The 103,231-nt window shown below is 33.8% G+C and overlaps 7 protein-coding genes across 12 annotated transcripts; 3 read left to right on the forward strand and 4 right to left on the reverse strand.

Annotated features, from left to right (window-relative positions):
- Positions 1–2,995: 2,995 nt before the first annotated feature.
- On the reverse strand, positions 2,996–101,927 carry LOC142546923 (protein LNK2-like). Its single transcript, XM_075654902.1, has 6 exons — positions 101,923–101,927; positions 5,371–5,677; positions 5,165–5,254; positions 4,043–4,720; positions 3,809–3,954; positions 2,996–3,496 (listed from the first exon to the last, which is right to left on the reverse strand). Exons 2-6 carry the CDS (start codon positions 5,380–5,382, stop codon positions 3,130–3,132), a joined length of 1,293 nt encoding a protein of 430 aa, XP_075511017.1. The 5' UTR covers positions 5,383–5,677; positions 101,923–101,927; the 3' UTR covers positions 2,996–3,129.
- Positions 17,936–22,903, reverse strand: LOC142546917 (uncharacterized). 5 transcript variants are annotated; one of them, XM_075654893.1, is made up of 11 exons: positions 22,757–22,903; positions 22,262–22,651; positions 21,629–21,843; positions 20,701–21,030; positions 20,333–20,540; positions 19,837–19,929; positions 19,648–19,739; positions 19,094–19,211; positions 18,870–18,955; positions 18,703–18,754; positions 17,936–18,596 (listed from the first exon to the last, which is right to left on the reverse strand). In XM_075654893.1, the coding sequence occupies exons 2-11, from the start codon at positions 22,460–22,462 to the stop codon at positions 18,102–18,104; spliced, it is 1,890 nt and encodes a 629-aa protein (XP_075511008.1). In that variant the 5' UTR covers positions 22,463–22,651; positions 22,757–22,903; the 3' UTR covers positions 17,936–18,101. The 5 variants fall into 5 exon arrangements, with proteins under 5 accessions (XP_075511008.1, XP_075511007.1, XP_075511006.1 ...); XM_075654892.1 differs by having other exon boundaries at positions 20,333–20,525; positions 22,753–22,903; XM_075654891.1 differs by having other exon boundaries at positions 20,333–20,537; positions 22,753–22,903.
- LOC142546918 (CO(2)-response secreted protease-like) lies at positions 28,002–32,234 on the reverse strand. Its single transcript, XM_075654895.1, is given in 12 exon segments — positions 28,002–28,191; positions 28,194–28,616; positions 28,797–29,010; positions 29,120–29,234; positions 29,338–29,580; positions 30,026–30,126; positions 30,227–30,767; positions 31,113–31,224; positions 31,407–31,562; positions 31,724–31,821; positions 31,919–32,007; positions 32,082–32,234. Coding segments are annotated over 12 exon segments (2,361 nt in total). The 5' UTR covers positions 32,223–32,234; the 3' UTR covers positions 28,002–28,063.
- Positions 33,772–44,294, reverse strand: LOC142546919 (putative protein arginine N-methyltransferase 3). The gene is made up of 7 exons (XM_075654896.1): positions 43,931–44,294; positions 43,063–43,617; positions 42,851–42,948; positions 42,337–42,415; positions 41,980–42,228; positions 41,718–41,885; positions 33,772–34,594 (listed from the first exon to the last, which is right to left on the reverse strand). The coding sequence occupies exons 1-7, from the start codon at positions 44,252–44,254 to the stop codon at positions 34,139–34,141; spliced, it is 1,929 nt and encodes a 642-aa protein (XP_075511011.1). The 5' UTR covers positions 44,255–44,294; the 3' UTR covers positions 33,772–34,138.
- LOC142546920 (sphingoid long-chain bases kinase 1-like) lies at positions 55,647–64,786 on the forward strand. Of its 2 annotated transcripts, none has more exons than XM_075654898.1 (9): positions 55,647–55,820; positions 57,508–58,029; positions 58,115–58,477; positions 60,047–60,140; positions 60,226–60,263; positions 61,093–61,239; positions 62,239–62,338; positions 63,013–63,947; positions 64,265–64,786. In XM_075654898.1, exons 2-9 carry the CDS (start codon positions 57,613–57,615, stop codon positions 64,412–64,414), a joined length of 2,244 nt encoding a protein of 747 aa, XP_075511013.1. In that variant the 5' UTR covers positions 55,647–55,820; positions 57,508–57,612; the 3' UTR covers positions 64,415–64,786. The 2 variants fall into 2 exon arrangements, with proteins under 2 accessions (XP_075511013.1, XP_075511014.1); XM_075654899.1 differs by lacking the exon at positions 55,647–55,820 and adding an exon at positions 56,637–56,658.
- Positions 65,652–81,981, forward strand: LOC142546921 (DNA gyrase subunit A, chloroplastic/mitochondrial-like). Its single transcript, XM_075654900.1, has 27 exons — positions 65,652–66,201; positions 67,196–67,265; positions 67,405–67,470; positions 67,869–67,970; positions 68,476–68,520; positions 68,588–68,686; positions 68,808–68,894; positions 69,851–69,921; positions 70,455–70,563; positions 70,679–70,741; positions 71,613–71,678; positions 71,843–71,931; positions 73,393–73,441; positions 74,402–74,488; positions 74,742–74,835; positions 76,179–76,249; positions 76,339–76,428; positions 77,129–77,254; positions 77,336–77,493; positions 78,765–78,846; positions 78,939–79,103; positions 79,175–79,276; positions 79,497–79,630; positions 80,399–80,519; positions 80,702–80,756; positions 80,834–80,933; positions 81,732–81,981. The coding sequence occupies exons 1-27, from the start codon at positions 65,795–65,797 to the stop codon at positions 81,835–81,837; spliced, it is 2,814 nt and encodes a 937-aa protein (XP_075511015.1). The 5' UTR covers positions 65,652–65,794; the 3' UTR covers positions 81,838–81,981.
- On the forward strand, positions 87,064–93,975 carry LOC142546922 (phospholipid-transporting ATPase 1-like). The gene is made up of 7 exons (XM_075654901.1): positions 87,064–89,510; positions 89,627–89,930; positions 90,576–91,275; positions 91,383–91,506; positions 91,606–91,825; positions 92,524–92,982; positions 93,517–93,975. Exons 1-7 carry the CDS (start codon positions 87,986–87,988, stop codon positions 93,734–93,736), a joined length of 3,552 nt encoding a protein of 1,183 aa, XP_075511016.1. The 5' UTR covers positions 87,064–87,985; the 3' UTR covers positions 93,737–93,975.
- Positions 101,928–103,231: the final 1,304 nt, after the last annotated feature.

The following is a 103,231-nucleotide window of genomic DNA, read 5'->3' on the forward strand; positions in this document are numbered from 1 at the left end:
GGGAATGCGGTTAAGGTGAGGAATGATTCAATTCTCTTGTTGATTTGACTGTATGTTTGCATCACAAACTTTGCAGAAATAAAAGCCAAAACCGACTTTTTTTTTAGAAAATTTCAAGTAAATTATACAATTGCGCTTTGCCTAAAAAAGTCAAATGTATCATGTATCCCAAGAAACAAAAAACAAAATAAAATTCTAATGTATCAACCTTTACGTCACATATTTAGCGATGCCCCAAAAATTTATATTTCCAAAATAACACATATTATTAAACTTTCGAACAATGTTTCACGACACACGTGTAGAAGAATTAGGACGGATGTGAAGTTTATTACAAAGAAAGTCAAGACATGTTGATACACACAATTCACAGGAGATTGGCAAATTCTGAAGCCGTTCTTCAAGGATTTAAACAAGAGATGAAAACTGGACACAAACAAACGAACACGAATACTTTGAGATATGACTACCAGAATTTTCTTGTGCTCTGTTATAAAAACTTCTTTTGATCTATATACCTATAAAAGTGTGGATAATCTACAATGTTTTCTAATTGTGCATTGTCTATAATACCCTTCATGCAAAATTCAACAAAATAAATGACATAAATTGCTCACACATTTTCCTCATCATCATTATTACTAAAATCTTTGTATGTGACCGTTGTATATTCATTATATAGAGCCTTATAAATAATATTCAAAAATTGTTGTTAATGACATGACATTTTATTTGTATTTGTAGAGTTATTTACATACAAGTATATTATGAAAATTATATTGACAAAAAGGTAATCAAACATTAAATAAAAAAATCAATAAACACTTAATTTGAACAAAAAAAATATCTTGAACTTATTCACATATGTTATCACAATTGATACTTTTTCAGCTTATTTCTCTAAAAAAAATCAATGACGGTATCTATTATATAAAGAAAAAAAGTATAGTCAAATGGTACATAGATAAAATTATTATGAAATTGTTTTAAAAATGACACAAATGAGTCAAAAAGGAGTGAGAGCAAGATATTCCTACAAATAATTCTTAGTATAACGTTACCATAACTAAATTGGAAGTTATGTTGGTGTAGAGTAGGTCTCTTATGAGACGATCTCACGAATTTTATCTGTGAGACAAGTCAATCCTACCGATATTCACAAAAAAAAGTAACACTCTTAGTATACAAAGTAATATTTTATTCATGGATGACCCAAATAAGATATTTGATCAACGAAATTGATCTGTGAGATCATCTCACAAGAGATTTTGTGGTTGGTGTAATGAGAATTACCAGTTATGCAAATAATATATATAAATTAGAATTTAAATGAGAGGGAGAAAATAATCTATAATTAATTTTCTATATTTTATGTTAACATTCTAAATTTCTATCTTTGTGATGCCTTTGAATTTGTATAGAGAAATATATAATTGTATCTATTTACAATTGTAAAACAATTAAGTTAAGACAATTATATCACTTAAATTAATATGATATAATAAATTTTAAAATATGAAAAAAAAATTAGATCATTATAAATATGACATTATCATCATTCATCTGACACCTCTAAAATATTTCTTATTATCATGAGTCGCGATTTGACCATCCTGTGTTATTACTATCTCATTATTATTTATTATCTCATGCATCACCATTTTGTGATGTTGAATTTAATTGTTTTTAATTAACAAAAAAAGAAGAAAACTTTGAAGAAGTTAGGCACGATATTAATCTAATTTATTGATAACCTTCTAATAATAATCAATTGAATTGAAAAATATTATTATATTTAAGTAATTATAATTTATTCTAATTCAAATTTATTAACTTTTTAATGTCCAATATATATAGAATTCATTAGTAATGTACATGATTTTACTTTTCAAATGATAATAAGAAACATATTAAAATATAAATATATAGTGAAAACGAATTCAAATTTTCTGTTAATAGTTTCGAACCTTAGCAAATGTAATTCTAAAAAAATGAGAGGATAATGATTATGATGATACATGTCACTGAAGATTAATTTAGAGTGGTAATATTTATTTCTCTTTTCTGAGATAGAATAATGATATTTCAATTATTAATTTAAAGAGATGAATCTCCATTTAATAAAATTGTTGGAAATGAAATTTTCTTAGTTCACTGCTTTAAGCAAATATATCTAGGGCAAAGAAGGGGCTAGGGATGACAACTTTCCCCACAGGTTTGGGACCCTGCGGGGAAAACCCGAAATAGGGATGAGATCCCCGATTTTTTTGGGTTGGGGTTCGGGATCGGGTATTTTTTAAAATCTCCGATGTAGTTCGGAACGAATATGAGCTTATTATCCACATCTCCGAACTTACCCCGCCCCGCCCCATTGTCATCCTTAGAAGGGGTGAATGGAGTATTTATTTACTTTATTTTCAATTCTTGTGTTTAAATATATTAATTTTTTTTCTCAAAATACAATTTGTGTCCATAGGCTTTCTTTAGCTAATATAATGTTTTATTATTATTTTATATAATTTATTGACTAACAAGATATAGGTTTTTGAAAAAATTCGAATTTACGATATTTACGTTAGAATATAACTTAAAATGAAAAATTGTTGTCACATGTTCTTAATTACTCCAAAATTATAAGTAAGTACTATTTTAGATTTTCAAGATGTAATTTTTAGAACATATTTATCAATTAATTGATGTAATGAGTAGATAAATATCAACATCATATACTAAAATGTTTTCTTCCATTTTTATATTGCTTAATTGATTAAAATATATTCATATAATTCTATGTACACTCTTATATTACTTAATCAATTCAAATCCTTTCATATCATTGTATTTGTATTGTTATATTGATCTATCTTTTTTCGAACGAAATGTTGTTTGATGGATTGGATCACTATGCAAAGATTAAAAATATTTTTATTATTAATTTATTTTTTAGTTATTTAGAATATGGGTTCACGTGCGAATGCACGTGCTTTTATGCTATTATTACTAAATGCAGGTACTCTGCAACAAACCCAGAAAGGATCCAGTTGGGTGATTATAAAATTTAAGATTATTACCAATGGACACATGAAATTGCCGCATGATAATATTTTGGAAGAGATCAAGTAATTACCATCACCGAGATTTGGGTGCTTCAGCATTCACATGCCCACCGGCTATAGTAGCTTCATCTCTTGATGGATTTTCAACAGAATCTAAGCAGGGTACATTCTTGGACTGACCTTTTCCAACATTGGTAGATGGGATTTTTGATGCATGAGGAAACATTACTTGTGGGCTTTCAAACCTCTCGGGAACATATCCATTTGCTAAACTTTTTGATGAATATGTTTTCTTCTCAAAGAAGGGCGTAGCAGATACAGGTGTATCGGGGGTCTCCAAAAGTTCTCCTGAGGACTCCATAGGCGCGTGGAAAAGCAAATGTGCCACAATCCGATCTATTGGATTGGTATTCGTCTCTACATCTGGTATTCCAGTAAACCTGTTGAATCGGTCAAGAAATAAGAAAATAGCAATCATAGATCGAAGTTAACCAAATTTGTTCTTTAATAAAAAAGTTGAGACTCGAGCATTTAATGTGTGCCCGGATATGAGGACTGAAATTTTGTTAAAAACACTTTTGAAATATAAATTTATCCAATGGCCAAACATTACTCTTTTTTCCAAATAATTTCGAGATAAGATAACATTATGTGTTTTGCAGTACTAAGGCTTAAATTAAGGAAAATTCCAAAACACGGTAAATTATTCATAAACCACAAAGAATAAAGCCAAACATAAAATGTTAACCAACCCCTCATGATTGTCAATAGCTTTGTTAATTTCATCTCTGGTCCTGGTGTTGGCACTGCTTGTATCACCAGAACAATGTCTCTGCATAGCACTTTTTGCGAGTCGAAACAAGCTGTCCCTGATGCAAAGCCTTATTCGCATGCCCAACTGTAAAAAGTTAGTTTTTGGTTAGGAGTTAATGCAACTTTTCAATATGACCAGGAAAAAATATTCGAAGGGTGGTTAGATTATTAACTCTAGAAATGGTATCTTGAAGTCGTTGAAGTACCGATTCCTCCATGGGGCAAATGCTTAACGGCATGGTAACTTCATTGTTATCATCATGTCGTATGGCTGAGTTCTGGTCAAGGGAAGGAAAGCCGCTAATATATTCATCAACTTCAACATTTCCTCCTTTGATGGTTGAATTCTCTAATGACACAGGATTACCAATTTGCTGCTGCTGTTTCTGAATTGCAATAATCACTCTCAATTGTTGCCGCCTCCTTAACTTTTCAATTTTCTCCTCGGGAGTCATTGCTGGAGGATTTGTTGCAGCACCCACTGACTTTTTCACAGGAGTTGCACAAGCAAGTTTACGGTTGCCTCCAACAGGCTGAAACTTTGACGATAAGTGAGATGTTCTGGGGTAGTGATACACCATATTCCCATATAAAGGAGGTGCCAAAAGTGGACCAGAAAAGTTCTTCCGTTGGAATGGCTCGGATCTCTGGACCTGCTTTTGCTTCCTAACAACCAAAGGTGGACATGCTTTGAACATTGACAGTGCATATTGATCGTTGACTTGCTCAAACATGCTCTGTGTTGTGGACTGCATAGCACATAAATCATACATCTGTTTCTTGTTTGTTTCTTTCAATTTCTGGTCCTTCGTAATTCTCTTTTGTTCATTACCCTGAACACATGAAAGCAACTAGAGAAACAATCTGACGTTGAAACAATAAAAAGAAGCCGATCACACAGAGAAAAATAATAAACCACGTGTGCTTCTATTGGTTCACAGTGAGGAGAGAACACGGTTTATCATATACAAATCATTTTGTATGAGAGACCAAGATGTATAGAAATTTTCTTGGTTCCACAGTATCTGGTATTGAGTCATGGTCAGTTTGGCCGTTATTTTAAGTTATGCTGTTTTGTAAGCTTCAGAAAATTATCTGACAATGAAACTTGTGTCTATGTGCAACAGAAATTTCCATCCTTCCCAATTTTTTTTATTTTATCATCATCATCATCATCATGATTTTGGATGTGAAGAGTAGCACAGATGAGAGAAGAATAGCTTCTTTGTACAGAGATTGAAGTGTTTCTCGAGTACAAGAGTGCTTTCTCCACGAAGAGTGGATGAAAAGGTTACCTTCAATGAATATGCATTTACTGTAGCAGCACTACTATAGTCATCCAGTTGCTCTGGCAACACTTGGCTGTTTTCATCGATCCCAGGAGTCTGAGAAAAGCGAGTAAAATACTGAAAGTGCATCCTATTCACTTAATTATATACAGGGATTCAGACAACAAAAGAAAACAACCACCGAACAATATTGCAAACATAATCCTTCATACCTCCTCGTTCATAAATAGCTTATTGTTACCTACAAAATGTTCAATAGTAGCTTTTCTTGCCTGTACATCCTGAGATTGAGATTTGTTCCCAAGCAGTTTCTCAGACACAGAAATAAAAGACTCCTCCAAATCAAGTGTATGTTGAGCTTTATCATCTGAGACGGACCTTAATTCAACAAGTTGCCAATTAGAAGAAGCACTAGATTTACGAATAATTTTGGACGGGCAGCTATTTCCATCCTTGCAAGACGACCATGACTCATCCGCATAACCAACATTTATATCTCCAAATATTGGGTTATCATGACTGCAAAATACCACTTGTGAGGGTACTAAATTTTCGAGAAATGGAAGCAAATATTTGTATTTACCAGAAATATTTTGGTAATATTATTTCCCAAGTAGATAGACTAAAGGATAGAATATTGTGTAGCGTCTAAACGCAAGGGATTGTACCTAGAATTAGGAAATAGTATTCTATTTAATTTAGAGGGCCTTGTATTTTGTTCATCACAAGAAAGAATAATAATAATACAAGAAAATCATTTTTTTCTCATGATGACTTTATCACACACTCTTATGTCGTCTCTTGTGCTGCCTACATGGTATTAGATCCCTCATCTTTATTAACCACTGGGAAAATAAGGTATTAAAATCCCAAACATGTCTGGATCGAGCGACAATCAGAGTAGTATGTCCTCCAACAACCAACAAGGTTGGAAGCGTGAAACATCCATATGCATACCCTGTGAATCATACGGTGTTAAAACACCTCAATTCAATTAGCATTTCTGGATCTGAGTGAAAATCTGGGTATTAAGTTCTCAAACATGTCTGGATCATCAAATGACAATCAGAATACTGTGTCCTCCAACGAGGTTGAAAGCATGAAATCTCCATATGCATCACCGATTGGAGGCTTAAGTAGGTAATCGACTTCAAAGGAAGGGTGATTTCATCATCATAATAATAACACATTCCCGCTAGTCGCGGGGAAGCTTGGGCTATTTAACGCTGGAAATTCGGAACCAGCAATATTTTATTCAAAGTGGGCAAATGGAAATCTGAGAACTCATTGTTATGGTTTGGCTTATTGACTTTGTGGAACCATCAACTGGGAAGACATACTTGTTCCTACCCACCGTGAAAGACGTATAGGATGCGGTCTGCGACACCTACTATGATCTGGAAAATTCATCCTAGCTTTTCGAGTTAATGACTACTCCGTGGAAAGGTGAGAAGGGGGTGACTGAATGATACAACAACGTGAAGGCAATGTGGCAGGAGCTGGACCTTTGTTATGAAATTTCATGGGAATTCAGACCTGATAACTTTAAATACCATAAATGTATGGAGAACGATTGAGTTGATGAATTTTTTGCCAGCCTAAACAGAGAACTAGATGAACTCAGAGTACGAATATTGGGCCGAAAACCTCTGCCATCACTAAGCAAAGTAGTCGGTAAAGTCCGCATTGAGGAAGGGAGAAGGTAAATGATGATGAACGAAAAAACTGTTGATTTCGGCTCTGGTGAGGCAAAGTACCTTCTCTAGAGCACAATCTTGATAGGTTATAAAGGATGGCCTTTTGTGCTATCAATGTGAATACCGAGCATACTGGAGACACCTGTTGGGACTTGCATGGGAAGCCACCGAACTGTAAAGCAAAAATATTTGAACAAAAAAGGTGTGGTGGTTCAAAGGCCTATCATTGTGGACGTGGAAAACAACATAGCTCAGAGTTTCCTCAGGGCCATGACCTTTAAATAAGGAACAGTTAAATAAATTGAGTAACTCCAATCCACAGAATTTTCACACTCCGCTCTTTCATCATTCTCTATTTTCTAAGCCTGGGAAGATATCTATTTACAATCTGTTCTTGTTGCATCTATCATATCTTCGTATCATTGGAAAATAGATTTTGTACGTTTCTCATCATATGATTGAATTCTCCAAATTGTGCTATTCTTTTCCCCTTGTGTAGAAGACCAGAAAATTAAAATAGCTTATGGTTCTCTCAGCCACCGCCAACTCTCAAATAGAAAAAGAGAACGAAGTAACTAGAAAAATTGTTAAAATGACCTTCTTCTAGAAGGATCATTAAGAAAGTGATCCCTTTCCTGTTATTGTTTCCAAAACTTTGACTCTGCATAATGTTTTACAGTTTCATAATATTTCTTTAATCTAACCTGTTATCCATTAGCAAGTGAAACCACTACTTGAAGTGTTACGCTATAGTTTCCTCGAATTCTCCTTTTAATAGGCTCTGGACTATAGGAAGACGACTGGCAGTGCTAGAGCAAATGGAGGTCTCTACTACTTAGAGGGCTAGAATAACTTGAGTGGACAAGCTCAGCATTCAGTGATGTAAAGGGGACCTTTTAGAACCCCAACTATTTCTGGAAAATAGTTTCTCAGATTTATTGATGATCGTACACGTTTAAGCTGAGTTTATCTAAAAATCAGAAGCTGAACAAATTTTTTGAAACTTTTACATAATGGCGATAATCGGAATGAGTATTTTAATCAAATTTTGGGATATTTTTTTCAGGAAAAGGATGAAATTCATCCTAGCTATTTTATTTACATACCATAACAAGATGAGATGGCGGAGGGAGAAAATAGACACCTTGTAAAAGTAGCCAGGTCTCTAATCGTCAAATACTTATAAGGGACGCTATTCTAATTATCATATACCTAATTAACAGGATGCTATCAAGAGTTTTAAATTTTAAATCCACCCTTGGGTTGAAGGCTGTAGAGGTTGTGTTATAGTCGTTCAATTTAATCGGCTGAATATCTAAAGGTTTGTTTCCCACTTCATTTTTCCAATTTTAAGGGTTTTCGGAGGGGCTTGTGAGCCATGCATTGTAACTCTATTTAAGTGATCACCATTAAAAAATAATGTTGATTTTTTGTATTTTAGACATAATTTATGAGGTGTCTATTAGAGATTTTCTCAAAAATCATGTTTCTGCACGTATACAAACATGATAAACAAAAATGCGGAAGCTAAATCGAGCGTTACCTCCAGCCATTGAATCATCTTTAAGTCTTCTGATTTTCCTCCGATTGAAGCCTTCTAAACACTCCAATCTCTCTATAGATGGTGTATTATTCTGTATGAGATTGTGTATCTAGGGACCTCAATGACTTCGGTATTTATAGGCAAACTCATACCATCAATGAGTTTGAGGGAGCTTTGAGAGTTCAAAAGAAGAGACGTGCACTCCTCAAATTTTCCAAAGTTGAGGCGGCTTACGCAAAGGTTTTGTCAAAAGATGTGTGCGATAGCCGTCGCCATTGTTGACACACGTTTTTAATTTTTCTTTTGAATTTTCATAATAATATGTGTCATAATTTCTTACAGTGTCCAGATTGAAGTCCTTGTATATAGGAGATCAAACGAATCGAGCCAGCTGGCCAGATCGAAAAATCTTATTTGTATTTAAAATAATCGAATTCGAGCCGGACTCGAACATATTTGATTTTTTTCCGAACAAACTTGATCCCTAATATTTTGTTCAATAGCTTGCGATCTGTTTGTGAGTTTAATATTTTATATAATATATTTATATATTAATAGATGCATTTCGAGTATTTAATGTTGAAAAATAATTTGTACAGCTCGCAAACATATTCGAATTTTTCAATGCGAATAAATTTTGTTTACCTATTCACCCGCGAAATCGAAATCAAGCTCAAACAAGCATTAAAAGTGGGGGTGGTGAGTTACGCTTATAGTCGGTTTACTTGAGGTCTTTCATGTGTTTCAAACCTTTAAAACCAATATTGAGCTTCAGTGCAAGACTAAAATTAAATCACTTCAAACAGATGGGGGTGGTGAGTTACGATCCTTAGGTCCTTTGCTATAAAAGTGGGGTATTGATCATCGTGTTACGTGTCCATATACTTCCCAACAAAATGGGATTGTGGAACGCAAACACCGTCATATTGTTGATATGGGTCTGCTCATGCTCACATGACTCTTGATTTTTGGGACGATGCTTTTGCTACTTTTGTTTTTCTTATTAATCGGTTACCTCCCTCGGCTACTCTTGGTCAAGTCCCTCTCACTCGGCTGTTCAACATCTGTCCTGATTACACTTTTCTTCGTGTTTTTGGTTGTCTATGTTTTCCATATCTCCGAGTCTATAATTCCCACAAGTTTGAGTTACGTTCAAAACCTTATACCTTTATTGGATACAGCAGCAAACACAAAGGCTATAAATGTCTTAGTGCTGATGGGAAGATTTACGTTACTTGACATGTTAAGTTTGATGTAATTGTCTTCCCTTTTTCTCACAATCAAACCCCACTTTCCAGTGCATCACCTTCATGTTCTTTTATTCCTCTCTTGTTGTCCACTCCACATGCCTCTATTTCTCCACTTCCTTCTTCTCCCCATTCCTCTACTATGCCTAATGCATCTTATGATCATCTTGGTTCAGCACAAGCATCTTCTGATTCTTCTTTGTCCATCGACAGTTGTTCAGCACTTGTTCCAAATAACCTGCATAATTCTGATCGATTACCAGTAAACACTCATCCTATGGTGACTCGATCCAAAGCTGGAATTTTCAAACCAAAGGCCTTTGTGGCACACCAATCTATTGATGGTGCACATGTTCATCTTCGAGATGCCTTATCTAGTGCAGAGTGGCACAGTGCTATGCGTGAGGAGTATTCTGCCCTGATGCGTAATCATACCTGGTCATTGGTTACCCCTCCGTCTAATTCATCTATTATCGGTTGCAAATGGGTTTTTAAACTCAAGACTAACTCTGATGGTTCCATTGCTCGTCATAAGGCTCGACTTGTTGCCAAGGGTTACTTTCAAGTGGCTAGTTTTGACTTCTCTGAAACGTTCAGTCCAGTTGTTAAACCTACTACAATTCGCCTAGTTCTTACCATTGCCTTGACCAAGCAATGGTCCATTCATCAACTCGATGTTAACAACGCATTTCTTAATGGCTCTCTTTCTGAAATCATTTATATGCAACAGCCTCCGGGATTTGAACAAAAGACGGATGATGCCACATTGGTTTGCAGATTACATAAAGCTATCTATGGCCTTAAACAAGCACCTCGTGCTTGGTTTGATAAACTCAAATCAGCATTACAACAGATGGGATTTTCTGTCTCGAAAGCTGACCCCTCGTTATTTGTTCGGTTATTTTCTGACTCTATTATCTATATTCTTGTCTATGTGGATGACATAATTGTAATAGGAAGTGACCCTCATACAATTGCTGCTCTCATCAATAAGCTGGACAGACAGTTCTCACTGAAGAATTTAGGCAACTTATCCTATTTCTTGGGCATTGAAGTCTCCAAGCTCTCAGATAATTCTCTTTTCCTTTGTCAAACCAAATATGTTCAGGATCTTCTTCTCAAGACAAAAATGAGCACTGCCAAGTCTCCTGCCAACTCCTATGATTACTAATCTCAAACTCACGGCCAAGGAAGGTGATCCGTTTGATGATGTCAAACTATATCGAAGTACAGTTGGTGCCTTGCAATATCTAACCATTACTAGGCCGGACATCGCTTTCACTGTAAACAAGGTCTGCCAATTTATGCAAAATCCTCTTCAAACACACTGGAAAGCTGTCAAAAGAATCCTTCGATATCTCACTGGTTCTATTCATTATGGGATTCATCTTACTACATGTGCTCGATTATCTCTCCGGGGCTTTTGTGATGCAGATTGGGTCAATGATCCGGATGATCGTCGCTCCACCTCTGGCTTCTGCTGGTTCCTTGGCCATTCTCCCATTGCTTGGAGTTCCAAGAAACAACAAGTTGTTTCTCGATCTAGTACAGAAGCTGAATACCGGAGTTTGGCTCATGCTACAGCTGAGTTGCTTTGGCTTCGATCGTTCCTAACAGAACTGCATGTTCCTCTGAATGATACTCCAACTCTCTGGTGTGACAATATGAGCACCATTGCTCTTAGTGCCAATCCTGTCCAGCACTCCAAGACAAAACATTTTGAGCTTGACTTATACTTTGTTCGAGAAAAAGTTATATCCAATGCTCTATTTGTTCGTCATGTTCCATCTTGTGACCAGATTGCCGATGTTCTTACCAAGCCCTTATCTGCTGCCAGCTTTACCAAGTTTCGATCCAAGCTCAGCGTAGTGATAAATCCTTCGCTCAGCTTGCGGAGGCAAGTCAAGTAATACGTCTGAATAAAGGATCACATCATCACTAACATGCTTGAGATCACATGTGTGGTTATCTTCTAGAAGCATGTAGAATGTTGGAGTGTCTAACCATCTAACAGAATTGATTTTTTTATTTGTTAGTTTGTTACGTATAGTTTTCTCTCATTCACTTGTATAAATACCCTTGTAATCACTCAGTTACGTCCATAGAAAAATACTCCAAAATTCCTCCAATTATATTATGTTTTTTTTGCTTTTCTATCTGCTTTTGACTCATCTCGGAGGGTGGTTCCAAGTCTTGCCTATAAAGGCCATCTTTTGTATTGTGGGAGGCAGAATATATTTCAGATTATAAAACATATTTTTGAGCTCTTAAGCTTGTTAGAAGATTTATCTTCTTGTCATTGCTATAAACACTTTGGTGGATTCCCTAGAGTGGTGAGTGTTGAGTCTTGCCTTGTGCTACCTCCTACTTCTCCTGCATTTTCCGGTGTCAAGTTGGTACCAGAGCTTTGGTTTTCAATGGCTGTTCGTAGAAGACATAGGCCAAATATTGATGATCCTGCAGCTCATCAAAGGGACCTTCGTGATATCAAGTTGGATGACTTAAGAAGACAAGTGCAACAACTCAAGCAACGTCTTGCACTTGGCGAACTTTAAAACATGATGTTGAGGGTCGTTGTTGGCTGATTCTGCAGATAATGAAATGGGTTTTAATCCATTTCATGGTGATGGAAATGAAGATTCAAGTGATAATGCATCTCGGGGTCATAGATATCGAAGGAACAATGTTCGTGAGAAATCTTTTGACTTTAAAGTTGACATTCCAGATTTTGATGGAAGAAATGATCCTAATGGATTCATAGATCCGCTCGACTCCGTTGAAAGAGTGTTTGAATTCAAAAAAATTATGAGAATCGTAAAGTGAAGTTTGTTGCTATCAAGTTGAAGAAATATGCATCCATTTGGTGGGAGCACCTAAAGAAGCAATGTGCTCGTGATGGCAAGCAAAAGATTAAAACGTGGGAAAAAATGAAAAAGGAATTACGCAATAAATTTTTTCCAGATAATTATTGTCAAGATGTTTGTTCCAAATATCACAATCTCAAGCAAAAAATTTCTACAAGAATGATCCATATTTTGGTAAGATTTGGGATGAATGCTTGAAGGCTCCATTCAAGCTCTTCTTGATTCACGATGACTTTTTCTTCAAAGACAAGCTTTTATGTGTTCCCGATTGTTCTCTAAGGCAAGCAATCGTGAATGAAGCTCACAGAGGAGATCTTGCTGAATATTTTGGTAGAGATAAGACTCTTGAACTTATTCAAGAAAATTCTTATTGGCCATGAATAGACCGAGATGTCAAGAAATGTGTTGAAAGGTGTAGAACTTGTCACATTGCCAAAAGTCATGGCCAAAACACCGGTTTATACATTCCATTACTAGTACAAACGGGTCCATTCCCCATGGGAAGATGTAAGTAAGGACTTTGTGGTTGGATTGCCTCGCACTCAAAGGAACAAAGATTCAGTCATGGTGGTTGTTGATCGATTCTCTAAAATGGCACATTTTGTTTCTTGCACCAAGAGCTTGGATACATGTAGCTGATCTTTATTTCAAAGGAATTAGTAAGGCTTCATGGAATTCCGAAGACCACCACGCTTCCACTGCCAGTGGTGAGTGTTGAGTCTTGCCTTGTGCTACCTCCTACTTCTCCTCTATTTTCCGGTGTCAGCCAGCTGGACAAAGTGTCATGTGAGTCATCTCTTTAACTTCCAGGACAAAACGTGGCATGCATTAGAGTCATATCTTACAACGGTAGGTGACAACTCAAAAAAATAGCAGATCGATCCACACTATGACAATTATATCATGGCACAAAGGATGAGTGATTTAGATACCCCTATTCAACATTAGTTGGTGAAGGAAGATTGCAAGAACTTAAAAGATTAATTAACATATATAACAATTTGGGTTATATAAAAATTTGGGTTAATTACTTTTGCAAAGCAACAATAAATGGACGTTAGATGATATTGAACCTATCAAGTAAAATTCCAAATTACGTACATCACCCGCCCTGTGATTGTGATATCACAACAGCTCTAGCAACAAAAAGCTAAGGAAAATCCCATACTTGTAAAGTTGAATGTGATCAAATTATAAGATTTCTGTGAGATTGATAGAAATGAAGAGATATAGTTGGACTACCATCAAAAACAAAAGCGGATTTGGTACAAAGAAATTTCCGGTGGGATCAGGTTTTTCTGAAATGGAGAATATCCCTGGGTAAAAGGGTTCAGGGGATACAGGCATCTAACAATATCCATTCACAGAACATTTACTTCACTTGGGACATGCACAAGTCCTGTATTACTAGTCGTTCTTTGTTCTTTTAAAAAAACAAAACAAACAAAGTAATTCTTCGTTTTATCGTTTTCATATTAAATAAGAATTTGGATGAAGAAAATCAAGCCTATCTTGGTTATCAACTTGTCATAATAGGTCCAACTTCACATCTTTTTCCCCAATGGTTTCTGGTTCAGTCTATTTTCTGCTGGCAGTTCTACCTTTAAGAAAAATCTCATGAACTGCCTAACATATGTTCCCCATCACTTCTCCAAATAACTGCATCAAAAACCAATAATTCTCCGTTCATACTCTCTACAAAGTCATTATCATGCTCCGTCAATGCTTAAATAAAGACGAGATGACCTCTGTGCATGAATTTCAGACTATCATATTGTATTAGATTTCAATCAATATAGTCACTCACAACTATAGCCCAAGACTTCAAATTTTATGTATTTACCAAAACAAAGATTTAAAACTGTTGTGAAAGATTTAAATCATTTCACCAAATTCCCATACGATAAAAGAAAACAACAAAATCACAACAAAAAAATCCCTTTCAACTCAAATTACAAACAGAACCACAATAATGACTTCAGGAGTTGGTGAAACTGAAACCCAAAAAGCTAAATAAGAGTTGGGTGACCTTCAAGCAAATCACCGTGAAATTTTAACTTCCTCTTCTCCAAATATAATCAAAGATTGTATCCTCAGTTCCCAAAAAGCACATTCCACGATCAAAAATCATAGAATACCAGTTCTTTCAATCTTAGAACTTAGAAGCCATTAACCAGCAATAAAAAATCCAGAAAGTATTTGAATTTCAACTTATGACAAATTAAGAATAATAAGTAACCACGTACCTCTACGTCGTTCCAATCAAACATAGCCATAAAACCAGGAAAAATAAGATTCTTTGAATCGAAAAACTCGCAACCTCAGTGAATGAAGCTTCAGATATAGTCCAAACATCGCCAAATTTCCTCCGACCACACACCGCCAAGCCAGAACATTAATCAACAAAAAATGTTGAAATTCAAAGAATGGATTTTTATTTATTCTTGACGCCTGACATGAACTTTTGTTAAATTTTAAGCGCATACATGGCACTTGGCTCAAAAAGAAAAAAAGTTAGCTTCAGAAAATACTCTCATAAAATTTCCAAGTTTGTTTGTTTTTTTTTTTTTTTACATTTTAAGCTGCATTTAGATGTTAAGAATTGGGAATTAAAAAAAAACTTTTTAATATAAATTTCAGATTAGTCTGTTTTATTTTTTCATTTAGAATAATATATAATATAAAATATTATGGATAGATTTCAAGATTCAATAAATACAAATATATGAAAACATCACAAAAATTCTCATACTACTCAAATTTGTGAGAAAAATTTCCTACCTAACTCAATGTAATGAAAAATATTATTTTTTATATCGAATATATTATTTTTTTCGTGATAATTATGGATCAAGTTAACTAGTATCACAGATAAAAGTACTGTGAAAACATCACACAATATAATTACTATTAAAACATATTCAAAATAAACATAACTTGAAATATTTTGATTTTCCCATTAAATCTTAATATATATGAATTTAAAAGTAATTTTAAAGTTATTGATTCCTGATTAATTACAAAGTCACATTTCTTATGTTTTGTAGACATTTAGGTTGTGTTTGAGAAAATTAATTTGAAATTCATATATTTCGATTCTAGTTTAATTGTTTACACTGAAACAATTGATCATATTTTTAAATCAACACATTACTTATTTACACATTAATAAGAGAAATTATAATGCATTTCAAATAACACCATTATTTGGTGAAATTGAAATTCATCGTCGTTAACATGAAATTATATATAAACATATGATGAGTGCGCTGAGCAACAAAAAAACATTTGAATCCATCAATCCAAACACAACCTTTAATAATAATATAATATTAGAATTGATTAATATAAAAGAATTTCCATATAGATATTAACAATGCATATATTTTAATGATGATATATTTCTAAAATGATGCATATATCTTAATATGTATGAATGAATATTAAAAAATGGAATACAAGTGGTGGGCCCAAATCCATGTAAGCGACAAAGTTTTTAGGGCCTCACATTGTGAGTGGGCCGGGCCGTATCAAATTTGTGGTTATTAAAAGTTAGATCTATTGTCGCACTATTATTGGTCGGTCCCCCGATGATTCGGCATCTGTAAATTACAAAAAAGCCCCTCTCAAGCATTAATAAATATATACCCTTCAAACATTTCTTTTCCACAAAAATTATTATGAAACCATTTATTTTTATGAGACGAATTTTCAATTCGATTCGATTCATGAAAAAGTATCATTTTTTATACTAAAAAATTTATTTTTCTTTATAAATATGGATCAGATCAACCTAACTCACGATATAAATCATTGAAACATTTTCTCATAAGACTTACTATTCTTTTTATAGACATTATCAGTTATCAATTATCATCTAGAAGTTGTGTGTTCATTGGTTTAGTAGTGTGGGAGAGACAAATGATTTTAAGTTAGAGTCTTACTTGTGTAGATTTTAGGTAATTTGAAACGATGTTTCTTAATTAAAAAAGAACAAAACCTAGATAAATATCATTTTATTTGAGGGGAAGCAATTCTATGCCAGAAACATTTGTAGAAAATAAATACTAAATTGTATATTTTGACATGATTCGATAAGCAATCCGAGGTATTGATAAAAAACCATATCATAATTAAATATTTGAGATAAATTTATGTGAAAACGTGAACAAATTTAAACCTAATTTCAATGAGTTTAAATTCAAACAAAAGAATTTTGAAATTTTCTTGGCTTTTATTGAAACTTTAGAGGTATATTTATTGTGGAGATTTGCTGATTTTTTTTTAAAAAATAACAGACTTTTGTGGAGAGATAGATTTTTACTAACTTTTATTGACCTAACAGATAACTAAAAAATTTCATAGCTTGTACAATTTTTTTTTTTTTTTTTTTGCAGAACTTTTATTGACATCTATTAAAATTTTCAAATAATTATATGACTTTTGTAATTTAAATTTGTAAATTTTTTATTTATTTGAAGTAGCAGTAAAGCATGAATAATTTTTTTAATTTAAAATATGTTTATCTATTAACATAAATATTTTTAATTTATTGGTATCATATACAAAATAAGAAAAATAAGTCATTATTACATTTATTGTGATCAAACTTCAATTATTAAAGCCTATTCAACATGTTTATTTAATTAATGAATAATTTTTAAAATAAATAAGAATAATTTTTAATATTAATAAATAATCAAATTGAAAATAATTTTATTCAGTTTTAAGTAATTTTTTACAAAAATTTACATTGAATATCATTAAACTCTATAAATTTTATTGATTCTAGGTTTTTATCGACTTTTATAGACGATATAGATTTATAGTTTTATCTGGTTCACAAAAACTATATAATGCACAAAAGTCAAATACAATTCACATGTCCGTTGAGAGAGAAACTCAACTCAAGGGTATAATGAGAATTTTATGTTGCAAAAACTTGTGTGAGACAGTCTTACGGATCGTATTTTGTGAGATAGATATCTTATTTGGGTTATCCACGAAAAAATATTACTTTTTATGCTAAGAGTATTACTTTTTAATGTGAATATCGATAAGATTGACCCGTCTCATGGACAAAAATTCGTGAGATCGTCTCACAAAAAACATACTCTTTTATATTTTGGTTTCCATTTTGTCATTAGCAACAAGTTAATCATATATAGGAAGTCGTTGGTTCCCAGAAGCTTGTGGCCTGGTATACGACCAAAACATCTTGTCTCGATTCCAATTTTTTTTCCTCCTCAGATCATTTTGCTGAAAAATAATTTACAGATCATCTTTAAAAAAAAAATTGATTGGGGTTGATGTTCCAGTCAAATATTTTTAAAAATATCCCTTTTTACAATCTCTATATATATATAAAAGAATATTTTAAAAAATATTTGATTGGAACATCAAATATATATATATATATATTTCAATAAATATAAATTGTTTATGACATTAAACAAATTGTTGAGGTGCATTTGATACAGATCGACTACAAGATGTGGGGGTGGGTGACGGACATTATAAACTTTATATTGTATTATAGAAAAAGAGAAAATTAGACGTGCATGATCTTTTGGTAATATTTTGGCAATATGATCAAAGGCAGTCCAAGATAGAGCACACAGCCTTAGAAATAAGAGAGGCTAAATTTTCAGTTCCTGAGCAAATCAATGTTTGTGCTTCAGTGACTTCTATCCTAGCTTCGCCCGGCTCAGACACATGCAAGACACGAGGACCATCGTTTCCAACCGTCACGTTCACTCCTATCTTCTCCAATGCTATGAGAAGAGCATCCAAGTCAACTCTACCAAAACACTGCACCACTGGGCTATTTTGAGAGGACACGTCCTCGTTTCCAAGGTATAACCGGTGTCTCCCTTGCTCTACTACAAGTTCTCCTTTCAACTTTGAAAAATTCACGTCCTGCTTCTCAAGAGTAGTATAATGGAGCCTCGAGGCCAACTCTATTGAAATGTCCAATTCTAAGTCTTCCTTCATGTTTGGTATTTGAAGCGTTTCGTTTTCAAAGTAATATTGGAATGAAAACAAAGGTTCCGATGGCGAGGCATGTTGCTTAAACATCTCAGGAAACTGTTGTGTTTAGGGGGAAAAATGATGTTCTCAGATATCAAGGAACCAAAGGTATTTATTTATTTGTCACAATAAAAGAGAGGATATACGAATGAGATGGTATTACCAGTACATGTTTAGGTCGTAAAGTCTTTAGCAAACGCAAGGATTTGTGTCGCCTGAAAATAGGATAAAAATTGTGGGTCTAGTTAACGAGATAAAAGACAGCTCGAAGCAGTAATAATATGCTGTCGTTTTCAGGCTATTGAACAAAATGAACAGAATACAACTTACGGAAATCCTGAGGAGAAGGAACATTGGAGAACTTTCATTTCCATTGGCTTGAAAGGCAATAGAACCAAATTGGCATCGAAACCTTCCTGCGAATTACACATGAGAAAGTAGAATAAATAAAGCAAGAATGACACAAACTCCCAACTTTTAGTTAAAAAGGAATATCTAATGGCGCATGGAAGATAAAAAAATAATGCTAAGAAGCATAGAATCATTGCAGGCACCTCCATAACAAGTAGTGAATTTTTATCATTACACCACCGTCGAATCAAATGAACAGCAGGTCCGAGCCGCAGATTCCAGTGAGGACAAAAGACTATGCAAGGTTCCTGCCAAGCCAATCTGTATACAAGGCATTAGTTGGGTCTTACAATGCAAATAGAAAAATTTTCTTTCTTTTTTTTAATCATGATTATCTAAAGTGTAAATCTAGGGGAGAAACATATCTAGTTCTGAAACAATACAATACAAGAATTACACGTGTCCAATACCATGTAGCACCACAATAGCCCAATGCAACAAGACAACAGGAAAACATAGTTTTAAAATCTGAAGTTTCAGCCCAATGGTATCTCATCAAAGTGCCCAATTCAAGACAACATATGAGATTTGACAAGCATTAATAAACCATCAGCTGCCAAGTTCCTCCCCTACCCAGACCTGTCCACCTACGACCCACCTACCCGAAATAATGCCACAAAAATACTAAAGTAAACAAACAAATAAAAATTGGAAAAACACATTTCTATCACTGCTATGAAAAAAGACAACTAATTACATTAATTTGGGTGAATAGATGGCAGAGAACAAATGGAGTCTTCCTTCTGTTAACATCTCCACATGAGAGAATAATGATTGGCCAGAGTACAACTGCAGAATCATTTAATAGGGAAAAAATTATATCATCTTGCTCATAAGTGCATTGAAGTTTGAAATTGCCCATAATATTAGTTTTAATTATGCACACCCGGTCCAATCGCTGCTGGCATAACCATTCCGGAATGATATTTGTAAATGCAATAAGCTCTTCAGCAACGGAGGAAACAAAAAATATAGGAACCTATAAAACCAAACGATAGTTAAAAACTGTGTAAGAGAAAATGTGTCCGGGACAAGAATAAAGCATGTTTCATGTATGATACACACCATATTCATCTATACTTTAAACAGCACTTTATGCTTGTATCAAAGTAAACAGATATCCATCAGCATAGACCTAGTCATTTTGCAAGTCTCGCATCCCAGAATAACCTAAACGAAAATCTGGTAATACATTTCAAGTACCAACAATGCACAGACAAAGAATTTAAGAAACTTTTAATAACTTATCATTTGGTACTGATACTATCAACTCAAGTTGGTGCACTCACATTTTAACTCCAAAGCATAATCGATCATGTACCTCATCATGTCTAACAAAACACAAAATTTCTTTAGTGGCTTTCCTGTCAAGGTGAAAGTACCTTAATATTTTCAGATTCTAAACCAAGGGCAAATCGCTCCAACAGCTGCAGAATGAGTCCTAGTCGACCAATGGGAATAAGAACTGAACCTCCAGCATTTACAGAGTCCATGGAACATGAACATATAAAATCTAACCTCTCCATTTCCTCCGAGCGTTCACTGACACTAAGAAACGTGTCACTCGCTTCCGGACTGACATCATCACTACTAAAAATGGTTACAAAGCCCAATAATTGTAAAGAATCAAATGAGAAAGATAAAACTCCAAATTTTCCTTCATTTACTAATGTGTGGAAGATTGATAATCATTAAACATAGTATAAGCCCTTCAAGAAATATATTCTACTGCAATTGAAAGGTAGAGCACCTTGAGTTTGATAAGGCGTTGCCACTACGGCCAGAGCAACTGTTATCATCTTCAAGTTTCTCTGTATCATTGCAACAACAAAAATCTGAAAACAAAGTTACATCATGTCTTTGAAGAGCCTTGTAATTAAAACTCATTGCTGTTGCTGACGAGACAACAGAACTTGAAATATAGGCTATGCTGCCCTTTGGGCCACTGATACTCCAATTACATGAGCCTATTTCCAGACCAGAACTAAAAGCTTTTATAATCAATGTGCCATTGTAACAAACTTCTTCAGCGTATTTAAGAGTCTCAATCTTCAGCATGCAATCCTTTACATCAGCTGCACTGAGAAGTATTCACATTACATCTTCAGAACAGATATTTCAACAGTACCATTATCCATTAAGCGTTTTATAACGTTCGAAGTCTTTGGAAACAAAAATTCCCATTTTGTTTTATCTGAAGTACAACTTGGACAAAATTTTCTCACTTTAGATAAAGAACTTTACTAAATACATGCCATTTTATATCTAACTACTTCCAAGCTTGATTTTATTGGGACTGACATCCAATGTGCTAATACCATCTTATATCTAACCCTTATCTTAATTTCAAACACTTTAACCCAGATTTTTCTCTAGTATGTTCACTTTCTTTCTTGGTTTGGTAGCATTACCTATTCGATGAGCTCTTGGTTTTGTGGATGAAACTCGAGAGATGCTGTGATAGGACCCTAAAAATTACTTTTATTATTTTTGGAGGCCTTTTACAATCACAAAAAACACCCATCCCACTTTTTAAATTGTTCTTCCAATATTCATCCTGTCAAACATCTCATGGAAATAATGTTAATTTTTTCCCCATCTTACTTTCAGGATAGAATAAAAATATCAATGTATTCCTCCTCTTATCATCATCATTAACAAATAAGCACAAATTTTACATGTACAATGGCATCCAACCACCGAATTCTGTCCCATCTGCACCTAATGCAACATCCTTCAATTCCAAAGGAAGAAATTCAAGCTCTTCCCATTTCATCCACTGAGGTGCACCAGAATTCTCAGGTCCATAAAATTGCCTAAATTCCTTGTGCATGGTAACTAAATCCTCCATCATAAGTTGTCCAATTCTGGCTGTGGCCTCAGTAACATACACCTAAAACAATCCAGAAACAAAATAAATCAAAACTACAGCATCAACAAGGAAGGGTGAATGATAGATTAGACCACAGTCATACCATCAGGTATGCACATGATCTCTAAGCAGCCAAGAGTCTTAACAATTGCTCCCACTCATAATCTGATTAGCATCCTTTTAATGAAGCAGGTTTACTGGTCATGAAGTGCGTGTCTTAAAGTCTGATCGTACGCTTAAATGTAGCCAGTCTAGTAAGGTGATATGCCACGCAATGATTATTCATTTTTGCTTGTAGTTTTAAACTATCGGATATTAATGTTAACTTTTATCAGCAACTTATAAGCATACATCAAATAACACGTGATGTGAGCAACACTGCAAACCTTCGACCGTCAATAACTATGAAATGACCAACGGGAAACGGAATCTCAAATACCTTAGCTGAAAATTGTCGATTCCGAGTAAGAAACGGCAACCCCATCATACCCATTGGACTAGATATTAGCACAACATCAACAAAAGAAATGTCCCACAAAAGCAAGTCCTTCACAAATTTATAATACGGCTCGGCTTGAATTAAGCTGTTTGTGTCAAGCGGTTTGACGGTTCTTGAAGTCTCGGTTTCATTCGACTCCATATCAGTATAACTTACACAAGAACAGATAAATTTTTCATCTTTAATCGTCGAAGCCAAATCCAAAGGCAGAGGAGAAAAGATCGCTAGAGACGAGAAATCAATAGGACAATCGAATAAAACCCGGAAACCGCAAATGTCCAAGATGTGGCACGCTGGGAAGTAGTAGCCTTTGCCTTTATTCAAGCATGTCTGCAGTAAAAATTATTTCCAAAATCTAACTAAATACGGGCCAACAGAGGAAAGAAAATTGCGCAAGAACACGAAAGAGATTGAGCGAGAGAGAGAATTACAAACTCCATGAACGAAAATTTCCCGATGGATTCACGACCTTCAAGCGTCAGCAGTAAGAGTGTTCATTCGAAGCTTTTAGAAATGGAGGATTATAGGGCGAATGACAGTAGACCAGCTGAGGAATATAAATATCCTCAAACTTCGTTATTAAATTTTTAGGTCTTGATAAAATCAGTTTTGGTCTGTGAATCATTTTATATTTATAATAAAAATAATATTTATAGATGACTAAAATAAAATATATGTGTTACAAAATTGACGTCTAAGATCATCTTTTATAGTTTTGTGTTCTTTCACTTGCCATTAATAAACATTCTCAATCAAATATTTCATTTCTCACTCAAATATCTTACTATTCAAATATAAAACATATCACCGTCAAATATCTCACCAACTAAGGATCTATGAGCAGGTCGAATTTTTACCTATGAGACATGTTAACCCTAACGATATTCACAATAAAAAGAAATACAAAGTAATAATTTTTCAAGGATAACCCAAATAAGATATTCGTCTTATAAAATACGACTCGTGAGATCGTCTCGAGCAAATTTTCGTCAAAAATGAAATACATATAAAAAATGTAATTTTTCTCCAAAATACATATTATAGGCTTAGTGAGTAGTGCTCGTTCCATAGGTTCAGTCGACCCTGTCCGCAGGGGTCGATCCAACGGCTGGGATTTTTCCGTGTCAATTTTTTTTTTTTACAGGGAGATGGGCCCGGACCACTCGTACCTGCACGGGTAGGTTGAAACAAACCGTTCCCCCAAAGTTTTGTCAGGCCCAGACAGCTAATGTGTGGAAACATTTTAAAGAACACATTTTGATGCCTTTGTTGGAAAAAGAAAGTAGACGAGAAAATATATTTTTATATTCGTTTTTATACAGACAAAAAGCTCTATAAATAGAACTATCTTCTCTTATTCAGAAATCATCTATTCTCTTCATCGAGTTTTTTCTCATCTTATAGCCTTTGAGTGCTTAGTTTTATAATATTTGTGAGATGTTTGTACTCATGTATTAAGAGAGTTTGTGTCCTCTTTGAAAATACAGTGAGCGGGTCATACACCATAAAAATATTATAGTAGAATTCTTCTCATCTTACCCGTGATTTTTACCTTAATGATTCTTAGGGGTTTCCACATAAATATCGGTGTCCAATTTATTTTAAAAAGGACTGAAAAAACAATTCGCAAAAAGGTTTTAAAATAGTTATATTTACATTAGAGGTCTTTTCTACATATAATTTTAGCCATGAAAATCTTTGTGACAATAAGAATTAGCAATGTTCTGCATTCTTTGCAAGCTCGTACAAATTTTTATTTTTTTTTGAATTTTTAATTTTGGTTTCTCAGTTTTTGTAATTTATTGGTGGAACATGAGTAATTTTATAATTAATTTCTCGAATGATGGTAGTATTAGCTATTTGTGTTATAGAACAGGGGTAGTTTGACAATTATCAAAGTTGGTCAAGGGTAATATAAAAATTATCTAAGCTTCCAAGGATAATATTGTGATTATTGAAGCTTATAATATTGTTAATCTATACTGTAGGTAATAGTTGAGCTCGTTTGAGAGACACCAATTTTTTTCCCCAAAATTGCCTTAATATTATATTGATATGTAGATTTTACTTTATGTAAACATTAATAATTCTAAGTATCACTAATCAAAATTTTCCATAATTTTCTCAACTAGATATTATATATGGAAAAAACTTGTGTGAGACGATCTCACGGGTCGTATTTTGTGAGACAGATCTCTTATTTGGATCATCCATGAAAAAATATTATTTTTTATGCTAAGAGTGTTACTTTTTATTATGAATATAAGTAGGATTGACTCGTCTCACAGATAAAGATTCGTGAGACCGTCTCAGAAGAGACTTACTCATTATATATAGAATAAATTACTTTTCAATTTATTTATATATTATTTTAGATGTAAAAAATTATAATTAAATCAAATATTTGAGAAAATCTTTTTTTATATATAAAATTCTTAACTAACTAATTATTTGGAAAATTAAAATACATCATTCATATCTTACATATAATACTAATTATATTATATTATACACGTGCATTGCGTCTTCGGTTGCTAGTACGTATGAAGAAACTAGTAGGCTCACCCTGAATATAGAAATAGATGTATCATAGTCTCATGATCTCATATATCTATATACATATAAATATATGAGTTTCATTTGTGAGCTTATTATTATGATCTCTTGTTTTGTATTTTGACATAGTTGATATGGTTATTTTAGTCATTATAATAGGATTTAATTCATTTTAGTAATTATCATTCAATTGTATTTATGTTAGTAGAAATTTATGTCTTGTGCATTTATTTTTTGTTCATGTGTTTGTTATATTATTGTTACTTTTAATATTACATTTGTATTCTTTTTTTTTGTTCACATTTTATTATATTCTTGTGACATTTAGTATTACATTCATATTCTTTTTTCACTTGTTTTATCATTCTTCTTCTTTTTATTGTTTTCTCCGTGCTTTTCTTTTTCTTCTTTGCGACATTCGTTTTTTATTATTTTCACCTTGTTTTTTCCTCTTTATGGTACTTGTTTTTTAGTCACTGTCCATGTTAAGTTAAGTATTACCTTTGTATTCTTTTTTCACTTATTTTATCATTCTTCTTCGTTTTTTTTATTCATGCTTTTCTTTTTCTTCTTCGCGACATTTTTTTTTATTATTTTCACCTTGTTTTTTCCTCTTTGTGGCATTTTTTTAGTCATTATCCATGTTTAGTTAATATGATTTAATTCATTTTAGTAGCTATCATTAAGTGGTATTTATGTTGGCAGAAATTGATGTCTTGTGGTATTTATTTTTGTTAGATTCTTGTGACCTTTAGTATCACCTTTTGTATACTTCATTTAAGTACATTGTGATTTGGGCATTGGTAAAATCCATTATTCTATTAATTTATATTTATTGTTTTACTTTATGAATGGTATTTGGATGAAAAAAAGCATAATTTTCTATTTGATAGAGTTGTTATTATGTCATAATCAGGTTGATTGAAAAGTTTTTCATATGAACAAGTGAACATATATGTTTATGGTCATGATGTTAATTTATCTATTGTTTTTTATCTGTTTAGATTAACAAATGCTCTTAAACAACCTATAAATATATGAGTTTCATTTGTGAGCTTACTATTATGACCTCTTGTTTTGCATTTTGATATAATTGATGTGGTTATTTTAGTCATTATCCTTGTTAAGGTAGATAGGATTTAATTCATTTTAGTAATTATCATTCAATTGTATTTATGTTAGTAGAAATTTATGTCTTGTGCATTTATTTTTTGTTCATGTGTTTGTTATATTATTGTTACTTTTAATATTACATTTGTATTCTTTTTTTTTGTTCACATTTTATTATATTCTTGTGACATTTAGTATTACATTCATATTCTTTTTTCACTTGTTTTATCATTCTTCTTCTTCTTCTTCTTTTTATTGTTTTCTCCGTGCTTTTCTTTTTCTTCTTTGCGACATTCGTTTTTTATTATTTTCACCTTGTTTTTTCCTCTTTATGGTACTTGTTTTTTAGTCACTGTCCATGTTAAGTTAAGTATTACCTTTGTATTCTTTTTTCACTTATTTTATCATTCTTCTTCGTTTTTTTTTATTCATGCTTTTCTTTTTCTTCTTCGCGACATTCTTTTTTTATTATTTTCACCTTGTTTTTTCCTCTTTGTGGCATTTTTTAGTCATTATCCATGTTTAGTTAATATGATTTAATTCATTTTAGTAGCTATCATTAAGTGGTATTTATGTTGGCAGAAATTGATGTCTTGTGGTATTTATTTTTGTTAGATTCTTGTGACTTTTAGTATCACCTTTTGTATACTTCATTTAAGTACATTGTGATTTGGGCATTGGTAAAATCCATTATTCTATTAATTTATATTTATTGTTTTACTTTATGAATGGTATTTGGATGAAAAAAGGCATAATTTTCTATCTGATAGAGTTGTTATTATGTCATAATCAGGTTGATTGAAAAGTTTTTCATATGAACAAGTGAACATATATGTTTATGGTCATGATGTTAATTTATCTATTGTTTTTGATCTGTTTAGATTAACAAATGCTCTTAAACAACCTATAAATATATGAGTTTCATTTGTGAGCTTACTATTATGACCTCTTGTTTTGCATTTTGATATAATTGATGTGGTTATTTTAGTCATTATCCTTGTTAAGGTAGATAGGATTTAATTCATTTTAGTAATTATCATTCAATTGTATTTATGTTGGTAGAAATTTATGTCTTGTGCATTTATTTTTTGTTCATATGTTTATTATATTCTTGTGACCTTTAATATTACCTTTGTATTCTTTTTTTTGTTCACGTGTTTATTATATTCTTGTGACATTAATATTACATTTATATTCTTTTTTCACTTGTTTTATCATTCTTCTTCTTCTTATTTTTATTGTTTTCTCCATGCTTTTCTTTTTCTTCTTTGCGACATTCGTTTTTTTATTATTTTCACTTTGTTTTTTCCTCTTTGTGGCATTTGTTTTTTAGTCAATGTCCGTGTTAAGTTAGGTATTACCTTTGTATTTTTTTCACTTATTTTATCATTCTTCTTCGTATTTTTTATTGTTTTCTTCATGCTTTTCTTTTTCTTCTTCACGACTTTCGTTTTTTTTATTATTTTCACCTTGTTTTTTCCTCTTTGTGGCATTTTTTTTAGTTATTTTCCATGTTAAGTTAATAGGATTTAATTCATTTTAGTAGTTATCATTCAATTGTAGCAGAAATTGATGTCTTGTGGTATTTATTTTTGTTAGATTCTTGTGACCTTTAATATCATCTTTTGTGTACTTCATTTAAGTACATTGTGGTTTAGACATTGGTAAAATCCATTATTCTATTAATTTATATTTATTGTTTTACTTTATGGATGGTATTTGGATCAAAAAAGTCTTTTCTGATTTGATAAGAGTTGTTATTATGTCATAATCAGGTTGATTGAAAAGTTTGTCATTTGAACAAATGAACATATATGTTTATGGTCATGATGTTATTTTATCTATTTTGTTTTGGTCTGTTTGGATTGACAAATATTCTTAAACATGATGTTGTTCAAACAATTTTAAACAATATCTAAATTCCGTAATTATGTTTTCATTGTTAGTTAACCACGTATGACACACGTGCACTTTCCTAGTATGTATATATATATATATATATATATATGTATGTATGTATGAAATATGGTAATCTATATGTATATATTCTCAAAAAAGAAAAAGGGACATCACAAATCATTCAACATTGACTGCAAAAACAACACGAACAATATGAGTGGCATCAAACCATCTTATATCCCCGTGATTGTAGCCTTTGGATGCTTCTTTACCATCAAAGAACACTTTGAAAGAGGCCCTTTCATACCTTGAGTGAACACAAGTTTCCGTGGATGAACCTTAACTTGTAGCCCACGAGGAGCATTTACTGAGGAAAAATATGTCGCATTTGGTGACCCTAAATTGGTTGCAAATCTTTTAATCCTTCTTGGTCCTTCGGCTCTATTTAATCTGTCAATGGAAATGGTGGGGTAGTTGATGTTGGAAATGAAGTCTTGATTAGACTTCTTTGGGCAGCTAAAATTTTTGTGGGACATTGATTTTATTGCTTGGTTCTTGTACCCATTGTAGCAAAGAAAATTTAGATGGTCATTTGTGGTGGTTTCAAATGCTAGACCAGGGTCAAGAGCCTTTGTTGGGGAAATTTCTCCCACTCCAGTCTCATGGGGATTTGATGGATAATCCGAGGTGCTATTTGTCAAAGGTTTTCCAATGTTGTTAAGTATGGATGCTGCAAAAAACGATAGAGAAGAAAGATTAGGATACGAATATGTCACGCGTGTAGTTGTATATCTAGTCAAAACTCGCGAGTGACTCAAATTTTTTTAATCATGTTGACATGAAATGGAATATCAATTCAAATAAAGACGATGTTTGCTTTTATACAGTGCTGATAACAACGATTTGTTACCAGTCGTCATCAATGCGGATTTAATGACAGATGAAGTCCATTGAGGATGAATAGACTTGATGAATGCCATGGCACCAGCAACATGTGGGCAAGCCATTGAAGTCCCAGATCTAATGGCAAAGAGTGAAGACTTATTTCCTGGTGCACCATAGGATGAGTCTATCCTGGGTACTATTGCTGCCAAAATGGCCACCCCAGGAGCCATAATATCAGGCTGCAAGTCGTGACATTTTGTTTTATTTTCGGATGACGAAAATGACGGACTTTGAGTAGAAATATATATTAGACAAAGACTATAAGCTGAATCTCGGTTATCGATTTACCTTGAGAATGTTCTCGGTGAGGATCCCAGGGCCTCTTGAAGAGAAAGTTGCAACAACAGGTGCTGGCTTAAAGTTTCTAATCTCTTCTGATGCAATAATAGTTGCTGTTGGATTCCTGTGTCAAACTCAAAATGTCAATAAATACTTAGAACTTCGTGCTGCCGGTTCGACTAACAACTATAATTCTGTGTTCTAAAATTTTAAGACGACCGTCTTACTTTGTGGAGTTGACGTAATGGAGGAGGTGGGATCCTTTACTTTGTCCAACTTGTGCAAATGGATAGGTCCCTGAATCCAGCGGTGAATCTTCACGTTCAGAATCTATCAAGATCATCCCTTTTGCTTTGGCATCTTCTACCACTAATTTTTTTATCCTCCTTGAAACCATTGGATCATCATTCACACACACTACTATTTTTCCAGCAGCTTTCTTGTAGTCTATTGATCCGGGCATGCAATTTCTGCATTTTAATATGAAACGGCCAATTATATCTTCAAAGAGAGGACAAAAGTTTTCATGCTTTGGTATTATTTTATAAACTATCAATCTCTCAGAGCTGATGAAAGTGTTGTGACAATTTTTAGATTATAGTACATGACATTACGCCTCGGCCAAAGACCGGGGTCCAAGACAACCTTAAAGAAACATCCAAATGTTTCACATCTGGGTTGTGTATCGTGACATTGATGTAGAAATAGGTATGAAAACAAGTACATTCAAACTCCTAAAAAAGACTGTCTGATGATTCCAAATACAGAGCCTCCTATTCTGGTGCAATGTAATAAGTCATTAGTACCAAAAGCTCAGATTGATGAGTGATCCAACTTTATATATTAATTACTTTTACAATGATATACATTTGAACTTGTAATAAAAAATGTGGTGAAGAGGAAGAAAATGACCACCTTGCATCAGATACCGGAGTAAAACTTGAAGCAACATCGCCTCCAAATGCAAGAGGATATTGTTTACCCGCACTTAGAGGAGAAAAATTGATTGCAGCCCCCTAGTTCCACATAACAAACACAATTAATGACTACAAAAATAAACTCAATTCATCAAACAAATATGCATCAAGGCAGAACAATTATATTAATCCTTTGTACCTCGAACGATTTGTTGTTTCCTAGTAGTATCCTTGACTCAAACACCCGATCAATAGTAGATGCTGCGACTGTAAATATCCATGGAGCCGAGTTAACGACAGTGTAACTATCAGGGCCATCATTCCCAGCCGAGCAAACGACCATGATTCCCAGTTGTTCGGCATGAAAGGCTCCAATGGCAATAGGGTCATTGAGAAAATCAGATTGGAAAATTGAGGAGACACCAATAGATATCGAGATGATATCCACTCCATCTTTAAGTGCATCATCTATAGCTTTTAGTATAATTGAGCCCGCACACCCATCAATTGTGCAGGCCTTGTAGCTTGCTATTCTGGCTGACGGTAGGCCACCTCTCAATGTGCCCTTTGCTAGGCCATAATAGCTTGCATTAGCGACTCGTGCCCCTCCTGCAATCGAGGCTGTGTGAGTTCCATGGCCAGCGAGGTCCCTAGGTGTGCCCCGCGTCTGTGTTGGATTCGTTTCGTTTTGTTTGGCGACGAGAGCTCTGTTGGTGTAGTATCTTGCTCCTATCAACTTCCTATGTCATATGAAGAGGAGGAGTTAATTTCATTTCTATGTCAGTGAAAATAAGTCTAGTTTGACAAGAACTGGTGAAAGTCTACAAGCTTAAGCTCAAACAAAGAAAATAGACCTCGAGCTTGAGCTCGTCTCACAAGCTTAGTTTGAACTCGCGATATGTTCACGGTCTTATAGGGTCCACAGCTCCCCACAATCCATGTGGGGAAAATTTTACACTTTTTTTGTAAGTTTTATTTCTAGTTATTTAGACGTTTGAGTCATTTGCCGCCAAGTTTACCGTAAATTTCAACAGTTACATAATAGGATTAGGATATATATCTGAATTTGCAAAGAATATCTATACCTATTGCAATTGGACTTATTAAAATCAGAGCCTTCCATGCAAACTCCTTTCCATTTTGATGGGATTTCAGCGATACCATTGTCGTCGAAACTTGGAGACTCGGGCCATATGCCTTGAACAAATCAGTATTAATGAAATATATTAATCAGTTTATGACAGCGTGCATATGAAAGAGGATATCTGTGTTGCAAAAGATTAGAACAAATTTCAAATGAACTTTGAAGTGGAAAGGCCTAGTATGAAATCTCAACTAAATTTAATTAATTCAGTCATTATTATTTCATAAATACAGACCTGTGTCTACGATTCCAATTATCACATCAACTGAGTTGTGATCAAAAGGGATCCTAGACCTGAACTTGGAGTCTCTAGCTTCGAGAAAATCCCAAGAACGAGTTGTATGGAGTTCCAGGACCGGATCAGGAAACACGGATACGACCTCATCATATCCTGCTTTTCATAGCATCATTTAGACAATGAACCTTCTACAAACGTAAGCTCACCTTAACTCCGGAATGTGAAAACAATAGAAGCATATAGTAACAGTGGAACTCGGTTCCTTAAACCTCTATAACAGAACAAGCCCACGTTTGAACTGTTAGTAATCCTACCAGATAAGACAGATGCTTCATTCTCTGTCAACATAGCAGAGAATCCCCTAAAAGCATGATTGTAGGAGTTCAATAAAAACTTTCTTTCACTCTCTTCACTGCCCAACAAACAAAAGAAATGGAATTTCGAGGTTTATTCGAACAGTTTCATTACGTTATGAATCAATCTTACTTTTAGGAGATAAGGACTCTCACCTTGGAATTATGGATGATAGCATTTGAAGATTTGACGAGTCATCACCTCGATCGGCATCCGAAGAACTCCCCATATATACAATGTAAGGCTGCATGAGTTCAAACGATCAAGAAAAGATCCAAGGATTTCAAATAGAAGACCAACTTTCAATGTTATACTTGCCTTTGGGCCTTGCTTTAGTGCCATGCAACAGACAAGAATGAAGAGCAAATGCAATATAGGCAAGAGTTTCAATAGAGAAGCCATGAAAGGAAGGCTAATGCGATTAATCTGCTCAAAAATCAAGTAAAAATTTGGAAGCATTTATTAATCAAATATGCACTCACATATATATAGGAGTGTGAAAAGTTTCTCTGAAGAAATTTGGCAGTGTGCAATGAAAAAATTCTTTGCTTTAGGCTCAAGCGTTATTATTATTATTATTATTGTTGTTGTTGTTGTTGATAAAAAGACACAAGCATTATTAGTTGCATAAATGAAGTGTTGTTTGTTCTATTGACATGTCATTTTCCTTTAGTTTGACTAGGTTTCATGATTATGTAGCCTTCATCTAAGCAATACTAATAGCATTTAACTAATCGATGGACATATTATTTCTTTCTTTTCTTTTTCTTTTTACGAACAACGCCAGCATGACTAATTAGCTTGTCTTAAATAAATAAGAATTAAACTTGATCACTTCTCACTTAATACATAAATTGTGAACCGGTTTTGGTTCGGAATCACTATGCTTAAAAAGATTTCTATTAAACGAGATTTTCAAGTTTTAGGGGAAAAATAATATAAGCATTTTTTGTGTGTAAGTGGGGAAAAATTATAGCCGACGACTACAATACAACTTAAATATTTTGAACATATACATACATCACGTTCTGATATTTTTCTAGCAGGGTATTTAGTGCTCCCAAGAAAAAAAAAGTGATCTTATATGGATCCTAATTCCTTTCCTAGCATAAAGCAAGAGGAAACAAAAAGTGATTCATGCAACAGTTTTATCATTGAGAATGAACTTAATCACATGTGATTGCTTCATCTTTACACATCTTGATTACTTATTATAATCATGCGCTTTTATTTAGAACGCTAGGACAATATTCCATGTAGATCATTAATAATAATCAGGAGAAAAAAATAGAAAATTACATGTGTTGATATACACGATCGGCATCGTTTGATGGGAAAGATGTGACGTTAATTGATTAAACATTATTTTTTTTATCTAATCTTTAACTCAAGTTCTACAAATGATTAAAATTATGAACCATTATGTTAACCATGCGTATGAAATTATTATTCATAAGTTATGCTTCTCTTATCATCTCATATCATCTATGTTTATTTTCCGAAAAGAACTATCCCCAACTCTGCCGAAACTCAAGACATTTTTACTACGTACGGTAGCATATGCATCCAGAGTTAGCACATGATTTTATGGTCTTGAAGTTTATGATCAATATTAGTCGTTTGAGCATAGATTTCATTTCAAATCTACCATGAACAAAGAAAATATAAAACTGTGAAGCTTTTTAAAGGAAAATTATTGTAATTGATTAGTTTAAATTAACGTTCATGGAGTAGAACAAGATGCCTCAAACACAAAAGTCCACAAAACCACGAGCCTTGTTCTCACTTCCACTTTACTCTTTTTCTTCTTCTTTTTTACCCTTTGTTATTTGCTGGTTTTTTATGTAATGTTTTGGGTGATCCATTGCGTGTTACGAAATTAATACAGCATTGAAAGCACTTTTCTCAGACTGGCTTTGCATTCTGCATTTTTTCTTCAAGAAAATATTTGCACTCGCATTTTATGTTCGCTCTTGTTTTTTCACAGACCCAAAAAAAAAGGAGATAATATTTGCTGGGAAAAATGCCTATAATCACGTCGTCAATCTTAACTTCCCTAAAATTTGGTTCACTCATCACATCATCGTCATAACAATAATGATGATAGATAAATGCAATCATAGATTTCCTGCAAAAATACATCAAATAGCCGCTTCCACCCTCCGGGATTCATAAGTTCATTAGGCAATATTGTTCATCTACATCCCGTCGACAGCAACAGATTCCATCTTTCAAAATATTTATGGATCATGATCTTAGCAGAGCAACAAAGCCCCGGAAAAATGATAGGTCCCTTCTTCCCTGTCTTCAGGGTTGTTAATTAAGACCTTTTCACCACAGAAAAGTGAAGCAGGACACCGCCCAAGATGAACTGATTATCTGAGATTGAACATTTGAGCTGGCCAACTACGTCTTCTACCATCGTGCCCAATCCCAGTAAGCTCCATGGAAATGTCGATGGCTCGATGTTGAGTAGAACGGACAATACTGATGCGAGATTGTATTCTCGCAGCAGGACACTCATTTGTTCCAACTGCCGCCAATTTCTCACTACCAATACTGGACCCCATTGCAATTGGTTCACGAAAAGTTAGGATAGTCTGTGACCAATGAGTACTTGGATCATAAGGAGATGTGGACAAAACGTTTGGTCTTTCTCTACAAAACCTCTTTGTAAATCCGGTTTCGAACCACAAAACAACTCCATAACACCAAGTAGTTTCTAGTTTAGAACATGTAGTATTGATCAAGGAAGTAACCAACTTAGTATCGAGTTCAACTTCTGACGTAAAGTCCATATCCTTAGTTTGCAGTGTCACCAGGTCAAAGGTCTGAAATAATAGAGTAACACAAGGTATAAATCATCAGCACTCAAAAAGCATGCACAATGAATTAAAAAAACAGCATATGACACACTGCAATTTTATGTCCTATAAGGCACAATTGGAATAGGATGAAGAGAAAAATCAGACAAAAACACAGTAAATCTAGTGATGCATTCAGTACACATATTACAACATTTTTCACGAATGCCATTAATTTAAACTCAAATCGGTCATGCGGACAACCAGAATAAGGCCAACAAAAGCAACAACAAACTATATGATAGTTAAATTCAAGAGCTAAAATAATTGACTAGGCTTCGCGGATATTTGAAGTCCTTAGAAAAATTTTTGCCGTCAATTGGACCTCATATCTCCCAAAGGAAATGGAAAAGTCTTTATTGTTGAACTCTTATAACAATGGCAATTCTAGTAAAGTTAGAGCAGTAAATCCAAAAGTAACAACGGAGGAACTTCAAAGTTGAGTCACCCGTACAATCTTCTTAACACCACTTAAAAATTTGGAACATGGATTGAGTCAGCGTTTGTTAAAAGATAGAATTCAGTACATATGGTGTTGAGATATGTACTAGAATAGACAAAAATCAGATCTTGTTTAAATATAGTCGATAAGATGTTTTCCCTATGGTAAAATTGTAAATTGTTTAGGTTGATTTAGTTATACCCAAAATAGTGGGATTATGGTATGTAACCTGCACATTATTTAAAGGGTATAGACCCAATGAATAAGATAAGACAGAACAAAACATATTGAAGTAAATCCACATTTTATTAAAGAAAAATTGGAAGAAGGCATAATTGATATCGAATAAGTTCCTACATCACAACAGGTTGGCTGATCTACTCACAAAGGGATTGACAGAAAACTCGCTTGAGTCTCTTGTCCACAAGCTTGGACTCATCGACATCTACACCAAGCTTGAGGGGGAATTTTGAGAAATTTATTGGAATTGACAAAATCAGATCTTGTTTAAATATGGTTGATAAAATATTCTACCTTTGATAGAATTATAAATTGTTTAGGTTGATTTAGCCACCCAAAATAGAAGGATGGATGATAAGCACAAATCTTGAAGAGATTTTAGAGATTCTATTTTATAATATTTGTGCTTATCTAGAATTATTATCCTTAATTTTGTGTTTATCTTAATTAAGTTTATAATGATTGTAGATTTGAATAGAACAGGAAAAAATGCATAATTTGGAAGATAATATAATTTTGCAAGATTTCAAAGGCAACAAAATACCAAGAGGAAGGAAATAAAATATTCTTATATTTTATTCCTTGATAATATTGAAATTTTGGAAGAAAATTTGTCCAGATATTGAGAGAGGAAGCCTAAAAATTGAAAAATAAAATATTATCTACAATTTTAAACATGAGACGAGCTTCAAAGATTTAAAGGATGAGGCCCGTGAAGAATTATAAAAGGTAGCGTACATGAGCAGAAAAGGGAGGCGCAAAACAAAAGAAAAAAATAAGCGCGGAAGAGAGAGGCAGAGAAGCAAGGAGGAAGAGAGAGGCAGAAGCATACAGAGACGTGAACACCAGGGAGAAAAGAAGAGAGAGGTAGAGGAGAGAGAAGAAAGGAAAGAGAACGGAAGTGAACAGAAGGGAGGAGATCCGTAACAGCAGAGGAGAGAGGCAGAGGAGAGAAGACGGAAGTGCAGAACAGAAGACTACACGGAAGACAACACCAGGGAGGAAGAAGAGAAAAGAAACAAGGAGGAAGACAGAGGCAAAAGCTGGAGGAATTCTTCATCACACACCACAAATCACTTAGAATTCCTTTCACTCATTCTTTCTTTTGTTTTCTTCTATGAAATTAAATATGACTTTTCACTTCTATTTTGAATTCATGGAATAATTTTATTTAGACTAAGACCACGATAGGTCCAAACAATACTTTATTTGATATTTGTTTTATTTTCAATATATTATTTTTCTTGATTTTAATTAGTGATTGATGTTGGTTTAATATTCTTTGTTAATAGCCTGATCAACTATTTACATGTATGTTGATTAATCACGAATCGGAAGATGATTGATTAAATATAGCAACAAAGACGTCATCAACACATGGTTAAACTGACTAGAAATAGTATTCGGTTTCAGTGTGCAGTTTTAGGTGAAAACTGAAATTCCACGAAGATTTAATGTATTTAGATCTAATTAAATTCAATTAGAAATAATTGGAATGTTAGATTTAAATAGGTTTATTAACTCGATGAATCGTTTAATAAATAAATTTGAGGATTTCACCGTGACTGTCAAGAATTAAATAATTAATTGAATTTTAACACGTGTCAATATAGTAGAGTTTGGTACCGTTGTGTGTCTTAGTTCCTTGATATTAGAATCCCTCGTTTTCAATTGCAATTATTTTATTTAAAGTTTAGATTAATAATCCACATATCATCTTTTTATTTATTTTGTCTAGCTTAAGTTAAGTGATAAAAATTCTAGTAATTAAATATTAGTCTCTGTGGGATCGATACTTGGACTCATGATTCATTTACTATAACTTGACCTAGTCCGCTTGCTAGATTTATTCCCAACCGAAATCGTCGGTCAAGTTTTTGGCGCCGTTGCCGGGGACTAATTTATTTAATATTGGAATAAATTGCTTTATTGAGACTAGACATTTTTTTACCAAAAAAAAAAGATAAAAAAATCATCTGTTTTTTTTCTAATTTATTTGTTTTATTGCGAGGTACTTCAAGATGGATCATCAGGGAGTGTTCACGAATTTTGCCCAAAAATACTCGGAACCATTCTATGCTGCTTGGGGGAGATTCAATGATCTGGCAAACAACTTTCGCTTTCATGATTTGTCAAACTACATTCTTATTCAAATTTTCTATTTTGGTTTGGATGAAGCAACAAGAAGTTGGGTAAATTATGGAGTTTTGGCAACTGGTAGTCACTTATTTAATAGAGACTACAACAGTGCGATGCACTTGTTAAATGATATGGCAGATTTCGACTACCACTGGCATTGTGATCCTTCACTGCAGGGTTGGAGTCACCAATATCCTCCACAATTTTGCCCCAATTTTGTAAACCAACCATTTGAGCAACAAGAAGAGCGTAGTGCACATTTAGATGAAATCATAGCCCAGTGGGAGAAGATGGTCAACTCTTTGTGTTTCATCGATGAACAGATTGAGCTTCTAATGCAACCAGTGTCCGAAATCAAACAAGAGGACGAAGCAATTTTTGTCGATCAATTAATGACCAATCAGGAAGAAGAATTCTATGAGCAATCCCTATGCAAAGATGAGGCAGAAGTGAAGCTGGAGGAAGAAGAATTCTTCGAGGAATTCCTATGCGAAGATGAGGCAGAAGAGAAGTTGGAGGATGCAGAAGAACACAAGTCGAAGGATTTGAACTCATATATGGTTTTAACGTATATTCCACCAGCAGATTCTTTATTCATATCAACGCAAACTCAAGAATATTACATCCTCTACGAGCTTTATCATGGATTGGATTGTTCTTCCCCTAATAATCAATTTTTGCCGCCGAGTGGTGTTGGAGCGACGAGCTTACAATGTCAATATCATGCCAAGCTTGAAAGCACACACAATCAAGACCCATATGTAATATTGTATGATATTTACTATGGGCGGAAGCCGCTATTTGAAGGCTGCTTCTCCATTGTCTAGCTATAGACAATCAATTTAGCGCTTGTTGGGAGGCAACCCAATGATTTATTTTATTTTGTTTCATTTATTTTTTTATTTTCACTTTTTTATTTGGTTAGTTTAATCTTATGTGATTTTGGTGTGTGTAGGGAATTTGGGAATGAAGTAAGATGACTTAGACTCTGGAAAAGCTAAACTGTTGAAATAAGATATTACCGGCACTGAGGAATTCTACCATCCCCATGTTGTACTCCATGGATCTTAAAGCACACTGCCAGGGAAGTGTTCTCTTACTATTTTACATCCAAATTCTATATACTTTTTGAATGGCATGACACTGAGGGCAGTGTAAATCTAAAGTGTGGGGGAGATTTGATTTGTGTTTGTTTCACGTCACCATACTTAGCATGTGCTTCAATGTTTAATCTCGAGCATGAAAATTTTTCTGGTTATTTTTTTGAGAAACCGCACTTGTGATTACATTATACACTAATTGACTTTCTAGATTTTTGAACATTCAAGAAATTACATCACACCTAGAATTGATTGAGATGAGCTGTAGTTGTAGCCGAAGGATTTGAGCACAAACTAGTTTTGTATCATGTTTTGAGACATAATCTATGCACTTTAAGTCATACTTATATGAATTAATTGTGAATTGGCAAGAGGAAAGCTCATAAAAAAATTGAAAAAAAAAATAATAAAGAAAAGAAACAATCTAGAACTTGTCTGATTATCTTTCGAGGCGAAAATACGGAAGAGAATGACTTAGGGATGATTTAGGCGATCTTTGGACCGTTTGAGCCTTTCGAGCCTACCCAATGCATCATTTATATCCCTAGTATCCCATTTTGAGCCTATAAAAATCGAATGGAGTGTGTCAAAGACATACAATTAGCCCCCATTTGTATTCCTTTAAAATCCCACATCAACTACCCAATTTTAGCTCATACACTATTCATCTACCTTAATTTTGAGAGAAATAAACCCCTTTAGCGCTTTAAAATTTTCAATAACTCCCATGTGTTAATAATTGATAAGAAAAATTGCAGGAGTTTGAAGAAAAAAATCATGAAGAAAGGGAAGGGGATTGATGAAAAAATATATATAATGAGAAAAAAAAGAAGGAGGAAGGAATGTTGTATGATGTAATGATTAAAAAAACTAAAAAGGAATGTTGTTGAAGATTGAAAAAAGCAGGAGGAAGAGAAAAAAAAATATGGGGGAATATGAACGAAAGTACAAGGAAAATAAAAATATTAGGTGGAGGAATGATGAAATTCAATAAGGGAAGGAAGATAGGAGATGAAGGAATGCGCTGCATGATTAAATTGTTTATTTCTCTCATTTTGAATCTTCCCTACCTTTATTGTAGCCGTGAGCCGTGGCCTAACATTATAAGCTTGAAAAGACCTATTGACCGAGTAATATTTCTCCAACATTTAGTGGCGAAAGGTATGAAAGATAAGTTTATGATGAGTTTCTAAAAAAAATATATATATGAGCACTCCTTGAACTAAAACACCTTTGAGGAATATGAGTTTTGACTTCCACACTACACACGTCTCATTATCTTGATCTTTTCTAGTGAATGCTTGAGTTTTGAAGTTGCAACGAAAGTGAATTTTATGATCTTCGAAGTGTGATCTTTTGATTGAGTGTGACGGAATTTGGTAGGTTGAAAAGTGTTGATTGTGTCATTTTTGTGGTGAATCATTGAATATTCCTCAGTTATGTTTTTATTCTTTGATTTGTTCGAGGACGAACAAAGGCTAAGTGTGGGGGGATTGATAAGCCCAAATCTTGAAGAGATTTTAGAGATTCTATTTTATAATATTTGTGCTTATCTAGAATTATTATCCCTAATTTTGTGTTTATCTTAATTAAGTTTATAATGATTGTAGATTTGAATAGAACAGGAAAAAATGCATAATTGGCGAGATAATATGATTTTGCAAGACTTCAAAGGCAACAAAATACCAAGAGGAAGGAAATAAAATATTCTTATATTTTATTCCTTGATAATGTTGAAATTTTGGAAGAAAATTTGTCCAGATATTGAGAGAGGAAGCCTAAAAATTGAAAAATAAAATATTATCTACAATTTTAAACATGAGAAGAGCTTCAAAGATTTAAAGGATGAGGCCCATGAAGAATTATAAAAGGTAGCCTACGTGAGCAGAAAAGGGAGGCGCAAAAAGAGAAAAAAAATCAGCACGGAAGAGAGAGGAAGAGAAGCAAGGAGGAAGAGATAGAGAAAGCGTACAGAGACGTGAACAGAGAGAGAAAAGAAGAGAGAGGTGGAGGAGAGAGAAGAAAGGAAAGAGAACGAAAGTGAACAGTAGGGAGGAGATCCGTAACAGCAGAGGAGAAAGGCAGAAGAGAGAAGACAGAAGTGCAGAACAGAAGACTAACGAAAGACAACACCGGGGAGGAAGAAGAGAAAAGAAACAGGGAGGAAGACAGAGGCAAAAGCTAGATGAATCCCTCATCACACGCCACAAATCACTGAGAATTTCTTTTATTCCTTCTTTATTTTGTTTTCTTCTATGAACTTAAATATGACTTTTCACTTTTATTTTGAATTTATGGAATAATTTTCTTTAGTCTAAGACCACAATAGGGTCAAACAATACTTTATTTGATATTTGTTTTATTTTCATTATATTATTTTTCTAGATTTTAATTATTGATTGATGTTAGTTTAATATTTCTTGTTAATAGCCTGATCAACTATTTACATGTATGTTGATTAATCACGAATCGGAAGATGATTGATTAAATATAGCAACAAAGACGTCGTCAACATATGGTTAAAGTGACTAGAAATAGTATTCGGTTTCAGTGTGCGGTTTTAGGTGAAAACTGAAATTCCACGAAGATTTAATGCATTTAGATCTAATTAAATTCAATTAGAAATAATTGGACTGTTAGATTTAAATAGGTTTATTAACTCGAGGAATCGTTTAATAAATAAATTTGGGGATTTCACCGTGATTGGCAAGAATTAAATAATTAATTGAATTTTAACATGTGTCAACATAGTAGAGTTTGGTACCGTTGTGTGTCTTAGTTATTTATTTGAATTTGAATCCCTCCTTGATATTTGAATCCCTCGTTTTTAATTGCAATTATTTTATTTAAAGTTTAGATTAATAATCCACATATCATCTTTTTATTTATTTTGTCTAGCTTAAGTTAAGTGATAAAAATTCTAGTAATTAAATATTAGTCTCTGTGGGATCGATACTTGGATTCATCATCCATTTACTATAACTTGACCTAGTCCGCTTGCTAGATTTATTCCCAACCGAAATCGTCGGTCAATGGATAATCCTAGTTCCAACTCAATTCAGCCTGTCTATCAGGTTGTAGCACATTTTCATTTTCATTTTCATTACAGTACTCCTAACATTACAAGTAAATGGTAAAATTTTAGTCGAGTTGATAAAGAACCACAAACCTGCAGAACTCCAGTAGTCGTGATAATGTCGATACTGTCGATTACATCAATTATAGGAAACCGGCAAGCATCTTCAACAATCTCTTGCCCTATGCAAGACATATTGAAACCATATACATTCTCCCAGAACGGAAGACTGGTCCCTCCTCTTCCAAAACCAGCAACAAACTGGACGAGGAATCAAGGTCAACAATATTTACCATTATAATGAAGGCAAGCATAAAGAACAGTAAGAAAGACACAGCGGAAAGAGTGAACCCACCATGGTAGCTGTGTCCGGAAGAATGGCACCTCCAGGCTTTAACCATTGATCCCGTGCAAAAAGAACAGAGCTGAGCATTGACTCACACAAGAGGCAATAGCCCATCCATTCACTCAATAACACGTCTATGCTATGAGGTTGGATATGGTCATCTTTGTATAGCTCTTCGACCATGCCTGGAACCACTTCAATGACACCATTTTTGCTGATTTCGCTTCTGGTAAGCAGCAAAGCATTATCTTTTGCCACCTGCTTCGGTAAAAAGTAAAATCATCCATAAAGACAAACTAAAATAATATCTGGATAAAGCACGATAATCTTGAGAATAAAAAAATAATTGATGTGGCCAGATTTAACCTGAGTAGCCACTGCAGCCATCTTCTCACTAGCTTCAACAGCAATAACTTTTGAAGCTCCTGCTTGGGCTGCGAAAAGACTAGTGAAAAAGAAAAACTCAGGACAATCTTGGGACATTAATAACACAGAACATAAGATGGTGCGACTACTTCAAGGAAATACCAGATGGCACATGATGCAAAAGTGATTGGTATTTGTTAAATATATTCATGGACAGCTTTTAATAAAGGTTTAAAGTCATTGTTAATGGAAAGCAAACCAGCATTGCATTGCAATGCACTGCAGAAGATAATGTTTCAGTTTGAGAACTACCATAATACTCTCCCACGTTATAATTGCGAAAAAGGCATGGCCAAAAAAAACAAAATTACTTCTTCTAGCTTTTGTGTGCTTTTTGAACCACTATAAAGCAAGACTGTGTGCTTACATCTGTTGCTTAATATACATTCAAATTAAGGAACAAAAACAACAGAAAAAATTTTAATGATTAAAGAAAAATTAAATTTTTTATCACCTTAGAATCCCAGTTCCACAACCGACATCCATAACAACCGCATTTCTTAGCAAAGAAGGATTTTCCAAGATAGCTTCTCTGTAAGCATCAGTTCTTGCCTGGAAATTTATGAAACTTCCCTCATATCTCTACCACAGTAATCAGGATTGAGAAAATGGTTTTTATGTTGAAAGTGTAAGCATGACTTACTTTAAGAAACTCGTGTTCTTTACCTTATCGCTTATCATCTCACGGTGGATACCATATGAACTATATGCACCAAAATAATTCTTATTTATATTCTTAATCTCGTTTGCGGCGATTTCGGAAGAAGAAGCAAAACACATCTCATTTTTCCAATTTCTATGTGACGAGATTCCACCAGTTTCATTACTTGCACCATTTAGTAGTACCATTTCCGGAGATATTCTGTTCACATCCTTGTTAAACGTACATACAACCTCCTTTTCCCCATTCTCACGAGGAATCGTGAAGTTTGATGCATATTTATCAGAAAAACCAATGTCATGGATGCTGATGCTCTCAATTTGAGATAAATAAGTCTCCAGCTCCTCTTTGTCAATGGGCAAAGCATCTCCATCCTCGTCTTCGTCCTCTTCACCAAACCTATACAATAATGCATCGTCTGGAAGAAATGGGTTGAGATATCTATCATCATTCCAAGGTAAAACATTGTGTTCAAAGTTAGTATTCTTGTGTAGGTGATTTTGCAGTTCTTCCTTCGATTGACATATCATCGCACAACTCCAACATTTGTTTTCTGAAACCTAACAAGAGAGAGGGGAAAAAATAACACAGAATTTAGACATTTTCTTGTTCCGAGGGGTATGACACAAAAGTGCATGTCAAATAACTTACTGACAACTCAAATGTTCATTACTACAAATCTAAAATTCAACTGATACCCTTGAGTGTTCTCTTTTAGATGATAAGAAGTAGGAACCAACTCAAATCAACAAGCTCCGGCAGAGTATCAGCATTGGGAAATACTTAAAAACTTTGCTTGATAAAACAAAGAAAATTGCTGCTATAAGAAAATACAACCGTAAAAGCGCCAAAAACTAAGTTACGCGATTATACCTGCGACCTAACGTGATTGATGAGCTTGAAGCATTGATAGAAATCCAAGCTCAGCGATCTCTTAATCTCGCCGAAGTCAAAGCGGTGAATTGAAGCACAGTGCTCGAAAAGAGAGCTGCATGAACTGTAGCAATAGTCACAGAACAGACAGCGCAACTGGGATTCTGAAGCGGAGGCATCCTCCACGGCTTCGTCTTCAGCTTCCCAATCATCCCAATTCTGATCTTCTTCCTCCTCTTCTTCGATAACTTCAGGCTCCATGCAATCATGCATAGGGCTTCTTCCAGTGTGAATTACTTCATCTTCTCCTCGGTGAGTCGCCATTGAAAAATGCAGTGCGAAAGAATGGCGGAAGATTCGATTTACCGTTTCGCAAGATTCGATTTACCGTTAAACCCTAAACCCTTTGGTATTGTCCTGGACTTTATACCTGGATGATGAGTGCACGCGCCTTATCATTTCATTTTGATTCTGCAAAATTTAATCGTCTCCATTATATTATATTATATAATAATATGAAAATATTTACAAAGCGCCGGGTTACAAAGCCCGGCAGCTTATTTTTATTTATTTTATACTGGAAAAAAACATACCGGTGTTGGTAATTTTCTTAATATATATTTTAAATTATGTGTATATATTATTAATTAAAATTAAAGTTTTTTATACTGATTAATATTTGGTATGTTGTGAAATTCTTTTCATAATTTAAAAAATGTACTTTATCCACTCAATTTCATATTAAAACTCTCTTTCAATTCACTCTTCTCTCCTGTATTTTCAATTTTAAAATTTGATAATTTATTTTAAAATAAAAAAATACATTTTATTTTAAAATAAAAAAATACATTAACGGATCACATGCAATACGGATGTCATGAACCACTAGTATATATTATAGGATATGATATATTTTTTGTCTTGTAATTTGTATTTTTTCCATTTTTTTATCTTATTAATGATGAGTATGTTTTTTAATCCTATAATTTGCAATGTTTTTTCATTTTTGGTTATGTTATGATGGATTTTAAATTTTATTCGTGTAACATGTAAATTTTTTTTTTGTCTTTTTATGGACAGAGACATAAATTCTTGCAAAAAAAAATATATAACTAATATATATATATTTATATATATATATATATATTTATAAGTTACAAGTGTAAAATGAAAATTAATCATAACATGATCAGAATGAAAAAGAAATATAAGTTATAAGAGTAAAAACACAAATTTATTGTTAACTGGATCAAAACTGAAAAAATAATGAAAATCCCGTGACCAAAAATATCATTTCCCTTATATTATATTATATATCAAACGTTGGAATTAAGCGTAATCGCTTATTCTTATATTTTTCCTCAAAAAAGACTTATATATTCGAATTTCGAGGGTTCGAGGTTAGCTTTTCCACAAAATTTGAGAAGTATAAAGTTTAAGTCATTAAAAATAAAATTAAATCATTTTACATGACCAAATTTATGCATACAATTAACTAGTATAAAAAATCATTTATGCTTAATGTAGAAACTTTGAATTATGGCAAAAACTTATGTGGGATGGTCTCACGGGTTGTATTTTGCGAGACGAATATCTTATTTAGGTCATCCATGAAAAATATATTATTTTTTTACGCTAAGAATATTACTTTTTTATTTTGAATATCGGTAGGGTTGATCCGTCACATATATAAAAATTCGTAAGACTGTCTTACAAGATACCTACTTGAATTGTTATATGTTTTGTTTTACAAAGTATTTATTATAAGTTTTATTTATTAAAAAGTTGTTATTTTTTTATTTTTTGTATCTTTAAATCATTTCAATCATTTCGGAAATCAGTATTTCAAAATTAATAAATAATTGGTTTTGTATTATAATAGCTTGTTTAGAAGAGCTTCTAAGAAATACTTTTTGGATTTTAGTTGGTGAAAATATTTTGGTGTGCTTGTAAAAATCAGTTTTTATTTCAAATTTTATAACTTTTAACCCAAAATTAGAAACAATATTTAGATGTTTTTTATATCTTCTCTTTTTGTCAATTGTTTAAAGCTACAATTTGACATTTGAATCCTTAAAAAATTTATCATATTCCACAATTATTCTTAATTTTTATAAAAAAAAATTTGGAAATTTTATAAAATGTTAAATTTTATTTATATATGAGTTTTTGAGAGTTTCGAATGAATTTCATAAAATTCAAAATCATATTTTATTACAAGCATTTCATATTTAAAAAATCATTTTTTATAATTAAATTTTTAGATTTATTATTTTTTCACATATTTTGTGTATTTATACAAATTTTTCATTTTTTTTAATTTTATTAAATCTTATATAAATTTCAAACATTCTTGTTATAAAATAAATAAATAAATTTTGATACAAAATATTCAAAATTTAATAATAATTAAAAAATTATGTCGTTGGTGGAGTCAGTACCAAATTTAGATAATTAAAAATACTAATATTATGTATGTTAAAGATATTGTTGTAACTTTAAAAAAAAAATTGAAATCAATTTTTCTCAATACATTCAAAATTTAACTTATATTAATTTTAAGATTTTATTTTCAAACACTATCTATTTTTGTTTATCACCTACTTTCAACAAATATATAGAAAAATCACTTTAAAATAAACAAAATTCTCTCGAGCACTCCTTAAAAAAATAATTATTGTAATATCATAATCGCCAAGAGTTTGTTCGATCGGGGATGTCAAATCCTATATATTCAATTATTTGGAAACATATAGAGTACTTCAATTACATTTATTGTATTATTGCCCACTCACCTACGCACGAAGTACAGCATAATGGCATGGCACTGTTCAACGGATTTGAATCATCTGTTGTGACTGAATCTGTGATGCGTTCTTTTTACACGAGATGATCAGCTGATCATTTCAGTACGTCTGACAATTTTTCAAATTTATCTGAGGTCCATTAGATGATCAACTGTTCATGTCGTATAAAAAATGTACAGCACCATATACTGTGTTTTCAGCCACAGCAGAGGATCCAAATCCCTGTTCAACATCCCCAACTTAGAGTTCACGATGGACCAGGGTTGGATATGCCGTTATCTTCTATGGCATGCCCATCATGTCTCATCCTCCAACTCAATTTAACAAACATGTAAATCACCAAATATTAACATTAACAAAATACTATAAACTAAGTTCACATATTCAGATTACTTGAAACAAATGTTAATTAGAATTCCAATTTATGAGATAATTTACCTTATAAACCTTTGATTTAGAAAGAAAAGATCGCACCACGAGCTCCTATGATATTCCTTTAACATATTTTAAATATGTATTGTTTGTGTGGATTATCCAATATCACTTTTATTGGATCTGTAACCTGAGGACAGCAGAACACGTATAGCATGTTAGCAAATTTGAATTCGAAGCAAGAGAAAATTTTTTGTCTTTGAGACGAATTTTCCTTATACATGGTGCTAACGGAATATGACAATCGTCTTTCCAGATATAACGACTTTCAACTTGTTATAGTAACTTTATAAATCACAACTTGTAGGACCGAGCGCTTACCGCTTTACCAAAAAATATAGCTAGCAGTAATAGTGCAACTCAAATCTTTTAAACCGCACAGCAGCTCAAGAACCACGATTCGATCGCTCTACCAAACATGGACAATTATTGCATCCAACAATATACCTATTAAATTTTCAAATTAAATCGTGGAAGTTGAATACATTTCAATTATCATATTCTTAATAGTTGTTAATCACAAAGGTTATCGGTGGCCCAACATTCTGGACGGTCAATTTGGCTGGCGGGGTCTCGGTCTATTAATATTCGCACTCTTTTTTCCAAGTATGATAACGTCACAGAAGCTATTCGTCTGCTTTTTGATTACATTTTGCATTGCTCTCGGAATGCCAACCAAGTTGCCCACAAATTTGCTCCCAAAAGCTTTTTTTTTTTTTAAAAAAAAAAAGAAACAAACAATGTAAGGCCCGAGAATTTGATTACCGTAATCTGAACTGATTTGGGTGTATTTACCGTAATCTGAGATTAATCTGGGATGATTTCTTGATTAATTGAGATGATTATAAACAGAACGGATTAGACCGGAAAAATAAGGGAGAAAAGATGTAAATACATGTGCAAGGAGGTGTGCTTGCGCACATGCACGATGAGATGCGCGAGTCATGCGCGGAGTGGACAGAAGACCCCGCGCATATGCGCGGCGTGAGGACGCGCATATGCGCGAGGTGTCCAGTAACCTAGTGGAGTGCTCGGCGCATATGCGCGACATGAACGGCGCATATGCGCGAGCAGGGCAGAAAGGTTCGCGCACATGCGCGGCAGAAGGCGCGCATATGCGCGAGTAAGGGGAGGCACGAGACAGTAGGTCTCGCGCTTATGCGCGACTTATGTGCGCGCATATGCGCGAGTAGTCCAGTAGCTGGATAAGGCTTCCGGCGCATATGCACGGACTTTGAGCGCGCATATGCGCGAGTCATGCAGAACGGAAAGATGCCACTTGCCCTGATGCATGCGCGAGATATATATATATATATATATATATATATACATTCAAATGTGAATTATCAGAATTGAAAAAGGAAAGCCGAGGGAAGCTTCGGGAGAAATTCAAGTTACGAGCAATCCGTCCGTCTGTCTTCGAATCCGAGTATAGTACTGTGTTCCTATCGACGTAGGCTACAACTGGACGTAAGTTTTACTACGTTTTGATATGTTTTGAAATTATGATGTTGTCAGAATTGAATGGGATTCATATATGATGTTCTTGACATGTTAGACATCATAGAATCGAAGTCAGATTAAGAAACGGACTGATTATGAATTATTATGATTTTCGGAGTCGATTTGATTAAGATTCGATATCAGATTGGTGTTGTTAGTGAAATTATGAATTGCACCGATATTGATTATGAGTTCTGGTATTATATCTGTGGTGTTGGAATTGACGAGGTTATTGAGACTGTATTTTTATGCCGTCAAAACATCAGTAAATTGATATTGATCAGATTCGGTATTGATTGAGATGGTATTGTGATACCATATGTCGATTTGCATTGATCAGATTATGTTTTGATTTGAGTATTGATCAGAACATGTGTTGAATTGAGTTATATACTGATATTGTGTCTGTTCGGTATTGTTATTACCAGATTGAGAATGGACAGGATTGAATGCAGGACTTCGTCTTCGTCAGAACGAGAAGAGAAAGGTATAAATTAATGTTGAGTTGGGATTGCACAACTCGAGTGAGGTTTGGCTCGAGTTTCCCTAAATCACATACTTTACCTTATTGTATTGATTTGATTGATGTACTTGTTCTCTTGATTTATAGACAGCAGGTATTAGACGAGTAATCTTGTGACAGAAGTGCCCGATAGTGGTGGGATCGCCACGGGCACATTGCACGATGTCACAAGATAGTGTATTGGCGATAGTGCCAAAGTCTGTCACCGGATGTTTGGCTATCGATGTGGATAGAATTATAACTTCTTCTATTACTGATGATCGATATTATATCGATGTGGATATAATTGGAGCTTCTTCTTCTATTACTGGTGATCGGTACCGTATCGATGTGGATAGAATCATAACTTCTTCTATTACTGGTGATCGATATTATATCGATGTGGATAGAATCAGAGTTCTTTCTATTACTGGTGATCGATACTATACCGATGTGGATAGAATACGAGCTTCTTCTATTACTGGTGATCTATGATACCATATCGATGTGGATAGAATTGATATTTCTTCTATTACTGGTGATCGATACCCTATCGACGTGGATAGAACTGGAGTCTTTTCTATTACTGTTGGTCGATATGGAAATGCTAACTTCTGGAAACCGGGATCCCTAGACTAGGATTGAGTCTAGTCTTAAATGTGACGTCATGAGTCTAATTGACAGTTATATTGATTCATGTGGATTATGTTCCTGAATATGGTACATACTGATTTATGTTCCTGATGACGGTACATGTTTAGAATAGGATTTATTCTTGATATGGATTTATATTCTGATTTGAATACATGTTATACATATCTGTTATATGCTTTTATGTTGTTTTATGATTGCATGTATACATGATTTATACTGAGAATGTAATTCTCACCGAAGTTATCCGGCTGTTGTCTTGTTTGTATGTGTGCATGACAACAGGTGGGATATGATCAGGGTCAAGAAGAGAACGAGGCTGGACTAGATAGCGTGGAGATCCGGGCTTCGAAGCAACTTAGGATTCAGCACTGAGATATAGTTGAACCTAGTTGAGTTCTTGTAGATAATACAAGATTTGTATATTTATGGTTAATATGTAATTTGAATTGAATTACATTACGTTTCCGCTTTGTATTTTAAAAAAAAAATTTAGACCCTGTTTATTATAATTGTTTGAATTATTCCTAAAGACGATTAAGGAATGAATTAGCGTCCGGGTCCCACAAACAAACTCGGTCTTATCAAGTAGGGGTTGAGTATAAATTTTTGAAGTGATGTCGCCACTTGTCCGTTTATACATCGTAAGGAATATGATATTTATTTTCATATTTCAAATTCCAATTTAGTAGCCCACGGAATAACTCGACTTTTGGGGGAAAAAAATAATAGTCAAACGAGGCTGCGCACGTGAGAATCACCCTTTAATCTTGCATACAAAACTCCTCTTACTTACAGAACTTTCGTAGCTTTTGTGTCCACACACGTCAATTCAATGTAACTCCCACGGTTTCTTGAACTAATTATTTTAATCTGTTCTTAAGCTTATTGTTAAATGAATGTGGTATAAAAAAAATATATATATATATATATACCTCCATCAAATAAAAACACAAAAACTATTTGGAGGAAGATATTTTCTTTCGGGAAAAATCTGAGGATGAGATTCAGTTTATATTCAGTATAATTACAACTTTAATTGTTTAACTTGACACGACGTAGATTTGAAATCCATTTCGATTCGGATTAATCCAAATAGCGTTCATACATTCGATCATGTCCATGGATGAAGGAAATCCAGTTGGTTGCAATGCAAGACGCAACATATTTAGGGACAAAACGGGAATTTAAAAATATTTACGTGTAATTATTTTTTTAAAAAAATAATATAATAGGTCGTCTAACTATACTATTTATACTATATTATTAAGTGTGAGATCCTTTGAATAATTACCTTAGAGAACTCCAAAATATTTAATTTCATAATTATCTTTTTTACTCTACTAAAAACCTACTCAAATCACTACATATTTCACATAGAAAAAAATCTAACCAAAACTTCATTTTAAAACGAATAACTCTTCTAAACTGAAAATAATTTTGTATTAATTGTTTAATATTATTTGATCAAATTAAAAATAATAATAACACATATGACGCGAGTGATATCTTTTATTAGTATTATATTTAATTATTAGGTCTTCTCATATTATATTTATTTTTATTATTATTCGATAAACAAATATGTCCGAATCTATATAAAACGATCTGTCTAATTCTTGAGTCAATCTTCTTAGTCTTCACGCTTGATGGTAATCCAAGTACCTCTATTCTCCATTATTGTCGTCTTTATCTCCTTCCACGAAGCACCCTTTTCTTAACATTTACATTATATCATACAAATGTACATATACATACAAATAAAAAATATACGTATGTGCACACAACTTTATATATATAATCTTCCACCCCTTGCTAGTATCTGTCACGTACACAAACAACATTTTGTGACGCAGCTTCCATTAAAGTTGAAAAGATTTCCTTTAATGGATATTAGTCAAAGTGTTCCAAGAACGCTGAAGAGACAGAAGAAGAGTTTCAGAGAGAATAAAAAAGGCAAAGATTCACTAAAAGTAGTGTACATTTCTAGTCCCATGAAGGTGAAGACTAGTGCCTCTAGGTTTATGTCTCTCGTGCAAGAACTTACAGGGAAAAACTCTGATATCGCGCAATATACAGAGCTTAACGATGATAAAGTCATTCACGAGTTTCTTGAAATTGATTTGAATGATGGAGATTTAGTTACGCAAGAAGAGACGAGCGACGGGTATAAGTTTTCATCGATTTCGAATTCAAACGATACAACTATGTGTAACTCGTCTGTTTCTTTCTTCGAGAGCGTCCACGACGGGCGAACCTCTCAAATGGAAGAGCAATTTGCGGAGATCTTCGGGCCGAATTCGTTTTGCGATACTTCTCTCGTAGATGTGCTAGGAAGCTATGAGTTGTGAAAAGAGCTGTGTGTGGTATGTATATACCACTAGTTTAGTTCTCGCAATGGTCTTCTTCTGTATGTATCTTGCAGCTGCGTTTCATGTACAGAAAAGAAGTTCTATGAATTAGTACTTTCTAACATCTAGGAAAAAGGGAATTTTAATATACAAGGAAATACTTTTTCCGTATTTTGTAACGGAGAAATTCATAAAATAATTTTGATTTCAAAAAAAAAAAAAATGGCTAGCTAATTTGCTGCACACACATTTTGACTGTTGAACAAATGATCCATTCAATTGAAATTTAAAATAATTAATTGTAATGAACAAAATCTAACAATGGTATGTGTAATTATATAATGCCATAAAATTTTTGACATGAATCCTTAATTTATTTATAGACAGTAAAAAATATCTCTAAATATTTAGATCTAATAAGGGAAACAAGCCTAATTAGATATAGTAGGTTAAATTTAAAATATTATAGAAAATATAAAAGTTAAGATTGATAATAACCGTAGGTCTTTTTTGAGACGGTTTCACGAATCTTTATCTGTGAAACGAGTCAATCCTACTGATATTCACAATAAAAAGTAATACTCTTAACATAAAAAGTAATGCTTTTTCATGAATGACCCAAATAAGAGATCTGTCGAAAGTAAGTTTGGAAGAATTCGAGATGATTATTAAGGAATTGGGATTTTTATAGTAGCGAGACTAATAACTGGACTATACCGGCCCATGTAAACAAATAATAATATCATATTATATTAATTCGGGGAGGTATAGAAAATTGAACACATAAAACTAATGAACTAATTTTAAAAGATTATTCAGGAACGGTTTTATTTAAATTAATGTACTATTCAATAAAGAAAAATAAATTATCAATCAGGCAACATTTTATTTTAATTTTCACACAAAAATTTCAAAGGACGTGTCCTTTTGTCCTTTCGGAAAGGGATATCACATATTTTTTTTTAAATTGACTTTGCCTTTGAATAATAAGATAAAATAAATATACGAAGGTATGTGCCAACATGTCGCTGTCATGGTTGTTGTTTTCTAACGTAGTTTGATGGGTTAAACGTGTATCAGTGAGTTTAGTATTGGGATTGATGACTTTCTGAGAAGTTCTTATGCGTCAAGTTGTTGACGTTGCGTCGCTTGATCTGGTTGTCTAAGTGGGCCGTAAAAGAATGACACCAGATCTTAACGAATAATATCGTCTCTGCCAAATGTAAGGAAATGGTAAGACTGATCTCTAATAGATATGAGATAGCACCAGCACATAGACACACACCTTCATGGATTCATGAGCTTAACATCTCGACTCATTAATACCCAAGTAGGTTCAATCAGCGTTGCCACAAATATAAGGAAATAAAGTTGCACATTGGCTAAGAGTTATAGTTTTTGGACTAGTGGTAAGCGCTTGATCTTAACAATTGGTATCAGAGCAAAGTCATGAGTTTAAGTCTCCCGATAAGCATATTTTTATACTTATCAGGGGGAAATGTTGGGATAAGCGTACATGAGTGATAGTAGTACTGACATGATTGACCTCCTGAGAAGTTCTCATGTATCAAGCTGCTGACGTTGCACCACTTGATATGGTTGGTTAAGTGGACCGTAAAAGAGCGACATCAGATCTTAACGGGTAACACAGTTTCTGCTGGGATAGGGCCGATGGTAGGGAAATGATAAAACTGATATCTGTAATAGCAGATATACACGCACTTCCCTAGAATCATGGGCTTAACAGCCCGACCCATTAGCACTCAAGTATATGCACTATGCGCTGCCACAAGTATAAGGAAATAAAGTTGCGATTTAGCTAACAGCTATAATTTTTGGCATAGTGGTAAGCGTTTGATCTTAACATTGTCTATTTGACATAAAAGGAATTAAAATATTAGTTTTTACAGTAAAAATATTAGTTTTTACGTAATCATATTACTTTGTGAAATGTACTTATTTGACTCAACAATATTATTTTTTATGTCAAAATATTAATTTAATTACAAAAGCATCGTTTTTACGATTTTATAGTAATGGAGCAAAACTGCATGTTACGTCATACATATTAGTTTTTACTGGAAAATTACTACTTTTTTTATTACAAGTATAATTTTTCATCACAAAAGCATTACAGTCTATATAAAAGTGTTACTATGTAATATATGACATAAAAATATTAATTTTTATTTCAAATTTATTATTTTCTATATCAAAATTGTTTTTTACTGTCAGAGTATTGTTATTTTTATGTAAAAATATTACTTTGTAACATATGATTATTTGACTTATGAAGTATTAATTTTCTTGCAAATATTTTTTATGTCAAAAATATATTTTGTAATATATGTTTATTTGATTGCAGGGTATTTCTTTGTAATTTAAGTCGAAAAGATTAGTTTCTGAAGTAAATTATTATGTTTCATGTTAAAAGTATTAATTTATACTATACGCTTCTATGACTCAAAAGAACTAATTTTTAATGTAAAAATATCATTTTTCACTAAAAAAAATATCATTTATATAATTTTATAATTACTATCGTGAGACGGTTTCACAAATCAATTTTATGAGATGAATTTCCAACCCGACCATATTAATGAAAATATTAATTTCTAAGCTAAAAATATAATTGTTCACTTTAAATATGAATTAGGTTTTTCGTGAGACCATCTCACGAAAAACTCACTCTTAATTATTTTAGACATATATAATAGTGATTGGAAAAAAATTTACTAGCGTTATTTCAAATCCACTTTCAAATCAAGTTAATTCGATCAAATTAAAGCAATCAATTCGAACAAAAGTTCAAAGATTTTATAAGATAAACAACAATTAAATTTACTTTAGTATACTATAGTCAATAATCCACCCAAGCGTGTTAAATTAGACGTCCCAACCATTTGTCCATGCACTAACTTATGAAGAAAATAAAAAATTTAATGTCAGATATTTTGGAATATAACAACAATTAAATTAGCATATTATAAATATGATTTTATCCGTATATTTTTTAAAAAATCAAACACTCTATTTTAAAATTTATAAATACGAGAAAAAAATATGATGTTATTTATGAGTAAAGAGAAAAAGCTCGAAATCTCATGTCAAATTTAAAATATTATTTTCATGACAAAAACTCACGGATCGTATTTTGTGAGACATATATTTTATTTGGGTCATCCATAAAAAATATTACGTTTTATGCTAAGAGTATTATTTTTTATTATGAATATCGGTAGAATTGATCCGTCTCACAGATAAAAATTTGTGAGATCGTCTCACATATAACTAAATTTATTTTTATAGGAACTACCGGCTATCGATAAAAACCAAATGAAAAAGTCACAATCAAAATTAGGAAGAGCATCATTGTACCAACAAGAACAATGACAAACAAAAAGGAATAAATAAACAATAGTTATTAATTAAATAAAAATAATGAATAAAGAAATAAGGAAAAAGGAGAGTGTAGAAAATGGAGAAATAAAGAAAGCTAAAAAATTAAAGGCAAAAAACAGTATATGGTTCGCACCTTGTTATTCCTCTTTTCCCCAAACCACCCACCCACCTCCCCCACTTGCACCGATCGCCGAGTCCCCAATCACCGGAGACAATCTTTATTGTATGCGAAATCAAGAAAGGCAAGAGATTTCTCAACTCCACGATGCGTGGGTTTTCGTTTATATGCGTGTAGATTTTCTGCTGTGGTTTTTGGTTCTGGGTTTTCTTGGAATATTTTTACTCCTTTCCTTAGTGATCGGAATGTATTCGAGATGGATTGAGCTAAATTTAGCCTGGGATATTGAATTTCGGGTTTCTGCTGCTTTTTTTTGGCTGTGTTAATTAGAGATCAATATTATTTCTTTATTTAGGTTGTTTGAACGCTTGATTAATGCGTTCCTGGATGATTAACTAGGGATTTTTAGGTTTTGTTGTAAAATTATCTGCCCAGTTTTTGTGAATGCTAGATATTTTTTTAGAGTTTCAAATTTTGCTGTCAGCTATGTCAACACTGTGTGATGGAAGTAATCGGCTATACTTATAGCATAGGAAGACTGCTCCAATGTCTTCATCTTTTCACTTTGTTTTGATATAATTTAACGGCAGTCTCCAGTTTATGGTTTCCATTTCAAATGTCAATGTGCCAAATTAGAATAGGGTTGAGCATATATCCGAAAAATCGTGAGGACTGGATAGTAGCTTGGAAAGAAATGAAAACTACAGCTCATGCATGCGCACCTTATTGTATGCATCTGTTTGACGGATGCTTTCATCATCTGTATGGGAAGTAGGGATCTGGGGGTGTATCTGTTTATAATTCAATTGTAATGTTTGGTGGAGCCCAAAATCCCTTTTTTAAAACGTGTGTGTATAATATATGAATAACGGACAAAGGGTAAGCTTAGAAGGAGCGGGTGAATCACCACCATGGCCTCTGACTCCCTCAGTTGCAATGATAATTTGGTTCATGAAAAATTGGTAAAACTGCTTTACTAGGCTGTTATTATTATTATTTTTTGTTTCTTGGTTGCAGTATCAAACTTGGTTCTAAGAGTAGATGTTATTTCTTACATATGTACTGAAGTTTTTAAGAATGTATTTTGATAGAGAAGCTATCTATTCAAAATGTTGTTTTGGTGTGTAGATTGTTTTAAGTGCTTTTGTAGAAGCCAAAAATGCAATTTCCGATCTTCTGAAAAAATAAGAAGATCCGATTTTTACTATTGTCTAAATGTGAAAACTACTTTTTTAAAAGTACTCAAAAGAAGCCCATAATAATATTGTATTTTTGAACCGATTATTTTTTTCTTATTTTTTTGCTTTATATTCACATAGCATACTTCTGTGATGCCGATTGAATTCCTATTTGCAGCATATTGTTGAACTTCTTACCATATCTGCATACTCTTTAATTTTATGTTCTGTCACAGACTCTACGGATTGATTAGCACCTCAATGTGCATAGACATGATTATTTTATTTATTTTGTTTGAAGGAACATGGTTATTGATACCTAGAGCTGCTAATTTTACTACTTATTGAATTATAAGATTTTACTTCAGAACATGTACCTAGCATATAACAATTTCGACTGATTTTCAACTTCTTTATAATTTTTTTAGTGGAACCTGGTTTTATATTTGAAAACTTTTAGGATTAACATTATCTCACTAAGATTATAATTTTCACGGGAGGTCTTATACTGAGATGAACATAATGGACGCGCAAATTTATTGGTAGTTTAATTTATTTGTGTATAAAATGGTAATATTTAACTTTTATTTGGAGTATTTTGATAATGGTGAATGTACATGACAAATAATGCAGGAGGACTTATGCTCATGCTCTCTTTTTGGAAACTGAATCTCTGGTCAAAAAGTTATACATATGCGTGGTTAAATGTTCCTCCTTCTCCAACATCCCTAGGTCAACATGCAGAAGAATGGGAGTCTATCTAAGAATGGTTCTTTGAGACTGACAACTTCACAATCCCTTCGTTGTCTGGGGCTTTGTTCCCAAATTTCAACTGCACATCACACATCCCCAGCTGTCTTTCCAGAAAAACGCAGTAGAGGGAAGGCTGCCACAAGTGGTGATATTGGCTTCAACAATGATTATTCTAACAAAGCTAAGAGGGTGGAACACAAGATTGATATTGGGGATGAGCAATCTGACTTATTGGGATACGAAGTGTTTTCTGGGAAACTTTCATTGGACAAAAGGGGATCTAGTAAAAATTCTGAGGTGCAAGCATCAGAGAAAAAGGACATAGATGCAGTTGATGCTAAACTGACGAGCAAGGCATTGATTTGGGGTTCGGAGATGTTGCTTCTGGAAGATTTGGTTTCGGTAATCATATATCGGTTCATTGTTAATTTTCTTCAATTTATCCTAATTGAACCGATTTGGAAGTAATATCTATTTTATTTTGCAGCTATCTTACTGTGTCGGTCTTAGACATTTTACTTTGCATGCTTATCCGTTAAGAAAGGGTTCGCGTGTTGGCCTTTTTATCAAAAGTGGGAGAAATCGAAAAGACTATCGCTTTTTAGCTCCTAACTCAGAGGATGCACTTCAGTGGGTTAATGCTTTTGCAGATCAGCAGTGTTTTGTGAATTGCTTGCCTCATCCTCTGGCTTCTAAGAAGCAGAGTTCAGATCAACTTTTCAATGAATTCCCTCCTGAGTCATACATAAGATGTAAGAGTCGACCCAAAATGCTCGTCATTTTAAACCCTCGGTCTGGGCGCGGTCGTTCAAGCAAAGTATTTCATGGCCTGGTCGAACCCATATTTAAAGTAAGTTGTTTTTGGTATTTTTTTAATTAAGCAACATGATGTAGATAATGCTATTATGATCTGCATTGCATGTGGAGACTCTGAGATCTATTAACTTTTACTTGTACTTTAGATTTAATTGGATTGAAGAAGAAAGACCAGATAATGGAGTGCTTTAGCGATAAATTTTAACATTCCTTTAATTTTATTTCAAATCAGAATACTTTAAACATTAATATTAAGTGCTTTGGTAAATAAATACAAGAAAGTTGTTCCCTTTCCCTTAATTTTTTTTATAAGAAACAATATTTTATTAATAATAATTTAAGACAAAGTACATCAGTGGACTAGTGGTCCACTGTCATAAAAAAATACATGATATCAATTATCTCTTAATGATACACATACTCCCAATCTCTCATCAAATCTGAAATCGAAACATTCTTAAAATCTTTATGATTTCCAATCCACATTGCCATGTTGATCACTATTTTTTCCCATCATTTTTTTGCAGTTTCTTCTTTGTCTTCAAAAATTCTTCGATTCCTGTGATGTACTTCAATTCCGATTCTCGTAACTTGATTTGTATCAGAATTTTTTTTGCTCACACTAGGTCAAGTCATAAATGTATTATTTGTGGGCTTATTGTTAAATACCATTACGCCCCAAGAATCACTTCGTTTTGACTAAGTGAGCAAATAGTTATTCCTTGAATACTTACATTGTTCGGTTAAACTTATTTGAACAACTAGTAAGGTCTCCTGTAAGATGTTTTAGGAGTTTATAAGTTTTTTGGTTTTGTTATAATAATAAGCTGCTAAGATGTTTGGATAAATAAGATATTAAAATTTGAAGATTTGATATCAAATTATCAATGTTTGTTATTATAAGATGTTTTTATTATGATAATTACAAAAACTGACGCCATATTATGAATATAATTCAAATAATTATTTTGTATATTTTTATATATTAAAATAAAATTTTATTATTATTATTATTATCATTACTACTTATGTTATTATTATTACTATAGTTAGCATAATAGTTAATAAATATTATTGCCATTATAATCATTATAAATATTACTTTTTTTCTAAGTTCTATTACTGTTAATATTTTTAATATCCTAGCCATGAAATCTATTTTCATAATATATTTTACGATTTTAGATATCATAAAAGTCGTGGGGATGATTTAGGTATGAAAATACAAGTTAGGATAAATAATCTTTTTTTAAAACAGCTTATAAGTTGTCTATGAGCTTATTTTTCAATCTTATAAACTATTTTATACTTTTTTTACCAAACAGTTTTTGAGAGCTTATAAGCTTTCCCAAACACCATTTTACAAATTGTTGGTGTGCTAGTTTTTAATTTTTAGGGCATTCCAAGTTTGACGTTGATGTTTCCTTCGACCTTGCGTCCTACATATGCATCAAAATAAAGTGTTTTTTCAATGTAAAACTGGATTAATTCATGAAAATTATGATTCAGTAGGTTTATAATTTATACATTAAATGGTTGAAATGGTCACACTTATCAGGAGGTGGATAGGTAATTAAAGTCTTCTTACCTTGCTAATTTACAGCTTGCAGGATTTGAGTTAGAGGTTGTTAACACAACATCTGCTGGTCATGCTAAGAAACTCGCAGCCAGTGTTGATTTCAGTACATGTCCTGATGGTACTTCCATTCTACTTTATAACCAATTTCGATCCAGTTGCATTGATCTATCAGACTGCTAGGTCAATGTTTTTTTTCATTTCAGGTATTATATGCGTCGGAGGGGATGGAATTGTAAATGAGGTTTTCTCAATTCCTTTTATCTTTTCTGTTTTTCTTAGGAAGGGAATACTTTCGACAGATAAATTATATTTTCTCAGTCATCGGAATTTTTTGATTCCAAGGCTGTGCATTTTGCGTTATGATTGTTGGTGTGCAATATTTTTTATATTGACGAAGGAACAATCTGAATTTCTAGACTGGAATTCATAATCTTTATTGAGGTGGTTTTCATACTAATTTTATTAGGAGGTTTTGTGATATTCTGGCCAATTTGGTTGATCAGATTATTATTGGTATGAATGCTTGTTTTCTGACCTAGAGCATTACTATTGTACCTAAGATGGTTTCCTGCAAATTATAATGTTTGGAGGATTACTCTCCTACTGATATCATCTGTTGTCTTTACGAGTTCACAAAAAGTTGGCACTTCCAAGTTCTCAGACAGTTGTGACAAGTGGATGTGGCTGTATTCTAAATCCTTTGAAATTTCATTTCCTGTCTAGGGGTCTCTAACCTTGTTTTTCTGTGTTTCCGCTGTTGACTTTCAGCAGTTTTGTGGTTACTGTTGTCTATAGTCTTTTAAAATATTATTAACTAGGTGACTAGCAATTTCTGTGAGATAAAAAACTAGTAGATGATCAAAGCCATTATTGTTTCTTTTCTTATGATATTCTTTGACTGTTTCTTTCATGTCTTTGTTTAGTTTGAACTTTACACCTTACACTTCTGAAAGCTGTAATAATTTTTTGTTGCTCACACGAAGAAATGGATTCTGGTCTTAATAGTATTACAATTTTTGAAGAGGCTAGCTTTGTGTTTCATAATTTTTGTATGTGTTTCCTTAATGCAGGTTTTGAATGGTTTACTGAGTAGAGACAACCAAAAAGAAGGCATTTCAGTTCCTATTGGAATCATACCTGCTGGCTCTGATAATTCCTTGGTCTGGACTGTCCTAGGGGTTAGAGATCCGATATCTGCGGCAATTGCTATAGTTAAGGTACTTGTTTTTTTATTTTTTTTAAAAAATTTAAACCCTCTAAATGTTGCCCTTTATATGGTACTTATAGTGATATATGCCGAGGGCATTGATCGCTGTTGGATCTTATGGTGGCCATGATACACAATGTCCCAGCGTAGATCACATGGTGAAACACATTTGTGATTATTAATGATATTTTGATTTGTTATTGAGCTTGCTACATATATAGATTAACATTCAGGAGGACATTCAGTTTTCAGCAACAGTATCCTTTGAGGTAGTCTCATCTCTTGTTTCCTTAGGATGTCAGGGATGAAAGGTGTGTTTGACAGCTAGGCCTGAGTGCACTTCATCTTTTTACAACACAAGGTGTTTATCTTGGACCATTAATATTTTGTACCAAATACCCGGAATAGGTTATTCTATTGAACTCACTCTAATGCTGAGTCGCAAGGTACATTTTCACATGCAAGATCACACATAAAATCTACTCAGGACTAAAAGTTTGAGTGTGCAGGCCAAAAACTTTTATGATGCTAAATCTGTATCGATCTAGTCATCAAATAAGTTAATGACTTCTTGTGAACATCGATGACCTGGATTTTCCCAAAAAAAGGTTTCAGTTTTCTGATTTAGTTAATTGAACCGCATATTTAAAGTGCTGGTTTTGTACATTTTGATCATAGTTAACGAGGAGCTTGATCATCTTAGAGGGTTGTTTTGGATATTGTTGTTGGATTGAAGTTTTTTTAGGTGACTACATGATTAGGCTGAGAGTGTTTATTTAGGGGCACATGCATAGAATTTGTCCATTCCATGTCATCGAGAAAGAACTGTAGATACATGGAGAAGGAATATCGTCGTGATTTCTTATTACTCAAAAATGTATGCACAATTTGTGACCAATTCATGATTTGTGGTGTTTATTATTGGTTAATCACTCAGAATAAATGAATATAAATAAGAAACTTTTCCACAGAATACTGGATCATATGTATGTTTTTTGGCTGGTTTTAGGGAGGTCTTACCGCGACTGATGTTTTTGCTGTGGAGTGGATTCACAACGGAGAGATTCATTTTGGGATGACAGTTGCATATTTTGGTTTTATTAGCGATGGTAATCAAGTTGCACTAAGCTTGAGTTTAATTTTAATTTCAGATTTTCATTGGGATGTTGGTGACATTGTTTTCCATCCGTCTGTGCTAACTTTTTGAAGTTTGTTTCATTGAAGCCAATAGTTCTTTTACTTTCATTTGAGTGCTGAAATCTGATATGCTCAACTCTTATGCTCTGGTAATTGTTGATACATTCTTGCTAGTCAACCTGTTAATATGATGGATATTTTACTATACTAAGTCTAGCAATATTTTCTACTTCCAGAATTTGCCAAATTGCCTATGCCATCATACTGTAAACTGTAGGATCACTAAATGGAGTTGTTACTGTATCTGCGAAAAACGGTTGGTGAATCTTGTGAGAACCATCATATGCAAATGTCCAATTCCTTTTATGAATTTAGCTACTTTTATCTTTTAGAATGGTGCTACTTTCCTCGTCTATGTTGTCTTCTTTGTGGGACCTGCCAAATGCTACTGTCGTTACTTAACTAATTTTAACATTATCCTGGTACAACTGGTACTGTTTGTACTATCTAAATCACCTCGTGTTTCAGCATTCAATCACATAAATTTTTGCTCATTCGGTAGCATGCTAATATTTTTCCAGTTATGCCTTATGACACTTAATTTCATGGAAATTAATTTTTATTGTGAGATTGATTCTTGCTGCAGTGTTGGAGCTCTCTGATAAATACCAGAAACGATTTGGACCTTTACGTTATTTTGTGGCTGGTTTTCTCAAATTTTTGTGCTTGCCGAAGTACAGTTACGAGGTGGAATATCTTCCAGCACAAAGAGAATCTGGAGAGGTCAAAATTTCAGCTGATCGGGAAATTATTGACATGTCAGAGTTATACACCGATATTATGAGGAGATCAAGCAAGGAAGGCCTTCCTCGAGCCTCTAGCTTATCAAGTATTGATTCAATAATGACTCCAAGTCGAATGTCTGGAGGAGATTTAGATGCTACCTGTAGCAGCAGTGAACCATCGGAATATGTGCGTGCCATAGATCCAAAGTCAAAACGGCTATCAGTTGGAAGAAGCAATTTAGCAGCTGAACCAGAAGTTATCCATCCGCAAATGCCACATACAGGGACTCCAAACTGGCCCAGGACTAGGTCCAAGTCAAGAACGGACAAGGGATGGGCTGGATTAACTATCACAACTGATAACACTATGTCTTCTTGGGGAAATACCGTAACTAATGATCGAGAGGATATCTCATCAACAATATCCGATCCTGGTCCGATTTGGGATGCGGAGCCTCGGTGGGACACCGAGCCTAACTGGAATGTGGAAAATCCAATTGAATTCCCAAGACCATCTGAAGATTTGGTGGCTAATGAAAAGAAGGAAATGCTTCCAAAAGATGAAGAGAATTGGGTGCAATCTAAAGGCCAATTTCTAGGTGTGCTGGTGTGCAATCACTCGTGTAAAACTGTTCAAAGTTTGAGTTCTCAGGTGGTGGCCCCCAAGGCAGAGCATGATGACAACACGTTGGATTTGCTATTGGTTCGTGGAAGTGGACGATTGAGGCTGTTGAGATTCCTCTTGAATTTACAAAGGGGCAAGCACATTTCATTACCATATGTTGAATATATCAAGGTAAAGCTGTCTATCCGACCATTCCTTCCTCCAATATGCGTATTTATGTATTGAAAATAAAATATAAATAAAGAAACACAGCTTCATTTGCTAAGCTGGAGACAATTATTTACACATTACCTTATAGTTTTGGAATTGTTATTCAAAACCTTTTTGCTTGAGAAATGTTCCTTTCTTTTGAGGAATTTTTTTAAGACATCTCTTGCCCATGTAGGATAAAAAAAAATTCTATTATTATCATTAAACTAATTGCTGCTTCTAAGCTCAAGTATATATCGTATACCCACTTTTCTGATAAAAATATTCACCAAATTCAGGTAAAATCGGTGAAAGTTAAACCTGGAAAACGCACTCACAATGGCTGTGGAATTGATGGTGAACTATTCCCCGTAAATGGTCAAGCGATATGTTCATTACTTCCCGATCAATGCCGGCTTATTGGCCGCTCGCCTTGTTCTAGTAAGTAGCCATTCATCTTTCTATTTTTTCAGCCAAGGATGGTGCAGCTAGCTGCAAGTGCTCCAGGAAACTTATGATGGCGCATATATAGAGGCAGCATTTCACTGAGATAATTAATTCCCAAGTCTAGTTTGTGACCAAGTTTGTGTGTTGTAAATTTTGTCAGCATCTTTGTAGCTTCATTCTTTCTTCATATCTTCGAATGTTTTATGTGTATCATATGACTAATCCAACTTGCTCGACGGTAGAGGAGTTGGTTTTCATGAGTTGGGTCTTAGTTCGAGCCACGGAATTATTCCTTGTATCATGGCCATACATTCAGTAGTACGTCCAATTGCAATATGGCTTTGCGTGCAATGTAGTGCTCTCTGATATCTGGATTTTGTATGTCAAATTTTCAATTTGCAGAACTCTTGTCCTCTAATTTCTGATATTCTCTTGTTTCCAAATTTCATTATGTGAAGTAAACTTTGTTAATGCCTAAACACATGAGATATTGCTTCGAAGTGGAAGCCTGGTGCAAATCTAAAATTTGATTTTCGGGCTGGGGAAAATGAGTAAATCTTGGAATCAGATAACTATTCTATCACAAAATTTAGTCAAGAAAAGAGAGTGTATTTTTCCGAAGACTCAAAAACATTGTTTTCACAAGCAGTGGAAAGTGAGAAATAGGGTAATAATTCAAGTCATCTATATATCGAGGGATATTTTTTCTATATAGTTTAGCTTACCAGCAAATCTTGTTAAATCAATTTTTTTATATTTTGATGATTATTGTCGATATAATTATAAGAATAAAGACGGAGATCATATTCGAATTCAAAATTTTTTATATGAGGAGATATTTTATTTAATTGGTTTTTCATAAATAAAAAAGATGTTTGTGGTGTATTTATAATTACATTTAGAAAAAGATAAAAATTTGTGTGAGACAGTCTCACTGGTCGTATTTTGTGAGATGAATATCTTATTTAGGTCATCCATGAAAAAATATTACTTTTTATGCCAAGAGTATTACTTTTTAGTGTGAATATCTGTAGGATTGATCCGTCTCACGGATAAAAATTCGTGAAACCGTCTCATAAGAGACCTACTATTAGAAAAATTAGAAGTTCAGAGTTCGTAAATATAGTTTTCAAGTCGATTTTTCGGTCCTAAGTAAATATAAATAAATAATAATAAATGAGTATATAAATTAAAAGGGAAAAAAAATTTTAAACGGCAGACACGTGCAACTCACGTGAGCTAGAACATAGTCGAGAACTTGGCGGGCAACAACCTCTGCAAAACCCAAACCCCGAACTTTAGGGTTTTACATGACATAACGCTACACTTGCTTACTAATTCAGACAGCAAAACCTCATATTCTGCTCAATCTTCTTCATGGCATGAATGCGCATTGTATCCAAACTCGACCCCAGTTTCCCATGGCTTTCGCTACTGGATTTCGTTTGTTCCGCGCTTCTCACCGCCAGTTAGCGTTCCTTGCCGGCCCCACCCGGTTTCCTCTTCCGGGTAGGACCCAGTTTGTCTCCAAGGACAGGCGGAGGTTCTTTGCCGTGAAGGCTTCCGCTTCGAGGCGGAGGGATGATGAGCGCGAGGAAGGCAATGGTGGATTGTTGGCTGTGAGGCAGAGAGACGAAGGAAATGGGGGCGGAAGAGAGGGGAGAGTAGTCGTCTCTGAGCTGCACAAGGAGGCCACGGAAGCTTACATGGCTTACGCGATGTCGGTGCTTTTAGGTCGGGCTTTGCCTGATGTGAGAGATGGTTTGAAACCCGTCCACAGGAGAATATTGTTAGTCTCATTGTTACATTGTAATGATATGTGCAATATTTTACAGCAATGTGCGGAAAATAATGACTGTAGAAGAAAATGGCGAGGATGATGTTAGACTTATGTTGTAGGTGTTGGGGTGGTGAAAATCGCTTGGTCTGTAACGACATAAAGCAGTTGATTAGCCTGCAGTTGGCTTAATTATACTAAAAATAATTGTTTGTTGATGCTATTGTATGTATTTTTCTATTGTTGGCTTGAAGCTTGGAGCTTTACTGAGTGTAGTAGTGTGACTTGTGGAGTACAAAAAGTTATAATTTTGGTTGCTTAGCGGGATAGGATAATTAAATTTTAGTTTAATTTTTGCACTACGTTCTTATGCACCATTCACAAGTATCAATAAAGGAAATAATTAGAAGTCCATTTAACTTCAACTCAATGCTAACGAGTCCATCATCTTGAAAGGATAGTGACTGTCAAAAACATGACACCTCGTTTTATAGATGCTTTTGCAAATAGAGAACATCCTTTTAGTGCGGCATATATAATTATCATGGAAGTTGATCTATCATGGTCCATGGTAATTGTGTGTGCAAAAAAAGTAAAAAAATGAAGGAAAAAAAAATTCCAACTAATTTTTGTTGAAATAATTACATAAGAACAGAGAAGAAAATTTTTCGAAGTTCAGCACCTGTAACTGCCGGAGCAGGAAAAAAGGAACTTGCTTGCTAGGAGTCCTACTACCACTCAGAACATCTTTAAATTAACTTTCCATCATTAGAATATCAAAGCTTCCTGAGCGTAATTGTGACATATATCTGTGTTGCTTGTGCATTTGTTAATTGCTAAAGTGGTTCAATGCTTATTTTGGATTTTCTTGTGTATAATGCCTATTAGCTGTGGTTTTACGCATGTTGAAAGCTGTTTATCAACTGCTCTATGATAATTTATGCACTCTATGCTGAAACTTGCATTCTTACTGGAGTTAAAAGGTCTCTACTTATTATTTGAACAGATATGCAATGCATGAATTAGGTCTTTCATCAAAGAAACCTCACAAGAAGTGTGCAAGAGTTGTTGGTGAGGTTGTGTTTCATTTCAAAATAGTTCATTTCTCATGTTATTGGAAGTTTTCCCCTATATTCTTTTCCGTGCCTCATTTTGTTTGAACCACTCTCACATAATAGTATTCCTATTGGAATGTTCTTTTTTATTCAACTGCAGGTTCTTGGTAAGTTCCATCCTCATGGAGACAATGCCGTCTATGATTCATTGGTTCGAATGGCTCAGGTACCATATCTATCTGATCAATTAATTTGAAATCGCATGACAAATTGTTGAAACCTGCAAAGAGGACAGAGTCACCGTAAATCTTGATATTTCATCGATTCGTAGCTGATAATCTCATCATCCAAGAATTAAACAGTTATACTAATGTCTTTGTTTCAAAATGGTAAACTATAGTAACTTGCGGATAACATAAACTATGCTACTCTTATCGTTCTGGTACTATAGTGCTGTGGGAATTCTCACCTGAAATTATTTAGATTGTAGTGATTATGTAATTAGACCATAAATGAATTTCAAGGACACAATGCTGATTTGTGTCTCATAATAATTTTACCTTATTGAGTATATTTTTTTATTTTTTCACTGATTTCATTTACACTATAATCTGTACTTTCTAGGATTTTTCCTTGCGTTTCCCACTCATTCGCGGGCATGGAAATTTTGGATCAATTGATGCCGATCCTCCTGCTGCAATGCGTTATACTGAGTGCAGACTGGAGGTATGGATTTATTTTCTCGTCTATTTAAGTGTTGATATTTGGCGCTGATGCCTTTTAAAGCTTGGTTGAGGAGTGATGCCAAACATTGAATACTGCCTTGTCTCAATATGTCATTAATGTAGTTTGTCACCAGTGAAAGGTAAACTTGCTGAATATAAAGTTTCCCCTTTGCTTAAAGCTTCTGCAGTCTGGGTTATTCATGTGCAAAAATTTATCATCTTACCTTTGTCACGTACATTTTGTGTTGGATCCTCTTTGAAATTCATTGTTTTTCTTGTTTGGTACTGACGTCTTTAAGCGGTTTTTTTTGTATTTAATGGGCATTCATATTTCATTGTTCTTTAGCCTGGGTTATTCATGTGCGAAATTTATCATCTTACCTCTGTCACGTACATTCTGCGTTGGATCCTCCTTGAAATTCATTGTTTTCCTTTTTTGTTACTGATGTCCTTGAACTGTTTTTTTGTATTTGATGGGCATTCATATTTCATGGTTATTTCCTCAGGCACTTACGGAGGCTATGCTTTTGGTGGACCTGGAACAAGATACTGTCAGTGCCCTATTTTGAATTGCATTTTAGTTTTTGCAATCTTGAACAACGTTTTCATATGCTGTAGGTCGATTTTGTTCCAAATTTTGACAACTCGCAAAAAGAACCATCTTTGCTTCCTGCACGTATACCCCACTTGTTGCTGAATGGTGCTTCTGGGATTGCAGTATGATTTTAACCTCTTATACTTTTATTATCATTTTTATTACTTCTAATGATCCAGATGGTCGATTTGGAGTTTCTTATTTCATCATCATTGTTTAACTTCTTATGTTTTTTTCCCACAGGTAGGAATGGCAACGAATATCCCACCACATAATCTTGAGGAGCTTGTAGATGCACTGTCTGTCTTGATTCACAATCCTGAAGCAACGGTAACATTTTATGTCAAATTCATATCTTCAGATTTACTTGTCATTTTTTTATATAGAAATTTTAAATTAATTTTTGAACTTTTAATGTGGCCCTTCCTATTCCATATGTGTGGTTCCTACATTATTTTTTAGTGAGCTCTTTAAGCGACTATAAACATCTAGTCTTGCGTTTTTCTCCTTATAGTCTGAAAAGGTTAATATCTCGGCCCTGCAAAATCTGTTGAATCATACCGTCCTGTCTGGTGTAATCTTCTCACATTATAGCTTTGACCACGGGGATCCTCCCAAAAATTTATAAAAATGAAAATCTATGTAGTACTTTTCTTTCTACAGGGGGCAATCTGATTATGAAATTAAAGTTGATAATGTAGTGTTTATATGTACTGTACTGCATAAGTCACATTATCCTGTGCCCTCCATAGCAGCATAAAATGTAAAGAAACTGAGGGAAAAGAACAAGAATTATGTACTACTCAGTACTACATAAAGATGTTTCATTGATGCAAAGGCTTCTACAGTGTTATCATACCAATAGAGTTTACTTTTATTTCCCAAATTGTCTGCAACTTTTAGTGGTGCCCAATCTGTTTCGTCTATTGACATTTACGAAGCGATGAAATTCTCTCTATGACAATTCTTACTAACCATAAACTTTCTCTTTCCTCTCTAAGCTCGATTCTTGACTACGTTCTGTGAACATCATACATGCATGAGTAAAAATACTTTTTTGACTTAATTGTCCGTGTTGAGAATTGGATCGATGCATTTCATGCCATGATATTGTTTATTCCATCAGTTTTTTCAGTATCTTTATATGGCTATAATCTATTTTGAATTAAATATTATGATTATAAGCCTGACTGTTAAACATTGTGTTAAAAAAAAAGACTGTTAAACATTGTGTAGATATTGGTCTCGACTTTTATTTTGTATCTCATGCATGTGTGGCATTACAGTTGCAAGAATTGCTAGAGTACATGCCGGGACCTGATTTCCCAACTGGAGGAATAATAATGGGAAATCTAGGGTAAGTTATTATAACCCTCCTCTCTTCATTGAAACTGAGTGCAAAACAAGTTGTTTGTACATAACATGTGCATTTTAAGAAACACATAAACCATGCTATCGTCCATCTTTATAGACTTTCTTCTTATATTCAATAAAAATAAAACTGTGACGGAATATGTAAAGAAGATGAACTTAGCTTGATCTGGCATCCCTAGGATAAGATGATATTTTATTGTATCGAATTATTATTAATGTTTCTTTTGCCTTAAGAAAGAAAAAAACTACTGCACTCTCGTCAATAACATAGAAATTTCCAATCTCTCACGAGATCTGTGATAGATAAATGATTAAACTCCGCCAACTTTCTCGTCCAACTAGCAACCCTGAATTTGATCTTCTCCCCAGCCTCGTCTATAGACTCCGCTATATTGTTGAATATACTTATGTTCCGCTCCAACCATTCCTCAATACATCATTTCCTTTTAGTCCTTAATTTATTCCTCTTGATTCACAACATGGTTAGCTTTTTTATATCTTATTCATTTTGTCAAGCATTTTAGAGGCATATCGAACTGGACGAGGTCGTGTCGTAATCAGAGGGAAGACTGATGTTGAATTAATTGATTCCAAAACCAAACGTTCAGCAATTATAATAAAAGAGGTTTCTTTACCAGTTCAATATTAATTATACAATACTTCTATTTTTCCCAATTTTAATTGGAATTTTAGTTAAATGGCACTATGTCAATCATGAATTCGTTTCATGTATGAAACAGGTTCCATATCAGACTAACAAAGCATCTCTTGTTGAGAGAATTGCGGAACTTGTGGAGAATAAGGTTTGTAATTACTATGCTTGGTTGTCTTTTCCAAAGATTTTAAGTTCTGCCTTTTGTTATTTCCATCCTAATTGTATTGCCTCGTCTTTCCTGAACATGTACAGACATGATTATATGTATGTCTAAATAGATGCATGTAATATGAGTTATATTATAATTACCACACTGATGGTGTTGTAGGTGAGTAGGTCATCATCATATTAGATTTACTTGGACCTTTAATGATTGCTGTTAATTATTATCTTTTGGCTAATGCCTTTTAACTTGTGAAATTGGCTTCAGATTTGATATCTGGATGTATCCTGGTTGATGCTTCTATTTGTTTTTCATGGATGTTTTTGTTATCAATTTCCATGAGCTGTCTTCCATCTAAGTCAAACTTCAGAAATATTTGTATTATTTTGTCGGAGTGTTGGGTGATAGATATATAAATATGGTATGTCACTGATACTTTTGTTTTTTTTAGAATCTGACAAATACTGGTACTCCAGGTTTCATGATAACCTTTAATTGTAACTGGGGATAGACATTTGTATAAGCTGGTCAAATGTGTGTTTATGATTGGGCTTTGTCGGGGTCCGTATTTTGCTTACCTTCACGGAGAGAAAAACATTTAAATCTTCAAAGTATCCTAAGTTTGAATAGTAAGTATCAAAGGTTGTTCCTTCCAAACAAAGCAACCTATTACTATACTTATACATGCGGTGCTAGGACTACTGGAGTCAAAACTGGTTGTTTTGGTGCATTGCTGTCGGGTAGTTCAAGCTGGCTCACTGAAGTGTCCCGTTATTTTTTGTTCATCTTTTAGCTTCTTGCTACCATTCAAAATATTTTGTTGATAATTTGTGTTGAAGTTATGAGTGTTTTTTAGGTTTTGGAAGGAATAAGTGACATACGGGATGAAAGTGATCGATCTGGAATGCGCATAGTCATTGAGGTAGTTCTTGTTTTTTTATGTTATAATGTATTATTGTCTATCTGTTGAAGATACTAGTATATGCATTCTCAATCTTCGGTTATAATCCTTTTGATATTTGAGGATTTGGGGTTTAACTCTGTCCGTCCTTGAATTGTTTTTGCTTTGTTTCCCCAAATTTCCAGCTTAAGAGGGGATCAGATCCATCCATTGTCTTGAATAATCTTTATCGTCAAACAGCTCTGCAATCTACATTTAGCTGCAACATGGTGGGGTAAGTATTTAACAAAGTAGATTTACAGATTTTTGCTCTAGATACATCATTTATATCAATGCAAATTTATCTGTTTAAGCGTTTACAAACAAAGAGAGATGTTGAACTCTAGTGTCCACTGTTCCTTTAGTTTATTGATACTAATTGGAGCTTTGTCTGCTAGCTGTAGTCAGTTTACACTGGCAACCTACATCATGTAATTTATGTTTGTGTCACAAAGGTTCAAGATATTGTGTTCTACTCGTCACAAAGCTTGATGATTGCTTAACTAAGGATCTTGCCTGCTGTCTTTGTTATTTTGTACAATGTCAATGTTATTCATTCTTCAGAAATGATTTCAGTTTTATTCTTGACATATCCTCCTAAGGTTTTATGGTGGTCACTGAGGATATATGTCTTACAATTTTTAATTTTAATTATTGGTAATCATAAATGACACTTGCTATTTCAAGTCTGACATGGCATTAGGTCATACATCTTACTGTTTAACTATTAACATTAGAAAGCCACTTCTCAAGTTCAACTTGTATTTTAAAAAGTACAAGTTTTGGGTGAGGATGCATAAACTACCTAGTGACCCCTGACACAAACTGGATACTACATCTTCTTCTGGCTTGATACCTTTTTAGGTCTTAGTTCATAAACTAAGACCTTTGGTCTGCTTTTTGTAATTAATATCTTTTGTTTAATATAATATTGTTTCCTATATATAGAAAAAGTTCATAAACAGATTCATTTTCATGTTCAGAGTTATGGGAAATTGAACCCAGATGGAGAGAACACCATGAGATAATATTATCCATGAGGGCATTTTATAGTATTATTGAATGGAGATATATAAAGTCTTACTGGTATATTTTTTTTGGTTTTTGTTACTTTTCTTTTTGAAATATTATGGAAACTGTTGAAATGCAAAAAAAAAAAAAAAAAAAGGTTGTGTGAGAAATGTTAGATTGTAAGGTGGGAATGATTTGATCTGATGAATTTTAGAAAAAGGGGATGCAAATTTTCTCTCTTCTTTTTTACTTTTTTAGCAGAAAAATAGGTTGAGGCAAACGAACCTTCAGTTTGGAACAGAAACTGGGAGAAGTTTTCCTTTTAAAAAGGGATGTTGTCAAGGCCATTACATGTTACTAATAGCGTCTTTCAATCTCTTGTTAGAGCTATATATTTTGCAGAAAGACATTGAGTCATTCCTTGCAATGGTGATGACATCCTTGCTTTATTTGTGGAAATCCCGTGGGGAATATGTTCCCTTTATTGATGTTATTTTATGTCATTGTTTAATATTATTCACATTTATTTTCTGTTTTTCTTCAAATTTGTATTGTTTGAATCAAAATGGTACACAGTTTTTTCCTCCTTTATGATCTATTAGTCCTATTCGTTTAGATTGCCCATTTGCCACTTACGTCAAATATGTTTCTTCTGTATTTACCCTTGGCGATTTCTTAATCTCAGAATTCTCAATGGTCAACCAAAACTGATGGGTTTAAAGGAATTACTTCAGGTTACATGCACTCATTTCAATATACTTTGATATGTTTGTGGATGTTTATGAGCATTCAATCGATATTTGAATCAGGTGTTCAGTTATTTTTCTGCATTCATTTAGATATCGACTGATCTTCGAAAACTGAGTTCTTAGTATGAACCTCATATATTAAGATATTGATTCAGTATCTTGGATGGTGAATTCAAAAAGTGCGACTGACTTGCAACCATCAGAAATTTAAGGACTCTGATTGATTGAAATATTGTATGCGTGTTCTTTTTTATTTCACACTACTGTTTAGTAATCAAGATGATGTTTTGTTGATCAAAAGTTAAAAGTTAAAACACTAACAAGAAAAATAAAAGCATTACAAAGCATTAAATTAGAATGCAAGATCAGTGTCCACTGAGTGGGAAGAATTGTCTAGTAAAGCAAAATTGTTGAAAACTAACTCAAGAATGAGGGTTTACTTATGGCCTCTGGTAGCTTTAATAAATCAATATGGTTAATACATTGTCTCTCTAATTTCCTTTCTTTATGGGGATTGATTGATGAGTGCATTATCTTTCTATGTATGAACAGATTCCGACTGTCCCTCTGCAACATATATTTCTTTCGTTGACTTGCTGCTATTTATCTCTTTGTGCATTTGATCACGTTGTTTTCTTTCCATGGTTTAAATTTTAAATTTTTTTAATTCATTATTGCTAGAAAAGAAGCACTAAAATGCTTATGTAGGCACAAAAGTTTAGGAATTCAGATGTGTGGATTGGAGTGTCAGTTCATGTTTTCCTACCAATCTATATTCATAATCTCGAGCTCTGGTGGTTCTGAATTTGTGTGATGTCTCTTATACTTGGCACACAATGCCATTTCCCACGCATACATATTTTCTCTTCCTCTCACCGCATTTAGCACTAGGTTAAAGTTAATGTCTGAAAATATTTTTGCATAAATGGTTTTTTGTTCATACAGGCATTTTTGGATTTTAGATGTTCTGTGGTTGAAAGGCGTGCTAAATTTAAGCTCTCACAAGCACAAGATCGTTATCATATTGTTGAGGTACGGGCTAACATATTCGAAGTTCAATTGTATTTCTAATTAACAACCTGATCCATTTTCTGAATTGTGCAAAAGTGAGTGTGATAGAGCTTATGACTCCTTGTATTGTCATGTCTTAAGAGATTTATGTTGTCACCTGATTCTTTAGTAATGAATGGAACAGGTATATTGTCTTCTGATATTTATCATTACCACACAATTGTTTTGTCATTTATGTTGCTGATATACATTTCTGTTTGGTGTGGGAACAAAGGGTATCATAACAGGACTTGATAATCTGGACAAAGTCATCAACCTAATCAGAAATGCACCAACCCACGTATTAGCATCTGATCATTTACAAAAAGGCAAGTCACTTTGTCTCTAACTTGTTGCTTTGTAAAACTTTTTATTTTGTAAGTTCTTTGTCTTCCAAATACAACAGAAGAAAAGGAAATTGAATAAACAAACCATTTTGTTTCCGATTCTATAAGTTTCAACATTTTCGTTGATAGAGTGATTTTAGGAGCGCTGAGTTATGTTTAATACCTTAGTACTACATGTCCACCTCATTTGTTATATTCTTTGGAAGACATTTCCCATGTGTTTGTTTCTTTTATGATGGCTCAAATTCTGAAGGTAAAACTGTTTTTTAAAATATTAATAAATCAAATAAACAAGCCATTTTGTTTCCGATTCTACAAGTTCCAATATTTTCACCTTGGTATGCCCATCTCATTTTTTATGTTCTTTGGAAGACATTTCGCGCGAGTTTTGTTTTTTTATGATGGGTCAAATTCAGAAGGTAAAAACTATATTTTTTATATATTAATAAATCGAATAAACAAGCCATTTTGTTTTCAACATTTTCGTTGATATGCTGAGTCATGTTTAATACCTTAGTACTACACGCCCTCCTCATTTTTTATATTCTTTGGAAGACATTTCGCATGTGTTTTGTTTTTTTTATGATGGCTCAAATTTTGAAGGTAAAACTATATTTTTTAAATATTGAAGTGCCTGGAAACCTCAGTGATGTTGAAAGATGTGGACCTGGAAACCTACTTACTGAAGCCTCTATTGATGATAACAGAAAATGGAGGCTTTCTTAAATCTTACTATAAGAAAGAATGAAGGATAAGAGTATCAGTAAACTATTTTATGTTAGTTAGCGAATGCTTTGTTGGTTAATCTTTTGTTTCGCTACTTGAGAGTCTATTGCTAGGAGATACCTCTTTCTAGTCCTAGACAGCCAGCTGAACTACTAGGATCTGTGCAAATTTCTCTTTCCTCTCATATTACTTGATAGGTGGCATAAGATTGGGATCCCCTTTGGGAGACATCTGTGAATTGTATGTTTGTAGATTGAGCTATGAGGAGTTTGACTTTTCATAGTTGGGGTCAGCTAGATGCGTTAAAGCACCATTTCAGCCTCTTGTAGCTAAGAAGTTCTGAGTCTGACACAAGCTAGCTATTGGCTATCTGAAAATAAACTTGGGAAGAAAACGCAAAGTGGTCGGTTTGGATTTAGGATTGCTTTGTTCATGTTTTCGGTATTCTCATAGTTTCATTTGTTCTTTGTATGTGTTTCTGTACTTAAATTGACTGGATAACATATGAGGGACTATTTAATTCTATTGGATGTTAGAAAATTTGTTATGGCTGAAATATCTGTTGCTTTATAGTTTAGAAAAAAATTATTTTGTTGCAGAGTTCAACTTGACTGACAAGCAAGCAGAATCAATTTTAGATATCAGCCTTCGAAGGCTAACATTTCTTGAGGTGCTTCAGTATCTTGTGATTCCTTTATTTTCCACATGTTTGTATGGTATTTGTCTAAAATTGACTGCTTTCTCAATGATGTTCTGCAGAAAAATAAGTTTGTTGATGAGGGGAAGTCTTTGACTGAACAAATTGCCAAGCTACACGAACTTCTCTCAAGTAAAAGACAAATGCTAAAGGTTGTTTTCTAATATATTATTCAAGTGAAATTGTATCGTTGCAAGCACCAATTCCATGGTCATGTTTATAAGTTTATGTCAAGTGATTGAAGGGATTTATTTTGAAGCGTTTTGCTTACATTTTTCTTTTCCCGCTTTTTCTTCTTTTTAATGTTGCATCCAGCTTATTGTATGTTGGAGTGCGGAAGTTCACTGCTTAACAATTGTTATCCATCTTCTAGAACAAGTTCAGTTTGATGATTTTTTTGTTGTCAATTTGACCTAGTAAATATCCAGTGAAATTGATTTCCTCGGTATGCTAAAGCCTGTGTAGATTATGATAAAGTCGTGTAAATAAAATATTCTGATATTATTTAATAGGGTAGTCAAATCTTTTAAGTTTGGTAGGAGAATATTAGTAATTTTTGAGTCTTAGGGATTATCTATTTGTTATTTTGCATAAATAGGTGTTCATTACTTCACATAAAATATGTTCAAGAAATATATTTTTCACTCTTTCTACACACTGCTTTTTTCCTTGTCTTCATTTATTTGTAATTGTCTTAATTGTTTAATCCATGTATGCATTTGTAATTGTCTTAATTGTTTAATCCATATATGCATTTTTTGAGTGCTGACAGTTCCACTTCGTGTCATTCTTGGCTCAACTTTAAAGTTAGTGAATGCCCATTTTATCTAGTTATTCATGTTTCTTGCTTAGTTGATAGAAGAAGAAGCTATTGAAATAAAGAACAAATTTTCTACTCCAAGGCGATCAATGCTGGAGGACAGTTACAGTGGCCAAGTTGAAGATATTGATGTCATCCCAAATGAAGAAATGCTACTGGTACTTCACCTGCTTTGTTCTTTTTCATGATAAAAATGTCCATTTGTCTGTGCTTCCAGAGCTTCCTGGTTCCACTTTCAGGCCCTCAGCGAAAAAGGTTATCTAAAAAGAATGAGGCCTGATACTTTTAATCTCCAAAACCGTGGGACTATTGGGAAATCAGTCGGGAAACTGAGAGTAAATGACACGATGACTGACTTCATTGTTTGTCATACCCATGATCATGTTTTGTACTTCAGGTATTTGCATCGATTTTCTAGCTATTAGTTCTGTTTTTTATGAGTAGATATTTGTTTTTTATTAATTTTTCTTCAACTTTGCTTGCTTAATGTATGATTTTTAACCTCGGAAACTTGTCTTGTGTTGGAAATTCACCCATCTAGAACTTGTTTCGTGAAGGAAATTCAGCATAATTTCATGAAATCTGGAATCATTTGGAAATTGTTGAGTTTCTTTACCACCTTCCCAGATAACACACACATCCTCATGCATCCTGCATCGCAAATGTAAAGTATTGCCACTCTGAAGTAGCAACACAATATATACGACATTTTTGCCAATCAAGATATCTTTTGCATGTCTTGGAAATTATATACAACTTCTTACTTCTCTAGATGTATCATTGTACATAGATGTTAATTGATGATCGAAAAGCCTACCAAAAGGATTGTCTATTGATTTTAGTGGTTAGAAATGAAAATATAGTGACTCAAGAATGCTGTTGAGAATATATGTACTGTCGTGTTGCATCGTCAGCTTTACGGGTCTGCAAGTAAACCATGTAGACTTAGGAGGATAAAATGTCTGATATTTTCCTTTTGCATACCCTTCCAAATTGGTGTACGTATGGAAGATCGATCTTAAGTAGGTTATCTACATAATACTCTTGGGCTTCTATGGCTCCCTTTCAATTTTAATTCATATTAAAATGATCAAAATCAATATCGCCAGAAGAAGTGAGCTTAAGGTTATGATGTGAAAGAAGATTGAAGAAAATGAATCATCTTCGTTGCGTCGTTTGATCCACAAAATGATGATAACTTAGATTTAAAAAGTTACAACCTTACCTGGAAAAAGGGAAATGCGTAGAATTTCTAATTTAGAAAATAAGATCCCCAATCCCTTGATTGCAGGTCTGGTACAGAGATTCAACAATTTACAATAATTCAGATTATGGAAGCAATAAAATTTGATTGGGAAAAAAACCCATGGCCAGGGCTATATATTTGTTGTTTTTTGTTAGCAAATGTGGAATTATAGAGTATTCTTCATAAATCTCTATTAGAATGGTATCGTATATAAGAAGACAACTTTATCTCTTGTGATTTTTTTGTAATTGATAAATACCGCCGCTACCTTATTGGTTCTAATCTTCAGATTTCACTATAACGTCTGTGTCAGTTTTTGTATTTGTCTGTCTGAGTTTTACTTTTATTCCAGAGGTGTAACCTGGTTGTGTTATGATGTGTCTAACTTTACTTATAGAGACCGGTGTTTTAAATTTCCTCAGCAATAAAGGAATAGTGTACTCAGCTCGTGCCTATAGAATTCCTGAATGCAACAGAGCTGCTGCTGGCACACCACTGGTCCAGGTATTGCCTTTCTCTGTTTGATCTTTTAGTTCGTTTTTATACCTTCTCATACTACTATAATTTTTGTGGTTAATATTTTGCTCTGAATCCAGATCTTGTCCTTATCTGATGGCGAGAGAATAACTTCCATCATTCCTGTGAGTGAATTTGAAGGAGACCAGTACCTTATGATGCTAACCATGAACGGATATATCAAGAAAGTTTCTTTGAATTACTTCTCATCAATAAGATCGACCGGAATCATAGCAATTCAACTGGTTTGCCCATGTCCTTGTTGCTTGGATGTTTTGATATTTTTTAGATCTGAGACTTAACTTGGAAATTTCAGGTTCCTGGTGATGAATTGAAATGGGTGAGGTGTTGTACAAATAATGGTTTTGTAGCCATGGCCTCTCGGAATGGAATGGTGATTATGAGTGCTTGTGAGAATGTAAGTTTATAATAATACTCATCTAAACTATTGTCCTGATGCCATATGGGGATAAATATTGGAACTGGAGTTGTAAACACATTTCCTGTTTTTGCAGTCAATACCATCTGTTAGCTCTAGTTATATGATTTAATATCATCTGTGACAGCTGATTGTGTGTTACATCAAACTATTCAATCTGTCTTAATCTGTTTCCAATATTGGCATGGTTTATTTTTAGCTTAGAGCGCTTGGAAGGAACACAAGAGGTGCAGTTGCCATGAGACTCAAACAAGGGGATAAAATGGCAAGCATGGACCTGATTCCAGCTTCTTTGGGCAAAAAGTTGGAAAACTCGGAAATGCAGAAGACCCGGTAATTTCTCAATCTTCATTTTGAAAATGACACTTCACCATTGAAGAGCAACATATATATGACAAATTTGTTGAAAAAGCATCTAATGTTTTATTTAGTGTGGTTGGTTGTAGTTTTTAAGTGTATTCTTTTTTGTTGCCATGTATGATTTATATGGTAAATAACAAGAAGTGCAGCTGTGCTGGTGAACTTTATCTATCTTTGCTGGCTTGCTGCTCAATATTACATGTTTTGTCTCCAGTCGAGTATATCTCTTTGTACATTAGCCTAATGCTATACTAGGGATAGATTTAAACTCGTGGAAACAAAATCGAACTATTTTCATAAACTTCCAATACAGAACACTCATATGAGTGTTGGTTTATTACAGTAGATTGACAGTTGAATTGGTGACATGGTTACTGTTGATTCATGGTACTTTGTCCACTTGGGAAATGTGATCGATACGCTATAGCTTTCCTTAAGTCTTCTAGTTTGATCTCAGAGTTTTGACTGTCATGAGTTATTGTTGCCACTAGAAATTCAGAATCTTGCAGCACATGGTTTTTTTCTGATAGTGTTTAATGCACAAGCTTCAATGCTTCCATCCCATAAATTCTCACTCAGATTTTAACTCGCTGTATACCTAATGATATTGTTTTTATTCGTCTTCGATATGAGATTAGACTTTACTTGTTGCTTCATGCTTTTTATTTATTAATTAAAGATTTACAATCTTTTCTTTTGCATATATAAATTTGCCAACTGTTTCTTGGTTTATTTGGTCAGTGGTAGGAGCCTAAGTGGTCCGTGGCTGCTGTTCATATCTGAAAGTGGCTTTGGCAAGAGAGTTGCTCTTAGTAGCTTTAGGATGTCACCGTTGAATAGAGTTGGTCTGATAGGTTACAAGGTAGGTTTCCTTCTCATTGGCTGATAAATAAAGAAGATTATGGAACCGAACAAGTGAACAGTCGATTTATTTCCTTCTTTGGAGAGAGAACAATTAACTTGAGCAACAATGATACACAGTCCATACTATAAAGATCAGTTAATTCTGTAGCTACATGCTCATTGCATGCTGTGATGGCGCAGTTCTCATCTGAAGATCGTCTGGCTGCCGTTTTTGTGGTTGGGTTCTCTATAGGAGGTAATGTGTTCTGCAACTTGGTATATTGTTCTATTCAACAATGGAATATATAAGTAACATGAATGAATTCCGAGCAGAAGATGGAGAAAGTGATGAACAAGTTGTGTTGGTCAGCCAAAGTGGAACTGTGAACAGGATCAAGGTTCGGGACATCTCCATTCAGTCTCGATATGCAAGGTATGATGATTTCCTTTTCCTAATTTTCTATTGTTTAGGACACCTCTTAACTGTAGTGATTCTCATGAAAAAATCGTCATGTTTTCCTATGTGCTTTTGGAATGACGCGTGTTCAATTCTGTATGTTTGGGTAGGTGGAAACCAGATTCTATAGCCCTTCGTTGTCCATTTCTAGTAAATGTAATTTAGTATCATAGTGATTTCTTTTCAAGGGCCCGGTCGTGCCAAGCTACTTGTTAGAATTGATCCCAGCTCATTTAAACCGGTCTGGTAAAAACTCAACCCGGTTTAAATCGAGATAGACATGATCAAGGTCTAGTTAACATAAAAGCAGTCTTTTTTAAGTGCTCATGTAAAAATTGTACCAATCTTCTTTGAGAGAAAGTTCAAAATCTGCATTCTTGATTGAAAAATGAAATGTTTTCACCAAATAACAACTAAACATAATACCCAATCTTTGTTGTACGTTTGTATGGTGGAAGAGAAATCTGAGAGCGGTCGTGCTCCCACCCACGCCTTCTTTTCCTGAAAAATAGAACCTGGGCATACTCTTTTAGTAATACGAAGATGATGTCACAGAAATCTGTTAATTTATTTACTTGATTTCTCCTTGCACAATCGAGTAAATTTTTGTAGTGGCGCGGAGTTTAGGATGAAATAAGAAAGTATGCGCCTTTGTGGCTATTCGCAACTGTAATTCAGATAGCTTAGAGTTGATGGAGGTGTGGCGTTGATTATTTAGCTCTCATTTTCTGACTTTTGTCACCTTCCCTTTCTTTTCTCTTGTTTCTTTTCCAGAGGAGTGATACTGATGCGCCTCGAGCATGCTGGAAAAATTCAATCAGCTTCCTTAATATCTGCAGCAGAAGCAGAGTCTGAGGAAGTTCTGGCCGCCGAAGCGTAAGACGCTGATTTGATGGAAATTTGTAAGTTCTTTTTCTCGTACTTTGGCTAGTTATGATGGTATGTAGACTCTGTAAATACCTTCTTTCTTGTAGTATTTTGCCATGTGCCCTCTCGTTATATAACTTAGTAGAAGTTTTCTGTCCGTTATTATACTTCAAGTTAAAAGGAAACGGGATACTTCTGCTCCCGTTTCCTTTGCCTTTTGTCCTGTTGCGACGTGTTCTTTGTTTGGCATTGTATGACTTAGTACGATAATTTTTTAGTTCAAAGAGAAGGGTATTGATTTCTTGGAGGAAGACTGCTTTTTATATAACGAAAAGGTGTGTTATGTGAAAGTTGGAGTGCAATTTTTTTGCATATGGCAAACTCTCACTTGCACCGAGCTGATTTGGAAGTATGTAGCTTGACTCAAGTTCGATAATTTTGAATACAAATCGATCAGTATATGTGCTAGCTTGAAAAATTCAAGTTCAACTCGTTCATCGAATTTTTATGTACAAGTTGGGGAAAAATGACTCCACTTCAAATCTCTTCATTGTCCACAAAACTCTTAACGAGTGTTCCTAGAATAAAGCCTCAAGGCTACAAATTCAAATTCCAATTGCCAAGAATAATGTCAAACACGGGCCTTTCTTGCCAATGCCAGTCAAATCTTGTAAATTCAATTCGTTGATTTTTCTGTGTACTGTATTTGGATGTCAACTTCGACACAAATCAAATATGTTTAGTTTGTTTGTATAATTATCAAAATTTTAATTTCAAAACTCTCTTGAATTGTCTTGTTTTTATATACCTTTTTGTTTCAAATATAAGTGCTATGCTATATTTTCTTTTTTCCCATGTCAAATATTCAATTTTTCACACATTTAGTATTATCTTTTAATACATATATTCTATTTTGATATGCGGCACACCTACCGTGCACATATATGTGAGCATCGATGAGGTGTCACTCATCCATTGGATGCATAATTTTTCTATATTTCATCACATCCAATAGGTGAGTGACACCTCATCGGTGTCGGTGCTCACATAAGTGTGCACGATAGGTGTGCAGCATATTAAAATTATATATGTGTGTGTGTGTTATACCTATTAACTAATTTCAACAATTTTTTAAGTTTTTCAAAATACTCATTGTAGAATTTACATTTTCAATAATTTTCTTAATTGATGTGAACGAGAAAGTAATAATTCCTGCGATAAATAGCATTAAGTATAAAAATTCGGTCAGAATAATTATTTGCTAGTATGAGGAACCTTGATGCTTCAGGTTGTATCCGCTCGTAGCACACCCTGACGTGTTTTGTATGGACATTTAATAATCCATGTCAAATATTTGGAAAATTCCGGAACACTTGACAAAATTTACCAAAATATGGCCAATTACTGGCAAGTTTCTTCCGAAGCTTCTCAAATGTGTTTCTTTCAATCAATTGACTTGTAGTTAATACAACAAATTATTTCCTTATTGAATTTACAGCCGAGATGACAAAAAAAAAAAAGCATCGTTTTGTAAGAACCTGACCCGAAAATCGACTACGGCACTTGATTTCTTTACATATTATCATTTTTGCACTTGATAAGAGCTAAGTGTTATATACGATGTATACGCGTGAGATGAATGAATAAAAAAATATTGTGTGATCCATCAATAATATAGCTAGTTTTTCAGGATTTAAAATCAAATTTCTGAGTTATGAATAGGGAAATAACAATGTGGTAGAGTTGTTAACCAGTCAAATTCGTCCCAAAAAGAAAAATAATTTTATAAGTTTTATTTTCTATTCATATGGTTTTAAGGTTTTCATAATCTCAAAATTGTAATTGCACGTGTTACTACAAGTTTGACTAATTAATAAGTAATTTTATTTTCTTACACATAACATCATGGAGTAAGTCTCTTGTGTGGCGGTCTCACGAATCTTTATCTGTGAGACGGGTCAACCCTATCGATATTCACAATAAAAAGTAATACTTTTAGCATAAAAGTAATATTTTTTCATGGATGACTCAAATAAGAGATTTGACTTACGAAATTGATCCGTGAGACCGTCTGACAAAAGTTTTTGTGAACATCGTGATGGATTGATGGTTCTTCCAAAAAATCAAATTGTTGAATTAAAACTTAACCTTTATATTTTTATCCTAACAACAACAATAATAATGTCGTTATTATTATCAATTGAATAAATATTGTATCTTAAAACCATTACAATAATCTCTCGATTTCTCATATTCGAGAGATTAATAGCGAATTAAAACAAATTTTAAATTTTAAGAGCATAACTGAAAATTAACATTTAAGTTTCAAACCTTTTTTTTTTTGTAAATGTTAAATGTTCTTAAATGCGATTGGTGATTTTTGGATTTTTTTTTGTTTGTAATTTATACATTTAAATAACTAAATCTATATATCTCGGAATTGTTTTAGTTTAACAAATATCAAAGAGCCGGCTCACCTAATGTATCTAATACATTATAAATAAAAATAACAATTATCCAACCATTTAGTAATAATATAAATATATAATAACAATAACCTAATGTCAAAACTAAGAAAAATAAATAAATATATGAATGTAGAAAAATAGTATTCTTGATTTACTACGCAATAAAAATCAATATACGTCCAAAAAAAAATTAATTTAAATTATTAAAAATTTGTGTATTTATGACAGCAAACGTTTTAATGGAAACTGATCTTTTTCGATGTTTAATAATAAATAAAGATCCAAAATTATGACAAGAAATGTGGCTATTGTGACAACACGTCGTGAAGATAAAAGTCAGATGCAATTTTGTTTTTTTTTTAAAAATAAAAATAAAATATTTAACCTTTTTGGCAAGCAATAATTTGTGATGCTCGAGGAGAATCAGAAATACAAATTAAATACTATATTTTTTGCGAGATGCAAATTCTAAAATAACATATTATTTTATTAAACACGTTGAAACCCATTCAAATTGGTTGAATATAAAAATGTTTGCATTTGAAAAAAACATAAGACGGAATTTGGAAAATTAATGGGATCTACGTCTCTTTTTTTTTTTAATCAACGGCTTTATTCTCTTACAGATAATAAATCGAATGAAAAACATACATATTTTAATTTTATAGGATTTGAAAATAATTTTTTTTATCTTTTAAAAAAAATTTCTATTACTTTATATTTTTATGTGGTTAGGCTAATTAAGACATATTTTTTTAAAAAAAATTGACAATGATAGATTGCTTATTGTAACAATCTCTGAGACATAAAATAAAACTTAAATATTGTTAATATTGGAACTTGAATCTAACTCAACTCCAAAAGTTAGTTCAAGAGGAGAAGATTGTCCAAGACCATATATACAATTCTCAGAGTTTTTACTAACCGATGTGAGACAACTAACAAGTATTAAGAATGATATATTTGGCTTTATGATCAAATATCTTTTTACGTTATCATGTTGGTATTTTGAGCTTATCTCTCTCATATGTACTCAAAATTGAGTGATTTTTAATTTTTTGGTAAGCTAGAGAAAAATATACAACATTCATGTTCTTTATTTTTCCATAAATAAATGAATCAAAAATTATAATCAAGATAAGAGAGTAGCTAGAATTTTCCCAACCCTAGCCGCAGGCGGATCGGACCAACTCTAGCCACATCTAGAATTGGACCAACTATAGGAGTAGCAGACGGAAGCAACTCATGCCGTTTCAACATAAAATCAGCTCCATGTTAAAAAAATGTCTAGCAACTCGAATATGACTATTTTAATATCAAAAACCATATATAATCTTTCCAAATAATCATATTCTTGTTTGAAACGTTCATATCATTATTGAAAGTCATAAATTTAGTACTTTGAAGATCAAACAACGAGCTTTTGATGGGGGATTTAAAGTATGGATAGAATATACAAATAAAATAAGCTAGAATGAGAGCAAATCCAAAAAAGAGTGAGAATACATTTGAGAAACATACACTGTAATTGATTAAATCCTCACAAACTCGATCACTCAGACATATACATGAGAGTTGATTTCCAGACAATCGATGAGTGATGGTCTTTACTCAAAGACTTGAAAGATTTTATTTGTAGTCTTGATAATATTATGTGAATTGTGAGGTTGCAGTCTATGATAGACAGTGTTCTATAAGTTTCAATTATTGCATTTAATTATTGTTGTTGTTTTGAGATTTATTGTTGAAGTATTTTATGTGTTATATCAAAATGTTGAATACAAAGTGTTTTATTGAAATATTTCAATTAAAATATTTTTATACATTCAATTCGCAGATATTTTAATATTTTACAAAATGCTTAACTGGTCTTTAGAGAAATTACTTTGAGTTTCTTATTCTTGTTTATAAAATCAAGATTTAATTCTCGATGATCAGATCACTTTTGAACATTAAAAAACGAGATATTGTAGCTCAAATTTTGCCACTTATAAATTTTTTTGGATCCCAACACTTTTTTAATTTAATCAATTTAATTTTTTTTCTATATTTTAGAAATTTATTAGGCATATTAGCACAAGCTAAGCAATATTCTAGAAAGATATAATAAAAAGAAATCATATTTTTATATACCATATAATAATATTCCAATTTTGTTCTTAGAATACTAAATTTTAAACTCATAACTTCTCTCAAATTTAAATTTTACTTACAAGATTATATTTCGATTGGAAGATTTGGATTTGAGAATATACTTGAATGAAGTATTTGAATTTCAAATCCACCATAAATGACTAAAAAATAAATTGTTAAGATTTGAAATTCATTTTTAACTGAATTTACTCAAACAAACAATTGAATTATTATCGATTTGAAATCATCAACTATAAATTAATCAATCCAAATATAATTTTGAGTTTTTTTTTTAATTTTTTTTTACAGGATTTACCACTGGAATCCAAAATGGCGTTTCATTTATTACAAACTAAAACTTGGAACAATCACTGCTATACAAAATTTGCAGTCTTCACATTTATGAATGCATCCCACACAAAGCAAGAATGGATATTTCAATAAATATATATAGATATAATACGCGAAATGTATGTATATGTGTGTGTATATATGTGTATATATGTGTATATATACATGGAACGTGCTTCTAGAACATCGCACAAATGTCAAAGCACAACAGCTACACATACGCAAGAGCTAACAACGTTCATTTAATCTTCAGTGTCCAAATTTCCAATCAGTCGCGATATAATTATTACAAAACTGCTACCACTAAATGCCATTTACCATTTCAAGATTTGATCAATGGGATATATGAACTCATCAAGAAAGTCATTATTCCATATTGGCTGTAGCCACCCCATTCTGACTCTTCTCTTCTCGTTTCCCTCCCTTTCCCAGTTTCTTGCAAAGTACGCCGCCCCCTCCGGCTAGATCATTATTATTGCCACAGTTTGAGGAATTTGACATTTGAATATTCTGTCCTTTTTTCTTTCTTTCATTCCTTCTTGCTTGCAAGAAACATTGATGACGCGTCCTTCTCAAATTGCATCAAACTTAATTATAGGTCAGGCCTGAAGACGAATTGTGATCCTCTTCTTCACCACACTGGCTTTTGGGTTCCTGTGTACGAACTTGATTCAATACTAGAGCTCAGCTTTAACCGTACATAATATTCAGTTGAGTATTATGTATTCTGGGTACTCTTATTGTCCTGTTTCTTTGGGTCAACGAGATCTTTTTGTGATATTGTCGAGTATTGGTTCAGCAATTCAGTAAATCACAGGATATTTAAGGGAAGCTTTCTTGGCTTTTGGTTGAGGTGTTTTTTTTCTTCTTATATTGGGTTGGAAGAAGTGTAATTCGATCGGCGGGGTTTTGGTTGGAACCACCATATTTCTGTCATCGGGTTTGTCATTTTCATCTGGATTTCCAGACTTTCGAGTTTAATGGTTTTTGTTGTATTTTTGTGACTTTTTTGGGGTCATAATTTAGGTTTTTCGGATATAAATTTTACATCTTTTATATGTGAGATACTGAAGGGGACTTTAATCTTTGGATCATGGTGTTAAAGCAGGGCTCGTTGATTGTTTAAACCTCAGAAACAAAGACCTTTCCTATTTCTTGTTTTTGTTGATATTTGAAACCAATTCTGCAAACCCCCAAACTTATTCTAAGATGGATTCAAAATCCCAGACTGAAATAAATGAGTATCCTCACCAAGCTCCTGACTTTATACGAAATTCCTCTTCTCGACGAAGTATCTCTTCTATCCAGTCAAAAGCATCCGGTGGACGCTCTGTCAGGGAGCTGAGCTCCAGTGAGCTAGACTTGAAGCCCATGAGACACGGGTCAAGGGGAGATTCTGAAGGGTTAAGCACCTCTTATAAAGAGATCAACGATGAGGATTCAAGATTTATCTATGTAAATGATCCTGAGAAAACAAATGATAAGTTTAAATTTGCTGGGAACTCGATCAGGACAGGGAAATACTCTGTCATTACTTTCTTGCCCAGGAATTTGTTCGAGCAATTCCATAGAGTTGCTTACATATACTTTCTTGTGATTGCAATTCTCAATCAGCTTCCCCAGCTGGCAGTGTTTGGTAGGGAAGCGTCGATCCTGCCATTAGCGTTTGTGCTGTTAGTGACAGCTGTCAAGGATGCATACGAGGATTATAGGCGACACCGGTCAGACAAGATTGAGAATAACCGATTGGCCTTAGTGTATGCAAATGGACAGTTTGAGCAGAAAAAATGGAAGGATATACGGACCGGTGAGATAATAAAGGTTTCAGGTAATGGAAGTATTCCATGTGACATGGTACTGCTCTCTACGAGTGAGGCTACTGGAGTTGCTTACTTACAGACTACCAACTTAGACGGGGAGTCAAATTTGAAAACCCGGTATGCTAAGCAAGAAACACAGATGAAAAGACCTGGGGAGGGGAAGTTTACTGGGTTGATCAAATGTGAAAAACCAAATAGGAATATTTATGGTTTCCAAGCAAACATGGATATCGATGGAAAACGTGTATCACTTGGGCCGTCGAATATAGTTTTACGGGGATGCGAGTTGAAGAATACGGATTGGGCTCTTGGAGTTGCGGTTTATGCTGGCAAAGAGACCAAAGCGATGCTCAACAACTCCGGAGCTCCATCCAAGAGAAGTAGTCTTGAGACACGAATGAACCGCGAGATAATATACCTTTCGATTTTTCTTGTTACTCTGTGCGCCATAGTGTGTATTCTTCAAGGTGTTTGGTTGAGAAACCACAAAGATGAGTTGGATCTAATGCAATTTTATCGAAAAAAGGACTATTCGGGACCTAAGGTCAAGGATTATAAATATGATGGTTGGGGCTTGGAGATATTCTTTGCGTTGCTCATGTCAGTTATTGTGTTCCAAATTATGATTCCTATATCCTTGTACATATCCATGGAGCTTGTCCGTGTTGGCCAGGCTTATTTTATGATACGAGACGATAGGATGTTTGACAAGTCATCGAATTCAAGATTTCAGTGTAGGGCTTTGAATATAAATGAAGATTTGGGACAGATAAAATATGTTTTCTCTGACAAAACTGGTACGCTCACAGAGAATAAGATGGAATTTCAGTGTGCAAGCATCGGGGGAGTAGACTACAGCAATGGGAATGCCAGTGGCAAAGATGAAGATGAGAATGTAGGATATTCGGTTCAAGGTATAATAACTGCAATATCCTTTTTCTTTTTATTCCACGAGAAGGTTCTTTATTGTAATAATGCCAGTTATATGTCATGCTAACCCATTACTTGTTCGGTATTTATTTGGTTTCAGTGGAAGGGATATTTTTGAAGCCAAAGATGAAAGTAAATATTGATCCGGAACTCCTCAAACTATCAAAAAACAAACGCACGTATGAGGGCAGGCATGTTCATGACTTTTTTGTGGCATTGGCGGCTTGTAACACCATCGTGCCTCTAACCATGGAGACATCTGATCCTTCAGTTAAGTTAATTGAATACCAAGGGGAGTCTCCTGATGAACAGGCATTAGTCTATGCTGCTGCATCTTATGGATTTATGCTTATTGAAAGAACTTCTGGGCACATAGTTATCGACATTCAAGGGGAAAGGCAAAGGTACCTCAAAATAACCTTCATTTGCATTAGTTGTTATTTTTTTATATTTTCCGTCTTATCGATGCTAGTTGCTTCACTTAATTTGATCATAACACTATCCTTACTTTACAATCGGAGAAGCGTCAGTACACTGTCTTCGAAAATTATATACATATGCATTATTTATGCTATGATAGCACTCATCGCGAAGTTTCTATATGTTCATTAATAGAGTAATTTTAATATGCAGGAGGTTCTAATTGCCACCTTTAAGTACACGAGTTCTTTGAATATATACCTTTTCTATAATACAATGAACATGGATCTGCTCTTGTACTTGTTACCCACCCCTTCGAATAACATATTTCTTAATGCAGGTTTGGTATTTGCCCTTTTCAATTTGAGAAGATTTTTCAGATAAATTGTGTTTCATGTTTTGCTTACTTCTCGATTTTGTTTATAGCTCGCGGCTGTTTTTTGCTATCTAATCTGTTGCGGAGAGCTTCATCTAGTATCACATATCTAATTTGTTGAGTTTTATAGTTATGACTTTTTCTTGCAACTGTTTTGTCTGATTTTCTTTTGCATTTTATTATTATTATTATTATTTTGAACATTTGAAGCAGATGTATTGATCATCTGAATTCTGATCAATTCATGCCGCAGGTTCAATGTCTTGGGTATGCATGAGTTTGACAGTGATCGGAAGAGGATGTCTGTAATAGTAGGATCTCCCGATCAGACAGTAAAGGTGTTAGTAAAAGGTGCTGATACATCCATGTTCAGCATCATAGATAAATCTGTGAACTTGAACATGATGAAATCTACTGAAGCTCATTTGCACTCGTATTCCTCGAGGGGCTTGAGAACACTTGTTATTGGATCACGGGATTTGTCTGCATCCGAGTTCGAACAATGGCATTCATCTTACGAGTTGGCAAGTACTGCCTTGATTGGGAGGGCAGCTTTACTTCGTAAAGTTGCCAACAATATTGAAAACCATCTTAGCGTATTAGGTGCATCAGGGATCGAAGACAAATTGCAGCAAGGCGTGCCAGAAGCAATCGAGTCATTAAGAATGGCTGGTATCAAGGTGTGGGTTTTGACCGGAGACAAACAGGAAACAGCAATTTCTATTGGGTACTCTTCTAAGCTCTTGACGAGTAATATGACTCGGATAGTGATCAACAACAATTCGAAAGACTCGTGTAGAAAGAGCTTAGAAGATGCCTTATTAATGTGTAAAAAGCTCAAAATTGGTTCTGACCCCAAACACAGGGGTTCTGAAGCTGGAGGAAATCAACTTGCTTTAATTATTGATGGGACGAGCCTTGTATATATTCTGGATACTGAACTCGAAATACAGGTGTGCATGCAGAGGCTACATCAAGTTCCCCCTCAATCTCTCTTTCTCTCTCCCTCTGCTATGTTATGCCAAAGTTCTTTAATTTATTTATTTTGATTTGTTTGCAGCTTTTTGAATTAGCAAGCAAATGTACTGTGGTTTTATGTTGTCGGGTGGCTCCATTGCAAAAGGCTGGAATTGTTGCCTTAATTAAAAATAGAACTGATGACATGACCCTTGCCATTGGTGATGGTGAGCATCATTATAACTTGACATAACGTGTTATGTCAAGTTATGTCATTTTGCCAACTTGTGGGCTGAATGTTTATAATTTTTTCTGTGCGCTTTTAGGTGCAAATGACGTTTCAATGATCCAAATGGCGGATGTGGGAATTGGGATTAGCGGACAGGAGGGTCGGCAAGCTGTCATGGCATCAGATTTTGCAATGGGTCAATTCAGATTTCTGGTCCCGTTGTTACTGGTACATGGACATTGGAATTATCAGCGGATGAGCTACATGATATTGTACAATTTCTACAGGAATGCTGTTTTTGTTTTTGTCTTATTCTGGTAAGTATGATTTACGTGGTTGAAGTTACTTATATTTCCTATACGTTCTGTGTTATAAAGATCAAAGAGAATGATTATAATTGTTCTAGCACCACATCCATGATCTTGATTCATGATTTTTGGTGAGCTTGAATGCTCAAAGAGGTAGCAGTTTTGAAGTTTATAATGCATTATTCAGTTAACTGTTTTTTTCAATTGCTCTTCTCATTTTTTAATATATCTTTTAACCGATTCTTTTATAATATATAATATAATTGTTTTTTGAATTCATAATACAAGTTTGGTGATTGGTGTTTTTGGTTGTCTTTTTTCCATCATAGAAGCATTAGTAACAGGATATCTATGGTTGTGATGCTCATGCGGCTGCCCGTTTTTGTTTCTGTTTTGACTTTTAATGGAGATAAGTACCTCAATTATTAGATTATTAAAAATAATGAGTTTAAATACATGGATACAGTTTGAATCCTATACTGAAACTATTAGGATAGAAGTAGACAGATTTAAGGCTGGAAAAATATCATAGTTGGGGATTTGGTGTAACTCTGCGTCTAGCTAGGGCTGCAGCTTGATAGTTGCTGCTAGTTCTTTGTATTTTATAATACCTTATTCTTACTTGCCTTGTTTGGCAGTGAGCATGCTCACGGCCTTACACCTTGTGTCTTTAAAAAACTGACACGTGCACCCCATGTTTCTCCCAGGTATGTGCTCTTCACAGGTTTCACTTTGACGACTGCCATTACTGATTGGAGCAGTATGTTATATTCGATAATATACACAGCTTTGCCCACAATAATTGTGGGCATTCTTGACAAGGATTTAAGTAGAACCACTCTGTTGAAGTATCCTCAACTTTACGGGGCTGGACAAAGACGAGAAAGCTACAACGGAAAATTATTTTGGGTAACAATGTTGGACACTTTGTGGCAAAGCATAGCTGCCTTCTTCGTGCCTCTGCTCGCGTATTGGAAAAGCGACGTGGACGGTTCAAGCATGGGAGATCTTTGGACTCTTGCCGTTGTAATAATTGTTAACATACATTTAGCCATGGACGTCATTCGGTGGTATTGGATAACTCATGCCACCATTTGGGGATCTATTGCTGCTACTTTCATTTGTGTCCTTATTATCGACAGCCTGCCATTCCTTCCTGGCTATTGGTAAGATTGCTTATTCCTACTTTTGATCGTTTTTATTATAAATATTAGATTTCGCATGAACTTATGTTCGTTATGTCCTGCAATTCATGGGTTTGATTATATCCTTTATTAAGCAAATAAATTCATATATGTCAAGTACATTCGGGCTATAGTTTTAAACATGACTTTATCAAGAGTTCTCAAGTCAAATCATTTTTTTTAAGCTAAATATTTCTGTATCTAACTTGCTAAGTTGGGCTTTTTTAAATGCTTTTAAAAAAGGCTCGAGTCGGGGTAATATTTTAGACATGATGCTTTAAAAGCGCTTTTAAGCTCTGCCAAACTATTTTTTGTTCCTTTATATGCAATCGTTCTTTCAAATATTTCCAACCTTTTTTTAAGTATAATATTATATAAGTAAATGGTTTGCGAAGTTCTACATATCTTGCACTAATAAGCGTCTATCATCAGTTTTGTAAGTCTTGATCCTTGTATATCTTTGCATTGCCTGGAAATTGCAATGCGAGCTTTATCTTTTTGTCAATACTTTTGCAGGGCCTTCTTTACCATTGCCAAGACTAAATTGTTTTGGGTGTGTTTGGTTGGGATCATGATAGGAGCATTGCTGCCTCGTTTCGTCATTAAAATATTCATTCAGAATTACAGACCCAATGACATTCAAATCGCGAGAGAAGCCGAGAAAGTTGAAATTTCAAGGGAATCACATGTCGCACAAATAGAGATGAATTCGATAATTGGTAAGTCAACTAGGTAGACGTCACACTCACTTGGTTTTTTAATTTTTGGGTGTATTCCCTTTGTTTCTGTAAAGTTTGTTCGATTCTTTAGGCCAGTGCAGAAATTTTCTCCAGCTTGCCATGTCTAGTTTATTTGCTATACTATGGAAGAAGATAGAGATAGTGTATTAGCTTTGTATTGTCTTGCTACAGAGGATGTAATTGTACATTTATTAATGTTTCTTCCATTTAAATATATAGTCTTTGTTTTGGGAAAGTACAGAGTTTGCTTTTTGCATGTACTTATTATTGGTAACATTTTTTTTTCCGTTCTTTTTTTTTTGCTTGGTAGATGTTACCCATACGGGTAATGTTATCTATTCAATACATAACATATGTGTTGAGTGACGAATCATGATCATTTATCCATATATCATGGTTGAATTTCAGTACACATGTCATATGTTAAGTGGATAAAGACACTATCTATATGAGTAACATGAACAAGATAATCGTTTGTATACATAGACGCTTGTCTATAGCTTTTAAAATAATAACGAACATTCAATTTGCAAAGTAGCATAGTGAAAGATCATATGTTCAATTTTTAATCGAAAAAATTGTTGAATTTGATATGGTCTCACAGTCGATTATCAGTTGCTCACATGATGTAATTCAAGTTTGAAATTTAAATTTTGGGAAACTGATAATTTTACTATTAAGCTAATTGATTGGCTGCCGAATTACCAATTAATTTTTATTATTCATTGTTGGGGAGAACAATTAGTGTTTTTTTAATCGAACTATTAGTCGTTTTTTGCACTTTATGCTTTTTGACATTATTATTGTGATCATAAAAATATAAAACATTTAATATTTACATCATCATTATTATTATATTACAAAAAGAGGAACTTGTCAAAAAATCCCTATACTCATTCTTAATTTTCTCTTTACTCTCTACCCCACTAAAACTTTGTTTCAACTCCCATTTCTTTTAAATTTCCAAATTTACCCTTATATCTATATTTTGAATAATTGGTTTTTCATTTTTAAATAATGGCCCATCATGCTTCCGTAAAATAAATTAAATCTTTTACCTCTTTGACCGGAGTATCACCGGGTTATATCCATCGTATTTTACACACTGCTCCTCAAAGCCCAACCACGCGATCGCAACCGATGGTTACTGACGTAGATTCCTTCAGCAACACTTGGCACAACCCTAATTCGTTTCCTACCTTAGGGTGTACAATAAAAGATAAAATTTTGAAAATAATACATGAGAGGGGCTAAGAGCAAAGATCTCTTTATTCAAACACCAACATTTTATTAATACATAGTAACCTCCTGTAGAGGAGGAGAAAATTGTTTAGCTACTAATAGTAGCTGAACTTACTACACACATACACTTGAAAGAAAATTATTACAAATGTTTTGAAGAAAAACGAAGAGGTTGATCGATGTCTTCATCTTCCTTCAGCCTGCTTATTTATAGAAGGCTTCCTTCGGATTTGAAACTCGGACTTCAAATCTTCATAAGCCTTTACAGCTTGCTTGGGGACCATTGAGATGGTGGTTGAGTGGTCCATTGGGATGGTTCATCCACCTTTCTTGATTTGTCTTCTTCTAGATCATCAATCTAGAGATAGTCATTTCTTGAATTTTTATCTGCCTGCATAAATAGTTTATATGCATCTGGATTAGATCAGCTTGTATCTCCCTTCCTGTTTCTTTGAGCCGTTTATAATAATCTTTGGAATTTTTCAGCTCTTTTCTTGTTGCCTTAATCCTTCTTCTGGAAACTTTGAGATATGAAAAATACATTTTCTTTTGTTTCCAGTTTTGGTTTAAGTCCGTCGTGGTTTACTGGTTCCCAATTGTTATTATCTATAGATTAAAATTTCGGGACCAGTTGTTTTGCTTTTATTCATTCGATTATTTTTTTAAATCAGGTATTCAATGATCCTTGTCATTTTCCACCCATTATTGGTGGTGCTTGTCTTTCCACTCACATGGTGGTCCTTCTTTTGGTTAGTGGGCTGATCACCTGTACACCTTTAATTTTATCGAGGAATCTTTGGTTTTCGTTGTCCTCGAGGAAAACGTGAAGGTGGTCCATCCCCACTCAGATCTCGGTTTGAATCCTTTACCGAATTCAGGTTCATTCTGGTTTTGGCATCCAAAACAGATGTTTTCTGACTATCTTCCTATATGTGCCATGTTACAGAATTTTCGGCGAGTTTCTTTACTGGCCGGCAGCTTGCTGTTCCACAAAAGATTTCTCTTTTTCTCGAATAAATCTTCTGCAAAACTTGTTGTTTTTCCTGTCATGGTATTTAACAGGAATGATCCGTTCACTGAATGATTATAAAATTTGAACGGAAACTTGACTTTGTCCATCTCAGTGAGACAGATCCATAGACCCCAAGCTCTTCTGGTAGACATATCATCTTCAGAAATTGAAGCAACATGGGGTGTTTCTTCTGTCGGAGGGTCCTTGATAAATTTTTGAACATTTGTATCCGGCCTCCTTAACTTAATGAAATGAAAGGCTTCATGGGAGCCTTTTCCTGCTGGTTCTGGTGCTGCACTAAAGAAGTATAGTTCCAAAACATCTCTTCTGGACAAATAATCATTATTCGCCCAAGTCTCGTGAACAGCTTCCTGGATCCACTTTGGTAGACCTGAGATTTCTGGAAAGCTGGGTGATGTAGTATAAACTGAGGCAAGAGCCCCGAATTCATACCACGCTTTAACCTCTTTTGGATATGAATTTGGTTGCATCCATACCCTGTGATATTTTCCTGAAACATCAAACCTGTTGGTAGCTGGGTTAATGCCAATTCTTGTCTTTAATTTCTCCCAATTCTGTTGATAAACCTGAAATGGAGAAATTGTTGCTTCGTTAGTACCAACCTTAGATTTGCCTTTGTCAATACGAGGCCTAAGGTTGATCTATCCCTCTTCAATCCCCGAGGTGAAGGGTTGACTTGAAGACTCAAGATAAGGATCAGGAGTCTCAATTTTTGTTTCAGCCGACTCATCTGGTGATGATCCCGACTTAACATTTTTGCAAGGGGTATTTGAATCCCCCGCTACAGGTATAAAGTCCTGTACTCGAAAAATCTCCATTTGAGAAACCAATGGCTTCTCAATACCTTGGAGGATAGACCTTTGCATTACAGACCATAACTGAGTATATGCATGTAAACATCCTGTAATTCGATCAGAGACAATTCTCTTATCAGCTTGTTGTAGCCTTCCCGCAACTTCTGCGTTAATGGCCAACTTGTTGAACTCGGTTTGAAGCATTTCAAGGTGTTCCCTCAAATGCCTCTGCATCTTGATAATAGCATTAATGTCAATGTTGTCCATCTCTTGTTAAAAAATCTGCAAGAATATTTTCATGAGACTTTATTATCACAATATCAAAAATATAATTCTGACATAGTGCCTGCCATCTTAATAATCTAGCCTTCTCCGGTTTAGACTCAATTCTATTCCTTAAGAAAGCTTTCACCTGTGTATTATCAACTTTCAAAGTAAATTTCTTAGCAAGTAAAAATAATGACCATTTTTCAAAAGCCCTTTTTACTGCATAAAATTCCTTCTCGTTGATATGCCATATAATGGCTTCTGCATCTGAGAATAATCCACTGCAATATCTGCATGGTTGTTCTCCATCTGGTGTGAGCTTTATAAGAACTGCTGCCCACCAATGATCACTGGCATCTGTGTATAATACCAGATCATCTTCATCTTGAGGAATCGCCATTTTTGGAAGATCTTTACAAATCTTCTTCAACTGGACAAGTCCTTCTGTGTGTTCTTTTGTCCATATAAATCTTGTATCTTTTTTCAATAATGGACTGAACACCTTCCTGTGTTTTGCTAAGTTTTTGATAAACATCCCAGCAAAATTAACAACTCCTAAAAAACTTTGAAGTTGTTTCTTGTCTTTGAGACTTTCTGGAAAATTCTGCACTTTTTCAACTATGTGATCTTGCAGAATTATTCCTGACTCATCGATTTCAATTCTGAGGACTTCAATCTTTCTTATAGCAATGACTGCTTTCTTTTCAGATAAAATCAATCCTTCTTTCTTGCAAACATTAGAGAAAATCTCCAAATACTTAACATGTTCATTCATATCTTTAGATGCTATTAAAACATCATCAATGTAAACAAACATAAACTTAAAATAATCTTTTAAAAGATTATCCATTTTTCTTTGAAATATCTGGGGTGAATTAGCCAATCCCATTGGTAACACTTCCCAAATATAATGTCCTTGAGGTGTGGAGAAAGCTGTGAATTTCTTGCTTCCTTCCTCCATCCGAATCTGATAAAATCCGGACTTACAATCAAATTTAGAGAATATCTTTGCATTGCGTATGCAACTAATTAGATGTTCTCTGCTTGGTATAAAATACACATCAAACTCCAGAATTTTATTAATTTCTTGATAATTAATAATCAATCTGGGTTTTCCTCGTTTTATCTCACCATGGTTTCTTACCAGGAAACCTGGACTGCTATATGGTGACATACCTACTTTGATTAAACCAATGTCCAAATGTTACCTGATTATAATCTGCATATCCTTTTGATCAATGATATTCATTGAGATAGGCTTGCAACAGACAAATTCATACTCTTTGCCTTCCTTAATCTTAAGGCAAGCTTTGAGTTGATTTCTGTCCCACCATGCCAAGGGATCTTCGTTGTAATTTTCTTTGATCATTTTCTTGACATCTTCCAATGATACCTTTGATTCAAACTCTACTTCATTTGTTTGTAGAGTTATCTTAAGGCATTCTATATCTTCTGGTTGGCGTACTTTATCTGCTCTTAACTGGAGCATTGTTTCTCCAAACCGTCTAGAATCCTTTATTTTTGGGTTCAGAAGTTGTCCTGAATCACCACGCTTGCTGCGAAACTGGATTGGCAATTTTCTGTAAAATGCCTCTCTGAGTCTCTGGACTATGATTTTGTGATCACATGGTGTTGTGAACACTAATCTTCTAGTCTCATTTTCTTGAGTATAGGACTTGAACATCTGTAGAAAATTATTTTCTAACAATATGTCAGCTCCTGTATCATGAAAATAAATTGGTGGTGTCTTTACCTTGTACCAAGGTGTGTCCAGCACCGCCAATCATGATTTCTGTCATCTTAATCCCTTTACTTAAGATTAAGATTCTTCTGGAAAAATCTCTTCCAACAATCTTTGGTAACTCTTCTTCCAAATTATTCGGAAAAACACCTCTTTTTGCTGTACAGATTCCAGCACCTGAATCAATATAAGCAGCAAAGTATTCTACCTTATATTGTTCATACAACATTCCTACTGGAATGTATATGGAAAATGGACTTGTGGTTATTGGATTTTCCACATCTTATCCTCTGCCATAAACTCCATTCCATACTCTAGACGTCTCCAAGGTTTATGTTCCTCGAGAAACTCTAGTCCAAGAATCAGTCGATTTGATTCTTTCCCTGGAATTCCTTGAATATGAACTTCCAATTCTCCGATATTAATCAGTCCTTGGTAAGTTCCTGTTATAGGTTGTTCCAAATAGTATATAGAATTACAAGGAAATTGATTCTTTTGCTTAGTAATATCAAATACTATTTCGATTTCCTTGCACCCTTCTGGGCATCTAAGTTTTCCCATTGTAGAAAAACTTTTCGGCTCCTGTTGGGTTTCTATGACGGGCGGTTTTTCCCATCTGTAACTTGTAATTCTATCTCCTTGAAAAGATAGCCTTCTTGATTCCAATCTAAGACTTTGATTCCTTTGTAGAATCGGTTTGTCTTGGATCTGGATATCTGTTTCCTGTATTAAAGGAAACTCGACTCTTTCTGGATAAATTGCCTGAGCAACTTTTCCGAATATCTTAGGGATTTCAATAAACTCATTTCTAATAAACAATTCAGAATGATGTGTATTAGATAGAGCATATGAAATTTGATAGGTAATAGAATATGACCTGTTACCTTCTTTCATCAGCCTTTTTTCCTTGAAATTCTGATGCAATGTCAAGGCTCGGCTGAAATCTCGATCTGCCAGGTTGTAGGCTATCCTTGGATAGATTACTCCTACAATCTTTCCTGCACAGAGATTTCCTGAGATTGTTCCCAGTACTGAATCTTGTAGATTCCCCATTCTTTTATCGCATATAGCAATATCAATATGTGGATCTATCCCTTCTTTGAAAGTAGTCTTTATCATAATTTGGATTGCTCCAATATGAATCCAGGACATAGTCCTTGCTACTTCTATCTTGAGTTTTTGTAATTTCTCCTTAATTTCTTCGGAAGGAATTAACTGCATCTCCATTCTATTTCCTGTAAGTTCCATCGGGATTGCCATTTCCCTTCTAGAAACTTTATAGATTATATGATGCTTTCTGTTCCTTAGGCCAAGACTTCCTAAGAACTTTTCTACCTGTCCCGCAGAGAATCCTTGATATCTCTGTAGGCTAGGATTTTCTCTCATGATCTTTTGGACCATATTATGAGAGATTGTTGTCTGACTGAAAAACCCAGACAAATCTTCATGTGTTTCGTATCGAAACACATCGTCTTCAGTCAGATTCCGATTCTGTTCCATCAGATTCTTCCTGACTTAATACTTCTTCTTCTTCATATATACTTTCATCCGAGGCAATGTCCTCGAATCTATATACCTGAATTAGATCTTGGTAATAAACCGCTTCTTCAATATCCGGGGTAGGATCGAAGCGTTTAATACCTCTTTTTTCATTTTCTGGACAGTTGGTCGAAATATGACCTCTTGCTCCACATGTCTAGCAATTACAATCCTTAAAACTTTCATTTGCTCGAGTATGAGCTCTTCTGAAAGTTTTCTTTGTAGGTGTTCTTCCTGTGCTTCGAGATGTACTCGATGCTTGAGATGATATCCTACTCCTTGATGGTCCGCTTCTTTGTCCAGATTTATAAGATCTGGCTTTCTGTCTAGACCATACAGTTCTTGGCTTCCAAGAACTTCTTCCACTTCTAGCATAAGGATGAGTCCTAAAAATTTTCCTCTTATGCTTCTGTGGTTTACTTCCAATAATTGTTGGAAGATCATTTTCCTTACAACACAAAGGAGTTCTTTTGTTTATACCCCTTAAGCGTTTGTAATTCTTTTGTAATGCTGCCATGTGACACCATTCTGCCAATTTTCCTTTAAGGAAAGAGGCTCTTCTTGCCAACGTATCTGGATTTCCAGGTACGTATTCCCTTATGAGCATTTCTCTCCAGGGGCTTGGCATCTTTGTAAAGAAAAACTGCATAGTTATACCTTCCTCGACTCCTGAATTCCATCGATATTTAGTGAATAACATAATGTATTCATCTACCAAACATATATCGTGTAATTCAAGACTATACAGAGCTTGAGTATATTTCTTCCTCTTCTCTGTATCTTGACTGTTAAAATAATCTACCCCTATAAATTGTGCTTTAAATAGGGTAGCCATTTTTTCAGCTATCTCGCTAAGAGATTCTCCGGCTAGGACTGACTCTTTCATTTCTAATGAAGTCATGTCCCAAGCAATTTTCACTGATCCCATTAGACTCATTTCTAAAAGTTTAATGAATCCTTCTTTGTTGAGATCAAGTGTTCCTGCTGCGATTGTCATAGCTGATGTCCAGTCATCTATGAGATCTTCCCTGTTTTTAAAATCTAATACATCAAGGTTAAGCATAACCCCATAAAGATGTATTGGATCTAAAACAGTCTTCCCGTAGGGGGTTTGGTGCAAGGGAATTTGATTTCTCCTTGTCCTAGTTCCCGCAGGATGTGATCATCCACCAGTATGGAAATCAGATTGAGATTCTCTCATGTTTACATTCTGAGATCCCACACTTTCCCTTGGTGGTTCCTGAGAAGATGACCAGGTTATAGAAGGTATTTCTCCTCCTGCTGTGTTCATCTTTAGATCTACCACTTTGAGATTTGTGAAAGATTCCGCAAGCTCTTGTAGATCCTCTAGACCAATCCTTTCTAAAGTTGTCATTAGATAAATTTCTTTTCTGAGACAGATTTAATTAGATTGATCATCTTTTCTTCTTCAGTTAATGGTTTTAACACCACTTTGGCCTTCCCTTGTTGATGTAACAAAGGTTCGGTGTCAAATGATGGTGGTACCCAACCTCCTGAAGTTCTTCTACTAGAACTTGGTTATTGTTCTAGTTTCTGAATTCTTGTTTGAATATCCTTCAATATTCCAAGAATTTCTTCCTGGGTTTTAAGGATTTCTTCAACTCTTTGGGGTACAAAGTATAGCATGTTGCCATAATTTTGTACTGTTTTCTGGATCTCTCTAAGATCTAAAGAGAGCTTAGAGGAGTCTGGTACTATCTCCATAAACTTGTTTGTTTGAATCATAAGTTTATCTGAGAGTTTACCTGAGGGTTCTGTTGCGTCCCTTTCTGGTTCTGATATCTAACAATAGTTAGATTAACTTGTGTATATTCCAGAATATTGGAATAAATTTTGTAAATTATTTTTCTCGAACCTAAGTTCGGATTCATAATTTTTTTTCGAAATTCTCATTCTCTTACAATTAGTTACTATTAAAAATAAAATTTGTGTTTGAAATAAATCAACCTTTCGCTCTGATACCATTTCGAAAGCGCGGAGGATCAATTAAACTTAAAATAGAAATAAGGGTATTTTTGTCCATTTTAAGGTAGTAGGGAGTTTAAAGAAAGGTTTTGATGTGTAGGAAGTTTGGGTAAAGTTGAGTTTGTGTTTGAGGATTTATGAGCAATTTACCCTAACAAAAAATCCCCTCTCTGAAATTCCCACTTCAGAGATTACATATAATTCCTTTCCCACATCAATTTGCAGACTACTGTATTTCACATTAAAGTGAATTTTAGAGAAACTCGAAGTATGCCATAAAAAAACAATATAAACAACTCAAAACTTTAGATCAATTCGTAGTTTTGCCCATAAAACTAATATTGATAATTGAAGAGAAAAATGGGATTGTTAGACATTTTAACCTGAAAACAAACATCTCTATGGAAGGCAATTTGTTATTCATAATTGAAATAATATTATATTCTGATATATATATATATCAGCAAAAGGGCAGTGCTTTTTGCTCTAGGCGTGCATGTTATGTGGGGAACTTTAGTTTATGCGAAAACCAAATTGACAATTTTTTACAGTTAAAACTAAATAAGAAATTCAAAATAAAAGGAATTAATTAGAATAATATGAAGGCATTTAATTTATTTTGATAATTGAGGATTTATGAATTGTGATAATTGTTATATATTTGAATAACATGATAAATTTAAAAGATGGAATCAATATTTAAGTTTAAGCAACTAAAAAATTAACTCAAAATTTCACTTCTTCCCTACCAATAGATGTTTATTGCACTACATCACAAGAGTACTAGTGAGTGTGATATAAATATTATTGCAATTTGACAATTAAAAAGACAAACATTTAAATGTATTTTTGTCATTTTATAGTAAAAAAACTCTTCCCTTTTACATTT

The sequence above is a fragment of the Primulina tabacum genome, chromosome 5 (assembly GCF_025594145.1).
Source record: "Primulina tabacum isolate GXHZ01 chromosome 5, ASM2559414v2, whole genome shotgun sequence".
NCBI classification, from domain to species: Eukaryota; Viridiplantae; Streptophyta; class Magnoliopsida; order Lamiales; family Gesneriaceae; genus Primulina; species Primulina tabacum.

Bases quoted from the DNA above. Each gene is read 5' to 3' on its own strand.
- LOC142546923 (XM_075654902.1), bottom strand. The intron at 4,721-5,164 runs GTAACCTTTTCA...TTGTTTCTCTAG, and splicing joins TAAATGCATATTCATTGAAG to TTGCTTTCATGTGTTCAGGG. The intron at 3,955-4,042 runs GTTAATAATCTA...AACTTTTTACAG, and splicing joins TTCAAGATACCATTTCTAGA to TTGGGCATGCGAATAAGGCT.
- LOC142546917 (XM_075654890.1), bottom strand. The intron at 20,541-20,700 runs GTGCTCTACCTT...AACCATTTTTAG, and splicing joins AACGCCTTATCAAACTCAAG to TAGTGATGATGTCAGTCCGG. The intron at 19,740-19,836 runs GTGTGCATAATT...ATGATTCTGCAG, and splicing joins GCCAGCAGCGATTGGACCGG to TTGTACTCTGGCCAATCATT.
- LOC142546922 (XM_075654901.1), top strand. From the start codon at position 87,986: ATGGATTCAAAATCCCAGACTGAAATAAATGAGTATCCTCACCAAGCT. The intron at 91,276-91,382 runs GTGTGCATGCAG...ATTTGTTTGCAG, and splicing joins ATACTGAACTCGAAATACAG to CTTTTTGAATTAGCAAGCAA. The intron at 92,983-93,516 runs GTAAGATTGCTT...ATACTTTTGCAG, and splicing joins CCATTCCTTCCTGGCTATTG to GGCCTTCTTTACCATTGCCA.
- LOC142546920 (XM_075654898.1), top strand. From the start codon at position 57,613: ATGCAGAAGAATGGGAGTCTATCTAAGAATGGTTCTTTGAGACTGACA. The intron at 58,478-60,046 runs GTAAGTTGTTTT...GCTAATTTACAG, and splicing joins TGGTCGAACCCATATTTAAA to CTTGCAGGATTTGAGTTAGA. The intron at 60,141-60,225 runs GTACTTCCATTC...TTTTCATTTCAG, and splicing joins TTTCAGTACATGTCCTGATG to GTATTATATGCGTCGGAGGG.
- LOC142546919 (XM_075654896.1), bottom strand. From the start codon at position 44,254: ATGGCGACTCACCGAGGAGAAGATGAAGTAATTCACACTGGAAGAAGC. The intron at 42,229-42,336 runs GTTAAATCTGGC...TTACCGAAGCAG, and splicing joins TGGCTGCAGTGGCTACTCAG to GTGGCAAAAGATAATGCTTT. The intron at 41,886-41,979 runs GTGGGTTCACTC...TTCCTCGTCCAG, and splicing joins TTCCGGACACAGCTACCATG to TTTGTTGCTGGTTTTGGAAG.
- LOC142546921 (XM_075654900.1), top strand. From the start codon at position 65,795: ATGAATGCGCATTGTATCCAAACTCGACCCCAGTTTCCCATGGCTTTC. The intron at 76,250-76,338 runs GTGCTTCAGTAT...GATGTTCTGCAG, and splicing joins GAAGGCTAACATTTCTTGAG to AAAAATAAGTTTGTTGATGA. The intron at 76,429-77,128 runs GTTGTTTTCTAA...TTTCTTGCTTAG, and splicing joins GTAAAAGACAAATGCTAAAG to TTGATAGAAGAAGAAGCTAT.